Raw genomic sequence first — 138194 nt, 5'->3', positions numbered from 1 at the left:
TTCTGTGTGCCAATGCAGTGGCTGTATTAGTTTCCTATTGCTGCTATAACAAATTATTATTACTTGGGTGACTTAAAAGGACACAAATGTATTGTCTTGCAGTTCTTGGAGGTCAGGAGTTTGAAATGGGTCTCAAAGAGCTCAAATCAAGTGTGTCAGCAGGGCTGGAGGCATTAAGGCAGACACCATGTCTTTGTCTGTTCCCACTTCTGAAGGCTGCCTGCATTCCTTAGCTTGCGGTCCCATCTTCCACCTTCCAAGCCAGTATCACAGATATCTCTCCTGTCTTCCTCTTCTACCTCTAAGGACCCTTGTGATTACACTGGGCTCCTAGGCTGATAGGAAGCCTTCATTCCACCTGCAACCTTCATTCATGGATGTCTTTGGGGGGACATGCTTCTGCCCACCACAATGGCCAAGAATTCCTTGAGTCTCACAACTACTCTGGAAAGCAGATTCTGCTTTTCCATTTTAAAGAGGAAAAAAATGAGGGTCAGAAGTGACTTGCCATGGTCACATGGCCCTCAGTGGCTATGCTGGGCCTCCCCAAGGAGAGCCTTTGTCTTCTCTTCCACATGAGAGGACAGTGGCAGGGATGGGCTCTGCTGCCACCTTCATCACAGATCAGGCACGAGAGTATGGTGCTGGGAGCACAATCGGACCTGGGGTCCAATCCCCTAACTCCTACCCAGGCTCCTCCCCACCCTTCTCAAGGATAGGAAGTCATCACACTGCCTCCTGAAAGTCATTTCATCTCTCCAGCTTCAGTTTCTTTGCATTCATGGGGAACTTGAACCTTTAAAAGCAAAGCAGTGGGAAAGTGCTTTGTCAATAGCCATCACCCCACAGCAGTGAGCAGCAGGGATGTGATTCTTCTTTTGCAGGAGGATAACTTGTACCTTGTTCCTGCCACACCCTTGGGACCCAGGCATCTGTCGATGGACCTTCCACCAACCTATGAGGATGTAACTCAAGGCACACACTGAAATGAAAAATATCCCATGGCCCCTTCTCCCAGCACAGATGGGAATGAGTCCCTGGAGAGCTGATGTGAAACTGTCTGCCCCAGGGGTGGTGGCCAGGATAGGAGGCAGCCCTATCCTCCCAGGCACTAGAGGATAGGGGCCCCACCTAGAGGCATGGTCCTAGCACAGGACTTGCTGGGCTGCATCAGCTGAACTGGAGCATGACCAGGACCCACTGCCCTCCAGAACAAACCCCTAGGCCAACAGCCTCAGGATTCCCCCCAGCCCCAAGCCTCCCTCACCTGCCTTCTCTAATCCATGGGATGGTGAACGCACAGAGATCTGTGAGGGAGCCAGAGGAGGCCTTTGGAGCCAGGGAGAGGCATGGTCCCTGGGGGGAACTTGTACATCTGAATCCCTGGATCGGGGGTGGGAGCAGCAGGGGAATTGAGTCAAACATAATGAGTCTTTTTGCCTGCCTGGGTCTCAGTGTCTCCATCTGTAAAATGGGGCGGGGGGGAGGTGGCATCTGAAGTAATCCAGGAGCCTCCAAGCCCAAAGGCTCCAGGACCAGGACTTGAATTCAAGGTTCAGGTTGTGACATCTGAGGGCACCAGGGAACTTTCCCCCTTGGAACTCCAAACCTACCTGTGCTGGGTAAAAAAGGGGAGGGAGAGAGACCTGCCTTCCCCATTTCCCAAATTTCAGTCGCCTAAGGACAGTCCTTGGGATTTTTTTTGCTTTTTTGCAGACTATATCATACTCTTTCTGTTTCCTTAAATGGATTATTTTCTCTATATGATTTTAAAGGAGTACTTTGTAGCAGCAAAAATATTGGGAAATCAGTATCTTTCCATAAATAGAAGCTAACCCCCAAATAGCATATACACAGTGAAAATAAAGCTCGACGGCCTGCCCACTTCTGTGATCTCCCTGACTGCCTCTCTTCCTTTGCTCTCTCCATCTGACCTCCCTGGCTTCCCTGGGTGCCCCAGATGCCCCAGGCACATCCCTGCCTTGAGCCATCACTCTTGCCCTTCCTCTGCCCAGACTCTGCTCCCCAAAGATTTTCAAAGCCCACTCTTTGAATCTTTCCCAAAACACCAACTCTGGGCCAAGTAAATGTCATTTAATCCTTCCATCACCTCTGACATAGGCGCTGTTACTATCTCCATTTCATGCAGGCTCAGAGAAGTACGTTGCCCAAAAATACACAGCTAGTAAGTAGCAGAGTTGGGATTCGAGACCAGGCTCAAGCTAAAGTGCTACCTCCCAGCCATGCCCAGACTTGGTTGTCACATTGCCCCTGCTCTCCTTATGCTGCACTTTCACAGAGAAGGTGAGGTTTGTACATACAAAAGGCTACCACAACAGTCTCTGCAGCAAAGTCAGCCCTTGTAGCTCACGGGAACCCTGTCCTCCCAAACAGGTGGCTTCCTACACAGCTGAGGCCTCGATGTATTGCTGGCCCAGGGGGTGCGTTGTCAGGGATAGCAGTCCTGTCTCTGCTGTCCTGTAAATTCCCTCGTGTGCAGGGTTGCCCTCAGTATCATTGGCCCTTGTGCCAAACATCCCTGGGGTTCCAGGTTCTTTAGATTCTCCTATCTGCTCTGACCCCTCTCTTACCGCCACTTTCGGCTATCACCTCTGGCTGTGGCCACTGGCTTGCCATAGCACCTCTTCTCTCCGCTTCTGATGTGCTGTTTCTAACCTTATATGGGTAGCAGTAGCTTTAGGATCCCACATGGGGTAGAAGTCATGGAGATCTCTGAGGCAGGGCAGGGGGAGTCATGCAAAGATTTCGGACAAATCCGATCTTTCAAAAGATGAAGGACATCATGGAGAAACCTCAGCTGAGCTGTCTGAAAACCTGGGTGCAAACTCCAGCTTTGCCAGTAACTCACTGTGTGATCTCGACTCAGCCCTGCCCCTCGTGGGGCCCAGTTCCCTCATTGGTAGAACAGGACATTGTGCCAGACTGGGGGTTGCATCAATAAAGGTAGAAACAGCACCTGCTTTGACTCATATTCTTTATGGATCAGTAAATGGGAGACTTATTAGGACAAGGTTCCCTTTGAAAAAGCGTAGCCTGTGCAGGTGACTGGTGGGAGCCCAGGCAGGGCTAGCAGCCTCAGTCCAGCTCAGCCACAGGACCTGCTGGGTGCTTCCATCACTCAGCAGTTGGTGTCTTCAGCACAGAATGCAGAACTCCTAACACCAGGTTACAAACGGAAAGCAATCTTTGACTACGGACTAAATTTTAATCAACATTTTCATATAGATCCAGCCCCCAAACTAAACCTGTTATTCTTACCCCTTATGAAAAAAAATTTTTAAATACAGAAAAACTAAAAGAATAGCACAATGAAGGTCCTTACGCCCTCCACAGACATTAGACGGGTGTTTACACTTTGCCCATTGGCTTTCTGTCTTTCTCACTCTACGTCTCTTGATACACTTGGATATGTGTATACCAGTGGTTCTCAACCTGTGGGTGAACTGTGTTAAAGGGCCGCGGCATTAGGAAGGTTGAGAACCACTGGTGTATATGGAGCATGTATGAGGTATAGACGTATATACGCGCCTACATTCATATATATATTTTTGTTGTTGTTGAACCATTTGAAAGTAATTTACAGACATCCTGACCTGTTGTGTCTAAATTCTTCCACCTACATTACCTCCTAAGAATAAGTACATTCTCCTACATAATCAAGATGCTGTTATTACACTAAAAAACTTAAAAATAATTCCGTAATCCTAACTAATACCTTGAGCGAATCAGGCCCTCCCAGATTATCTAAGAAAACTCCCTTATGGTCAACGGTTCATGGATTCAGTCCCACCTGCAAATTATCTTCTCCTCAACACCTAGAATAGACTAATGTCTGAGTGAATACCTGGGGACTGTGTCCTAGCCAAATGATGATCAAAAGATAGTCTCTGACACACAGAAGCAAGTGAAATTGCAGAACAAGGGGAGGATAAGATGGATATTGTAGAATTATCTTTGGCAGGCTGGAGTGGGGAGTCCTCAAACATCCCCCGTGTTTTTTTTTTTAATTAATTTTTTGTTTTGTTTTGTTTTGTTTTTTGTAGAGACAGAGTCTCACTGTACCACCCTCAGGTAGAGTGCCGTGGTGTCACACGGCTCACAGCAACCTCTAGCTCTTGGGCTTCAGCGATTCTCTTGCCTCAGCCTCCCGAGCAGCTGGGACTACAGGCGCCTGCCACAACGCAAACATCCCCCATGTTAACGGACAGAGTCCATCCCCTTAGATAACATCTACAGAGCGTGCCAAGAACGTGTGTGAAAAATCCTCACAAAAATGAGTTTATGGTTTGGGAAACTCAGGCACAGACAGGTTAAGTAATTTCCTTGAAGGCACACAGCAAAACAAGTGGTAGAATCAGTGATCACACTTGGTCAGATGCCACAGCCTGAACCGCTCTACAAGGCCTCCTCCTTGGTTGGTTCATTTACATCGGAAGTGGCCGAGCAGTTTGTCAGCGTCATTGCTCATTCTTCAGAGGTCTTATGGGGAAAGGGCTGTGATTGTCCCTGTTTTACGGGTAACGACATTAAGCCCTAGAAAGGCTGCACGATGCAGCTCTGTGGTGGCAGAAACAGGACTCGAGTCCTCATCTGATGGACCACACAGCCCAGGCTCTTCCCCTCCCTGAAACAGAAGTGAAAAAGCCTCTCTGCAGGAAGTGAAAAAGCAAACACAAGACAACCAAGAGAGGTTAGGAGGACCAGGACCAGGTGTTAAGGAAAAGAGAGAGGGATAGGATGGCCAGGGATGTGTTGCAGGAGGAAGAGCTGAGCTAAGCTGAGTCCCCAAGAGAGGAACTGCTTAGTGGCAGAGGGCCTGGTGTGGATTCAGGTGCAGATGAGGGAAGCAGGGAGCAACAGTGGCCTCCAGAAGCAGGAACCCCCTGTATGCAGAGGTTAGCATCCCGAGCCGGTGCGTAAGGTAAAAATCATGTCAGGTCAAATTTGTCCTGGAAAATCCCTTAAATTCTCCCCCAGAGTTCAATACTGCAAAACAGACCAACTGAAGGTGCAGCACATTCTGGCTTCCATCTCGACCCACTGGGCAGGTGGGGGGACGCCCCAGCTGTTTAAATCTTACTTTTCTTGCCCCTGGCCCCTGCAGCAGGGTGGGAGATGAGTGGGAAGAACCTGGATAGATGAACATGAGGGGGGTCTGCTTGGAGTCAGCGGGACTGGGCTGAAGCACATGGCAGAGACTGGCAGGGACGTGGCACCAGGGGCAGCTCAGAGATCCCCCATGGATTGAGACAACTGGGGCAGCCTTCAATAGCCACAGACCCCTCCCCACCCCAGGCCCCACCTCCAGTAGCTCCCATTTATTTAGGCTAGAGCAGTGGTTCTCACTGGCAATGTCTGGGCACCCTGGTGGTTGTCACTGCTGGGAAGGGTGATGCTACTAGCACCTCACAGGTAGAGGTCAAGGACACTGCTCAACAACCTACAACACACAGGACAACCCTACAGTAAACAGTTGTTAGTCCCTAATGCCAGCATCACCAAAGTTGGCTCACCAGCTCAAGTGCAAATCCCCGAGGCTGGCACTCGAGGCTCAGGTCCCGGGGAGCTCCTCGCCAGTTCGGTCCTGCTTTCCTCAACCCGATTCCCACCTCCCTGCCCTCCTCTGGCTGTCAGTTCCGGCCTTCAGAGAGCTTAAATGCCCAGCCTAAGGTGGCACAGCCAGTGAGCGGCAGAGAGCTGGGTCAGGGCTGCGTGGAGTCTGACACACCATGGCAGGGCCACGCAGAGGCCAGGGCCAGTCCACCAAGTGGGTGAGCAGCTAGCTTGGCTGCAAGCGGATACAGGAAGGGAGGCTCAGAGGGAAGACAGGGCTGAGAAAAGAAAATAGGAGTGTGCGCCCAAGGAAGCCAGAGAAGCTTTGGGGTTGAAGATGATTCTGAGATAAAGAGGATGAGCGAGTCCAAGAATAGAGTGAGTGTGCACGTGCTTGTGTGTGTGCACGTGCAAGTGTGTGTGTCCAAATATGTGCATGTGCCTATGTGTGTTCATGTGTCTGAGTGTGTATGTGCTTGTGTGAGTGTGCATGTGTCTGTGTTAAGAGCGTGTGTGCATGTGTTTGTGTGTTCTCATGTCTGTAAGAATGTGTGCATGTGCCTGAGTGTGCACGTGTGTGTGTGCATGTGTCTGTGAGTGTGAGTGTGGTATGTGTATGCCTTATGGGGTATGTCCACACCTTGCTGTCTTTGCCCTTTTTGTTGAGAACGGTGTTGACAAACACCTATTCACACAAAGTAATATCCGCACTCTCTCCAAGAACGATTACACACGGAAAACCATGGTCCTCCACCTTGGAATTAAAAGTGCACAGGCAAGCACAGATTCTGTATCTTTACCTCTCTTCACTGAGTTGAACCTGGCTGTGAATCTCTACTCGCTTGCAGATGGGTTGTCTTTGATCTGTCACTGTTGGGGTTCTGCCCGGCTCCATTGGGCCACACAGAAATTGTAGCTTTTATATCAGTGTCAACTCTGGAAGATGTTTTGTGTCACAGGCTCAGGAGGAAAAAGCAGCCACACGTGTGCTGTCCGTACCTATACCCCTCCCTGCAATCCATCCATCTTCCAGCCATTAAGGCCGACTCAGCCCTGCAGCCCATAAGCTGAGAGTCGGGGCAAGCTTCACCTCTGCCCTTCACCTGTCCCGGCCCCTGGGGCAGGTCAGCTTTCCTCCCAGGTGAAAAGCCCACTATGGAAAGCCTGTGACACAGGTAGCATGTGAGGCATCACCCTCCCCTGTGGCCGGTACTGACAGGTGCTCTCACAGGGCTGGGCCTGGTCAGCGTGCTGTTGCCGGCCTCAGGGTGTGCACCTTTGTGGTGGAGCTGCCCACCAGCAGCGAGTGAGCTAGTGAGTGCCTGGGGCCCAAGAGGAGCAGAAGCCAATGGGCTGGAGAACAAGTATGCTTTGGTGAACCATTTAATCCTGGACCCCGTCCCCAGAGATACTTTCTTACCCCCATTTCCAAAGCAGTGCAGGGGAGTGAAGAGGTTTTGTTGTTTTTGTTTCACTTTTTTTAGGGACAGGTTCTCACTATGTTGCCCAGACTAGCCTTGAACTCCTGGGCTCAAGCAATCGTCCCATCTCAGCCTCCTGAGTAGCTTTTGGGAGCAGAGGGTTAAGTCATTAGCAATTACCTCAGAATCCCTAACGCAGAACAAAACAGGATCTGTGCGTCCCCAGCTCTTGCCACAAGACTAGTTCCTCCTGTGTGGATGCTGACATGAGGGCACTTGCAGGCAGTGAGATGCTCCAGTTGGCTGCTCCTACTGATGCTGCCCCTCTAATAGGACACAGGGTGAGGGGACGTTGTGAAGACAGCAAAGATAAGGATAACAGGCCCTATCTGTGAGTCTCACTTCCTGATGGGGTCCGTCAAGGTCAGGTCTATACAATACTTCATGAGGGCACTACCCTGGTCTGGGTGTGGCAAAGACAGGCTGAGAGGCTTCTGTAATCCTGGCACTCTGTGAGGCTGAGGCGGGAAGATCCCTTGAGCTCAGGCTTCGAGACCAGCCTGAACAAGAGCAATGTGTGGAGCGGGCTGTGGGCGTTCAGGGAACAATCCCCCAGCTGCTTGTCCTCCTTTAACAACATTCTTTCCACCCGCCAGAAGTCACAAAGCCCATCCATACTTTCCTTATCATTGGCCAGCACACAGCTTTCCCTCTTTAAGGCTGGTCTCTACCCCATATGCTAATATTTATGCAACCTTGTCAAGATACTGTATAAATAAAGCTTTTCCACAGTTCCAGTGCTGGCTACAGCCATCAGCTGTGATGCCTCTCCCCTCTCCCCTCTCCCCTCTCCCCTCTCCCCTCTCCCCTCTCCCCCCCCTCCCCTCCTCTCCCCTCCCCTCTTCCCCTCTTCCCCTCTTTCCCTCCCCCCCCCTCCCAATTTCATTCCTCAAATTGGGTCAGGAGAGGTGGTGCCCAGCCAAGGATCTGAGTATGAAAAAGTGAGTTCAAGCAGGTGATGGGATCTTTATTCCCTACCATTCCCATTCTGGTTCAAACGGAGACCTGGTGAACCAAGCAGGTGAGAAAATCCCCCATGTGAAGAAAAAAGTGAAGAAGGTGAAACTGTACAGTTGGTAAGTCTTGGGGGGGTCATAGTCGGGAGTAAGCCTGTATGTCTATGTCTGTCTGTGTGTTTGTACGTTCATATGCGTGTGATTTCACGGGAAATTGTTAGGCTAAAACTAGAACTGTATCTCTGCCCCACAAGATTTATGTGACCTTGTTAAGATACTGTATAAATAAAGCTGTTTCCATGGTTCAGGTGCCAGCTGCAGCCATCAGCTGCGTCATTCCTCCCAACGCCATCCCGTCTCTCCCTGTCTTTCTTGGCTTTATTTCTCCATTCCCACCAATTCCACTCAGGTCAACTCTCCCTTTTCATGCCAGTTCATGAGAGAGTGAGACCCCATTTCTACTAAAAATAGAAAAATTAGCCATGTGTTGTGGCAACACCTATAGACAACCCCTATAGACCCAGCTCCTCGGGAGGCTGAGGCACGAAGATCACTTGAGCCCAGGAGTCTGAGGCTGCTGTGAGCTAGGCTGTGGCCACCGCACTTTGTCAGTAGGGTACTGCAGGAGGCTGGAGTCCCAGGGAGAGAGGGCTCCTCAGCAGGTCCAACACGAACCTGGGTACAGAACCCCGAGACTCAACTTCCCGCCCACAACCTCAAACGCACCTGACCGTCACATGGCCCCTCTCTGCTTTCCTTACCAGTAGAGGTCAAATTGACCAATTGTTCTTCCCAGACCCTGTGACCCTAGGGCCCCGCTTCCTCCTCCCCAGCTACCTCTTCCTCCCTCCCTCTTCCCTTCCTCCCTCCTCTGGCTCCGGAAGCTCAAGTCTCGTCTTGAAGTCCCTGAGACCCTGTCTGCCTAGTCACCTCTCCCTTCCCCTTCTCAGCCAACTTCCCCTGACTTGACTGTCCACCTCCCATCTCACAGAGCTCAGCCCTCTCGAGAGGCCACCCATGACTTACTGCCGAGTACACTCGGACCTTCTCTGTGTGTCTTCTTACTCAACTCTGCTGTGCTGTGGGAAGTCAGCCTGAATGGCTGAACACAGAGGACTTGGGACTGCTTAGGTCTAAATCCCAGGTTGAACTTACTGGCTGTGTAGCTTTGGACGAGTACCTTCATTTTTCTGAACCTCAGTTTCATCCTCTGGGAAATGGGGCTAATCACAGAACCTAAAGGGGACTGGATTTAAATAGATGACAGAGCTGGGTGCAGTGGCTCATGCCTGTACTCCTACACTCTGGGAGGCCAAGGCACGGATGGATTGCTTGAGCTCAGAAATTTGAGACCAGCCTGAGCAAGAGCAAGACCCTGTCTCTACTACCAATAGAAAAAACTAGCTGGGTGTAGCGGCAGCTGCCTGTAGTCACCAGCTACTTGGGAGGCTGAGGCAAGAGGATTGTTCAAGCCTACAAGTTTGGGGTTGCTGTGAGCTATGACTCCACTGCATTCTACCCAGGGCAACACAGAGTGAGACTCTGTCTCAAAAAAAATAAAGTATAAAATAAAATAAAAAATAGATTATGGTTCACTCCCCCTGCTTTCTCCACCTCCGTCATGGTCACAGCCTGCTGGCTGACTCCAGGGTGCCCCCTCCCGGCTCTCAGTGCACACTGAGGGGCTTCCTCCCGCTGGTTTTCCAGGCAGTGTGTTTGGAGCCTCTCGGGGTGCTGCTGCTCTTCAGGGTCCTGGAGCTATGCGTCATCTCATCCACCCTCCTGGGCGTCTGTTTCACCCTCTGCTGGCTGACAAGTGCAGCTCAAGATCTTTGCAGGACAGGTGCACCCTTGCTCCACGTCCAGAGCATGGACAGCAGGGGTGAAGGGAGGAGAGAGAACAAGAACTATGTGGGGAAGCTGGGGTCGGGATGGAAGCCCATCTGCCTCCTGTGCATGGTGAGCCCGGCTTGATCTACACTGGGAGGTGCTAGCCTGAGGACCACAGGAGAACAGGGGAGGGGGCTGGGGAAAGAGACATTTACCAAAGCTAAAAGGTCAGCGCCAAAGTAAAACAGACTGGGGACAACAGCCCAGTGATGGCAGCAGCAGATGCCATAGGTAGGAAGAGCAGTGGGTGAGCCCTTGGGTCCTGGCTGAAGCCTACAGCTTGACCTGGTAGACGGTGTTGACAGCAGCTCACTTTGGCAAGGGGTTTCCACCCATCCATTCTCCCGACCCCTCCCTCGTGGCAGGCCTAAATGGGGCAGGGCAGAATCTGTGACTGCAGATGAAGAAAGTGAGGCCCAGAGCATAGAGGTGATCTGGCTGAGGTCACAGCCATCCCTGAAGCCAGGCATGACTCCTAGGCCAACCTGCTCTCCAGGGAAGACCATAGCTACAAAAAGGGTTTGGCACAAAGCACAAGGTCTAGAGACTTGAGGTACCACTGCCAGGTCTGCAAACGGTTGTGAGTAGAGGGGGAAGCCTGGGTCACCAGGAAAGTCAGAGAACAAAAAAGTTTGAAAGGATCATGGGATCACACAGGCTTCTGGGCTAACTAAGACATGTGGCTAGGCTCTTCCATCCTCTTCTGACTTCAGTACCTCAACCCAGCTGAGGATGTACCAGCGGCCGCAGCAGCCACTCCCAACAGCCCACCACAGTAGGCACAGCAGCCTGCAGCCACCACCTGAGCCTAAGGCACCTGCTGCCCCTGGGGGATGAGCTCTTCTCCAGAGCCTGTCCTCCTGGGGCTCTGCTCTCTCCCACCCATCTCTAGGGTTGGCCCTCCTTGGTGATACCCAGCTCCATTGACCACTCTCCCCACCCCCTGCCCATGTGAAAACACACCCCAACATGCAGACAGGCATGTTCTGTGCTAAGAAACATCCCTCATCATTGCTGCTCTGCTATCAATAAAAGGCTTGGGTCACAATCCCCCAGCTTTCATGACTCAAGTTGCCTACCCATGTGTGCATGTGGTAGGGACCTGGGCGTACCATGCCCATGCATGTGGGTAAACAAGTGGGCAGAAATATCCACCTGTTCCTCCCTTAATTACTTGCATTATTTCCTGAAACCCCACTGCTAAAGGCTAAACCATTTTATAAAAAATACTTTCAGTTAACATAAATGGGAAGTTATACTCCCATCCCAACCCAAGGTACCTGAGCAATTCTCAGATAAACACTCCATGGAGACAAGCAGATATGCAGTAAGGAGTGTAAATGTATACAGTAGTCCCACCTTCACTGCAGTTTCACCTTCTGTGGTTTCAGTTATCCAAAGTCCACCACAGCCCGAAAATAGGTGAGTACAGTATGATGAACTATTGGGAGACCACATTCATATAGTTTTTATTACAGCTTGTTATTACAATTGCTATTCTATTATTAGCTATTGTTAATCACTTACGGTACCTGACTTATAAATTAAACATAGGTAGGTAATACAGGAAAAATCAGTACATATTGATGTGAAAACTGAGGCCCAGAAGATAACATGATGGCTAAGACCACAAACTTGGGCCTATCTGGATTTGACCTTTGGTTCCTCCCTCCCATAACTGTGTGATCTTGGGCAAGTTACTTAACCTTCTGGACCTCTGTTTCCTCAAATGGAAAATGGGGCTAATGATAATTCCTATCTCATCGGATTGTGGTGAAGATTATATGAATTAATATAAACCGCTGCCTTAGAATAGTGGCTGCTTCTAGATGACACTCTAAAAGTGCTACCTTACTAAGTACATTGCCCAAGGCCTCATATTAGTAAATAGTGTATCACTGATTTGAAAAAAAATGCCCAGACCTGATGACTTGCCCTGGACTACTGATTCACTGATAGACATTCAGAGAGCTCTGCTTCCCGGTACCCTCCTGTGTCACATGATGGCAGATCACAGAATGCACATCCCCAGAGCTGGGAGGCACCAAACTGTGACCATATGTCCCTTGCATAGACCTAGTTTGTACCTATTATCCTGGTGTCCCATCTAGACAGGAAGATAAACTATACGATCCCTGTAAATCCTGGGAAAGTCACTGTCTATGGACAGGCAGCCCCAGAGACTTATGGTAAAAGGCCACCAAGGGGCAGTGTAGCACCAAGCACTGAACCTGGGCACCAGCCCTAGGCTGGCAGAATACAAGAGCCCCCTGGCCAGGTGGATACCAGTCTCAAATATTCATGTGCACCTGCTGAGGCCACTGGTCCAAGTGGAGTCAGCTGTGCTCAAGGTTGAAAACAATTCATTTGCAGGATGGAAAATTGGTCAAGGAGAAAAGAGCTAAGAAAGCCGTGGGTCAGAGACACCAACCTGGTGGTCCTTGGGCTCCCACTAATGTCCACTCTGCCAGTTGTGTTCACTCTCAGCTACCCCTCACTCCAGGCACTCAGTATGGCTTTGGGTACATTCTAAGATTATTCCACATGAATTGTTAGTCTCTTGTAGCCAGGCACAAGCCCTGCCTGGAGAGCAGATCAGAAAGTTCTGGGCACCCTTCCAAATTGATAATCTTCCAAGATATTTCCACAGTCAACTGGGTGAGGATGGGAAGAAGCCATTGCACATTAATAAAAACTACAAACCTCTTGGGTCAGCGCCTGTAGCTCAAGCGGCTAGAGGGCTAGCCACATACACAGGAGCAGGCGGTTCGAATCCAGTCCGAGCCCACCAAACAACAATGACAACTATAACCAAAAAATAGCCAGGCATTGTGGCAGGCGCTTGTAGCCCCAGCTACCTGGGAGGCTGAGGCAAGAGGATGATTTAAGCCCAAGAGTTTGAGGTTGTTGTGAGCTGTGACGTAACCACACTTTACCCAGGTTGACAGCTTGAGACTTTGTCTCCAAAAAAAAAAAACTACAAACCTCTTTGTGTTCAACATGGAGATATACAAGGTCTGACAATTAAGTTTGCAAAATCATCCTAGAAAAAGTGCTACATACCTTGTTGCTAAATATCACTATGGTCACCTTCAAGGCACTCCCCTTGAGAAGCCATGTACTGACACCAGCACCTAGTCTACCCTTCAAAGCAATTTTGGAACTCTTTCTGAAATGGCCATCAAAGCTATTGTCATATTACCCTTGATGTTCTGAATGTCATCAAAATGTCTTCCTTTCAATATCCTCCTTTTCTTCAAGTAAAGAAAAAACTCACTTGGGGCCAGATCAAGTGAATAGGGAAGGTGTTCCAACATGGTTATTTGTTTAATGGCTAAAAACTCCCTCACTGACAGTGCCATATGAGCTGAGCTGGTGCATTATCGTGATGGAAGAGCCATGAGTTGTTGACCAAAAGTGCAAGTCATTCTCATCTTTTTCATGCAGCCTTTTCAGCACTTCCCAACAGTAAATTTGTCCAGTTAGTACAAATTCTTTTTTTTTTTTTTTTTTTTGTAGAGACAGAGTCTCACTTTATGGCCCTCAGTAGAGTGCCGTGGCCTCACACAGCTCACAGCAACCTCCAGCTCCTGAGCTTAAGCGATTCTCTTGCCTCAGCCTCCCGAGCAGCTGGGACTACAGGCGCCCGCCACAACGCCCGCCTATTTTTTTTTTTTGGTTGCAGTTCGGCCGGGGCCGGGTTTGAACTCGCCACCCTCGGCATATGGGGCCGGCGCCTTACCGACTGAGCCACAGGCGCCGCCCCAGTTAGTACAAATTCTTAACGAACAATCCTTCCAATATCAAGAAAGCTAGCGTTGGCCCTTAATTTTGACTGATGGAATTTTTTTGATTGTGGAGAATTGGCTGACTTCCACTGTGCACTTTGATACTTTGTTTCAGGGTTGTATTGGTACACCCATGTTTCATCACCAGTGATAACATGGCCCAAAACATCATCTTGCTTCTCCAAAAGGTCCTGGCAAACTTCAACTCTCCTTTGCTTTTGTTCATCAGTGAGCTCCTCTGGGACCAGTTTTGTACACACTTATCTCGTGCCAAGATTTTAGATAAGATTTTCCTAACTGGTCAGGTGCAGTGGCTCCCACCTGTAATCCTAGCACTCTGGGAGGCCAAGGCAGGTAGACTGCTTGAGTTGGAGTTTGAGACCAGCCTGAGCAAGAGCAGAGACCCTCTCTCTAAAAATAGCCAGGCATTGGCCCTGTCCCTGTAGCTCAAGTGGTTATGTCAGCCACATACACCGGAACTGGCAGGTTTGAGCCCAGCCCAGGCCTGCCAAACAACAATGACAACTACAACCAAAAAATAGCCAGGCATTGTGGCGGGCACCTGTCGTCCCAGTCCTCCCTACTTGGGAGTCTGAGGCAAGAGAATCACTTAAGCCCAGGAGTTTGAGGTTGCTGTGAGCTATGATGCCACAGCACTCTGTGGAGGGTGACATAATGAGACTTTGTCTCAAAAAAAAAAAAATACCCAGACATTGTGGCAGTCGCCTGTAGTCCAAACTACTCGTCAGGCTGAGGCAAGAGGATCACTCGAACCCAAGGGTTTGAGGTTGCTGTGAGCTATGACATCATGGCACACTCCACCCAGGACAACAGAGTGACATTCTCTCTCAAAAAAAAAAAAAAAAAAACAGATTTTCCTAACTGTTTCTACATCAATGTTTACTTGATCTGCTATGCTGCTCACAGCTGACAATATTGATGCACAATTTGGCAAATTTTTCCAATGTTTTTGTCAGTTCTGCTCATTACTGGCCCCCCGACCTCTTTTCATCAGTGACATTTTCTCTCCCCTCAGAAAAATATTTAAGCCATTTGTACAATGCCATTTTCTTCATGACATTATCCCCATAAACTTAGAATCACATGCCCCTGGTTTCACTTCCACTCTTGCCAAATTTAAGAAGAAATTCATGAATGTTTATTCATTGCTCTAATTCAAACTCCAACATTCCCACAATGTTGGTATGCAATGATGGTACATAAAAACACATAAGCATAGGGCGGCGCCTGTGGCTCAGTGAGTGGGGCGCCGGCCCCATATGCCAAGGGTGGCGGGTTCAAACCCGGCCCCGGCCAAACTGCAACAAAAAAAATAGCCAGGCGTTGTGGCGGGTGCCTGTAGTCCCAGCTGCTCGGGAGGCTGAGGCAAGAGAATCGCGTAAGCCCAAGAGTTAGAGGTTGCTGTGAGCTGTGTGACGCCACGGCACTCTACCCGAGGGCGGTACAGTGAGACTCTGTCTCTACAAAAAAAAAAAAACACATAAGCACAATAATGAACCCCACTCAGCAAGACACCGCCACACATCAACACAGCTGTGAGACGCTGATACACCGTGGTTATGAAACCTTACCAAGTTGTTTGTACAGTGCTGCCAACATAAGCGCACAGTGGCAAGTTCATGAACCTAATTGTCAGACCACATAGTGCAAGCACCAATAGACCTCTCATTTATTTGGAACTGACCTTACTTATTCTTCCCCCACCCACCACTGGAGAGCATTGCCCACCCACTCCCCCTCATTTATAAACTCCAGAAATCACTCACTGTGGGAGCAATGACACTTCTTATTCTAAATACATTTATCACCTATTTTCAGGTGTTTGTGGTTTACTTTTCTGAGGTTGTTATTTTTCTCTGTAGTTTTCTTTTGCAACCAGACTAGCTTTTAAGAGCCTTGTTAAAGGCTTGTGGATACCTTCTTGGTTAACAGTCCTTGGCATTGCATTATTTGGTCTCAGAATCTGAGCTTCCCAGCCATGCCCACTTTAAAGACCATCAGCCAGCTGGTCTCAGGGCCAGGCAGGCCAGCGGATGCAGCAGCTTGCAATACACATCACAAAAATGCCCTCACAGAGGCAGGATGGTACTGGGGGGTACTCTTTCTTTCCACTTAAGGGTATTATCTTTTTTTTGCAAAAGGGACACTAATTTCCTTTCCATTCACTATACGAGACTCTGCAATTAGAAACCTGAGTTCACAGATGGCAGATTTCTGGTGAGTCCCTGTGGCATTTCAGTGTTCCTCTGGGTCAGTCCCCTTTAACCTGCCTCCTCCAAGAAGTCCTCCTTGATACTCTCCCACCTTCAGGAGCCTCAGGTGGTAAAACCCTGTCCCTTTCACCACTGGGCCTGGCTTGCCTTATTGTGCTGTCTCTATCACAGACTTCAGTATTCTCTCTCCAGCTGGACTCAACCCAGCTTGAGGACAGCATCTGTGTCTTTTTTTTTTCCTGTGATCACCATGCTACCCAGCATATGCCAGGCAAAAAGGTTTGCTTGAATCAATTCTTACTTGGTGACTGATGCAAAATCCTTTTAGAAAACATCTACAAATGAATTCCTTGAGCAAACTCTTTAGCATAGACCTGAAGTCCCCTACCACTTATCACACATTTAACAATTCTTTCTTTCCTTTCATTTAAAGAAAAAATTGGGACTTCTATTACTCCCCAATTTTGCCATAAAGTGAACTTTTCCTTGTCCAGATTCTCTAAAAAAATATTGTCAAAAATTGTACCCACTTGATGTTTCATCTCCAATCTTTTGACAATTATTTAGTGAGCAACTACTAGATACCAAGAACAGGCAGTCCCCGATTTTTGACTTTACAATGGGTTTACTAGGGTATTAAGTACATTTTTTAAGGCACTTTCCACTTACAATAGATTTGTTGGGGCATAGCCCCATTGTAAGTTGAGGAGCATCCGTATAGTGGGAAATGGACAACCAGTAGGCAAGTAAAATATATTAATATATTGTGACTAATGAACAAGAAAGGGCTCACCCATCCAATCTGCCTCATATGAAGTAACAAAGCCATGATTAGGCATCATCCCTACCAAACAATTTGCCCCAGAAAAGGGTACAAGAAAAGCCATAAGACTTTCCCTCTTGAGATAGACACCTGATTGTTAGCAAATACTTTCTGTACCAATTGCTACTTGTGTCACAAATTACCCCAAAACCTAGTGGTGCATGGCAGCGCCCATAGCTCAGTGGGTAGGGCACTGGCCACATACACCCAGGCTAGTGGGTTCAATCCCCACCCAAGCTAGCTGAAACAACGACAACTGCAACAAAAAAATAGCTGGGCGTTGTGGCAGGTTATCTGTAGTCTCAGCTACTTAGGAGGATGAGGCAAAAGAATCACTTAAGCCCAAGTGTCTGAGGTTGCTGTGAGCCGTGACGTCATGGCACTCTACTGAGGGCAACAGCTTGAGACTCTGTCTCAAAAAAAAAAAAAAGAAAAGAAAGAAAAGAAAAACTTAGTGTTGCAAAACAACATATTATGCTCCTGGATTTTGTGGCCCAAAACTAGGACAGGGAATAGTAAGGAGAGATTATCCCTGCTCCTGATTTCTGGGACCCTTGCTGGGAAGACTCAAGTTGGGAGTGGCCTGGTGAGTGGGAGCTAGAATCACATGGAAGCATTTTCACTCATGACTGGCAGGTAATGTGGGCTGTCAGCTGGAACCTTCACTGGCCTCTCCACATGGGATGATCTGGGCTTCCTCACAACATGGCAGCTGAGTTCCAAGGGCAAGCATCCCATCTGCGAGAGACAGGGGGAAGCTCATGGCATTCTTATAATCTAGCCTCAGAAGTCATACAGCAACAGTTCTGCCACACTCTTTTGTCCAAAGCAATCACAAACATCCATCCAGGTTCGGAGGTAGGGTGAGGGGAGACATAGGCCCCATTGCTGGAGGAAAGAGGTGTCCAGTCACACCTTGTGCGAGGAGAGCACAAGGATGGACAATACCACCAACACCAACTTCGGAAATGCAATCTCCTAATCTCCTAGACCTTTTGTGCCTAATTCCCAAATATGGGGGGTATCTAGATCTACTCAGAGTCATCTTGAAAGCAGAGACCTAAAACTGCTCAAGCAGAAGATGATAATATATGAATTTTCTTTTGAGCAGAGAATAAAAGAGCCACAGCATAACCCTTTGATGGATCAGCCACTGCCCTATGTGGAAGACACTTTTTTTTTTCTGGATACATCTTTTAGACAAAAAAGGCACTCTTAATGATTTGAAATTCCTGGCTTCTTTTCAAAGAATAGAAAAGTTAGACCTAGGCCAGAGAAAAGACTTATTCTTGATTTAGATCAAGTACCTAAAACACAGAGGCAGAGAGGTGAGGGTGAAACTCCACACAGTTTGGAAGCACAGTATGCCACGTACCAGCCGCCTGTCCCTGGACAGACTTCTCTACCTGTGAAAAACAGGACAGCTGGAGTTTGGAGGTTGGCATCGTGGAGCTGAAGGCCCCCAAGCAGAGCAATAATGTTGCACAAACAAATTTACTATTTAGACAAGGATCAGCATGTCACTTTTCCCAAAGACATGGCCAAGCTGGTCCCTAAAACCTATTTGATGTCTGAATCTGAATGGAGGAACCTTGGCATTCATCAGAGTCAGGGGTTGGGTCCATTATATGATGCATGACCCAGAACCTCACATCTTGCTGTTCCGGCGCCCACTACCCAAGAAGCCTAAGAAATAAAGCTGGCAAGCCGCCTTTCAGCCTGAAGCTTTAAACAGCTGTCCTTACTTTTAAGTGATCCTCCTGCCTCAGCCTCCCAAATAGATGGGACTATAGGCGCCCACCACTATGTTTGGCTAATTTTTCTATTTTTAGTAGAGACAGGGTCTTGCTTTTGTTCAGGCTGGTCTCCAACTCCTGAGCTGTAGTGATCCTCCTGCCTTGGCCTCCCAGAGTGCTAGGATCACAGGTGTGAGTCACTGTACCCAGCCTGCCCTTACTTTCTAACAACTTTCTGATAACATTATTACATCACCCTCTTATCACTTTGATATTTAAAGCATGTTCAAGAAACTGTTTAACATGCTGGTAACTGCCTTACTTCCTGAGTAGAGCCAGCCACCACAGCCCAGCCAGATGAGGGCCACAGCCTCAGCCAAGTGTGACCCCAGAAGCCACAGTGTGCACTGTATCCAGAATACACTTGGTAGATGGAGGAAGCATCTGAGAATAAAATCAGGGTTATTCCAGGGATTCTATAAACATGCTGTTTTGTCTTTTCCCGCTGGGTGTTTTATGTGTGATGACTTGGGCATTTGTTTCAATGTGCTGGAAATTTTCCATTTCATTCAAGAAATCTGTTCCATGTTAAAAAGTCTTGGTTAACAGGGAAGTTTTTATAATCTAAAAAAAGAAAAACGAAAAAAGGTAAGTCAGCAGTACTAACATTCTCATGAGAGTGCCAAGACAATTAAATGAGAAGAACTTGCCAAAGCCTCTGTACTTGGTAGCTACTCTGGACAGAATCTCAATATTCAAACTACAAGTGAAATTGGTACATTTTTATGGATTTTAATTTGCTGCAATAAAATGCATTCTTATCAATATTGCTTACTATGTTTACATCCTTAAAACTTACCTTAAAACATACCAAAAAAAAGACATATTTTTCCTTCATCTGTAAACATGTGAATGGTCCCTTCTGGGGAAAGGATCTGTTTGTTTCTCCTAAGGGAGAGCAAGCCATGACCTTTGAGATCCAGGAGGATGAGCCCCACTGATCCAGTATGCTTCAGGTCCATCCTGAACCTGAGTAGCTGGATGTTCTTGCAGCTCCATGAGAAGAACACAGAAGCCAGACTGTTGACTCAGGGGAAGGCCCATCTCACCAACCTGGTGTCGTGGGAGCCAGCGAAGTCAGACTGGGGGCAAGTTTTAGTCCACCACTAGAGCATCAGGGGCAGAGAAAGCAGAGATTCCAAGATTCCCCCCATCCCAGGGTCAACAGATTCATACCATGAAACCAGGGACCAAGTCAGTCTGAGCTTCAGGGAAGGGGACTCATCACTTGCTCCCTCCTTGGTCACCAAGGCAACGTCTCCAGAGTTGCCATGGAGATGAGGTCGCCATGTTGATAGAGAGAGCCAACCATCACTAAGCAGATACAGCACTGTGGAAGGAGAAGCCAAATGTTAGAGAAAATGAGAGAACCGGGGTTAGTGAACAGAGAATAAGAGAGGAAAAGCGACTCCCTATGAAACTCTGTGATCTTAGGTCTTAGGGACTGAAAGTCCCTATGTGTGTGGTGTAGGTATGTGTGTCTGCCTGCCCACCTGTCAAACTCTCCTTCCATACACAGGGACCAGGCCCATCTAAATACAACCCCATGAAGCTGAGATGGCTCACAGCCAGGGGACAGGGGCCACATTTCCAGTTGAGAAGTCCTGAAGTCCTATTTAATATTTGGGTAACTTCCAGAAAGTGGCATAACCTCTCTGAAATGCTATTTCCTCCAGTATAAAACAGGGAAAATAATTCCTGCTCAGCCTTCCTCAAAGGATAGTTTTCAGATTCAAATGTTTATTACCAGTGGCCCCAGGGTGATATAACATCCATCCAGACAAGGACTGCCACTGCCCTGTTCGCTGTTGTACCTCTGGTGCCTGTCCTGGAGTAAACATGCAATGAACAGTTGGTGATGAAATAAGCAACAGGATGATGGCGAGCTCAGCCCCTGCCCTCATGGAAGGCAAAAAAGGAAAGCTCTTTTTGTCTTGCTCATTCCTTCCTACAGGATGCTGCTCCTCAAAGGGCAGTCCACGCTGCCGACTGGAAGCAGCACTTGCAAGCTTGTTAGAAATGCAAAATTATGCCCCCCACCAAACCTACTGGATCATCTCTGTTCTTTAACGCTGCTCAGTGACTCTGCTGCTTGCTAAAGTTCAAAAAGCATTGCTATTATAAACCATAGCAACATTGGGGCAAGGGTGAGGCAGGATGTCGAGACCCCGTGCCCCCCTCTTCGGGCACCTACCTCCCACCTGGTTCATTTCCCAGCCACCCCCACCCCTTCCTTGGCCTGCATGAGGCAGAAGAACGTGCCGTGGGGGCTGGCGGGGGCCTGCTCAACCCCCTCCCAGGAGGAGCAGGTCTGACCCCTTCCTGTTTGAACAGAACCTGCAGATGCTGAGAGAGGATCAGGAGATAAGCTTTGCTCTAGCCAGCCCTGAGCAGCACCAGGTACATGAGAGCTTTGCAAAAAGAAGCCCTTGCCAGTCCAGGCAGCTTCTCTCCACCCTGGCAATGCCCTGTGGGAACAGCTGGGAAGTCTCATACCTGGTACCCAAGTACCACTCCCAGCCTCTCCCATGCCCCCTGGCCCTCTGCTGAGGTCTCTCCCCCCTCCTCTCAAGGATCTGAAACTCTTTGTGAGCTGTTGGGAGCACACACAAAGATGGGCCTCCAAGATAAGCACTCCTGATACGAACTGACATGTTCTCAGTAGGGCCTGATTCGAGGTACCTGGAAGCAAGCTGTTCACACAAATGAGGAAGGGGGAGCAAGTACCCAAGGAGTGTTGCTGGGCCCCCAGAGCGGCCAAAATAAAATGCAACAGGGACGGATGAAAAGTCCTGCACTGGCTCACACCTGCAATCTCAGCACCTTGGGAGGCTGAGGAAGGAGAATCACTTGAGGCCAGTAGTTCAAGTGTAGGCTTGGGCAACATAGCAAGACCCCTATCTCTACCCAAAATTTTAAAAGTTAGCTGGGCATGATGGTGCACGCCTGTGGTCCCAGCTACTCAGGAAGCTGAGAAGGTAGGATTGCTTGAGCCCAGGCTGCAGTGAGCTATGATCACACCACTGCAGTCCAGCCTGGGTGACAAAGCAAGACCCTATCTCTATTTAAAAAAGAAAAAAGAAAGAAAAATCCTGAACTATCCAAAAACCCAACAACTCACGTCCAAGCCAGGCAACAGCTGGAACTATACTGAGGGTTTTGATCGGATGACCACAGGGTGGCCGCCAGGGGAAATGGGGTCCTCACCACACTAACTCTGATCGTGGAGTAGAGAGAGGAAAATCCACTCGGCTGTCTGTGGGGCAGTCAACCCTGGGTGCCTGAGGAATGTTTCTCCCAAAGATTTATCACATTGTGGGAGGGAAACAGGGGATAATTTGGCCTGAATAAAAGAAAATTAAGGCTCAGCGTCCATAGCTCAGCAGTTAGGATGCTGGTCATATACATTGGGGCTGGTGGGTTTCAACCCAGCCCCAGCCTGCTAAACAACAATAACAAGTACAACCAAAAAATAGCCAAGCGTTGTGGTGGGCACCTGTAGTCCCAGATACCTGGGAGGCCGAGACAAGAGAATCGCTTAAGTCCAAGAGTTTGAGGTTGCTGTGAGCTGTGACACCACAGTACTCTACCAAGGGCGACATAATGAGACTCTGTATCAAAAAAAAAAAAAAGAAAGAAAGAAAAAGAAAATTAAAAGCTACCATAAAACTGACTTCAAATATTTAAGAGACCTCAGAGCAAAAGAAAGAGCAGCTTGAATCTGTGTGGTCCAATAAAGAGTAGCTGAGGTACAATGACACCTCCCACCCCATCTGAGTCCTAACTTCACTTCTGCCATGCTCAGCAATATCCCGGCTGCCAAAGACACCCCAGATTGAGGAAGCCCCATTTCCCAGTCCTGGGCCTGTGGGTGGGGAGGTCGAAAGCTTAAAGTCAGAAAATCCAGGCCTGGCCTTGCATGCTCCCCTCCTGTCAGCAGACACCCAATCACAGCCTCTCTGGGATTTCCTGGTCTATAAGAGGGGGATGATCACCCCAGCCCTGCAGGGTCCTTATAGGGATCCATTCACTCATTCAACAAACACTTATCAAGTGCCATGCCCCTACCAGAAGTCACCTCCTGGATGGATGCTCCAGGGAGCCAGACAATATCCAGGACAGCCCAGCACATAGTAAATGCTCAGTGAGTGCTGCTGGTGACCCAGCCTTGGTCTGATCTTGCTGTTGAGCAGAGGGCCATAAGGACACAAGCGCCAGACATCTGGCGACTGTTGATCTCTCTCTCTGTAGCACCCTTGGCTAAGGGGAACATCAACAGCTCAGAAAAAAACAACTGGTCCATATCTCCCATCCATCTGTGGGTGCTGAGTTTCCTTCAGTCAGCATATCTCAGGTTACATAAATAAACCAGTCTCACCAAGTCAGCACACTTCGCACGACAGTGTGTGCCATGTGGCACCCAGCACCTCACAGTACACAGATCAAGGTCAGCCCGAGGTACGGGCAGGCAAGGCCCATATGAGGGGTAGCTGCCATCACCTCTGAAACCACAATCCTAGATCCCCAATGTGTCACTGTCTGACTCTGGGCAAGGATCTCAGCCTTTCTGTGCCTTGGTGTACTTACCCGGGTAACAGAGAGATTCACTGTTGAGCGGTGGCTCCGGAATCTGCCGCCTCCATGGCTTGTTTGCTGTGCAGCCTCAACTAGTGTCCTGTTTCTTGTTCCTTCTGCCTCAGTTCATCTGTAAAATAAGAATAACAACAACAGCACCTGCCTCAAGGGTCTGTCATGAGTAGTAAATGGGGTCATACACGCAAAGTGCTTGAAACATACGTGCAAGTGTTTTCCCCAACACTTGCTCCTCATTTTTTTAGGCTGGGTTGCTCTGAGATAAAGATTTAAGTGCAAATAGTGTGGTCAGAAACTGACCCCAGCAAGCACCTTTAAGGGCATGGGAAAGTGAAACAGGAAGGAAGCCAAAGAGGGTACATGAGTGACCAGGTTGCCTTTGGGGGCAACTGCAGAGAACCCCCTCAACATCCTCCTGCCTGAAGGCAAGGAAGCTGGGATGTCTGCAGTAGAAAGCAAAGGAGTGTAAGGGAATAGGCACCCAGCCACAACTGCCACCGGATCCTCTGAAAACTTCAGGGGTCTCTCTAGACCCCTACACACCATGTACAACAACCATGACAAACTGAGCTCTGGTGGGAGTGGGGGGTTCTGAACCAGAGCTCAGTGGTTAATTAAGCACCTCCATTTCCAGGTGGAAGTGGTAGATTCAGGACTGGGAACGTGTTTGAGGGCCACCCAAAGGCCTACATCTGAAAAACATCTCCCTCTGTCTGGCAAGAACCTGAGGATCACTCTGAAGTATTTTAGGCAGGGATGGAATATGACTCAACCAGCCCTTGAAAGTGAACCCTCCAGCCGAGGACAAGAGCTCAGGGCCAGGGCCAGGGCCAGGGCCAGCAAGGGGGCTTGAAGCAGAGGGAGCATAGGGTCTGCTCTAATCAGCCTGGTAACACACAACCAGCATGGTTCTGAGTTTCAGACTCTCTGGGTCCCCAGACAGAAGCAGGAAATTCAAGGAACTGAATGGAACTCACTCCTCTGAGAGTTGGGAGCTGGAAGCCTCCCTGTGTAACCAACTTCACAAGCAAGAAAACATTTTTAATGGATGTTTTACTTTTTTTTTTTTTTTGGAGACAGAGTCTTGGTAGAGTGCCGTTGCGTCATAGCTCACGGCAACCTCAAACTCCTTAAGGGATTCTCTTGCCTCTGCCTCCCCAGTAGCTAGGACTACAGGCGCCCTCCAGCTATTTTATAGATGAGGTCTCGCTCTGGTTCAGGCTGGTCTCGAACCTGTGAACTGAGGCAATCCACCTGCTTCGGCCTCCCAAGTGCTCAGATTACAGGCATGAGCCACCACACCGGCTTAATGGATGTTTTAATAGTTCTCTTCATGTTCTGAATGAGTTTTCAATGTTCACATCGTAGCTAGAACTGGCTACTCTAAGTAACCTTAAATTAGTGGTACCATAGCGAGTTTCATCTCATCACCAATAACTTAGCAACTGCATTTCCAAAGTAGGCAGAAATGAAAAAAGACAAGAGAAAGAAAACAGAGAGCTTACCAGACTCAGGAAGATTTGCTGACCTGAACTTTGTAACTTTCTGTTGCACTGATGCATTCCCTTTTGAGTTTCTTCCCCAAAAACTATGGAACCTCCTTGCAGCCACAAGATAACTACAAACCCTTACACCACCTGTCTGTCCCAGGGGTCCTCAAACTACGGCCCTTGGGCCACATGCAGCGGTGTGATTGTATTTGTTCCCATTTTGTTTGGTTTTTTGTTTGTTTGTTTTGTTTTTTGTTTTTTTTTTTGGCCGGGGCTGGGTTTGAACCTGCCACCTCCGGCATATGGGACCGGTGCCCTACTCCTTGAGCCACAGGCGCCACCCTGTTCCCGTTTTGTTTTTTTACTTCGAAATAAGATACGTGTGGTGTGCATTGGAATTTCTTCATAGTTTTTTTTTTTTTTAACTATACTCCGGCCCTCCAACGGTCTGAGGGACAGTGAACTGGCCCCCTGTTTAAAAAGTTTGAGGACCCCTGGCAGACAAGTGACCCCCACCACAGATTGTGCCCAAGGACACAATGAGCATCCTACTCCCCACATTCTGCCTGTGGCTGAATGACCAGTATTAACCCCTAGCTCATTATACTACTAAAATCCCCACCCTAGAAGGGTCTTAGCCTCCACTTTTCATCACAGGATGTATGTATTAGCATGATTTCCTACTGTGCTTGCATGCCCTGCTCTCCATCCCAAACATGTAATCATGTTCACTCCCTTCATACATTACTAATTTCACCTCCAGAGAAAAGCCTGGTCATTCTTTCAGCCTTCTGCACTGGTAGGATCCAGGGAGTAAGCTGCTCAGCAGGTCCCTGGGCACAATCTGTGGCGGGGGGTCACTTGTCTTCTCCAGACAGACAGGTGGTATAAGTGTTTATAGTTGTCTTGTGACTACAAGGTATACCTGCAGCGCACTCCTCTCCTCTCCCAGCTGAGGAATCCTCCACAATAAATCCTTTCTTCCTAGGCAATCTTCCTTGTCTCAGTAACTGGATTTCTGTATGGTGAGAAGCAGAAAGAACCCCTCTTCTGGGTTCATTATCATCTGAAGCTCTCCTTGGCTTGGGAACACAAGAGCACTCTAACACCAGACTATCCCTGGACAACTTCCCAGGCCCACTCACAAGCCCCCAGCTGAAGAAACAAGAGTTTCTAAAGGAAGCCACTGGGGTGCCAGAAGGTAACCCTGGGATCTCTAAGGACCAACGCTAGGAAGCTCCAAGAGTAACACTGGGATGCAACTGGACCACTTCCAAGATGTTCTTCCTAAGAAAGAAGCGTGCTGTGAGTAAATCCAAGCCAGCTCCGCTCCTCTGGGTCTCAGGCTAAGGGGCCCTGGAGATAACCTTCTCTAGACACTAGGAGAAGTAGAAGGCCTGCCCACTGGCAAGGCCCCAAAGCACTTAGTAAGAGAGTACATTTACAGTTGAATACGAGGAAAGGGGGGGCAGGCAGGTTTACACATGGGGACAAAAGCCACTCAGTGTCTTGGCCAAAAGGAAGATCACAGATGACCCAACCTGTTTTTAGCACCGGGGCAGAAGTGGGACGCAAGAGGGCCCGCAGCTAGGAAGGGGCCAGTTGTGCCACAGGACAAAGGTGGTGTGTCTTAGTGGCACTTTGACTTCACTCAATACCTGTTGACCAAGAAAGGGAGAAACACAGATTGTATGCTGGAGCCAGCTAGGGAGAAGACAAAGCAGGAGTGAGTATTTCACACAGGAAAGACATATTTCCCACCTCCGGGACCCCCGGATAGCACGCACTCAGGCAACAAGGAGAGCTCTGACAGAATCATCTACGTGCACTAAACTAGTGCAAAATCGACTATACTGCAAATGAGGAAACTGAGGCCCAGGGAACAAGAGGCGCCTCCCCAACTACAAGGGACTGACTTAGCGGCCAAGTTTCCACCCAGCTTTGCCTATGGGGCTTCCTGAACCTTCCAGAAATTACCCCTTCCTCTGTCTGCACGCTCTCCTTTCCCAAGAACACCGTGTTTACAAGAAAGACAAGAGCAAATTCCGGGGAGCAGGACAGCCTCATCAATCACAAGTTAACAGCGCTCACACGCACTGCGCAAGCGCCCACAGAGCCCAGCAAAGCGCCCGCCGACAACCCCGCCTCTCCGCCCCTCACGTGGCCGCCCTGGTACCACGCCCCCGGCGCTGTTGGGCGGTTACTGACGTCATAGGAAAGCGCCCGTTGTCCGAAAAACTGTGGCGGCTGCACGTGGGCTCGGGTTTGGAAACTTTCTGGCTGTGCCATGGATACACCGCTAAGGCGCAGCCGACGGCTGGAAGGCCTAGAGCCCGAATCCCGCGAGAGCCTCGCCGCAGTTTCGCGGGCAAGACGGACCCTTGTGGAGTTTGAGTCAAACCCAGAAGAAACACGGGAACCCGGGTCATCTCAAAGTGTGCTGCAAGCTGGCCCGGAGTCCCTCCAACGTCTGCCAGAGACAAGTCCAGGATCCGGTAGTCTGCAGCAGGGGGCAGACTTGGGGTCCCCCCAGAGGGAGCCAGAGCCGGGCCCAAGGTCCCCCCAGAGTCAGCAAGATCTAAGCCTGTTGTCGCCTCAAAGACCGCCGGAGTCGAGTCCTGAATCCCCCCGACGTTGGCCAAATCCAAGTGAGAAGTCACCAAAGTTCTCTCAGGATTTGAGAGAACTGGCCTCGGAGTTGCCCTGGAGTAAAGAGGAGTGTACCCCAGAGGCCCCCCTAAATCAGCTGCAGCCGGGCCCAAGATCACCAGAGCCTTCCCCCGGTCAGCAACCGCCGGGTCCGGAGCCCTCACGGCCACTGCAAGAGCTGACACCGGAGGCACCAGGCTCGTCCGGACCCCGGGGGGAGCCCAGCAAGCCCCCTCTGGCCGGGGAGACGGTGACAGGAGTCCTCCAAGAGAAGAAGCGAAAAAGCTTTTCAGGCCAGGCGTACAAGAAGTTGAAGGAGGAGGAGGAGGAACTTGCTGTAATCCCAAAGGGGAAGCCCAAATCGGGGCGGATATGGAAGGACCGGTCCAAGAAAAGGTGAAGTGGGACGTGGCAGGGGCAGGGATGAGGGTTCTTTATGGTATTAGGGGCCCACCTTTGCCCTGCTGCAACCTGTAGACAATTCCAGGGTTGGAGAAAGCTCACATTAGAGAGGGAGGGGTCAGCATACAGGTAATTATGATCAGAATGTAGTAGAATGCCCTGGGATTCTGGGGAGGATGAGACTGGGTCTTCAAAGATGCTATCTGTGATACCTTTCCTCCTCAGGGACCTTGTGGACCTACCCTATAGCACCTCCCTTGTGTAGTCATTCAACTGACATTTATATTTACCCGTTTTCAGCTCTAAGTGAGGGATGCAGAAGCAAATAAACCAGCTATTAACCTGATGAAAGCAGTGAGGTACCAACTATTGTGTGTTATTTGCCTTTATGATAGAAAAGTATTGCTGAGAGCTGATTATATAGAACACTGTGCTAAGCATTTTAATAAGGATTGGCTGGGGGAAGAGCCTTTCAAAGACAGAAAAAGGAGCATGTATCTTCCCATTTAATCTGCACATCAGCCGTATGAAGCAGTTTTTGTAATTATTCCCGTACTATTTTATGCATGAGGAAACCGAGGCTAAATGTGTGGTATATTCAGGACCTGAGCACATACCTGATTCCAAAGTTTATGCAGGAAATCCCTGCACTTTGTAGATTTGCCTTGAATTGGGTTACAGCCTTCTTAAGGGCAGGCACAAGGTCTTCCTTTTCTTTCTTTGCTAAGGGCACAGTAAATGCTTGTTGAATGGAGGAATGAAGGGGCTCATCTGAAGAAGGAAGTATTTAGGCTGGAAGGAAGGAGAGGTGGGGTTCAGTTCACATTTAAGCTAATGGGAAACACAAGCCAGAGGCAGGAACGCATGACTGCGAGGGACCATGGGAGAAGTGAGGGTATTTTTAGGAAGAAGCTAGCATTTTCTGAGGGTGGACTCTGTGCCAAGCTTTGTGCTAAGCTCTGTGCAGAAGTCATTTTTTTGTGTGCCCTGAAAACCCTAGGCAGTGGGCATTATCACCCACCCAATTAAACAGAGCAGAAACTGAGGTTTTTAGAATCATTTGCTACAAGTCACCAATCAAAGAGAGACTTTAAAGCTGGAGTGACTGTAAAAGTTGGAGGAATGCATGACGATGGTGCTGCTACTCCACCCTGTCCAAGCCAGTCACAGGAGAATGGTACAGCTGCTGATAGTCATGTGGAACCAGATGAGGACATTGGTTCAGGTGGAAAGAGGGTGCTGAGCAAGCTGAATGGGTTGAGCTGGAGGCTGGGGGTAGGGGAGGGGGTGGTTAGCCTGAGCAAGAGGGGGCTGGGCCCATGCGCAGGTGGGGAGAAGGGTGGGGTCAACATAAGAAACTAAGGATTAGCAGCTAGAGCAACAAATGGGGCAGAAGGGCATTTTGTCTCCCAGCTCCCTGCCCCAACTGAAAGCCCTTCCTGACTTCCTGCTGCTTGAGCATGTACTCCAGACTCTTTAAAGAGGCCCTGTGTCCCACCCTGCCCTCCCCTTCCCTCAGTAGAGTCTTCCACACTAACCTCCCCTCTGCATTTCTCTAGTGTGATGGTCCTTCCTATCTCTGAGCCTTTGCAAATGCTGTTCCTTCTGTTCAAAAGGCTTTTCCCCTGGCCCATTCCTTCCCATCCTTCAGAGCTCAGCTTAAATGTCACCCCCTCTAAAAAGCTCCTCTTTGTTCAATCCAACTGATTAAGTCCCGAAGCTACATGTTATCATTGTAACTTGTACTTCTGTAACATCTCCATTTGCACAAATGCTCACTTACCTGGGTGATTCTTGTTGGCTGCCTGTCCTCCTCTAAACCAGAAGCTCCATAGGTCCCCCAAAGCCCAGCACATAGTGGGCACTGCGTTGAAAAAGTAGAAGCATGAGGTCAGAAGGTAGTCATTCGTTCAACCAGTTAATCTTGGGGTGAGCATGGCTGCAAACGAAACAAAGTCCATGCTCTCCTGGAGTAAACATTCTAGTTGTGGGAAACAGATAAAAAGCAAGTGAATATATACTATGTCAGTAATAAGGGCTTTAAGGGAAAATAAACTAGGATAGGGACCAGGGAACAGCAGGGAGGTCAGGGTAATGCTACACGTACAGTGGTCAACGATGACCTGGCAGATAAAAGGACTTTGAGCAGAGGCCTGAATGGAGTGTCAGGGAACCAAGGCAGACCTCTGGGGAAAGAGTATCAGGCAAGAGGGACAGAAAGTTGAGAGGCCCTGAGGCAGGAGCATGCTCCTGTCGGAGAGAAGTCCAGGAGTCTTGTTGCTGGAATCGGGGAAAAGAGCAGCAGGAAGTGAGGTTAGAGGGCAGGGGCCTTATGGCTCTTGGACGGACTCTGGCTTTCCTGAGTGAGCTCAGGGGCTATGGAAGGTATTGAGAAAAGGAACGATGTGGTGCAGCTTCCAAGAAGATGAGTTTGGCCTGCTGAGACTGGACACAAGTGGGCAGGGCTTAAGATGGCACCAGCAAGGAAGCTGGTGTGGGGGAATTGACACAGCGTCAAGCTGCCGGCAAGTTTTGTGGGTCAGGCAAGGCCACTCAGTGAACATTTGGGAACTTTGAGGAAGCAGCTACAGTAGGTGCTGAGTGAGTCCAGAGACAGGTTGAAGCAGCCCATGCTGCGGAAAAGAGGCCACCACATCAGGAAGGCGGGCAAGGCAGGGGGACCTGGCTGCAGCCCTCCTCGTTGGCGCATGCCAAATGCCACCTTCTCCATGTTGCCCTCAGATGTACCATCTCTGCTCACCCTGCTCTGATGATTCACAGTTATTGAGCACCTGTTTATGTGTCAATGAGTCCTCCACACCCTTTGGGATGGGGAGTCTCATCTCCACATGCGAGGGGGCTGAGATTGGAGGCTCCCTTGCCCAAAGTCACCAGGGTAGTATGTGGGGAGTTTGGGACTGGGAGCCCAGGTCTGTCTTCAATCCCCAGGTAGAATCTCTGCCTGCACTGCTTCGGGCTAAGCCACCAGCCTGTGGCTGTGTGAATGTAATTAAAATTCTATGAAACTTAAAATTCAATTGTTCTTTCAACACCAACCACCTTCCAAGCATTCAATAGCCACCTGTGAGCAGTGGCTACCTTACTGCCATTGTAGAGCACCTTCACCATCACAGAAAGCTCTGTGTGACAGCCCTACTCTACAAGACTGTGCTATCGTGTCCTGTGGCTTTGTGTACCTCCAGGTTCCCACCACCTTGTCCCTCCAGGGTTCTCATACCCCAGGTTGGGAGGCCTAGCCTCAAGAGCAGGGAGGAAGTCCATGCAACAGGCCCATTCTTCGGGCTTAGGAGGTCAGGGCTTCAGCAAGAGGGACTTAGGGAAGGGAGTAGGAGTCAGTGGGGTCAGAGGCTAGCTGGGACATGGGACCCAAACAGGCCTTGGATCATTAAAGGAGAAAGACCTAAATGTAGTATGTCAAGGCTACCAGGAGACTTGTTTTCATTTTGCTTTTTATAAAGGAAATTTTCAAGGATATAGAAAAGAGAGCAGAGTTTCATGAACCCCCACATGTCCATCACAGCTTCATCTTTGGTCCTGAACATTTTTTCTCTTTTTTTATCCTAGAATATTTTAGAGACATCCTAAATATCTCATATACACACACACACACACACACACAAATCTTTGCAGTATGCATTCTTACAGAGACCATATCTCATTTCTCCTGTGACTCTAGAATCATTGTCACTCCTAAGAAACTCCAGACTTCGTGGATGGCCCTGAATTCCCATTCCATAGTCACACCTCCCCACCAGGGGGACAGATTCTACATAATTACACAGAGCTCCAACCAGTCAGGCCACCATGAAATGGAACGGGCCACCTCCACAGGGCACAGACACCCATCTCCAGAGCATTCACACCCAGGCAGCTGTGCTTGGCAGGGGTAGCAGAATTTTACAGCAGATGCTATGTGGCCTGGACTCTGCCATTAACAGAGGTTCAGGTCCTAATTGCCACTCAGGAACAAGGTGACCTTGAGCAGTTTTTCAGCTTGTCTGTGCCTTGGTTTGCTTTTCTGTAAAATATAGAAAATAAGAGCACCCCCTCAGAGGCACACGGCCAGGGATACAGAAGTAGTAGCGGCATGGCCAGGGTCCCTTCCTTCCCTGAGGTCCAGCAGGCCTGGAGGGTCCTGCCAGGCAAGCAGGGCAGGGATGTGACTGCTCTCAGGAAGGAGGTGCTGAGCCCAGAGCTGAAAGGTGACTACAGACCCTTCTCTCCTACCTAGATTTTCCCAGATGGTTCAGGACAAGCCCCGGCACACATCCTGGCAGCAGAAGATGAAGGAACGGCAGGAGAAGAAGCTGGCCAAGGACTTTGCCCGGCACTTGGAGGAGGAGAAGCAGAGGCGCCGGCAGGTGAGGGGGCAGGCAGGCTGAGGCCTCTCAGGGTAGGGGGAGCTCACACAAGTGCCGGAGGGGGTGATTTGGTCAAGTTACATCTGGAGCCTGAGGGACCCAGGGAGGAAGGGAGCCTGGCCAGAACCAGGTGCCCTGAGACCACAACGCAGGGAAGTCCAGAGGACCATCCGGTTTAGCATGGGCCTCTGTAAGAGGCTTGGAGATGAAAAGAAGACCCAGGTGGGCATTCAGTGAGATGTGGTCAGGGTCTCTGCCCAGGTGGGCAGGGCTTGCAGATTGGAAAACCTCATCCCCAGTATTGTCAGTGGCTGTCACTCTCCAAGCAGCATCCCCACAGCTTTTCCACTTCTCTCCCATGGCCCATCCCAGAACCAGAAATTCCTCATTAGAGGTTCACACCCAATTTCTCCATTCTCAGGGAGCCCTTGTAAAGGGTCACAGCTTTACCACTTCAGCAAGGACTCTCTTCGGTGGGAGGGAACAGGGTGCTCAACAGGCAACCCGCAGAGGAAGCAAGATGATGATGGCACTGAGGCTGGGTGGCTTGCGCCTGTAATCCTAGCATTCTGGGAGGCCGAAGTGAGTGGCTTGCGCCTGTAATCCTAGCATTCTGGGAGGCCGAAGTGAGTGGCTTGCGCCTGTAATCCTAGCATTCTGGGAGGCCGAAGTGAGTGGCTTGCGCCTGTAATCCTAGCATTCTGGGAGGCCGAAGTGAGTGGCTTGGGCCTGTAATCCCAGCACTCTGGGAGGCCAAGTCAAGAGGATCTCTTGAGCTCAGGAGTTCCACACCAGCCTGAGCAAGAAGGAGACACCATCTCTACTAAAAATATAAAAATCAGCTGAGCATCTTGGTGGGTACCTGCAGTCCCAGCTACTCAAGAGGCTGAGGCAGGAGTATCACTTGAGCCCAGAAGTTTGAAGTTGCTGTGAGCTATGCTGAGGCCACACAACTCTAGTCTAGGCAACAGAGTAAGATTATGTCTCAAAAAATAAAATAATAGCATTGGTCAATAATGGCCTCCAGGGCCGGGGTAATTAATAGTATATTACTTGACTGATGACCCCAGGGCCCCAGAGCACTGCGCCGGAGTCAAACAACTCATCCCTGGCCTGTGATCCCAGCCTGGCTACTGAGAAAGGGATGGGCTGGTTACTCTGTCATCCATCCCGTTTTAAGTCACCAGTAGCTGAGGTCCTAGGGAGAGTGTGGCTGCCACCGTATGCTGAGGCCTTATCTCACTTCCTGTGTGGCTCTGGGTCCCTCTTGGGCAAAACAGAGTTGCCTTCTCACTTCTCACCAACCACCAGGGAAGTGCTCCTGCCTAGACCCTCCCCTAACACAGGAGCCTAAGTCTTACTTCTTCTTTGTCCCCAGAGGCGAAGCCACCACTTGCTACCCCAGGCTGCCAAAGCCTGTAACCAAGCAACAGTCCTTCAGCCAACATTTTCACCATGCCCTGCCAGGTGACAGTCAGTGTGGCCACCAGCTCCCATTCCTACAATAGACTCCACTAGATTCCAAGTGTTCCCAAAGAGCTAGGTGCTGTTCCAAGCCCTGCATGTGTATCAGTCATTGACTCCTCAAAACAGTGTTAGGAGGTGTGGATACTGAGCACTTTAGAAATGGAAGTTGAGGCTGGGCACCCATACTCAGTGGTTAGAGCACCGGCTCCATACACCAGGTTTGTACCTGGTCGGGTTCAAACCTGACCAGGCCTGCTTAACAAAAAAATTTAGAAAATAAATAAAAATGGGGATGTTGAGACACAGAGACTCAGAGACTTAGCCAAAGTCAACTGTTTAGGAGGGAGCAGAGTCAAAGTTTCAACCCGGGTCAGATAGTCCCAGAGTCTCTTCCCTGTGGCTCAGTGCCTTCCAAGGCCTCACCCTTACCCTTGCATTCTGGGGCAGCAGAGCCTCTGGGAGAGAGAGAGACTCTGAGATGGGAATGAAGGAGGAGCCAGCACACCCCCTTCACACCTTCTCAGCGACTGATAAGGAGGGTGGTGTGCAGCGGCCACTGCCTACATGTGCATGAATTTCCAGGTGGGGCCCATACAGGCTCCTGTCTAACCCTCTGTCCTTTGCTGCCTGTACCCCCACCTTCTAATGTGCAGCAAGGAACTTCCCACCACAGTGAAGCTCTGGGCACTGAGCCTGTGAACACAGGATTGCTCTCACTGGCCTGCCCCAAAGTTCCCCGGGCCTCCACCACACACCACCAGGCACAGCCTGGAAACTGAACAAGAAGCCCTTTTCCCCTTCCTCCTGGGAATTCTGCCAGCTCTCACTCTTCTGGGCCTGAGAGATCAGGTCTGCCTCCGCTCCCAGACTCAAATCCCTTACCCTGCATGTTCAGGAGAAAAAACAGCGCCGAGCTGAGAACCTGAAACGCCGCCTGGAGAATGAGCGGAAGGCAGAGATTGTCCAAGTGGTGAGTGACTCATCTTCCCCTCGCTTCCCTGCCCATGTGCCCTGCTCTCACTCTGTGATCCCAGGCCCCTGTGGGGCGGCCCTCTGGGGTGGTCATCCTCTCCCCAGGGAACAAGGACAGAGGCTCCAACCACACTAATGCCCTCCTCTCACACCACTCCCAGATCCGAAACCCTGCTAAACTCAAGCGAGCAAAGAAGAAGCAGCTGCGCTCCATCGAGAAGCGGGACACTCTGGCCCTGCTGCAGAAGCAGCTGCCCCAGCAGCCAGCAGCCAAGATCTGAGCTCAGGACAGCCCGGAGGCCTTCGGGAAGGCTTCCATGTCAGACATGGCACTCTCAGCCCACTGGTCAGACACCTCTGGTGGACCTGGCTCTCTAACTCTGTGACTCTAAAACAGGGACACCACCCCAGCTTGGGGCTCCTAGGTCTTTGGAGGCTTGTAGATAGGTCTCTGGGACAGAGACCCAAAGGGAACCTTGACCCCTGGCAGAGGTGGGGGAAGGTAGATGCTCAGCCCCTCTCCCTCTTTCCCCTTCCTCTGAGTGCCTTCAGACAAAACAGCAAATTCTCTGGATCCTCACTGAGCTGGTGATAGAGGCCAGCAGTCAGGATTCCAGCTCCCTGCACACTTTCTAAAGGGGCACCTCTGAGCCCCACTGATCCTGTCACCTAGCAAACTAAATCCAGCTCCTCCCCAATTCCACACTGAAGGATTAAATTGGGAGGTTGACAGGAGTTGGGTTTCTCTCTAGCACCCCCTTTCCCAAACTAGGATTCTGCAAAAGCCCAAAAGATCTAATTCATGCCAATCCAGTCTCCAGTGAAAATATTTATTGAATCCTTGTTGTATACAGGCACAATTACAGGTACCAGGGAATACAGACAAAAGTCCCTGCCCTGGCGGGCTTTTATTCTGACAGAACATAATAAGTAAAATACACTGTGCGGCACCTGGGGAAAGTATGTGAATAGAGCAGGGAACATGGGGGAGGTGTCAAGATGGGGTGGCTATTCACCCAGCTGTGCATCTCGCTGTTCAGTTTTGCTGAACACCTGCTGCAGGTTGGACCCTACCTTACACTGGAAATAAATGGTGAGCTGGCCAGTCCAGTCTTCAGTGGCATCAGAGGCACTGGGCCAAGATCCCAAGAGAGTGTCTCATCTTGGCTCTTCACTAACATTTTAGCCACCAAGCAAATGTGGCGATCCCTGGGATGTAGAAGTAAACAACAGCAGTCTGCCTCCCAAGTCCATGGTGGATAGAGAAAATAGACATGGTGGCGTGGAAGTGTTAGGACAGAGATACAAGTCACCTCTCATCCGCAAATGGGAAGTGGTAGCAGTCAGGAGGTGGGTGCTGCAAAGATCCTGGGATTGCTGGTTTTCAGAGGGTCTCACAGACCCCCCAGGCCTGCTTCCATGGACATTCCTATTCTAAAGACTGAGAAGACCTTTAGCAGTGATGTTTATTAGACTCTGACTGGCCCGGGTTTCCCCAACACTTGACTATGACACCTGCTTTTTCCATCTTACACACACTTTGGGTAATGCTGGGTCCCAAGGGTCCAAGGCAGCTACTATCTGAAGTACCTTGGGTTGGTCAGAGAATGTTCTTTCACCTACTAGACAGTAATTGAACATATGATGCTTAACACAGAACCTGATGCAACTGGCCCTGAAGATTTAGGCAAGTTACTTAACCTCCCTGAGCCTGAGTTTGCTCATCTGTAAAGACTGGCTAATAGAGGCCGCTCCTTAAGGACATGGGATAAAGCATCTAGTTCCATAAACTCCCAACTAAATGGCTAAAGGAGAGGCTCTACGCCCTTAGCACAGTGGTTACTGCACCAGCCACATACACCAAGGCTGGCAGGTTCAAGCCTGGCCCGGGTCAGCTAACCAACAATGACAACTGCAACAAAAAAAATGGCCGGGCATTGTGTTGTGGTAGGCGCCTGTCGTCCCAGCCACTTGGGAGATTGAGGCAAGAGAATCGCTTGAGCCCAAGAGTTGGAGGTTGCTGTGAGCTGTGATGACACAGCACTCTACTGAGGGCGACATAGTGAGACTCTGTCTCAAAAAAAATAAAAATGGCTAAAGGAGAGAGCTTACACTGGAACAGTACATCTCCAACCTTTCCTCTTTCACTTCCACTCCAAAAAAACATCACTGGTTTAATGTAAAAATCTCTCCCCTAACCCCATCTGCAAAATTGAGCTTCAGGGAAAGTTGTCCTCTGGCCTCCCCTACCCTAATGTGAGAAGATTTTTCCTTTTGTCACTCCCAAGTGTGGTCTGCCAAGCAGCAGCACTGGCCCGGTGGCAGACTCTCGACACCCGGCCCGTGTCCTGAATCAGACTGCATTTTAAAGAGGTCCCTAGGTGACTCATGGGCCCAGCACGGTTTGGGAAGCACTACCTTAATTCACTTTATTCTGAAAAAGAGTCATTGAGTCACCCCGGGTGCTTTAAAGTTCACACGCCTAGGTCCTGCCCCTTGGTCCGTAATCTCAGGGTGGAGTCTGGGTATCTACAGTTTATGGCGGTGCCCTTACAGTGCTTCCCTCCTCTACCGCTGCCCTGCCCAAGCCCCGGATCCTGGCCGGCACCGCCTATCGCGAGGTGTTGCTCAGCGCCCGACTCAGGGGGCCCCTCTCGTCTTGGGATGGGGCCCGGCCCCTCTGCAGGGTCGCAGCGCGGCCACCCGGTAGCCAGCTCAGGAGGCGCGCGGGGCGCAGCAGGGCCTGGTGGCGGCTGCCCAGCGACGAGGAGGAGGAGGCGCGGCGGCGGCGGCTGCTGCCCCCGGGGCCCAGCTCGCTGTCGTCCACCAGCACGCTCTCGAGCACCGCGCGCAGCGAGCGCCGCAGCTTGCTCAGCACGTCGGGGCAGGTAAGCACGTAGAGCAGCGGGTTGACCACGCTGTTGATGAAGGCCAGGCTGGTGACAAAGGGCAGTCCGCGCCACACGAGCGGCCGCAGCGCCGCGTGGTGGTGCGCCCGTGCCTCCAGCAGGCTGAACACGTGGTAGGGCCCCCAGCAGAGCGCGAAGGCCGCCACCACCGCCGCCACCAAGCGCACAAAGCGGCCTGACCGCCGGCGGCCGCGGTGGCGCAACTGCAAGCTCACGGCCACGTGGCTGGAGGCGATGATCACCAGCGGCACCAGGAAGGCCAGCAGGAACTTGCTAATGGCCAGGGCCGCCTGGCGGGAGTTGCACGTGGCGTCGCGGTCGGGCCCGCTGTACAGAAGCAGGACGTTGTAGTAGCACATGATGCGCCCGTCCACCCGAGGAATGGTGTCCCGGAACACGAAATAGGGTACGGTGTTAAGCACAGCCAGCGCCCACAGCGCCCCGCAGACTTTGTGCGCCGCGGCCACCGTGCGGTGATTCTGCGCCCACACTGGCCGCACCACCTGCAGACAGCGGTCCAGGCTGATGGCGCTGAGCAGAAAGCCGCTGGCAAACATGTTGAGGAAGAAGATGGAGGAGTGGAATTTGCAGAAGGTGGTGCCCAGCTCCCACGAGTGGCCCACGGCCAGGAAGTAGGTGAAAAAGGGCAGGGAGGCAGTGGCCAACAGGTCGGACAGCGCCAAGTGCAGCACCCAGGTGGTGACCACGGTCTGCGGCATGCGGAAGCCCACCACGAAGAGGATGAGGCCGTTCTCCACCACGCCCAGCAGCGAGGCCAGCCCGTGCACCAGCACAGCTGCATGGTCGATATAGCGGATGCTGGAGTTGCTGTGGCTCTGCAGGCGGCTCATCTGCTCCAGGATGGGGCAGAGGGGCTTCAGCGTGACGTTGGCTAACATCGCCCAGCTCTGCGGTGAAGGGAAGGAGGCTCTGAGGTTGGTGGTATGGAAGCCACAAGGGAACCCAGAGAGGGGCCTGGAGCAGGAACCTGGCCAGGAGAATCCAGTATGACCCATGAGCTGGGGATCAGAGGTTGAACAAAAGTGGCAAAGTAGGGGGTACAACACCCCAGCTCCCGCATACGCTTGCTGTGCAACCTTGGGCAAGTCATTAACCTTCCTGAGCCTTTTCCTCCTTTGTAACGTGGTTGTGGGTCGTAACAGTACCTAATTCAGAAAGTTACTGGGAGAACTAAATGAGTTACTATGTGAAAGCATTTAGAGCAGGGCACATGGCTGTAACAAGTCATCATGATGATCATGAAGCAAGTGGTCTAAGATCACGTGGAAAACAGGAACAAGGTCAGGCCACGCAGGACTCCTTTTCCCAATCCCCTGAGCACTTGGGCATGATTGTGGCCCCACATATAGGACAGGAGGGTTCTGCTGGCCTGTGGGGGTGGGGATGAGAGGGGAGTCTATGCTGCCCCTTCCCACCTTCCACTTTGCTTCTCTGCAGATCCTCCCTGTGACCCTTCGCTCCCACGGTGGCTGGTGAAATGTGTTGACTACGGACAGTGGAGCCAGGTCCTCCTCTGATAGTTGAAGAGCAAATAAGATAAGAGCTGGGCAGGAGGAACTCTCCCCTCCCAAGGGCTGCCACACAGCACTGTCTGCCCCAGGAAACCCGCCCCTGTTCATTCACTTACTCACTAGCTCACCTTGTTCAACAAATGCTTGTGGGGAAACAACTCAGGTAGGTGCTGGAGAAGCCAGGCTTTGGCAGACATGCAGCCCCCAAGATGTGCCTGCTCACAGCCTGGACAGAAACCCCAGAAAACATCTGACATGAAGGCTGGTTGAGATATATGAGGGCTGAGGAAATTGGGACAGGAGGCTCCCTGCAGGAGTTGAGGGCAAATATTAGGTGTGGGGACTCAGGTTGTCCTGGACCCCCATGACGTGGTCGGTGCTGGGGGAGGTCCTACTGCCTTTCTCTGGGAGAAAGGTGCCAGTTCTCCTTTCCATCCCATTTTACAGATGAGGAAACTGAGCCTCAAGTGTTTAGAGAGCTGGCCCCCAGCACACAGGTAACACTGACATGTGGAGGGGCAGCCGTCCAGCATGCAATCTGAGCTCTTTCCTCTGCCCTGCCCTAACCACCAGGAAGAGGAGAGGAGGAGGGGAGCCCTGGTCTTCAGTACTCGTCCTTCCCACGGAAACTGTGGGCCAGGATGAGAAAATCCATTCCCTTGCAGGGACCACGGCCTTTCTGGGAGTGGGGGAGTGGTCCTGGGATATCAACCTAGAATTTCATGGGCAGAGGTACCCCTCGAGGCTAGGGATCTGCAGAGAGGTGGGAGGGGAGCCTGTGCCCACTAAGGATGGTCATACTTCCTAAGCTTTAGAGTTTGCAGGACAATTACTTTTGCAATAAAGCTATGAGACCCCCATTCTTCAAAAGAGGAAACTGAGGTTTGGAGAAGCATGGCAACTTGTCCAGTGTTCCTCAACTTGCTGCAGTAGGGCTCCACTTCCAGCACACAGCCGAGTGCCACCCCCTCATAGGGGTCCTCAAACTACAGCCTGCGGGCCACATGCGGCAATGTGATTGTATTTGTTTCTGTTTTGTCTTTTTTACTTCAAAATAAGATGTGCAGTGTGCATAGGAATTTGTTCATAGTTTAGTTTTTTTTGTTTTTTTTAACTATAGCCTGGCCCTCCAACGGTCTGAGGGACAGTGAACTGGCCCCCTGTTTAAAAAGTTTGAGGATTCCTGCTCTAAAACGTTCCCGTCAGTCCAGCGGCTGCTGTCCATGTCCCACAGGAATGCTCAGAGAGCACAGTCCTGCTCCACCCTTGAAAATCATCTAGATTGGTCCCTCTGTCTTCATGGTGACAGCTCCCAGGAAGCCCAGCTGCTAGGATACTGCTTTGGTGGGGCATTAGGGGACAGAGAGTGCAAGCTTTGGGAGTCCTAGACCTGGGTTTGAATCCCAGCTCCTCAGTTTCATGGCTGGGTGGACTTGGGTTGGTTACCCCAAGCCTGCTGGTGCAGTCGTCCCACCCAGACTGCTTTTGGACATGGAGTGAAGTGGTTGAGTGGTTTGCAGTTGTGCCTGGAGGTTTGCCTGGTGTCTGGTCAATGCCTAAAGACAATCAGCACCTCCCCCTCTGAGCATCAAGTTCCCCCCCAGTCCTTGGTAGCCTCAACCTCTGCCATCCTAGCTGTAACAGCCCTCTGGTCTAGTAAAACTGTGCCTTCTGCTGTGGGTTCAGAGAGGACACTAAGGACACCAAGGCCCCAGATCACTACCTCCTTACCTGGGCACTGAGGGAGCACAGGATTCCAGCCCTGGAGGAGGTCAGCTGCTGGCAGCCGCTAGACAAGAGGCCCGGAGCAGGAGGCAAGGGAATCCAGCTGAGGGAGGAAATAGCTGTCAGCCCCAGAGCATGTGTGTGCGTGTTTAGGGGTGGGGTGGGGGGAGGCGGGGACAGCTAGAGCAAGAGTTGCCACACTGGTGTTCAAGTGTCATCAATCTCCATAATACTGGCAGCCCCAGCTCCTCCCCCTTACAGGAGGAGACTGCAGAAGCCCGGGGGCAGTGCCAGTGCACATGGGGAAATCGGCGTGTGCAAGGAAGTGTGAGCCCACGTGTGCGGCGGGGGCTATGCTTTTGAGAGTGACCAGTGGGCAGGGTAAGTGCATGAGGAAGAGGACACCCTGTCCATCTGTCCAGTATCCTTGGGCTGCCCTTTTCTGACACCATAATCCTTGGAGAATAAACCCATCTAGTTCTGAGGAACCCGGGCAGTGAGGAGACCTGTCCATGAGGGACCCTGGGGGCTCCCCAGCAGGAAAGCAGGGTGGGGCAGTAGGGAGAACGTGGGCTGGGGGCCAGTGTCCTCCATTGCTGAGCCCCAGTCTTACCATCTGCTCACAGGTGTGGCAAGGGTCGAATGAGGTAGGTTATACAAAGTACACAGTAAATGTTTATAAAAATCAGCTTCTCCCCCTCTGGGGAATAAATGGGGTAGGCTGCCGAGGAGGGATATACAGCTTTTCTTTAAAATAGACTCAAAGCCCTAGGATAAGAGAGGATTGGATCTCCACATCTGCCTTCCCTAGCTCCTTACTCTTCCTTTATCAACAAAGGTGCCTCCAATCAGAGAATATTCCCTCAAACTCAGCATCTCTCCGCACCCAGTCAACATTCGTTAAAATATGCTAAGAACTCAGTATCCCAAATGGGGCAAGGACACCTCCCATGGGATCGACGCTGCAGGAACTTCCACGTAGACATTGGCTTCCTGCAAAGCCTGACACTTAATAAACTCTCACTGAGAGACTACTGTCCTAAGTAGAAAATAAATAAAATGTTATGACCCTGTGATGGGGATACTATTTCTCCTTCCCTTTATAGGGGAGAGCTCAGACTTTCAAAGACAAATGCCTGCAGCTCTCCCTAGAGAATGAGCAGAAGTTTCCATTCCACCTGGGGGAAAGCACTCTCTTCCCCACCTGAACCCCTTTCCCAAACCACAGTCCCAGGGACAAGACCATGCAGACAGGGTGGTGCCGTGGTTAAGCCCAGGGACCCATGGGGCCAGACTGTCAGTGTTTGGATTGGCTCTGCCACTCCCTAGCTATGTGGCCTTGGGCAAGTAACTTCACGGCAATAAAACCTGAATTTTAAAAGTGCTCCTTCCACACATCCCAGCCCCTACTCTCTGGACTAAGAAAAAGAATAGCCCCTCCCCAGTTGTAAACATATCTTGGAAGTTGGGCATCGGGCTTGAGAGGGTACAGCCCAGACCCTGATCCCAGCTCTCCTTTGCCCCCAACACTGACACCCTTGTGCAGTGAACATCCTGCGCAACCTGCCACAGCAGCCCTACTAAGGTGCTGCTTTTCCAGCTAAATCCTTCACTCCTCTGACCCTTCTGAACCCGTGTTTCCAATCCTGTCATGGCTCCTCCCCTAGCACTCTCAGAGGACAACTTATTACTAAACAAACCAAAAAAGTGTTGCAGATGAGCAGGGCCCTCAGGCATTTTTCTGAAGAAAGAGGCAGTAACATTTGTCCCTGGGCCCCTGGCTGCATTCCCGTGGTGGAAACCGCCTTTCTGCACGTACTCAGAGAGCTCCAAGTCCCACAGCCTCCACAGCAGAAGGTGCCAGGGGCAGGAAGTCTGAGCAGGATGCCAGTTATGCCTTTTCCCCCACATTTCTGGAGCTGAGAACCCATGCTGGGCACTCTGAGAAGAAGTCTGTGAGTGGATGGGAGCAGTGGGGGCCCTGGTTGGGGGCTCACTGGCTGGGAGCAAAGGATAGGAGCCCAGCCTGAGTCTAAGAAGGAGAGCAGCCAATCAGAGCCTGTGTTGAGGCCTCCAATGTGTCAGGCCTGTGCAGGGAGGGAAGCGGGAGGCCACCAAGACTGTCAGGTGGGACCTCACAGAGCTGAGCTCAGAGCCAGGGACTGGGCCTTTGACAAGGGCCTAAAATGGTATAGACCAGTGATTTTTCAACTTGAGTCTGCATCAGAATTACCTGCAGAATGTGTTAAAACCCAGATCCCTGGGCCCCACCCCTAGAGTGATGCAGCAGATGAGGGTAGAACTTGGAATGTTCATTTGTACCAAGTTCCCAGAAGGATGGCAGCGCTGCTGGACCAGGGACACACTGGGAATGGGAACGGAAGTCCAGGAATGGGAGGGTGCTTAGGGGGGCCACGTGTCTTTGCAACAGGGAACTGGGAGAGGGCAGTGTGCTTAGCTAAGGGGCTGCAGGAATGCCTCCCCCAGCCTGTTTTCTTTTTTTTGTTTTTAGACAGTCTCACTTTGTTACCCCTTATAGAGTCCCTTGGCGTCATATCTCACAGCAACCTTTAACTCTTGGGCTTAAGTGATTCTCTTGCCTCAGCCTCCAGAGTAGCTGGGACTACAGGCACCTGCCACAACGCCCAGCTATTTTTAGAGATGGGGGTCTCACTCTAGCTCAGGCTGGTCTCAAACTCATGACCTCAGGCAATCCGCCCACCTCAGTCTCCCAAAGTGCTGGGATTTCAGGCGTGAGCCACCGCACCCAGCCCCCAACCTGTTTTCTTGTCTCCACTGTGAGGACCAAGGAACATAATAAGCCCAATACTCAGCTCAGAGCCCGGCACACTGAGGTCACAGGTCCCAGTTGCCCTTACTGTTATTTCTTTGTTGCCTGCAGAGATGTTGGCAGAAGGACATCAGGGGGCTGGTTCTCCCTGGAAGGGTCATGGATTAAGGGGAGACATAGCGGCCCAGGCCTTGGGCCTACTGACGTAAAGGGTGACAAAGCCACGTCAGCCTGGCCTCTCTGAGAGCTGAGGGGCAAGACTGGTGCAGATCTTAGCTTGAGCCATTCCCTGCCCTGTCCCACATACTGCGTCCTCATGGACCAGGAGAAAGATACAGCTACACTCAGGGTCCAATCCCTAATGCACAACCTTCTCCACGGCTTGGAACTTCATATCACAGCCACAAAGAGTGGAAGTTGGGCCCCTCTCCAATGAGCACCATCTCCTGCCACTGAGGAGACAAGTGTGAGCTGTTGCCGCTGGGCACACAGACCTCTGCTATGTCTCTGCTGCCTGCAGAGCTGTCCAGATGCCCACCTCGGCACTCAAGGCCCCTCCCAGTCCAGCACACAGACACCAGTCCCCCATCTACAGCTACCTATGCCCTTTTCCTCTCACCTCTGTGTCTTTGCATGTGCTGTTGCTGCTGCCCGGAAGGCCCTTCCCCTTTCCCTGCTCACCCTGAAGCCTGCCTTTCTGAGACCATCCGTGTATCTGGGCACTCAGGAGGGCACTTATGGCACCGGTGCGTTTAACAAATGGGAACAGGAGATGGTCCAATGTATGGGCTCTGCCCCTTGGCCTGCTTAGTAAGCAGGTTCTTTATGTTCTTTTCTGGCCATCTTAAAGAAGTCAGTCAAACAGGAAGTGAGACTCACGGCAGGAAGCGGGTGAGGCCTGCCCTGGAATCCTGCAGCCCCTTACTCAGAGGCCCTGGAGTTGCCCACACCCAGCAGAGTAGCAGCGTGGCAGGGCCCCACATGACACTTTGTGGGAGGCTCAGGCTGAGTGTCCTGGTGCCACCATTCCCTCCAGGACTCTTCACGTGGCCCGTAAGCCCCTCGGTGACCTGGCCTAATCTGGGCATTTCTGCATTTTTCTACCTGCCTTTCCACTACTCCCTGGTTGCAGCCATTGTCAGTCAGCTCTTATCACTGTCTCCTCCTACACTGTACAAGCCAGGCTGTTTCTGTGCCCTTGTTTATATGGTTTGTTCCCTGCTCTGGAATACCTTTCCTTCTCTTGGCCTCTTGGTGAACTCCTACTTATCCTTCAAAACCCTGGCCAGAGATCACCTCCTCTGGGCAGCCTTTGCTGAGCCTCTCAGATAGACCCATCTCTCATTCCTCCCTCCCACATCTCCACTTCACCTCACCTGCAGCCCCCCTTTTCCTCCCTAGTAACTCTTGTTCACACAACTGCTCCCACCCTCCTGATGGGCAACTTGAGGTCAGAGATTCTTCCTGCGATATCTCCTGTCTCAAGCCAAGCAGGGGCCTGACATTGGGGAGGGGCCCCAACAAATATTTGCTGAACAGAAGGAAACTCTAACACCAGCGTCTACGTGTAGATCCCCAAAGACCAGTTCTCCATGATGACCCATCTGGGTCCTGTGTAACGTTACCCATGGTCTAGTACAATTCTTTCTGGCTGTTTTCACTGCAGTAGTACAACCTTGGGGACAGATACCTTAATAGTCGGAAGGAAGACAAGAAGGCAGAACAGGCAGAGACAGACCCTGGACTGGGTGCAGAGCCACACATGGGCCAGTGATCCTCACAAAAACAGCAACCGGGTATTAGGTTCCTAGGGTTGTCAGAACAACTTATCACACACCTGGCAGCTTTCAATGACAGGTATTTGCCCTCTGGCAATCTGGAGGCTGGGTCTGAACTCATCATGTCAGCACTCCCTCTTAAAGCTCTAGGAAGGCTCCTGCCTTGCCTCTTCCAGCTTCTGGTGGCTCTAGGTGTTCCTTGGTTTGGCTCAAGGCTACACACTCCAACCATGCCTCTTCATGTGGCCTTCCCCTTCTTCATCCTATGTGACTCTCGTAGGACCCTTGTCATTGGATTTAGGGCCTACCCAGGTAATCCAGGATAACCTCATCTTGAGATCCTTAATTACATCTGCAAAGCCCTCTTATCCAAATAAGGTACAATGGTCCCCACAGGTTTGGGGGTTAGGATATGCACCCCCCTCGTCGAGGGCCACTATGTGATGCACTGCAAGCAGCAATAGCTAACATTTATGGGGTGCTTATTATGGACCAGAACCAGGCTGAGTATGTCACATATATTAGTTGATTTAAGGACCACCCTCTGAGGTAAGTACCTTTACTATCCCCACTCTCAGAAGGGAAAACTGAGGCAGTGCCCGTAGCTCAGCGGCTAGGGCAATGGGCCATATACCAGGGCTGGTGGGTTTGAATCCAGCCTGGGCCTGCCAAACAGTGACAACTACAACAAAATAATAGCTGGGCGTTGTGGCAGGCGCCTGTAGTCCCAGCTATTTGGGAGGCTGAGGCAAGAGAATCGCTTAAGTCTAAGAGTTTGAAGTTGCTGTGAGCTGCAACACCATAGCACTCAACCCAGGGTGACAGCTTGAGACTCTGTCTCAAAAAAGAGAGAGTGAGAAAACTGAGGCTCAGAGAGGTTAAGCAACTCCGCCAAGGCAGCTCAGCTGGGGAGTGGTGGAGGTGGTCCATCATCAGAGCCCCGCTCTTCCCAGCTGACTGGGCTCTGTTTTTAGTGTGGAAGAAGCAGGGCTGCTTTCTGCTGTTAAATGTGCTCCCACAGGCTTTCTGGAAGCATCTGCAGCAGGCACAGTCCACAGGGACCACTCTGCAGGCCACTGAGGGAGGACGCCTGTTCCCTCCTGGTTTCCCAACATGGTTGTGTCCCCACAGCCTTGTCCCTCCAGCCTAGAGGGGCCACATCCTCCTCTGGTGCCCTCCCCATGTCCCTGGATTATTTAGCTGGAGAGACAGAGTGGGAAAATCTCACGGCACCCCAGTTAGATCTTATCCTTAGTCCCCATCTTACAGATTAAATAACTAGAGTCTTTTTTTAAAATTGTTTAAAAAGAGGTTGAAAAGGGGTGGGGGGAGGGATGAACAAACTGAAGTTGAGAAAGAGACCAAGTGGGGAAAGCCAGGATTCTAAGTGAAGTCCCCTCAATCTGACCCTGGGCCACTTCATAACAGTGGTTTTAATGGCTGCTGTGCTCAATGATCCCTTGTACAGACCCCGTTCTGCCGGCTCAAAGCAGATTGTCTCACCTCCCTCTCACAGCAACCCCGTGAGGTGCTATTGCGAGCCCCACTGTGCAGATGAGGAAAGCCTGTCACAGGCTGAGGAAGTGACTTTCCCAGGGACCCTAGTGGGTGGGCAGAAAATCTGGGATCCAGTGTCTATGAGTCTTTACAAGAACGTGGAGTCGTAACCGAGGGCTCAGAGCTGTCTCTCCAGGACAGTTTGGTGCCATTTTCCCAAGGGCATCCTTCTGCCCTTGGCCCTGAGGAAGCTCCCCTTCCCTTTCCCTGGGTCTTCCCCATTACCAGGGTCTTGGGAGACACACTCAAGAAAGCCAGTGTCTTATCTAATTCCATCCCTGCCATTACCACTCTCATCCCTATTTTCTAGATATTGGGTGGGGGTGGGTCAGGGATCAGGGGCAGGTATGTGACTAACCAGGGCCTTCTGCCCACAAGCAATGAACCCTAGACAAAATCTAGTCTCCTGATGGCACCATCTCATGCCCTCTATGCACCCCAAATCCCCATGAGGGGAAGCCCTCTCGCAATAGAATGTGCGTAAATGCAGAAGGAACGATGAAGTTCAGGAAGCGCCACCTGCCTGGCAACCACCACACTAGTGGGTGAAGGTTTGATGAGGCGCAAGATAATTATATAGTTTCAAAGTATCTCACAAAAAACACAAAGAGAAACAAAACTTCACAGTGGAGAAACATGAAGATACCACCTTAACCAAGTGGTCAAAGTCACATCAGCAGTTAATAGGGCAAACCAGTAGCCAAGTGGTCAAAGTCACATCAGCAGTAATAGGGCAAGCCAGAGTAGAACGTGCCTCCTGATACTGGGAAGAACTAATCATCACTTCTGGAAAACCTGCCTGAAATGGGCTTAATCATGTCCCCCTAAATTCATATGTTGAAGCCGTAGCCCCCAGTCCCTCAGGGTGTGACCCTGTTTGGAGATAGGGCCTTTAAAAAGGTGATCAAGTTAAAATAAGGCCATTAGAGTGACCCTTAATCCACTCTGACTGGTTTCCTTATAAGAAGAGGAAGTTTGCAGCTACTCAGGAGGCTGAGGCAGGAGAATCGCCTAAGCTCAGGAGTTGGAGGTTGCTGTGAGCTGTGTGACGCCACGGCACTCTACCGAGGGCCATAAAGTGAAACTCTGTCTCTACAAAAAAAAAAAAAAGAAGAGGAAGTTTGGACACACAAAAAGATACCAAGGCTGCAGGATCAGAGAGGAAAGACTATCTGAGGATTCAGCAAGATATGGCCTTCTGCAAGCCAAGGAGAGAGGCCTCAGGAGAAAACAGACCTCCAGCCTCCAGAACTGTCAGACAATAAATGTCTATTGTTTAAGCAGCCCAATGTATTGTATCTTGTGACAGGAGTTCGATCTGACTAAATGCTGCCAAAAATGTTTAACCAGGATTGAATAAGGAGACAAACCCACATTCAGGCCATTCCTCAAAAATGCCAAGGACATAAAAGACAAAGAAAGACAGAGGGGCTGTTCCAGATTGGGGGAAGCTGAAGAGGTTTGCCAGTGTGAGGCTCCCAGTCCTGCATTGGCTCCCTCGTACCAGCAGAAACATTTTTCCCCTTTGCTGTAAAAGCCCGTATTAGGACAACTGGTATTGCATGTCAGATAAGGTTTGCAGACGATTTGTGCTTGTGTTTGCAGACAGCTGTGTTTGTAACACTGTTGATGTCCTGACTGTGATTATTTTACTGAGATGGTTGTTTGCTTTGTAGAAAATATACACTGAAGTAATTAGAGAAAAAGGGGATTAGTCACATCTACAGCCTGCTCTCAAATGGTAGGGGGGGATGTGTGTGTGTGTACACATGTGTATGGTCAGAAAGAGAGCTGGAGCAAATGTAAAAAGTTAAACGTTGACATCTGGGGAATCTGGGACAAAGATCTACAGAAATTCCTTTCTGTAAGTCTGGAAATGATTTCAAAGTCAAGTTTAAAATCGCCACATTGGTCAGGTGCAGTGGTTCATGCCTGCACATGGTTCAATCCTAGCGCTCTGAGAGGCTGAGGAAGGTGGATCCCTTGAGCTCAGGAGTTCAAGACCAGCCTGAGCAGAAGTAAGACCCCATCGCTACTAAAAATAGAAAAATTAGCCAGGCATTGTGGCGGGTACCTGTAGTCCCAGCTACTTGTGAGGCTGAGGTAAGAGGATTGCTTGAGCCCAGGAGTTTGAGGTTGCTATGGGCTATGAAACCAGAGCACTCTACCTGGCAGGACAGAGTGAGCCTCTGTCTCAGAAAAACAAACAAACAAACAAATAAATAAATAAATAAAAATTTCTACATTGTCCCTTGGGAAAAGTTCCCCATCCCCCAGGCTGGCCAATCCCTTCTTTTTCTTTTTTTGTAGAGACAGAGTCTCACTTTATGGCCCTTGGTAGAGTGCCGTGGCCTCACACAGCTCACAGCAACCTCCAACTCCTGGGCTTAAGCGATTCTCTTGCCTCAGCCTCCCGAGTAACTGGGACTACAGGTGCCCGCCACAATGCCCAGCTATTTTTTTGTTGCAGTTTGGCTGGGGCTGGGTTTGAACCCTCGGTATATGGGGCCGGTGCCTTACCGACTGAGCCACAGGCGACGCCCGCCAATCCCTTCTTGTAGCCTCCTCTTCTCCCTCACCCCCAGCCCTTCCCTCTCCCAGCTTGAAGTCTGTCCCAGACCTCCGTGCACCCTGCTCCCTCCCTGTTCTCCCCAAATCCCCTCTGCCTCCATGCAATGTCCCTACTATCCTCTACCCTGAGCCTCTCCTGAGGGGTCCTGAGACCCCCTTCCTTCCAAAAACACTGGCACATACCCCACTCCTGCCCTTTCCACTGGGTTGGTGCCTCTCCCTACTCTACTCCCAGAGCCCCAAACTTTCCTCAGTTGAGCACTAATCACTGTGAAGATCAACGTTTGCCAAGCATTAAATCATTGCCACATACAATTTAGTGCACCATGATTTGTCTCTTTCTATCCTCTGGTCCAGCCTTCAAGGAAAGCATGATCATTTTTTTATTTACAAACAAGAAACCTGGAGCTCAAAAAAGATGATGCACCCTGGGTCACGGCTAGAAAGTGTTGAGGATGGATAGGAACCTGACTCTGAACTCCCCAGCCACGTGCTGGCCCACTGCTGCAGATGATTTCCTAACATTTGCGGAGCTGAGATTCTGCTGGGTCCCTGGCTAATCACTTGTAGGCATTAGTGCCATGATGGGGGCTGGTGACAGCTCCTCCCTCAGAGGATGGCCAGCTGGTATAAGAAGCTAACACAGGCAAAGCCTTGGAACTCTGCGTCTCGTTTAGAGACTAACATGCAGTGGTATCATCATAGCTCACTATAGCCTTGAATTCCTGGGCTCAGGCTAGCTAGCCTCCTGCCTCAGCCTCCCAAGTATCTGGGACTACAGGTGCCTACCACTGCCACCAGCGAAATTTTTATTTTTATTATTTTGGATATAGGGCCTTGCTATATTGCCCCAACTCATCTTGAACTCCTGGCCTCAAATGATCCTCTCACCTCACCCTCCCAAAGTGCTGGTATTACAGGCCTGGGCCATCACACCCAACCCTGTTCTTGCTGTTTTTAATAGACTTTATTTCTTAAACTGTTCTCGACTTACAGAAAAACTGAAAAGATAGTACGGAGAGTTCCCATATACCCCATGCCCAGTTACCCCTATAATTGATATCCTTACAATAGCATGATACCATGTGTTACTATTAATGAACCAAAATAAATACATTATTATTTTTTAACCTCCTCCCAGACTGTAGTTACCTTATTATTAACTAAATTCCATTTCCTGAGCTTTTACCTGTTCCTGTTCCATGGTCCCATCCAGGCTGTCATGTTGCATTTAGTTGTCTGTTCTTGTTATTTTTTTATTAGTAATTATCATCTTACTAACTGGCTTACTCCTCAGGAGAGCCCTGTGAGGCGTTTCTAGTCTATTTCCTCACCTACAGCCCCGTCCTGCTGCCAGCTTTTAGGCAGGGGCCCGTCACCTCGTTTTGCCCCAAAGGTCCTGCTCAAGGTGCTGTGACTGTGCTACCCTACGGTTTCGTGCGGTGCTGAGGCTCCCAGGCAGGCAGCAGCCCTGTCTGGTCAGCAATGGGAGGGAGAAAGACTTGGGAGGGAGCCAAGCAGGGACCTGAGGACTGCAAGGCCACCTCCTGGCTGTGGATCCCGCCCCACCTGCAGCCTCAATTTCCTAGAAAGCTTCCTTCTTCCCTTCTCCACCACAATCACACCTGCTGAGCAAGCATCAACCCCTAGCTTTTGGCAGAGCAGAAGGCAGCTTTCTGGGAAGCCCCCAGGGCCCCTGGCTGGAAGGTGTCTCTCCCTCCCTTTGGAGCAGCAGTTTCCCCACAGCCCCCTGTGGCTGGGTGGGTGATCCCCCAGGTGGGTCCCCTTTGCCCTGAGAGGTTTCTATTTGCTGCCTCCCTTGTATGAGGTCTGGGCCCTGCCCAGGTGGCGGGGCTGGGGGATATCATGGGCATTCATGGTGTTTATGGTGTCGGGAGCCTAGGCCATGCCTGTGGACACTGTGGGACCAGGTCAGTGGCCACAGCCCGAGCCTGGCCTCTCAGGCCCATGGCATAGTTGTGACTTTGGGATAGAGTACAAGGCCAAACTGTCCACTTCAAGGTAGTGGCAGAATGCTGGTGGAATCCTGTCCCCACCTTAGCCAGGAAGGCACTAGGACCCCTCCCCTGGAGCAGGAGCCAGAATATCTGAGGCTGGCCTTCAGCTAGGGACGGGCAGGCCACCACCATCTCTCTACATAAAGGGGCAGGGGGGAGATGTCTCTGGTCACCAGGGCAGCGTCTCCCACGTGAGCGTGCACAGGAATCGCCTGGCCATCCAGGTGAGCTGCAGGTGCCAATTCTACAGGGCTGGGGCTGGCCAACTCTGAACTTCTAACCACACAAACACCTCTGTTTTGAATCTGCAGCTTCTGAGCTGTGTGACCTTGGGCAGCTGACCTGTCTCTCTGAGCCTCTGTTTCCTCATCTGCAAGATGGGGAAGATGCCCCAAACCTGGCCATGAGCATGAGAGTGCTGAGGGCAGGGTGCGCCCACCACACGCACAAGGAGCCAGGCTGTTCTGGGCTAAAAAGGGGAGCAAATACCTGGCAGGTGTCTCTGAGTGACTGCAGCAGTCAGTTAACCTGGCAAACAAGCTCAGGTCTTTCTGCAAAACCTGGGCTTCAGATCTTCATTGGGCCCCTCATTGTGTGCACCTGAGAAAGTTCACTCACCCTCCCAACCTCAGCTGTCTCCACCACAGGCTGTTGGTAACTGTGCCTAAAAAACGTGATGCAAAATACCCAGTCCAGGGCCAAGACCCTATTTGTCCTTCTCCACCACATCTTGTGCTGCTGTGTACCGACAACAAGGGGATCCTCACCAGAAAGATCCTGAGACCACTCATCCCCTCACAGTTATGGAAACCGAGACCAGAGAGGGGAAGGGGCTTGCCCAAGGCCACACAGCAAGCGAGTAGCAAAGCCAAGGCTGGAACCTGGGTCTCCTGCCTGCTGGGTGGGGGGTCTTTCAGCAGACTCCTCTCATTTCACCCTTCAGCATCCTCCATCCCACCCTGACCCCAGCCCTGATGAATTTGGAAACTAGTTTGAGGCAAACATCTGCTCTATCTGCTCCTACTGGGTTACCTCCAAGCCACAGGAGTCTGGTCTTCTTGGCTGATTACAAAAGCTGCCATGTGATGGAGAAGGCAGAATCGTCATGAGCGAGATTTCTAACACAGCAGGAGGCTAGGGTGCCCCTCATGAACCATAGCCCAAGGTCACTGGGTGAATCCGGGGTGAGGGAGACTGAGTCATGGCAGGCGTTTCCCAGGACCCACAACAAACCAGCTCCTGGAATAGCCTAATTCCTACAGCAGATCCCAGGAGAGACCTGCAGAGGGGTGACATGCACCTCAGCCTGTCTTGTACCCACTCCCAGGGCACTATCAACAGACCCACCTCAACACATTCTACACAGCCTGGTTTGATGACAATTATGTGGTGACCCTATCCTTAGGAGTTTGACTCCTTTGTTCCACAGATGAGAAAATCAGTCCTTAACGGGTTTGCTCAAGCCAATAGCAGCATACGTGGAAAGAAAAAGACCAGACTCCCAGGCAATTTCTTAAATACTGTCACCCGGCCAGTGACACTGTGCTGTCTCTGTGCTAGATGGACACTAGACCCCCAAGGCCTGATCTGCCTTTATCCCAGCTACCGCAAAAATGTCTACATCGTCCTGGTGGTGTGCTAAGAACTGCCCTCAACACACAGGATCACGCTGCCCAGTGCTTACCTGGATTGCCCCCTACCATCTCCCTGATGTAGGGGACAGATGCTGTCCTGGTCATCCACTTCCCTCTCACACCTTGCGGCACCACAGTTCAGGCAGATGTGGGGCTCATGGAGCAGGCCTGGTACCTCCCCGGGAGAGCCTCACCACAGGTGGCTGGCCACCAGCTCATTCATGAAGACCACCTGGCCTCTGACGTCCATGTCTGAAAGGGGCCACCAGCTTCCATCACACAGGACAGTACCTTCCAGTGAAGGGGAGCCCCTCAAATGGGCAGAGCCTGGCTAGGGTGCGAGGAAGTACGGGAGAGCTCAGAACAGCTTTGGAGCCATCTGCTGTTTACCTGGCAGTGTGACCTCAGACAAGCCACTTACCTCTTCCCAGACACCCCTGCTAAACAGGGGGAAGGGCCCTGTCTCAGGGCTGTGTGAACCTCAGGCTCTGTCCATGCCTGGCCTACCAGGCACAGATAGGAGACAACAGCACTTCCTGACAGAGCTGGCGTCCTCTAGAGCCCTCTTTGTCCTCCTGAGTTCAGAGTAGCTGGAAGTGTCCCCTTCCGGGCCCCAGGAAGAGGCTGAGGCTGTGGGTGTTGCTGCTCCTGATCTCAGGTTCCAAGGCCCCAGACAATGCCAGAGATACCTGAGCCAAAGCTCTCTGAGGCTGCTGGGGGGAGCACCTAGGGGAAGACCCCTCACTATCCAGGGTCTCTCCAACATGCTGACTCAGGGGCAAAACCACCCCAGGGGCTCAGGATTCCAGTGCAGGTGACCTAGGGGCTCTGTCCTTGCCACACCTGGCGTTGAACCTCTACTGTTACTGTGTGATGAGGGAGAGGGTGCCACCCTCAGCTATTTACCCTGAGGGACAGAGCGAGTATATGGCCCACGGGTTGTAGGAAGTCTGTGCTTGGTGCCACATGGATGCTCTTCCCTGACTCTCCCTGCCATGGGAGTTGGGGAGCAGGAACCTACTGTCTCAGGGTTCGAATATCTTTTGCTTTAAAACCCCAAGTACCTGTGGGCTGCAAGATGGGGACACACCACTGCCCTACTTGAGACCCTCAGATTTAGGAGCTAGAGGAGTGAGCCGGAACTCAACACGGAGTGGCCAGGGATTCGAGAGGGAGGCGTAAGTCAGGGGGAAACGGGCAGGAGGGCGCCTCAGGTGGAGGCCTTTAAAAAGCCCACCTGGCACCTGTTCGTGCTAGGCCACCAAGGCACTCAGGCTAGCGAGGAAGACACTAGAAACTGTGGGCAACCAACTGCAACTTCAGGGACAAGGAAGATGCTGGCACCCTCCTTTCCAGAGCCCTCAGAGACGGTCATTGCCATGTCACAGAGGAGGACATTGGGGCTTGGGTAACAACTTGCTTATGGTCTCACAGCATGTAAAGGCTAGGAAGATCCAAAGCCAGGTCGTAGGCCTGCGCCAGGCTCAACCGTCAGGCTCCAAGGGCCTCAAGAGCCAGGGCAGGCCCAACAAGGTGTCAGTCTCCTGGGGGTCCCTGTGGTCTCGATCCTGCACCTAGTGTGGGGCCTGGCAAAGCAGGCTCGAGCTATCCCAGGAGACGAGGAAGGCAGAAGATGGGGCAAGGGTGAGCTTGCTCAGCCTCCCTGGCAGTGAACTGCGCCCCTGCTGACTGCTCAGGTAGCAGCTTTCCACCTGCTGGACAGTGAGGTTTATTGTGTCCACTTTATTAAGTAACCAGGATGCTCAATTCTGTGTCTTATCCCCCAACTGCCCCCTTATGCTTGGACTTCAGGCTTCATGTCCGCTGCGTCTTCAACACCATGGACTTCCTGCCCACTTGGGCATCATCCACCTTCCCGCCTCCGTCTCCTGCCCCTGTGACCCAGCCCAGCCCCCCACAGCTCTAACTGAGATCACCAAGGGTATAGTGTCAGTGTTGCCCGCTTTCTGGGGAGAACAACTAGGGGGGAGCTCCACAGTTCCCTGCCACAGAGCCCACCCCAGTTTCACGGGCTCCTCTCCCGGCAGACAAGCCTTTCAGCTCCTACCACCGGGAGGGAGCACGATTCTATCATGAGGCTGCTCTGAGAACCAGTCTGTGGGGAGCCCAGCCCCTAGGCCAGTCCTGGAGCTGCACCGGCATTGGGCCGATCCCAGTGCCCGCCCCTTCCTGCAGCCCCAGGGGCCCATCCTTCCCACAGGAGGCCTCCCTGACTCCTCTCCTCCTCCCAGATGGCCTTATTTATTTTTTCTTTCTTTATTTTTTGAGACAGAGTTTCACTCTGTCACCCTGGGGAGAGTGCTGTGGCATTATAGCCCACAGCAACCTCAAACTCCTGGGCTCCACCAATCCTCTTGCCTCAGCCTCCTGAGCATCTAGGACTATAGGCACCCACCATGACAGCTGGCTAATTTTTCTATTTTTAGTAGAGACGGGGTCTCACTCTTTCTCAGACTGGTCTCAGACTGTGGAGTTCAAGTGATTCTCCCACTGTGGCCTCCCAGAGTGTTAGGATTACAGGCATGAGCCTGGCCCCAAGATGTCCTTTCAAAGGCAACAGCAACAGAACCCACTGGCAGCCTTGGACAGGGCAGCCCTGCCCTTCTGCTCTCACTACCAGGGTGTCACTGTTACCACCTTCGCGCTCCTAAACTCAGGTCCCCAAGAGCCCCCAGAGCCTTGTGCCTGGCCCCATCTGTTAGGTGGGGATAGCTGGCTCCAAGTCCTTCCAGCACCTTATGAGCTTATGCAGAAACAGTCCCTAGGATTGGGCTTGATTTTTACCAAGCAGAGTCCTGGACTTGGGTGGGTGGAAGACCACCTGTGAACCACTTCAGAAGGAAGCAGGAAAGTGCCCTGCGCGGCTGCAATCAACCGTGAATCTGAACACTGGTCTTGGCATTCTAGGGTAGCCTCGTTTCTGGTTCAACCAATGATAATGTGTTCAGTGTAATTCTGCTTTGAATTCCTTATGGATTAGCAACTTCTCCGGAAGGCAAAGTGGATAAACTTGGAGTATATTTAGTTTTTTCTCCATAATACACAAATCGAGGTGACACGTTATTGCATAGCCCTTGTTCTATTGAACAACATAGCATATGGCTTTCACATACCACGCACAGATCTCTGAATTTTTGTATTTCCTGCCTGACATTACATCAGATGTAGACTGATGTCACTGGCAAGCACTGATTAGGGTGGCTTCATTCTCGTATCAGCTGTGTGCTGCTTCCTGAGCCATGAGACACTGACCTGCAAGATGAGGGGCTCCTGTCGTGGGGCCTGCTGGGTGCTGGGTTGGGTCACCTCCTTTTGCTTTACCCTGTGGGGGCTCAGTGGTCTCTGGGGATCAGGAAAGGAGGGAGGCAGACATCTGCTCTCTCAGAATTCCCTGTCAGTAGGGAAGGTGGAAGGGGCAAGGCAGCCCTCCCTGAGACTCTGCAACCAGAGGCAGCGCTGCTGAGCAGACTGGGTCTGGGGCTGTGCCAAGTGCACTGTCTGCTGCCTGCAAGGCTTGCCATTGTAGACTTGGGCCCTGGGGAGGGAGGAGGCATGGATTCCAAATCAGGAAGTGTCATGTGAGCTCTCCACCCATCAGCACAGGGCATCAGTCAGTCCTAGTCAATACACGCAGTTTTCCCTGCCTGCTGGGCTGGCAGTAGCTGAGACTTGGCCTTGCTCCTGGGTCCTGAATCCCTGTGTTCATGCGTCCCGCCCAGTGGCTCCAAACCAACTGCACCTAACCTTCTTCCAGGTTCACTTCTCGTGCAGCAGGTCTGCATGTGAGCCCCTGGGCTGGAGACTCACTCCACTACATGCAGCTGAGACTGCAAGTGAGTCTGGGGTAAGGGGACATTTGTGCTCTCACACCTGTTCAGACCTGTGCCTCGCCTCTGGGTCTCAAGAGCTGGAGATAGCTCTTCCCCTTGGCAGGGAGGTGGTGATCTTCAGGTCACCGCAGTGACATTGCCAAGGCCCCAGGACATCATGAGCTCTTTAGGGGCAGTGGGCTTTGAGGACCCCTATGGGCAGGAGCCCTTGCTGGACCCACGGGAGTGGGGCTTGTGCGTGGGCTCCCTCAGGCATTGCCCCCCCACCCCTGCCCAAGAGTGTGCTGGCAAAATGGGGAAGCTCCAGCTACAGGGAGGACAGAAGATGGTGCAACTGCATTCAGTGGGGAACTAAGCAAAGACAGACACGGTCCTCCTCATCTGCAGAAAGGCCGTTTCAGTGCTGCCCGGAGTGGTGACAAAGACATGGTGTGCAGGAGGAGGTTGCAGGGGGCCTCACCCAACCCAGGAGCCTTCAAATCCCTTCTTTTGGGTGGGCTCCAGCCGGTTACACCAGCCTGAGTCTTCTCCTGTGGGTGGTCCCTTTGCTGCTGGCCATTGCCCTTGTCCTAGGGTTTGATGTCTTTATGGGCCTGAGCCAGACTTGGGCCCAGAAGCTACAGAAGGCAACAGAGAATGGGCTCAATAAACCACGATTTCAAACCTATTGAAAGCAGATGTGGAGAAGTTATCTGTGACAACTTGTCTGAGAAACTTCTTCCTTCTGTCCTTCCAGAACTGTGGCTGCTTTACAAATACTTAATGTAGGCCACACTCTAAGTAGAGTCCAATGTCTCCCAAGGCTGAATTTGGTAGACTATGCCTCCCAGAGAGGAAAGATGACAGAACCTTTCACCTTCAGAAAGGAACAGAAAAAGTCAAGAGAGTCCAAGAGCAGCTGGGAGTCAGGAACCTGGCAGGAAGGAGGGGCCTGGGAGGGTCTGTCAACTTCCCACAGGAGTTCAGAGGAGTTCAAAGCAGCCCATGTAGCTGCAATCATGAACAGGATGAGTGCAGGAACAAAAGAACTAACCCTGCGATGAAGCAGCTCTTCCCAGGCCCTGGTCTGAGCTGGCCAGCCTGCTGCTAAAGGCTGGGGGGCAACATTTCCCACCACTAGCCTCCCTCCTCTGTTCCCCGGCCTCTGGGACTAGTCCATACAGGAGGGGTCGGCGTAGGTTGGATGGCAGCTTGTCAGCCCTGACGCTGCCTGCCACAGAAGGCACAGACCCCAGACAGGTCAGTGCCAGTGCTGGCTGTGCTGCTGACCCCAGGCGGCCTGTGAGCAGCATGGGCCTTCACCTCTGATTTGGCAGCAAAGACCTCCCTAGACTGACATATAAATCTAGGTGGTGGGGCGGGGGCCAGGGGGTGGGGACAAGGACAAGAATCTGGAAGGGAAGCCTGAACTTGGCTTCAGACACCTCTCTGTATCTCTGTTAGGTCGTGAGTTTGCAGAGCCTTTACAGAGGAAACTAGAGTACTCAGGCTGCAGCCATGACACCACGTGGAGGCCCAGCTTTGGCCTACTCAACCTTTTCTGTCTTCAGGGTACTGGTCAAATATACAAACTCCAAAGCCAGGCTGCCTAAGCCACAACCTCTGCCTCTGACGAGCTCTGTGACACCCAGTGAATTACTGAACTTCCCCAGACCTCTGTTTTCTCATCTGTATAATGGAGATAATGCCTATCTCCATAGGGGTGTTGGATAAAATTAGTTGATAAGAATGCTTAGAGTAGGGCGGCGCCTGTGGCTCAATGAGTAGGATGCCGGCCCATATACCGAGGGTGGAGGGTTCAAACCCAGCCCCGGCCAAACTGCAACAAAAAATAGCCGGGCGTTGTGACAGGCACCTATAGTCCCAGCTACTCCTGAGGCTGAGGCAAGAGAATCGCCTAAATCCAAAAGCTGGAAGTTGCTGTGAGCTGTCTGATGCCACAGCACTCTACGGTGAGCGATAAAGTGAGACTCTGTCTCTAAAAAAAAAAAAAAAAAAAATGCTTAGAGTAGCACATACCTGATAGCCAACATCTGCAGAATGCCATTAACTACTCACTAGATCAGCGGTCCTCAAACTGCAGCCCGCGGGCCACATGCGGCGGTGTGATTGTATGTGTTCTCGTTTTGTTTTTTACTTCAAAATAAGATATGTGCAGTGTGCATAGGAATTTGTTCAGTTTTTATTTTTTTTTAAACTATAGTCCGGCCCTCCAATGGTCTGAGGGACAGTGAACTGGCCCCTTGTTTAAAAAGTTTGAGGACCCCTGCTAGATTCTTCCTCCTGTCCCTAAACCTAATACTTACCTACTTCAGTTTTCTTTTCCTATGTGCAAATTTACAGGCCAGGATTGGGGGGCACTGCTGCCTTTAGGCTTTTGTGGCTAGACGTAGTACAAGAGAGCACTGAGGCAAGAAGGCCCAGACACCTGCTATGGAAGTTAGTCAAGTGACATCCCTTCCCTGGGGCTGCTTCCCATCTGAGGCTAGTGATGGCCAGTCCTGCTCTGCCCAGCTTCCTGGTTGGCACAGGGGAATATAGGAGGTGTTCTTTCCGTAGGGTCAGTGTGATGTAAGTGAGGATTTTTATTAATAGCTTGGCTGTTTGGGCTTGGCACATGTAGCTCAGTGGCTAAGGGCACCGGCCACATACACGGGAGCTGGTGGGTTTGAATCCAGCCTGGGCCTGTGGACAATGACAAATGCAACCAAAAAAATAGCTGGGCACTGTGGTGGGCAACTGTGGTCCCAGCTGCTTAGGAGGCTGAGGCAAGAGACTCGCTTAAGCCCAAGAATTGGAGGTTGCTGTGAGCTGTGATGCCAAGGCACTTTACCGAGGGCGACAAAGTGACTCTGTCTCAAGAAAACCCCACATATATATAGAGCTTGGCTGTTTGAAGAAGCTAGGCTGACTTGCTCTTGGTTCTTTCTGGTCCCTTCCAGCATCAACTCTTCCTTCTTCTCCATCATCCAAGCACATTATCAGGATTTTTAATAGCACAGGAGGGTGGTTCTATGACTGGCATTATGTACCGGTTGGAACCGCATTGTGTAAATGACTTTTCTCTTTTCACTTTTTAACACAAGGATAGAGATCATGTCGTTTCCTGCCATATTATTCTCTAAATTGTGGTTGAACGATGACATATTTGATCTCCTTTTGATGGAGACCAAGTCTGTTGTTAAGGATGACACATATTGAACACAATTATATAAGCATGTAGTTCTTTGAATACTAGTTTCTGGAAAAACATTCTCAGGTAGAACTGCCAGGTCAAAAGCCACACCCTTACTGCGGGGCCGCAAGTCTACACTGGCATCTGCCCACCCCCAGCCTTGCCGCCACAGACCTGTATCAGCCTAAATCTTTGCCTATCTGAGCAGCATGAGACAACAGCCTGAGTGTTTTAACGTGGCTCTTTTTGACTAGAAGCCAAGTATCTTTATAGCCACTTGTATCTTATCAATTACCCTTCACGTCTTTTATCTACTATCCACAATTTCTTTCTTTCCTTGTTTGTAAAGAGCTTTCACAAATCAAGGGGCCAGAATCCTCATCTTAAAAATTTCGCATTGAACTGGCCATTGGCTGTTCTCAGTGTGTATGGTTTGTATGAAAGGATTATGTAACAACAAATGTTTTACCTCATTTTTTTTTTTTTTAATATAGGCAAAGACCCTCCCATACTCTAATCAGAAGAGTGCCCATTTGTTTTCGTGTGATGCTTCTGTGACAAGGCAATTATTTCTTTCCTGCTTTCAAGTGTACATAGATGCATTCTGTTGGAAAGTGATATTTAAACTATGCACATATTTTTGTCAACACTCCTATCAAAGGAGTCTGTTCACTGAAACAAAGGTAGAAAATAGATGAACAATGGAGTCGCTGCAGCACTGGGTTCCCTGAGCTTTCTCTGGGAATACTTTGAGGTTTTATCTGGGAATACTTATAGGTTTTATCTCTTCCTGTCCTTTGGGGAGGAGGCAGGGTTGTGTCTGGAGGGACACAATCTAAGCTTTGGCTTTCCTAGATAGCAAAACTTAGTCTGAATTTTACCCAACTTAAAGCTTTTTTCCTCCCCTATTACCACTTCCTGGTGTGAGCAGACACCTGCTGAGTTTTGAGAACAGCTGAGTCAGACTCACAGGGGCGATAACAAACCACTCTTGCTGACCTGTGGCAGGAAGCAGAGCTGCTCATGGCCTTCGGTTTTATCTCTTCCTGTCCTTTGGGGAGGAGGCAGGGTTGTGGCTACACCTGTGTGAGATCAAGGGCCTCCCGACTGTCCATCTCCCACACTCCAAGCTCCTACATACTTACTGCACATTGAGACCTATAGCAAATTGAGATCAAATACTTTTATGGTGCTTTGTTCTAAATAAAAGGAAGAGGATACTTCCCAGCCTGTTTCTTCAGCTGAAGTAAAATTTAACACCTTCAAGTGTGGCTCCATGGCCACACATTTCTGTAAGAGCATTTCATGGAAAAGTGCCAATTCTGCCAGCAGCGGGAACACTAGATACCCAGCCAGATCAACCTCAAGTAAGCCACAAACACGCCAGATTATACACGCACATATTTTAAAACATTTAAATCATTGTTGAAGTAACTTGGGGGGAAAGGCATGCAGATAGGCCAAAAGTAAAGTAAAAGCCAAAACTCTGGGAAGGAAAGCCAGCTTCTATTTTAGTATTTTCTACAGAACTATGGAGACCTTGACATTCTGCTTTGACAAGTACAGAGCACTGCAGGTCAAGTCCAGAGCCTGCCAGATGTTCCAGTCTAGATACAGGCCCCCAGAGGGCTAAGTCCTCAGTGTAAGAGCAAAGGAGAAATAAATCCATTGCACAGAAGATGCCCCAAGGAATCTTGCCTGTCTTCATCTCGGAACTGGGTGGACTGGGGAGAAAAAACAAAAAAACCATCCCTGCTGTTTACAGTCCAAATTCTTAGACTGAAGGGGGGTGAGTGGTGGGCAGTGGATGAGGGGAGAGTCAATCTAAGAAAAAACCTTAAGAGCTAAACTTAATTTATAGTCATCTACAGACTTCAAGAAGAAGCAAATGTGAATTATGTCTGAATGAATTCTCACCGATAAAGTTACAAATAAAATGTGAAGTTCACAATCAGAAATCACAAGACATGATAAAGGGTGAAAAGTTACGGCACAAAGTAGAAAGACAGTTGCAACACATTCTTGACAAAAGATTCATATCCAAAATACATTAAAAGCTACTACAATCAGTTAAAAAAAAAAAAGGCAACACAAATAGAAAAATAGAGAAAAGACATAGGCATTTCACAAGAAAGAAACTCACTCAAATGGTCTGTACGTGACGGGAAAGACTCACCCTATAAGAGTAATGTGAGTGTAAAAATTAAACTTCACCAGACACAATTATAGACCCACTGGACTGGCAAAAATTAAAAAATGAGAGAATGCTCAGAATTAGTGAAAGTATGGAGACAGGACCTCTCCTTGGGTGACATCCTAAAAAAAAACAAAACCCTTGCACCAGAATCACAGAAACATCAAAATCCACAAAAAACAAAAACTAGAAATAACCCATATGTCCATTATCAACAATAGAACATGCAAATACATTGTGACACATTCTTATTCTATAATGAATACAAGGTAAAGGTTAATCTGTCCAAGGTTTATCTCTGCAAGCTGGCCTCCAAGAAAAGGAGTTGGCTTCTTACAAGGCTCTGTGGAACTCAGCTGTTGCCAAGTGCCTAAGATACTGATAAATTAATTATAAGGCTTGGACACTGGGCCCCTAATTATGTCAGAGGAAGGGCTGGTGCTTCTCCAACTGTGAATGCAATGCAGTAAATTCAGCTGCTGGCTGGTTACATCAAATAACTGGAATGGCAAAACTTGAACCCTGGCAGGGCACAGTGGCTCATGCCTGTAATACTTGCATTCTAGGAGGCCAAGGTGAGTGGATCACCTGAGCTTAGGAGTTCCAGACTGGCCTGAGCAAGAATGAGACCCTGTTTACTAAAAACAGAAAAATTAGCCAAGTGTTGTGGCTGGCGCCGACAGTCCCAGCTACTCTGGAGCCTGAGGCAAAAGGATCACTTGAACCCAAGATTTGAGATTGCTGTGAGTTATGATCCCAGGGGACTATACCCAGGGAGACAGCTTGAGACACTGTCTCCAAAAAGAAAATAAAAAAAAGGGCGGCACCTGTGGCTTAAAGGAGTAAGGCGCCAGCCCCATATACTGGAGGTGGCGGGTTCAAACCCAGCCCCCGCCAAATAATAATAATAATAATAATAATAATAACAATAATAATGGCAAGAAAATGAAGTCAAAGAGAAAAGATTGATTTATATAAAGTTCAAAATTTAAAAAAAAGAAACCAATAGGCGAGGCATGGTGGCTCATACCTGTAATTCTAGCACTTTGCAAGGCCAAGGCAGGTGGATTGATTGATTGAGCTCAAGAGTTTCAAGACCAGCCTGAGCAAGAGCAAGACCCCAGCTCTAAAAATAGGCAGGTGGTGTGGCGGGCGCTTATAGTCCCAGCTACTTGGGAGGCTGAGCCAAGGGATCACTTGAACCCAAGAGTTTGAGGTTGCTGTGAGCAATGATGCCACAGCACTCTACCAAGGGTAACAAAGTGAGACTCTATCTCAAAAAAAAAAAAAGAAAGAAAAGAAAAAGAAACCAATATGGTAGTAACATTATTTAAAAAGCAAAGGGATGATCAGTACCAATTTTAGGGCAGTGGTTTTCTCTGCAGGGGCAAGAAGGATGCTTCACGAAGAATACACTAAGGCCTAATGCCTTCTTTAGCTGGCTAATAGACACAAGGACGCTTATTATTCTTTAAACTATAGAGGTGTTTTAGATGGTTTGGGATGAATAATTCACCTTAGAAAACTTTTAAAATTTGGTTAGACCTGGGCACAGTGGCTCACGCCTGTAATCCCAGCACTTTGGGAGGCTGAGGTGGGTGGATCACCTGAGCTCACGAGTTTGAGACCAGCCTGAGCCAGAGTGAGACGCCCCCCCCCCCATCTCTAAAAATAGCCAGGCGTTGTGGCAGGCGCCTGTAGTCCTAGCTACTCCGGAGGCTGAGGCAAGAGAATTGCTTGAGCCCAAGAGTTAGAGGTTGCTGTGAGATAATGATGCCAGGACATTCTACCAGGGGTGACAAAGTGAGACTATCTTAAAAAAAAAAAAAAAAAGGTTAAAAATCTGCTCCAAATTTTCACAACGTATAAGTGAGATCTTAGCCTTTCCGCTGCTGAGATCAGCAACCTCCCTGCCTCACTACAATCTGCTGGGCCTCTCCCCACTTTGCCACCCTCCTTCTCCCGCCTCTTCTGCTCCCCTCCAGCTGCTTTCTCACCTCTCCTTACTGCTGCAGGGAGCAGAGCTGCCAGCACCTCTGCTTGCACTGGCAATCCCCACTCATTTCCTAGCAGACTTCTACTTCTTCAAAATTCAGTCATGGCACCTCCCCGATTCACTCGAATTTCTAAACAGCTGCACCCCCTGTCCTCCGTGTTGGCACCTCTATCAGAAGGCCAGTGCCACAGCTGCATTCTTCTGTGTATGCCCACCTCCCTGCCTGGATTATGATCCAGCCAGTTTGCGTCACCAGAGTTTTAATGTCAGATTTAAGAAAGGAAAAGATAGAGCCACACCAAAGCTTTCTACCCAGGTGTCAAATGTCAAGGACCACCATGGCCCCCAGCAGTGTCATGGGTGTCAGTGCAGACAGAAATAGGGAAAATATAGAGTAGCCTACATTTGTGAGTGCCTCTGAGTGCTCTCTACACATCTGCTCACTTAACTGTCTAGAGTCCTGTGAAGCAGCCCCAGGAACTCATTTTTCAGATGCAGAAACTAAGACATAAAGGCACACATCATAGCAAGCTGCAGAACAGGGATTCAAATCCAAGCTTCTGGCTCCAGAATCTGCACCTGACAGGGACACTGCATTCCCAGGAAGCCACGGAGTGGGTCATCAGATGGCCGTGCCTATTCCAGCAGGCAATGGAGTCATCAGCTTGTCTCCGAAGCCAGATGGCTTAAAATCCCAGTTCTACAACTTAACAGGTGGCCTGAAGCCGAGGGATTCCTCCTCCTGTCTGGCAAGGTCATGCTGTGGTACCAGGAGCTCTGTTGTCCTGCCAGTGCTATTGGGGACACTGGTGTCCCTACAGTGCCCCCAGGTGACATCTTTGGTTAGTGCTCCAACGTCTATGACAATGTAGACACCCCATCACCTTCAACTGTGGAGGGACACAGGGTTTGATCACCAAAGGGCTCAAGGTGATCCAAGGTACAGGTAGGGTGCCCTAAGCACTAATTCCACACACTGTCAGATAGACTGATTTCCCTTTGGACACCTAGGACTACTGGCTGTTTCTGAACCCTAAATAAGAACTCGCTAGCAGGGGGTGGTGGCTCACGTCTATAATCCTAGCACTCTGGGAGGCCAAGGCGGGTGGATTGCCCTGAGCTCACAGGTTGGAGACCAGCCTGAGCAATAGTGAGACCCTGTCTCTAAAAATAGCCAGGCGTTGTGCCAGGCACCTGTGGTCCCAGCTACTTGGGAGACTGAGGCAAGAGAATCACTTAAGCCCAAGAATTTGAGGTTACTGTGAGCTATGAAGCAATGGCACTCTACCAAGGGCGACAAAGTGAGACTCTAACAAAAAAGAAAGAACTTGCTAGCCTGATGATAAGGGGCCAAAAAAAGCAACCCCTTTAGAACCCACCAACCCCCAACCACAACCTACTTCCAAAGGTTCACCTACAAGGCAGCTGAGGCAAAATCTGAAGCTCTCCAACCACATTAGCTGAAGTAACTAACAATCTGTCAACCCCCCTGCTTCACACATCATGGATAGAGACAGGCATGGCCTGAGCTTTGGACTAAGCCCCACAGTTGAATCTCTCAATCTGCTGCTCAAAGGCAGTGTGACATCAGGTGAAAAGATGAATGACAGCAATGAATACATGGTCTTGCCCTTGAGGAGATTAAAATCTAGTTAAGAAAGACAAATGCACAAACACCCTCCAGAGGCATGAATCATGGGCTCAGAGTGAGGCCACTCACCTGTGCAGAGAATGGGTGCTAGAGAAAGCTTCCTGGAGGAAAGAGAAACAGTACAGTAGTAATAACAATAGCAGTAGCTATTTATATCCTAATATATGGCATTTATCACGTGCAGTCCCTGTCCTAAGCACTTGTCATGTTTGCTTAATCCTTGCAATATCCCTAATACATACAAAATCCCACCTTACGGATGAAGAAATTAAGCTAAATAAATCTTCCCAAGGGCCTGCAGTACTAAGCCAGGGTTCAAAGCCAGGGAATCTGGTTTGAGTCTTTACTCCCACCTTCTGCCCCATATCAAACAGGAAGAGGCATGAAGCCCCACGCAGTGTACAGGGAATAAGAAGCTGCTCAGCTGCTGGACAGCCAAGCACAAGGTTGTTTTAAAAGAACAAATATAAGCTGGTGTCTGGCGCACAGCGCTTCTGTTGGTTATCAGTGGACAGATGGAGGGACAGACATGATGTGTTCAGAGCTTTATGACCAAAACATTAGGCTCCCACAAGCCAGGACAGCACCAAGTCCCAGTTCTTCTAGGGCAGTGGTTCAGAACTGGTTCAGAACTGGGGATGAGAGTAATCACTCTGAGCAGATCTTAAGGATGCACGTTAACATCCAACACCAGAAACCATTAGACAGCTTTAATGCGGTACTAGCTCCAGGATGTCCTGACACCATGCCCTCCTCTCTTCCCCCTCAAGTGACACTGCTCTACCATCTGCAAACCATAGCTGTTACCAGCCCATCTTTCACTCAGCAGTTGTCCTAACTCCTTTTTAAGTCTGTCCTGCCTTGAAGTGTTCCAAACGCTGCCCCGCCATTCCACTCTTGCAGTCACTCCTGAGTACTAACCCAAATAAGAGGCTATGTGCTCCAGCAGGTTCACTGGAGCACTATTTACAAACAGCTGAAACTTTGGCATGTACAAACAGGTAGTACCATGAACTACCAATAGATTAATCATGAAATATTTGATGGAGCTAAATTAAAAGTTAAATGGTTTCTTTACTGTGAGACTTTGCAGAACTTTTACTAGCTAGTGAGCATTCCTCAAAGAGACATGGCACACCCACACTTAACCTCCTCACAGAACACTGGCCCCACAAAACATGAGCGGAGATCTGTTATACCAAAACTGACTACTATACTTTGCCCCCAGAGCCCCCTCCAGGTTAACAACCCAGTTCTTAGCTCCCCCTTCCAGCACATTTTCTCATCTAATATCACTGACTCCCACTTCCTCACTTCACACCCTTTCAAACCCACTCCAAGCAGGCTACCAGCGCTAGCATTCCCCTGGGATGTGCTCCTGAGGGTACTAAGGACCTCCCTGGGCCACCATACTCCCCTCGCAGGTTGTCCCGGTGACTTCCTGTTCCTTCACACTTTGCTCACTCCAGCCTTGGTGCCTTCTTCCCTCCCCTTTTAGGTCCCTATCCTTCTACCTTCAGCTTTGACATCACCATTTCTGGCCCTTTCCTGATCTCCCAATCTAAAGAAGCCATGGGACCCTGTAATTCCCCACCAGGCACACTGCTTATCTGACCTTGTTTATTGCTCACTGGCTCTCTCCTAGAAAAAGCTCTACCTCTACTTTTCAACTGCCAGTCAGTGAAATCTTTTTGATTTAAGCCATGAAGAGACAGGTTCTCTATGACCTACAACTAAGTAAATCCTTACTGCTCACTTCCTCACCAGCAAGATCTGGCTAATCTTCCCTACATCTCCCTCCCTTCCAGGTTTGTATGAGAGGCCAAGTCCCTAGAACACAAGATCAAGGCCTGCAGGGACATGGAATATTTCTTCTGACAAATGGCTTATAGATTTATTTTTATTTCTGCTATGCAACTTTAAAAAAAAGTAAGAGATACATGCAAGGAAAGGAACAATGGGCTTCCTAGAAGACCTTTCCTGTGTGTGCCCTTCCTTGACCTCCCCTGCTCAGGTGTTCCAGGTACAGACAGACACAGGGAGGTGGTTATATTTATTGTTTTCTTTTTTTAATGAAACTAGATCACTGCTTACAAAATCCTGCAAACTCTCCTGCCCATCCCCTTCACAGTTCCCGTGGCTCAGCCTCTCCCGTCTCATAGAAACTAAAACAAAGTGGGTGCAGAATAGCCACCACCACATTGTTGATTCAACAAATGGTATGAGGGGAGAGGTCCTGGGCTCCAACCCTGGGCCTTCAGAGAGTGACAGTTCTTCCTCCACAGCTGTTCCTGTGGGGCCTAGAGGAGCACGGATGAGGGTAGTCCATGCTGCCATGGCTCTCAGGCCACCACCCAGACCAGAGTGAAATGATGTGAATGTCCCACCCATAAACACTGCCCAACCCCCTGCACTCTCCACCCACCCCAAGTGCTACCCCTCTACTGAGATGAGGCCCAGCTTATGTGGAAAGAAACTGGGTCTACAGGCTGTAGAACTTGAGGCTCCTGTCCATGCCTGTTGAAGCGATGAACTTGGCGTGGTGTCCAAAGGCCACCCCGGTTGTCAGGCCACTATGCTCTGAGGAGAAAGACAAGAGGCAACTGTCAGAAAGCTTTTCCTCTTTAGTCTGAATGATGACTGCTAATAACAAAGCTCCCAACACAACCAGTCCTCCCCACACTGTGCACTCTCCAGGGCAGGATTCCAGTCTGACCCACTGGCCATGTGTCTCCCATGCCTCCCACAGTCTGGGTACTCCATTTTTCATTGGTGGATAAAAGAATAAAGCGGTGTCCATCCTCATTCTCACCTAAGCTGTCTGGGCAACTGTGATTCAGTTAGGGGAAACATCTTGAGTGTTCAGCTTGTTGATATACATTTAGTTCTAACTTCTTGCTTATAACTGGAATATTCAGTTAGCTTGTTGATATACATTTAGTTCTAACTTCTTGCTTATAACTGGAATATTCAGTTAGCTTGTTCTAGCTCATAAGATTCCAACTCCAGGGCACTTGGGCCCCTAACACAAGGCAGGGCTGGGTCAGGGCTGGGGAACACTCTTCGTGGGAGTCAAGAAATTCATAATCAGTCAAGAAAAGTGCCGATCTTGATTGTTTTAAGAGTGTTTTTAAAACCCACAAAATAAATATTTCTAAATTTAAAAAAAAAAAAAAAAAGAAATTCATGATCAGGACAAACTAGATGTAGGAGCACACCTACCTACTCCACAGCTGGAGTTCAACCAGCTCCTTACTAAAAAGCCTGCACTATGCTTCCAGCCTGCCACCAGGCCTAACTCAGCTCCAAATCAAATCACCAGGTCCAGTGTAAGGTTAAAAGCAGTGGGCCATCTAGTTACAACTGACACTTCTAAACACAGACACACTGAGCAGGGCTCAGGAAAATATGGCACACACAAGAAATCTTATATCCAGCCCACAACCTGAGGAGGATATGAATTTCATCAGCAAAGACTGCAGCAGCTCCCACTCATTCTTAAGTGAGCATCAGGTCCCCTGTTATCATACATGTCACCTCCACATCAGTAGCTGTCACACTCTTCAAGGTCAACATCCCCATATTAAAGATGAAGGAGTTAAAGTTCTGAAAGGAAAGGTCATGTAGCCAGGGCCACACGACTATTAAAAAAAGTCAAAAACCAGGGGCGGCACCTGTGGCTCAGTGAGCAGGGCGCCGGCCCCATATGCCGAGGGTGGCGGGTTCAAACCCAGCCCCAGCCAAACTGCAACAAAAAAATAGCTGGGCGTTGTGGTGGGCGCCTGTAGTCCCAGCTGCTCGGGAGGCTGAGGCAAGAGAATCGCGTAAGCCCAAGAGTTAGAGGTTGCTGTGAGCCGTGTGACGCCACGGCACTCTACCTGAGGGCGGTACAGTGAGACTCTGTCTCTACAAAAAAAAAAAAAAAAGTCAAAAACCGGGCTGGGTGCAGTGGCTAACACCTGTAATCCTAGCCATCTGGGAAGCCAAGGCAGGAGGATCAGTTGAGCTCAGTTCTCAGTTCTGACACCAGCCTAAGCAAAAGTGAGACCCCCGTCTCTCCTAAAAATAGAAAAACTAGCCAGGCGTTGTGGTGGGTGCCTGTAGTCTCAGCTACTTGGAAAGCTAAGGAACAAGGATCATTGTCTCTCCTAAAAATAGAAAAACTAGCCAGGCATTGTGGCGGGTGCCTGTAGTCTAAGCTACTCGGAAGCTAAGGAACAAGGATCATTTGAGCCCTGGAGTTTGAGGCTGTTATTAACAAGGCTGACCCCACAGCACTCTAGCCTAGAAAACAGAGTAAAACTGTCTCAAAAAGTCAGAAACTCTGTTATTGCTGGCTCAGCATCTCATACTTTTTTTTTTTTTTGAGACAGAGTCTCACTTTGTTGCCCTCAGCAGAGTGCCGTGGCATCACAGTTCATAGCAACCTCCAACTCTTGGGCTTAAGCGATTCTCTTGCCTCAGCCTCCCAAGTAGCTGGGACTACAGGCGCCCACCACAACGCCCAGCTATTTTTTTGTTGCAATTCTCATTGCTATTTTAGCTGGCCGGGGCCAGGTTCAAACCTGTCTCCCTCAGTTTATGGGGCTGGCACCCTACCTACTGAGCCACAGGTGTCACCCATCTCATACTTTTCTAATCTAGCAATTAAAACTGCAATTGAATAATTATCTGTGAAATTATTCTGTATGTCCTCTTCTAACTTGACTATAAATTCCATCAGTGCTGAGACTGTGTGTGTCTTATTCACTGCTCTACTCCCAGAAGGGACTAAAGCACAGACGGAGTAAGAACAATAGCAAATCCTACTGCATGCCAGACAGTGCTGTAACCTGCCTGTATACAAGATGGCACCTGACTTAATGATAGTTCAACTTAAAATAATTCCATCTTATCATGGTTTTGTCATGATGTAGCCCTGTGATAGGTTGAGGAGCATCTGGACTTGATGGGTCATCTTAAGATATTTTTATATTACATTGGGATTATGAGGTATTGAGTGCAGTTTCAACTTAAAATGTGTATATCAGGACATAACCCCATCATAAGGAGAGGAGCATCTGTGTAGATTTTCATTTAAACGTCACAAAAGCCTGCTGAGCATGTACTATTATTCCTATTTTTCTGAGGCTCCAGACAGGTTATGTTGGGTATCAGAAAATAATATTCCAAAGTATAGCACTTTGGCAGGCTGAGTACTTTGATATAAAGAAGAACCAAGCAGGGTCTCTCACCCCTGTTTTTCTTATCTGACTAAGGAATACAACTGTCACAAATCCCTTCCCTGGGAGTCTCACCAACTAGGGAGAACTAACTGCTATCACAAGAAAGGAGACTATAGGTTGGACACCATGTCCAGTGTTTGTCACAGACTATCACCTATTCTGAGACAGTTTGTCTCCAAGACAGATTTTACTACTCTCAGACTTATGAGTGTATTTCCTCCCTGCAACCACCATAACTTGTATCCTTGTCACCAGCTAGAAGCCCCAGAACCCTATTCCTTTCTATAGCTCAGGATGCTATATAGTCATGTGCCACATAATGACGTTTCACTCAATGGTGGACCATATATACAACAGGGAGCCATAAGGTTACAATGGAGCTGAAAAATTCCTGTCACCTACTGACATCACGGCTATCACATCATGATAGAATGCACTCCTCACAGGTGATGCAGGTATAAACAAACCTTCGCTGTCAGTCATATAAAAAGTACAGGATATACAATTATGCGCAATATACAATTTAACATTCGATAATCATAAATGGCTATGTTACTGGTTTATGTGTAGGCATACCTCAGAGATACTGCAGGTTTAGTTCCAGACCACCACAATAAAGTCACACATTTTGTTGTTTACCAGTTCATATAAAAGTTATGTTTAATAGACTACACTATACTATAGTCTGTCAAGTATACATTATCATTATGTATAAAAAGGCAATGTATATACTTTAAAAATATTTTATTGCTAAAAAATGCTAATGATCATCTGCACCTTCATCAAGTCTATCTTTTTGCTACTGGAGGGTCTGGCCTTAATACTGACGGCTGCTAACTGAGCAGGACACTGGCTGCTGAAGGCCGGGGTTGCTGTCTCAATTTCTTAAAATAAGACAACAATGATGTTTGCCACATTGACTTTTCCTTTCATAAAAGACTTCTCTGTATCATGGAATGGATGTTATCTGAAAACCTTTTTACCTACAGTAGACTTTCGAAATTGGAACCAATCCTCTCAAACTCTATTGCTGCTTTATCAATTGAGTTTATGTAATATTCTAAATTCTTTGTTGTCATTTCAACAGCCTCTTCACCAGGTGTAGATTCCATTTCAAGAAACTATCTTTGCTCATCCCTAAGAAGTAACTCTTCGTTTGCTAAAGTTGTATCATGAAATTGCAGCAATTCAGTCCCAAGGTGAGGCTCCATTTCTAATTCTCATTTTCTTGCCATTTTTTTTTTTTTTACTATTTCTTGCAGTTACTTCCTCTATTGCCTAGAACCCCTCCAAAGTCATCCAGGAGGGTTGGAATCAATTTTTTTCTTTTTTTTTTTTGTAGAGACAGGGTCTCACTTTATGGCCCTCGGTAGAGTGCCGTGGCCTCACACAGCTCACAGCAACCTCCAACTCCTGGGCTTAAGTGAGTCTCTTGCCTCAGCCTCCCGAGTAGCTGGGACTACAGGCGCGAATCAACTTTTTTCAAACTCTTTTTAAATGTTGATATTTTGACCTCATCCCATGAGTTAGGAAGGTTCTTACTAGGGAAGAAAGGATGGTGAATCCTTTCCAGATGTTCAATTTACTTTGCCTGGATATATCAGAGGAACCACCATCTATACCAGTCATAGCTTTATAAAAGGTATTTTTTTAAGTATTAAGATTTTCAAGTTAGCCAGGCACGGTGGCTCACACTTGTAATCCTTGCACTCTAGGATGCTAAGGTGGGTTGATTGCTTGAGCTCATGAGTTCAAGACCACCGGAGCAAAAGGGTCTCTACTAAAAATAGAAAAACTGAGGCAAGAGGATCGCTTGAGCCTGAGTTGGAGGTTGCTATGAGCTATGATGCCATGGCACTCTACCCAGGGAGACAACTTGAGACTCTGCCTCAAGAAAAAAAAAAAAAGAAAAAAAGACTTTCAAGTTCAGATTGTTCCTTGATCCACAGGTTACAGACTGGATATTATGTTAGCAAGCATGAAAACAACATTTAATCTCTTTGTATACCTCCACTATACAGAGCTCTTCCATAAGACTAGGTACATTTTCAATGAACAGTAATATTTTGAAAGGAATATGTTTTTCCTGGACAACTGGTCTCAACAGTGGGCTTGTAATAAAATACTCAGTAAGCCATGTTGTAAACATGTCATCCAGACTTTGTTGTTCCATTTATAGGGCATGGGCAGAGTAGACTTAATATAACTCTTAAAGGTCCCAGGATTTTCAGCATGGTAAACAAGCTTTGACTTCAATTGAGAAGTCACCAGTAGCATTAGCCCCTAACAAGAGACTAAGCGTGTCCCTTCAAGCTTTAAAGCCAGGCACTGACTTTTCCTGCTAAAGTCCTACATGGCATCTTCTTCCAACAGAAGCCTGTTTCATCTACACTGACAATCCGTATAGTGTGGACACCTTCCCAGTGATCTTTGCTAGATCTTCTGAATAACCTGCTGCAGCTTCTATGTCAACACTTGCTGTTCACTCTGAACTTTCATGTTACGGAGATGGCATCTTTTCTTAAACCTCATGAACCAAGCTCTGCTAGCTTCTAACTTTCTTTCTGCAGCGTCCTCATTGTCTCAGCCTTCACAATGTGGCAAACGGTCTTGCTCTGGATTAGGATTTGGCCTAATGAAGAATATTGTGAATAGTCTGATCTATCCAGACCAATAAATTTTCTATCAGTAATAAGGCTGTTTTGCTTTCTAATTATTCATTTGTTCAATGGAGTAGCACTTTTAATGTCAAGATTTTTTCCTTCTGGCCAGGCGCAGTGGCTCATGCCTATAATCTCAGCACTCTGGGAGGCTAAAGTGGGTGGATTGCTTCAACGGAGGAGTTCAAGACCAGCCTGAACCAGAGTAAGACTTCGTCTCTAAAAATAGCTGGACACTGGGCAGCGCCTGTGGCTCAGCGGGTAGGGCGCCGGTCCCATATGCCGGAGGTGGCGGTTCAAACCCAGCCCCGGCCAAAAAAGAAAAAAAATAGCTGGACATTGTGGCAGGCGCCTGTAGTCCCAACTACTTGGGAGGCTAAGGCAAGACAATTGCTTAAGCCCAGGAGTTTGAGGTTGCTGTGAGTTATGACGCCATAGTACTCTACCGAGGGTGACAGAGTGAGACTCTGTCTCAAAAAAATAAAATAAAATAAAATAAAATAAAAATTTTTTTTTCCCTTTGCATTTACAACTTAGTTAACTGGCCTAAGAGGCAGCCTTTAAGGCTATCTTGGCTTTCAACATGTCTTCCTCACATGCTAGTGAGGAGTTTAATCATCTCTGGCTTTTGATTTAAAGTAAAAGACATGGGATTCTTCCTTTTACTTGAACACTGAAAGGCCTAATTTCAATACTGCTACGTCTCAGGGAATAGGGAGGCCCACAAAGAAGGAGAAAGACAGGGACCAGTCCAGCTGATGGAGCAGTCAGAACACATACACGTATCAATTAAGTTCTGTCTTACATAGGCACAGTTTGTGGCAGCCCAAAATTAACAATATTAACATCAAAGATCACTGATCACAAAATCACTATAATTTATATAATAACCATGAAAAAGTTTGAAATATTGTGAGAAAATTATCAAAATGTGACAGAGACATGAAGTGAGCATACGCTGTAGGAAAAATGGTGCTGATAAAACTTGTTCAACACCAGGTTGTCAAGAACTATCAATTTGTGAAAAACCCAGTATCTGTGAAATGCAACGAAGAGGAACATACAAAACAAAGCATGCCTGCATTTACCATACTAGACCTTTCATTCCTTCTACTTAAAAAAAAGTTGCTCGGGAGTGGTAGCTCTTGCCTATAATCCTACCCTGTTTCCCCGAAAATAAGACAGTGTCTTATTTTAAGGTGTGCTCCCAAAGATGTGCTAGGTCTTATTTTCAGGGGACGTCATATCTTTCCTGTAAGTAGGTCTTATTTTCAGAGGATGTCTTATTTTCAGGGAAACAGGGTAGCATTCTGAGAGCTCAAGGCAGGATTGCTTGAGCTCGGGAGTTTAAGACCAGTCTGAGCAAGATCAAGACACTTGTCTCTACAAAAAATAGAAAAATTAGCCTGGCATGGTGGTGCATGCCTGCAGTCCCAACTACTCAGGAGCATCATTTGAGCCCAGGAGTTTGAAGTTGCTGTGAACTATGATGAGGCCACTGCACTTAGAGTGACAAAGAGTGAGTCTCAGTCTCCAAAGTCTCAAAGAAAAGGTTAACTGTAAAACAGCCTCAGGGAGAGCTTTATGAGGTATTCCAGAAGGTACTGTTATCACAGGAGATGACAGCTCCATGAGCCATTTGAAGACCTCCCGATGGGACAAAATAGAGGGAGGCAGAAGATAGTGTATTGATGATCCTGGTCATATGCAGGCCTGGGCTAATGTGTGCATTTGTATTTCAATTTTTTTTTAAAAATTTAAGAAGTTAAAAGAAAGAAATAATTTTGAAAACAGAAAAAAGCTTATCCAATAAGGATATAAACAAAGAAAACACTTTGGTAGAGCTGTACAATGTGTGTTTTAAGCTAAATGTTATAAGAGTCAAAAATATTTATAAAAACCCTGAAGTTTATAAAGTAAAAAAGGGTTACAGTAAGCTAAGGTCAATTTTTTAAGAAAAATATTTTTATAAATAATGTAGCCTAACTATATAGTGTTTATAAAGTCTACAATACTGTACAGTGATGTCCTAGGACTTCATACTTGCTCACCACTCACTCACTCACTGACTCCCCCAGAGTCAGCACTCACTCACTGCTCCCCCAGAACAACTTCCAGTCCTATAAGCTCCATTCATGGTAGGACCTATATAGGTGTATCATTTATCTTTTTTTTTTTTTCTGCTGCCCTGGCTAGAGTACAGTGGTGTTATCAGAGCTTACTGCAACCTCAAACTCCTAGGCTCAAGTAATCTTCCTGCCTCAGTCTCCCAAGTAGCTGGGACTATGGGGGTACACTACCACACCCAGCTCATTTTTCTGTTTTTAGTAGAGATGGGGCCTTATTCCTGCTCAGGCTGGTCTCAAATTCCTGACCTCAAGCAATCCTCCACCTTGGGTTCCCACAGTACAAGCTACAGGTATAAACCACCGCACTGGCCCTATTTATCTTTTATATGTTTAGATACACAGATCTTACTGTTATGTTAAAGCTGCCTATAGTACTCGGTACAGTACCACGTTGTACAGATTTGCAGCCCAGAAGCAATAGGCCATAGGACATAACGTGTAGTAGGCTGTACCATCCAGGTTTGTGTATGTACACTATGATGTTCGCATGACCAAACTGTCTAAGGATGCATTTTTCAGAATGTATCCCTACAGTTAAGTGGCAAATGACTATATAAGCTTCAATCATCTGACCTTTTTCAAGCCTCACATTTTGTATGTACATATGCATGTAGTTAAAATGGCTCGTTTATCTATTTATTGTCAGTTTATTTCATAGACTTAATTATCAAACTTTCAGAGAGTAGAGAGAATGTTTTCCTTCCCCTGCAGTAACTTGCCCAATGCCACAATGCCTGGAAGTGGCAGAGCTACAGCTAACATTTACACTACACAGTCTAAATCTGAGACCACTTCCTTAGCCACTATGCTCTACTGCTGCAGGTAGCGATAAAAGCTGCCTAGGCAAACTCATACAAGCCCTACAGATCCCTAAGCCAGTAAGGCTTCCCTTGGGGCCTGGCATGAAGAAACCTCAGGAACCCAGGGCCAGCCTCTACCTGTAAAGTGAAGAATCTCTGTCCACTGTTTGCAGATGTAGATCTGGACATCTGTGCCCCCAAGGGCCAGGTAGGTACCACTCTGATCAAAGATCAGTGACTTCACCTGCCAGCATCAGAAAGAGAGAAAGTTACACATGGGGAACAGAAACTATAGGGCAACTTGCGATAAAAAGAATTTTGATTAATTCAATAAATAATCAACAAATGAAAAGATGCAACAGTGAGAGCTGGGGGTGGGGGGCACACCTCAAAGTTGTTATCCAGCTGCAATGTCTTAAAGTTCTTAAGCTTGCGCAGATCCCAGAGCTTGACTGAGGAGTCATCAGCTGCTGTAGCCAGGTAGTAGCCATTCTCGGAAAAGGCAATGCTGGTGATGGGGCCTGAGTGGCCAGGGAAGTTAGCCACATTGGTGCGCTCCTACGGTTGTGGGGAGGCGAGTAGTAAAATACATCACCCACTGATCATGAGAAGAAAATGGGGCTTTCCAAACTTCTGAGATATCCTGTCTTTCAGCCAGCAGGAATAACCAGGCCCCCCCCTCCCAGACCACCCCTGTCACATCACGCCTGATAGTGATAAGAGTCCCTATCACTCCACCTTTGGACACCCTAGGGCTAAGTGCCATAAGCACCTAATCAGCACTACATCTTCACAAATCTTCACAAGAGCATGCACCCCCTCCAACCTTGGGCCTCAGACAAAGGCCTTCCGTGTCCTACCTTCAAGTCCCAGATCTTGATCTGAGAGTCCATGGTCCCTGTTCCAAAGATGAGTCCATCGGGATGGAACTGCGCACAGGTGAGAGCTGTAGAGGAGACAGACCTGTGGTCAGAGCCCACGGGGAGACACTAAGAGGAACAAAGGTAGGTTTCTTGTTCTTTACATTACTTACTACACCCAGCACTAAGCAAGAGCTGGTGGTTAAGTGTGCATTTAGAGGCTGGGTACACTGACTATGCCTGTAATCCTAGCACTCTGGGAGGCCAAGGCAGGTGGATTGCTTGAGCTCAGGAGTTCAAGACCAGCCTAAGCAAGAGTGAGACCCTGTCTCTACCAACAACAGAAAAACTAGTTGGGTGTGATGGTGGGTACTGTAGTCTCAGCTGTTCAGGAGGCTGAAGCAAGAGGATTGCTTGAGCCCATGAGTTTGAATTTGCTGTGAGTTACGATGATGCCATAGCATCTACCCAGGGCAAAAGAGTGAGACTCTGTCACAAAAAAAAAAGTACATTTAGAAGAAAAAATGAACAAAGGACTATATAAGACAAAAATAAATGATAAGCAGCAAATAAAGAGTCTAATACTTCTGAGGCAACTTACAGCAGCCAGAAGTCTCATCTGTCACCTTGGTGAGTACACGCCCTGTCTGGATGTCAGAGAAAGCCCAGTACTAGAAAGGAAAAAGACAAAACCAGTGAGAAAGTAGCCCCCACGTGGTCCTTCAGGAAGGCAGAGACACCAAGTCAGCAAACCCTAGCAAAACTAGCACCTCCCAGCAGAAAAAACATCAGAAAGAAAACATTCTCCTTCAAAGCTCTGAGGAACTGGCTGGGGTTGGTAAGATGTTTCCTCCTCCCAAGGTGTTTATCTTTTTTTTTTTTTTTCTTTTTTTTGACCGGGGCTGGATTTGAACCCGCCACCTCCAGCATATGGGGCCGATGCCCTACTCCTGTGAGCCACAGGCGCCTCCCTCCCAGGGTGTTTAAACTGGGGAACCAGCAGGCCTCTTCAGGGCCCTGGCTGGGACCACACCTGGTCATCAGAGGAGCTCAGGAGATAGTCACCAGTGGCATGGAGGCTGAGGCCTGTCACAGCACTCTCATGGGCCCGAACAACCTGTACACAAGAGGCGTTCGGGACTGACCAAATCCTGATAGTGGCATCTGGGGAGGCAGAAAACACCAGGTCCTAAAAGGAAAGCAAAGATGAGGAGGATCAGAGACAGAAAAGAGAGGTAGACAACAACCATCTTACGAAAGGAACCAGGGTGGCCACAACTACTTCTCTTTTTAGCCCTGTCCTTCCTGGTATCACTTGTCCATCCAACAATGTCTGAGAGGGTCAATGGTAAATGCTATTAAAATAACAACGGTAACTCATCAAGCCTTGCAGAGGCCTTGCCATCTAGTGGTAAGAAGGGTAACTGCAACAGAAAGCAACTTAACTGAAAGGAGAAATGTGGGTACTGGAATGGAGGAAATGTATTTTCTTTTAACTGAAATTTAAATAGCCATACGTAGCTACTGACTACGTATTGGATGGCACAGGTCTGAGGAGCACTGGGACTGGAAGGGGCTGTGAGATCATATTTCAGTGCATCCCACACTTAGGAATTTCAGGAGCAAGTTAAATTTCTGAAAGACTTGGATGGAGCAGATAGAGAACATACAGTGTCACTAACCAATTATTTGGGGTAATTAACACATTAGAAGTCACAAGGTAAAAAACAACTATCACCTCTTCTCAACATGATTTCACAAGAGACATAACTATTAACACTAAGTAAACAGGAAAGCAAAGCTTTTAACGTGAATAAACTTAGTTTTATGAACAATTTATCATTATTCTTTTACTTCTCATTTCTCAAGGTCTAAGTCAAGGGAAAGGCTGACTGTCTGGGAAGCACTAATCTAACTACAGTCCTGTAGTCCCAAATCTCATAATATAATTATTCTGGTCTCATGAATTATCTTTACTCAATAAACCAGAAGTTCTCTCTATCTGTAACTCACGCCACTTTTAATACTCAAAAGTGTCCCTCCCCAAGTTTTTACCACCTCTATCCTTAAGAATCACAGGAAACTGACACACAGGGTGTCCATAAAGTCCATGTGCAATTTAAATTAATTTAACATAGTAAATTGCACATGATCTTGATGGCCACCCTGTATTTTCTTCCTCATATATTTGTAAGTCAAGATTATGTTAAGTTTTGTTTTCTGTAGTTTGTATTATAAACAGGGTAAATTTTTTTTTTCTTTCTCTAATATATTTCCATAAATACGTCAAACTATCCATTTCCTTTCCCATTCCACCCTTCCAGGTCTGAAGATCCCTGCTTTAGAAGGCAATCCCCATGACTCCAAACAGAGGCCCTCCCAAGGCCCACTCTCAGGAGTCAGAGCTCTTTCTCACCCCTGCGTCACCAGGGAGAATGAAGGGGAGTGGAGGATGGTTCAGGAACCACCGTTTCAGGGAAATGGGGCTCAAGGAAGAAGGACCAGAGGTAGTGGAGAGAACTCTTTACCTGGGAAGGATGAAACACCACACTGGTGACCTTCTTGGTATGGCCTTTGAGGGTGGCCAGGATTTGCTCAGAACTCTTGTCAAAGACAACAACATTTTTATCCGCCCCACCTGGAGAGGACAGAAATAAGATTAAAAAATGAGCCAGGTCTACCCAGGCACTTTTGTTGAAGAAAGGACTTTTGTCCCCAGGTCCATAAAAAGAGGACAAGGAGCATGCATTTTTCCCTGCTGTCCCTCCCCCCCTTTAGTCTGCTGGGCCAGACCCAGACTCTCACCAGTGAGGATCTTGTTGGTGTCGGAGGGACAGAGGTCCAGGGCAAGGATCCCAGGAATGCTGGCACTGTGCAACCCCTTTGCAGAGAGAGCCACATCAAACCCTGTCACAGCCAGATCTCAGCAGGCCACAAAGCCATACAACAACCCCACTGCCATCCCTAGTCACCCGTCCCCTAAGAATAGTAAGAGTTACTTCTATTACTTATCCATCCCCCTCGGCTTTCTGCCTAGATATGATAATTCCCTTCTAAATTACTGAGACCAAGAGTTGAGCAAGAGAGGAGCCCAAACAAGTAATGAGCCCAGGTGACAAACAGGGCTGAGGGCCTAGACAGTTTTCCACTTACTACTCTCCATGCTGGCTGGCCACACCCCAGAAATAGCAGGAGAAGGCCTGACTCCAAGTTATCGGGAACCCAGCCACTCACCACGTGGGATGCCACCTGCCGGTATTTGCTGAGCTCTTCTGGCTTCACCAACTCCTCAGGCACAGTCTTTCCTCGCTGAGAAAATGAATTATGGCCAAGAAAAGCAGTAATGAATACAAGATTCAGCCACCCCTCTTTCTCTTAAGGGGTCAACTGCCTCCTACCAGGCCAGCTGCCTTTGCTGGCTCCAGAAGACTCACCTTCTTACGCTCCGTGGTTAGCACAGTGGCCTTGTCTTGAAGCTAGGAAGGAACAGGCAAAATATGAGACAAATTATCTTGCCAGGACAATGGCACATTGGATGCTGGTCACACCTGTACTTTTGTAAACATGATCAACTTGCTACCTGACAACTTCTATGCTAAAGGCTTACATGCATTACCTCTTTTACTTTCATCCCAGCTTTCCAGGTAGATGTTGAAGACCTTATTGTACAACTAAGGAAACAGCCTCACAGAAGCCAAGTCACTTGCCCAAGGTCAAAGAGGTGATAACAACAGAGCAAGGACCTGAATGAGGTCTGTAGCACTCCCATAGATCAAGAGCTCAGATCCATGCTGACAATCTGAACTTCTTAGAAAGATACCACCAAGCCCCACAAACGAAGATTCCATGTACAAAACAGAGCACTGGACTTGGAATCAGGAGTCCAGTTCTGCCTCTTAGGAGGTATTTCTTTCATCTGTAAAATGAAGATGATAATTCCTGTCCTGTCTCCCCCAAAGGAAAAAGGCACAGAAACTTATAATATGGTAGTTTAATATCTGCAAAGAACCCAAATAAGACCTAAGCATCACACTTACCAGTAATTAAATCTTCTAAATTCCCACAAACCTCTAAAGTAGGTACTATTATAGTCTCAGTTTAGAAGCAAGGGAAATGAGACAGAGAAGAGTTAGCTAAATAAGCCACAATCATATAGCAGTGGCATCAAAATACAAACCTAGTCAGTCTAGTTCCAGAGTCCCTGCTCTTCACCACTACACTCTACCCCCAAATGTATGGGATTTTTAGTCACAATGGACTCGAGGCAGATAGTGCAATCTGAGCCCATCAGCATTCCTAAGTGAAAGCAGGACTTTTCTTACCTTCTGGATAATTTCGGGAGTCATTCCCACCAGCTCGCCCAAATCCATTGGCTCGCCAGCACCCTGAAAAAAACAAACGTAAGGGTGACACAGCTAGTATTTTACTGAATGGAGTACAACTGAAAGCTTTTCCATTTAGAACTGGAATCACGCCAGGTTGTCCTCTATCACTACAATTATTCAACATAGTGCTGGAAGTTCTAGTCAATATAATCAGGCAAGAGAAGGAAATAAAGAGCATCCAAATGCGAGCAGAGGAGGTCAAACTCTCCCTCTTTGCTGATGATATGATCTTATACTTAGAGAACCCCAAAGACTCAACCCCAAGACTCCTGGAAGTGATCAATAAATACAGTAATATCTCAGGATACAAAATCAATGTCCGTAAGTCAGTAGCCTTTTTATATGCCAATAACAGCCAAGACGAGAAACTAATTAATCCCCTTCACAGTAGCTTCAAAGAAAATAAAATACCTAGGAATATACCTAATAAAAGAGGTGAAGGACCTCTATAAAGAAAATTAAAGGGCAGTGCCTGTGGCTCAGTGAGTAGGGCCCCAGCCCCATATACGGAGGGTGGTGAGTTCAAACCTGGCCCCAGCCAAACTGCAACAAAAAAATAGCCAGGCATTGTGGCAGGCGCCTGTAGTCCCAGCTACTCGGGAGGCTGAGGCAAGAGAATCACCTAAGCCCAAGAGCTGGAGGTTGTTGTGAGCTGTGACACAACAGCACTCCACCGAGGGTGACAAAGTGAAACTGCCTCTAAAAAAAAAAAAAGAAAGAAAATTACAAAACCCTAAGAAAAGAAATAGCAGAAGATATTAACAAATGGAAGAACATACCATGCTCGTGGCTGGAAGAATCAATGTTGATAAAATGTGTATACTTTCCAAAGCAATCTACAGATTCAATGCCATCCCTATTAAAATACCAATATCATACTTTCAAGACTCGGAAAAAACAATTCTTCGTTTTGTATGGAACCAGAAAAAACCTCATATAGCTAAGGCTATTCTTAGTAATGAAAACAAAGCCAGGGGCTTCAGCCTAGCAGACTTTAGGCTGTACTATAAAGCCATAGTGATCAAAACAGCATGGTATTGGTACAAAAACAGACATAAACATTTGGAACCAAATAGAAAACCAGTAGATGAAACTAATATCATATAGCTACCTAATCTCTGATAAACCAATCCCTATTCAACTAAGGGTGCTGGGAGAACTGGATACCCACATGGTAAAGACTGAAACTGGACCAACACCTTTCTCCACTCACAAAAATTGATTCAAGATGGATAAAAGACCTAAATTTAAGGCATGAAACAATAAAAATCCTCCAAGAAAGCATGGGAAAAACACTTGAAGATATTGGCATAGGGACTTTATGAAGACTTGCATGGCAATTGAAACAAAAATAAACAAATGGGACTTAATTAAACTGAAAAGCTTCTGTATAGCAAAGGAGACAACCACCAAAGCAAATAGACAACCTATACAATGAGAAAGGATATTTATGTATTTTGAATCAGACAAAAGCTTGATAACTAGGATCTACAGAGAACTCAAATTAATCCACATGAAAAGAGCCAACAATAACTTACATCATTATATCACTGGGCTAGAGAGATGATTAGACCCTTCTCTAAAGTAGACAGACAAATGGCTAATAAACATATGAAAACATGATCATTCCTAATTATTAGAGAAATGCAAATCAAAACCACCCTGAGATATCATCTAACCCCAGTGACAATGACCCACATCACAAAATCTCAAAACTGCAGATGCTGGTGTGGATGTGGAGAGAAGGGAACACTTTTACAACTGCTGGTGGGACTGCAAACTAATACAACCTTTTTGAAAAGTATGGAGAAACCTCAAAGAACTCAAACTAGACTTCCCATTTGATCCTGCAATCCCATTATTGGGCATCTACCCAGAAGAAAAAAAAAATCCTTTTACCATAAAGACATTTGTACTAGACTGTTTATCGCAGCTCAATTTACAATCACCAAAATGTGGAAACAGACTAAATGCCCACCCAGGAATGGATTAACAAGCTGTGGTATATGTATACCATGGAATACTATTCAGCCATTAAAAAAGATAGAGACTTTACATCAGTGGTTCTCAACCTTCCTAATGCTGCAGCCCTTTAATACAGTTCCTGTGGGTCGCAACCCACAGGTTGAGATGCTTTACATCGTTTGTATTAACCTGGATGGAAGTGGAACACATTAGTCTTAGTAAAGCATTAAAAGAATAGAGAAGCAAGAATCTTACGTACTCAATTCTGATATGAGGACAATTAATAATCTAGTACACAGTAGGGGGTGAGGGAAAGGAGAGAACAGAGAGAGGGAAGGAGGGAGAGAGGTGGGGAGGGTCACAGTGTGTGACACACCTTTTGGGGGTGGGACACAATATAAGAAGGGCTAAAAAAAAGAAAAGTAAGGCTTGTAACTCAGTGGCTAGGGTGCCAGCAACATACACTGGAGCTGGCGGTTTCAAACCCAGCCCAGGCCTGCCAAACAACAATGACAACTACAACCAAAAAGTAGCTGGGTGTTGTGGCGGGCGCCTGTAGTCCCAGCTAATTGGGAGGCAAGAGAATCACTTAAGCCCAAGAGTTTGATGTTGGTGGGGCAGCACCTATGGCTCAAAGGATTAAGGCGCCAGCCCCATATGCTGGAGGTGGTGGGTTCAAACCCAATCCCGGCCAAAAAATGCAAAAAAAAAAAAAAAAAAAAAAAGAGTTTGATGATGCTTGTGAGCTGTAACACCATGCCACTCTACGGAGGACAACATAATGAAACTCTGTCTCAAAAAAAGAAAAGAAAGGTAGAGTGAGAGGCACAGAAGACCAAAGAAAGACACATAAAGAGAGCTCCATGGGCCACTGCACACAAATGAGCTACTGGCAAGAGGGGGTCAGGGGATACACTCACCACAACACTCGGCTGGGAGCTTGGCACTGCCTGCGGCACAATGAGACCAGCCTGTGGTTTCAGGGTGGCCAGAGCTGAGAGAAAAGATAATGTCAGAAATGAAATATTACAAAGCATGACCAGCCCAGAGTGAGGGATGGCAGGGGAGAGGCTGTACCTTCTCGGGCAGCAGTGACTTCCTTGGTCAGACGGGCAATGACACGGCAGGCAGCATCATGCTGGTACAGAGCGTGAGACAGCTCTTGGCGGGTTGTCTGCAGCTGCTGGCGCAGAGTGAAGCTGTGAAGCATGACGGCATCCTGGGAGAGGGAAATGTCATTGTGAGGTGGGGGAGGGGATGCAGGGAGCACCCAGTAGAGCTGGCCCTCAAGGAGCAGCCTAGACTCAAGCAACATCAGAGTGACTCTGAACATGCCACATACACTCCTGAGCTCCTACCCAGGCCAGACTCTTGGGGCACACAGCACAAGTAGGAGCCAGCTCTTTCCCATCCCTGTCTTCTCTAATTTACCAGCAAATCACAGATGTCATGCCATTCCCTCTCTAAAATGGAACAGTAACACTGCTCCTTTACATCTTTTGTATTAACCTGGATGGAAGTGGAACACATTAGTCTTAATAAAGCGTCAAAAGAATAGAGAAGCAAGAATCCTATGTACTCAATACAACCTGCTAGTATTTATTGATTGGCCTCACTGTGCTAGCCACTGTGCCAGACAGTCCTGCAAGATGTATTCATTCATCCATTCATGTTTCTAGAGTACCTACCATGTACCAGGTGCTGCTCTCAGTGCTGGGGATACAGTGATGAATAAAACCAGTCCCCAATGCCACTGTTCATACTCTAAGTAATGCTCCACCCTTCCCACCCTCAAGTCCTTGTCTAGTGATGTGTTCTCTTCAAGTGAGGAAGACAGTGCCTGATTCTCTCCCTGGGAACTCACCCATTCATCCTGCAAAGCTTTCAGAATGGCCGGGATACTAGTGGCTGAGGGAGGCTTGGGCCGGATTGGGTGAGCAACTGCCAAGAGAGGGAAACTAGGCATGAAGAACTGTAACCCAGAAGACTCCCACCATACCTGTTTTCCCCTTAGCCATTAACAGACCAGTATCTCCTCCTCCAATGCACTGGCACCACCTCCCATCCCCTCAAGCTCCAAGCAAAGATGGCCCTACACCAGTTTTTTGTTTTTTTTTTTGTAGAGACAGAGTCTCACTTTACCACCCTTGGTAGAGTGCCATGATGTCACAGTTCTCACAGCAACCTCCAGCTCTTGGGCTTTCGCAATTCTCCTGCCTTAGCCTCCCGAGCAGCTGGGAATACAGTCACCTGCCACAACGCCCGGCTATATTTTGGCTGTTCAGCCAGGGCTGGGTTTGAACCCGCCACCCTCGGTATATGGGGCCGGCGCCCTACTCACTGAGCCACAGGCGCCACCCCTACACCAGTGATTTTTAACCTGTATACTGTGAAAGGATCATAGGTGTGCCTCCCAAATTTTTAAGGATCATTAATTACATTATTTTCATAGAAGTTCAAAGCACTGTAAATATATTCTTTTTTTTTTACTTTTTTTTTTGATCAGCGTAATTTAAGTGTGTTGTGGAAGTTTAACTAGAAGACCCGCAGAAATTTAACTACAGGTTCAAGTGTGCTATGAGATAAAAAAAGGTTGAAAACCCCTGCCCTAGACTAAGGTCACAGTGGCACCTTTGATGTCAATGAGCTGCTCCTCAGAGAGAGGCTGGTTGTTGATGGGGTCTGTACCATTCTCTGCAATGTACTTCTCGATGAGCCGCCGCTCATAGACATGATTAGAGACAGGGGATACACATGGGTGTTCTGGCACTTCATTGGAGACTGTAGAGAAAAGGCAGGCAGTGAGCTCAGGGTAAAAGGGAATCTTGGGCATTCAGGATTCCTCACCTGCTATTAGCCCAACAAGACCAGGCATCCTCACACTCAATTAATAGGAAGCAAGACATATGACACCAAGCAAGAATGTTTTCCAGCACATAACTAACTTCTCCATTCATCTCTCCTGACAGTCAGATAGTCAACAATAATTATTAACAACTACTGTGTACCAGAACCTACTGAATAGCGGTCAATAATCCCTGTCCATCTCATTTTTGAACAAAAATGGCTGAGTATCCATTTTGCTCCACAACATGGGGATACACATGAAGCCACTCCAATCCCTGACACCCACTTCAGTCTAGGTAATAATCCACCTGGATAAATTTCATCAAAGAAATTATAAAGTCTGAGAATATAGGAATAAAATAAAATCAGTTTTCCTCTCATACTCTTACAACACTAATCCGTGACCTCAGATGTGGGGTTTTTTTTCCCCACACATCAAGCAAGTAGTCATTCAGCAGGGACATCTAGTGTCCTCCAATTCAATTCTGACTCTACTTAATGAGAGACAGTCTAGAGCCTCAGGTAGTTTTACCTATGTTTCTGAGAAAACTGACAATAAATCAGAGTTCCCGTGACCAATAATTTCCTAGTGGCTCACAAAAATCTGGGAAACACTTACATTTACCAATTTATTATTAAGAAAAGAAAGGATGCAGATGAGATGTATATAGGGTGAGATTTGAGAGAAGTGTTGAGCCTCATACGGCCTCCCGGAACTTCTGTATATCCCACTATAGTTTCTATGAAGGGGTAATAACAAAGGCATGATTGATTAAAACGCTAGCCACTGTTGAACAACTTAACCATAAGCCCCTCTGTCTTCCCCAGATGGGTGGGGGGGGGAGGGGGAGGTGAGGGTAGGGATTTAAGTCCCAACTCTCTAATCCTGCCTTGGTCTTTGGAGGTAAACAGCCCCTCATCTTAAACTAAGATCAGAGGGCCAGCCAATAGTCGACTAATTAGCATATAAAAAGATAGTACAACTTGGAACATTCCAAGGAGCAATATAACAAGCACTACAATATTTAAAACACTTACGTGGTACAACTGCATGGTACATTACTTTGTGATGCTAAGCATTTTACATAGAGTAACCTAGCCGCACAACAGTCCCAAAAGAGCTATCATTTACATGCTTGCCTCGCGAGACTGTGCACCCTTGAGGATAGGGATTACAGCAGGCCTCTGACTTCCAGCACAAGGCAGATGCCCAGGAGGCACTCAGTAAACATCAAAAAAATGAGTCAACAAGTGAGAGGAGGTATGGTGCTGGGAATATAAAAGAGAGCTTCTTCAAGACTGAAAGAAACAATAAGTGTGGAAAAACCTTTGCAAATTGTAATTTCTTCAATGTGAACGATTCCTTTTTCTGTTTATCTTTTCCCTTTCTTCCCTCCCCTCTTTGGATTAATGGAGAGGTTCTGAGAAGGAAGTGAATAGAAAAAGGGATGTGAAACTAATAATCCACTGAAACAATATGGATAAAACACCTGTATGCGACAGTAAAAGACCAAAAGGAAAGACAGAAGCACAGAAAAAGCACAGATTCAGGGGCAGAGTTCCGAGTCAACTAACTGCGTCATCCAGCTCTGCCACTTACTAGATGTGTATCCTTAGCCTCACTCTTCCTGAGCCTTACGTCCTCATCTGTAAAACCAGTGTCTTTATTTCTTCTTTAGGCAATTCTTATGAGGATAAAATGAGATCGTAGACTTGGAAGCAGGTCGCAAAGCAGTAAGGATTTTATAAATATACGCTGTTTTTATGAGTCACACAGTGTGAGGCAGGGAGCCAGACACCTTCCTTCCAGCCCTGTCTCTGCCTCTAACTCGCTGTGTGACCTTCGCAAACTGCGAAAGCTCGGATTATCCGAGCGAGACGTCAGACGACATTCAGGGCAACGCTCTTCATTTTGCAGGTGGGGAAAGCGAGGCCCAGAGCTTTGCGTCAGTTCCTAAAGCCAATCGGAGGCTGACCCTGCACAAGCCCTCGAGTTTCCTGACTTCAGCATCAGAGGTGTTTGCGCTGCACCAGCTCCCTCCGCTCAGAACTGTTTCTACTGGGTAGACCCAAGTGGCTGGCGTCAGAAACCCCTGCGGCAATAAACCTGAGGCGCCGTGTAAACTGCGGAGCGCTGCGCAAACGCACCCCGCGCTTCTAGAGAAGACCCTGGTGCTGACAGGCCGCCGCTCTGCCTCTCGGGCGCCTCATTCTCGACTCCGCGCGGATCCAAGCGCCGCAACGGCCCGCACGCGCTCCCTCTCGGCTCTCCGGCCTCCTGCGACCCGCGATCGGCCGCAGCCAATACTCACTGGAGCAGATCAGGGACATGGCGCCGTCGCCGCGCTCCGGGGCGCCTCGCACCGGGCTCCGAGACTAGCTTCTCAATCTCCGCGAGCCACTTCCGGTCCCCACCTGCTGCCGTGACTTTCCGCGGAGAGCTGGGAGCAGCCCCGCGGAGCGAAGATAGCGTAGCGCTTCACGTGGGACTGCGGCGGGTCGCGCGCCTCAGCCTTCAGCACCTAACGGAAACTGCCCTTTCCCAGAATGCAACACGGCAGGAAAGGGCCCGCCAACGAACGCTCGACTATTTCCGGATTGATTCGGCTCCTTCCGTAAAGCGAGGCGGACGGAGGAAGAAGAAAGCCCAAACTACATTTCCCAAGATGCAGTGGGAATTTTAAAGCCAAAGGAATTTGACGACACTTGTTTTGAGAAAGACGCTGCCATGGGCGGGGCGACCATAGTTATTTAAACTTTCTGTTATGTGAGCGAGACTTTCCTAATAAGCTTGTTAGAATGCAGGCTCCTCGGGTTTGTTCCACGTGATTCTGAGGCAGGTGTTTCTCCTGCTACCGTTTGAGAGAAGCCGGTGGCGAGCAGGGAAACTTACATGGGCCGAGAAACTGTTCTGGTCCTGCCTGTATTACCAGTTTGCTCTGTGATCTTGGACAAGTCATCCTCCTTGCTACCCCTTCGTCTCTGTCAAAAGACAAAATTGCGACAAATTTTAATATCTCAATAAGCTTTTATTTTGTATTATAGAATAGGGCAACGCCCCATTCTATAAAATAGAATGAGTGTTCTGATGAGCTGAAGAGAGGAGATAGAAAAGGGCTGAGGGAGAGGGGAAAACAGAAAACAAAGCGATTGGTCATTTCAAAGTTACTTTTTTTTTTTTTAGTTGCAGTTTTTGCCCTGGCCGATCTTGAACCCACTTCCTCCCGTGTATGGGGCCAGCGCTCCTTGAGCCAGAGGCGTCACCCCACCCCAAAGTTACTTCTTTTGTGAAGGTTGAAGTGAAGGGACGTCTCTCTCTCTCTTTTTTTTTTTTTTTTTTTGAGATAGTTTCACTTTGTTGACCTTGATAGAGTGCACTGGCATCACAGCTCACAGCAACCTCAAACTCTTGGGCTCAAGCTATCCTCTTGCCTCAGCCTCCCAAGTAGCTGGGACTACAGGCGCCTACCACAATGCCCAGTTATTTTTAGAGACAGGGTCTCGCTCTTGTTCAGGCTTGTATGGAACCCACGAGCTCAGGCAATCCACCTGCCTCTGTCTGGCAGAGTGCAAGGATTACAGATGTGAGCCACCGCCCGGCCTGGGACTTACTTTCTGCCTGTCCCTAATCCTTCTCATGCTCACTTAAACTGGCCTTGGGGGATTTAGCTTCTCTCTCTCTTTTTCCTTTGTCCTGATTTCTCAGAAGGTCAGATAAAAATCTTAGTTTTGCCTTGGTGGCATGGAACTTGAGAAGTAACTCCATTTTGGTATGATCTCTTGGGCCTTGTGCAGAAGCTCAGTTCAAATGAATGGTCTTTATAAACTTTACTAATATCTTCTAGGTCCCAGGCCAGGAGTGATGGGCATGTTGCTCTTGCTTAGGCCCAGAGTGGGAGGATCTCTTGAGCTCAGGAGTTAAGAGTCCAGCCTGAGCAAGAGTAAAACCCCCCTCTCTACTAAAAATAGAAAAAATTACCCAGGCATTCTGGTGTGCACCAGTAGTCCTAGCTACTCTGGAGGCTGAGGCAGAAGGATGTCTTGAGCCCAGGAGTTTGAAGTTGCAGGGACCTATGATGAGGCCACTGCACTTTAGTCAGGGCAGGTCTCTTCCAGCTCAGTGTATGATTCTTTGTGAATATCTGTAAGATAAGAGACTTTCAGGACTCATACAGATAGCATGTGGTATGGTCTATAAGATAAAAGAACAGGAGGGACAGGATGGTCAGTGAAGTCTTCTTTACTGAAGATGTGAGAATGAACTGGACTTTGACAGTGGGCAATATTCACATAGAGGATAAGGAGAATGAAGAGCATTCCAGAAAGAGAAACAACATAAAGGTTTGGAGAGAAAAATGAAAGTTATAGGTACCAAGGGTAGCATGACACAGTGGCCAAGAACATGGATTCTGAAGTTAGACTGTGTGCTCAAAACCCAGCTCAACCCAGATACTTTGCTGTATGAATATCTCTATGCTTTAGTCACCTCATCTGTAAAATGGAGGCATGAACTCCCAGGATTCTTATGAAGAGTTAATATACAAAAATGGCATCTCTCTCTCTCTCTCTTTTTTTTTTTTTGGCCGGGGCTGGGTTTGAACCTGCCACCTCCGGCATATGGGGCCCGTGCCCTACTCCTTTGAGCCACAGGCACCACCCCAAAAATGGCATCTCTCTCCTGCACCAATAAAGTAGCATCCTAATTATTCCTCTTGCTTCCAGCCTGACCTCCTTCTGATCCACTTTCCACAGAACATCCAGAGATCAACTTTCTTTCTTTTTTTTTTTTAGAGACAAAGTCTCACTTTGTCACTCTCAGTAGAGTGCCGCAGCGTCACAGCTCACAGCAACCTCCAGCTCTTGGGCTTAAGCAATTCTCTTGCCTCAGCTTTCTGTACCTGGAACTACAGGTGCCCGCCACAACCTTTGTTACTATTTGGCTGGGACTGGGTTTGAACCCACCACCTTTGGTATATGGGGTTGGTGTCTTACTCACTGAGCTACAGGCACTGCTCAAAGAGATCAACTTTCTTTTTTTCTTTTTTTTTTTTTTTGTAGAGACAGAGTCTCACTTTATGGCCCTCGGTAGAGTGCCGTGGCCTCACACAGCTCACAGCAACCTCCAACTCCTGGGCTTAAGCGATTCTCTTGCCTCAGCCTCCCGAGTAGCTGGGACTACAGGCGCCCTCCACAACGCCCGGCTATTTTTTGGTTGCAGTTTGGTCGGGGCTGGGTTTGAACCCGCCACCCTCGGTATATGGGGCCAGCGCCTTACCGACTGAACCACAGGCGCCGCCCAAGAGATCAATTTTCAATGAAAAATCTGTTCTCACTACTCCCCAGTCTCCTCATTCCTCCAACAAATACTGATTGGGTGCCACCTATGTGCCTATTCTGATAACTGGAAATAGAAAAGTTGAACAAGAAAGACAAGGTTTCTGCTCTCTTGGAGCTTGCATTCCAGTGGGAAGACACAGAAAATAACGCATAAGAAAAATTCCAGAGAGTGATAAGTACCATGAATAAAACAAATCAGAGTAAGGTAGGAGGTGCTGGGGATTAGCAGGATGACTACTTCATTTTTTTCTTTTTTGAGACAGAGTCTGTCTGTTGCTTAGGCTAGAGTGCTGTGGCTTCAGTCTAGCTCACAGAAACCTCTAAGTCCTAGGTTCAAGTGATTCTCCTACCTCAACCTCCCAAGTAGCTGGGACCATGCCCACCACAATGCCCAGCTAATTTTTCCATTTTTAATTTTTTTCTTAGAGACAGAGTCTCATTTGTCACCTTTGGTAGAGTGCTGTGGCATGACATCTCGCAGCAACCTCCAACTCCTGGGCTTAGGCGATTCTTTTGCCTCAGCCTCCCAAGTAGCTGGGACCACAGGTGCCAGCCACAATGCCCAGCTATTTTTTGTTGCAGTTTGGCTGGGGCTGGGTTTGAACTCGCCACCCTCAGTATAAGGGGCTAGTGCCCTACTCACTGAGCCACTGCATGGCCCTAACTTTTCCATTTTTAGTAGAAACAGGGGTCTTACTCTTGCTCAGCCTGGTCTCAAACTCCTGAGCTCAAGAGATCCCAGAATGCTAGGATTATAGGCGTGAGCCACTACGTCCAGCCCAGATTGGCCTTTGGATTCTTCAAACAGAATCACTCTAGATGACTCCAGAAAGTTTGCCTGAAAAACTTTGCTCAGCTGTCTGCTTTTCCCCCTTTCCTCCCATCTCTCCAACGTAAGCTTCAGTTTTACCTGGAATGTTTCCTCCTCTGGAAGCCTTTTCTCGACCCCTGACCGAGGTTTAGTCCAGAGCACCCCATAATTCCCTACAAGCCACTTTAGATAACTGTGTTCATTTGATTATTTACTTAGTGTCTGTTTGATGTCTGTTCTCTGCTGGACTGTAAACTTCATGATGGCTGGGGCTGTAGTTCTGGTCACTGTTGCCATACAGCACCTGGCACATAGCAGGAATGTTATAACTATTGTTCGATGGATAACTGGCTGTCTGACAGACCAGGCATCTCAAGTACTAAGCTTATATGTGAGGTAAGAAAGAAAATGAACTGATTAGGTGGAGCCTTCAGCCTGAGGTGGTTAGACTTGATTGGGCTGGCAGCAAAACAGCATTTGACTGCATTTGAGCTACGGAACTACTTTTCCAGAGTTGCCTCTGGAAGACAATTACTGGACTGGTCGGGATAGGACAGAAGAGAAGGAAGGAGACCCAGTAATTAATTTTGGACATATATTTTCTTTTTTTTGAGACAGAGTCTCACTATGTCACCCTCGGTAGAGTACCGTGGCATTACACCTCACAGCAACCTCCAACTCCTGGGCTTAAGGGATTCTCTTGCCTCAGCCTCCTGAGTAGCTGGGACTACAGGCACCCGCCACAACACCTGGCTATTTTTTTTTTTTTGTAGTTGTCATTGTTCTTTTAGCTGGCCTGGGCCAGATTCGAACCCGCCAGCCTCGGCGTATGTGGCTGGTACTGTACCTACTGAATTTTGGACACATCTTGTGTGCCAGGCAGGCACAGGACTCAGCATTGGTTATACCACAATGAGCAAAACTGGATGTGTTCCTCTACTGGGGAGTTTATAGCTATGACAGCAGAATACATGAAAAAGGGAGTCCCTTTGAGGCTTTTCAGTTTCAAAAGCCATCCAGGGAATAGAAATGATTCAGGACCACTGATGTGCAATAAATAGGGAGACTTTAGTGGGAGGAGCATGTATGTATACGTGTTGTAGGTTGCTGAGGAAGGAAGGCTATTTTCTACTCCCCTGGGGCCAAGGCTGTAGTTGCTGCTTGGGAAGCATGGGGACATGGTGGCCAAAACCCCAGAAGCAGCTACGTGTCCTGGGTAGATTCAGGGGTAACCTGTATGGGTGAGTAACAAACTATTAAGCAGGATTTGCAAAAATCTGGATGGAGCTGGAGACCCATTCTCCTAAGTAAAGTATTGGAAGAACAGAAAAACAAACACTCCATGTATTATTACCTTGGAACTAAATGAGGAGCACACGTGTGCACAGAGGGCAGTAAAACTCAGTGGAAATCAACTGGGGAGAGGGGAGAGGAAAGGAGGGGAATGCATCATCCCTGGGTACTGTGAACACTATTGGGTGATGGGCACACCTATAGCCAGGACCCAAGTATTACAGATGTGATCCATGTGTACCACCCAATCTTGTGAAATAATTTTTAAAAAATAGGAAGGGATATTTCCCCTTATGGTTACTTTTTTCCTGGCTCTTCTTCTTCTTTTTTTTTTTTTTTTTTTTATTGTTGGGGATTCATTGAGGGTACAATAAGTCAGTTACGCTGATTGCAATTGTTAGGTAAAGTCCCTCTTGCAATCATGTCTTGCCCCCTTCTTCTTCTTTTTTTTTTTTTTTTGCTGGGGCTCGGTTTGAACCCACCACCTCTGGCATATGGGACCGGCGCCCTACTCCTTGAGCCACAGGCGCCGCCCCCTGGCTCTTCTTCTATGTTTACCTTTCTAGATGAACTTTAGAAAAATTTTGCCAAGTTTTAAAAAGGCCTGTATTCCACTGGCATTATACTGAACTTATAAATTAATTTAACGAGAATTCCTAGCTTTTAATATCCTTTTAATATTTGTGTCCTTTTAATTCATAGAAAAAAAGGAACATATGTCTCAAAAGGTACTATTAAAGACTTCTTGAACAAAATAATAATAATAATAACAATAATAATAATAAGATTAGGCAGGATAATGAGAGTGTTGGGAGTTGCCAGATCAAACTAGTGACACGAAAGATTAGATGAACTCTCCCCACACTCTTATTTTTGGCCTCATTTTAATTCACAAAACTGAAATTCAAGGTGGGAAGAACCCTGAAGTGTCTGAGATTTTTTATACCACTCAGATGGAAAAGAGAATTAAAAAAATAAATTAATTTGTCATAGAAAACTTAAACTTAACATTTTTTTGCCCAGGAAAGTCTGCAACCTGAGGCTGGGAATCCTGCAAATCAGAAATGATTTCACAAGCAAATATAAAGTTGACTGTTAGGCTGGAAGGTGAGGTTCAGGAGACTACCAGAGTCATTCTGGAAGAAAGACTCTTAGCTGACAGGCAGGAAGTGACAAGGGCCCAGATGAAGATGGATGAGTCTGAGAAACATTTCTTGGGAAGAAGCAACTGGGTGAGATTACAGATTGGGAGTCAATTGGGTGTGTAGTGTGAGTAAGTGGCAGAATTAGAAGGCTGATTCAGGTTGAGGGCAAAGAGTTACATTTCAGAGGGCTGAGTTTGAGGAAGGGTTATTAACCTCAAAGGGGAACTGTCTTAGGGCAGCCAAAGATAGTGATAAAACATTCAAAGAGCAACTTGGATTTCTTTTTTTTTTTTTTATTTGTTTGTCTGTTTAATGCTCACTCTTGTTACTTCCTTGAAACTTCACACCTACTGTGAAGTGGTATTTTTAGGCCCTTTATAGTTTTGAAAGCCAAGCAACTAAGGTACAGAGAAAAGAAGTGCCGTGCCGGATCACAGATCAGGCAAGGGATTACCTCCTCCAAATCCTTGGTCTGCCCCCTTCACAATGCGGCCTTTATGGTAGAAATGGGGAGTGGGGGTTGTTTCCCCTCCTTCTCTACAATTCTGAGCTAATTTGGAGCCATCTGCGGTGCACAGATCAGGTGTGGATTTGCTGAGGGAGTGGATGCACTTTACTAGCGTTACGCGCCTTTAGCTGCCCCTCTAACACCTTTTCCCTTTGTGCCATTTTAGGCGCGAAAAGTTTCTCCAAAGACCAGGTGCTCTGCAGCGCCCGGGTTAGAACTACATTTCCCAACACAGCCCCACGAGAGGACTTTGCAACTGGAGAACTACATTGCCCCAAGGGCCGAGCAGTCGAAGAGGCGGATTAGCTTCGACCCTGATTTTATTTAAGATTCAGTTTACCCACTCTACAGCCCAGATATGGTCACTTATTCCCGGTTTCCTAACAGAGACTTCCGTTCCCAGCTCAAACTCCCGCTCTCATTCTTCTCTGGGTGGAAACGCTTGGGCTGCCGGGGAGGGCAGGGGAGTAAAAAAAGAGGCAGAACGCATGCGCTCTAGGCAGCGGCTCCGGCCGGGAGGGGGCTGCGAGCCTCCGCGCGCATCCCGCCTTGCGCATGCGTAGACCATAAACCAACGCCCGGCGTTGAGGCGCGGGTTTGGTGGCGCGTTTTAGTGAAGTCGCACGGCTGGAGCCGGTGAGTGGAGGCCGAGAGCGAGACTTAGGGGGCCGCACGCAGCACGGGGAGGCGGCAGCTGTTGAAGGTTGGGCCAGGGCCGAGCCGTGCGGCCTGGGGAGCCGTAGTGGGGAGGGGTCCGACATCGCGTGGCGGGCGAAACAAACTGGGAACCCGGATTTTCGTTGCTATGCAACCGGGGGCGTCGTTACTAGGTAAATCGAAAGGCCCGCGTTTCCGGGGAGAAGAGGGTTCGAGCGCTGCTCCGAGGTCCATCCGGGGCAGAGCGGGTGCCAGACAAGGGGACGAGGCCAGCGCCCGACCCCCATCCTCTGCAGCCTCGGTTTGAGCCTCTCGGGGTACCCCGAACTTGTGGGTCTCAGTACCTCTCTTGCCAGCAACACCACCCCACAGTTCTTGGCAGGGGACGCACTGTTCGAAATAGCACATGCCACTGACACCCTGTCTCCGAGAGGCTGGGCCCTGGGAGGGCGCGGCGCGGCTGGAAGCTGCCCCTTTGCCTTTGCCCTGCCTCCCAAGCAGTTGGCTGGGCAGCAGCTGTCAGGGGTTTAGCGGGGGCTGCCCCAGACTTGCCAGTACTGTGACTTCATTCTCTGCAGTGGCAGCTTCGTCCTGTTTAGGATCTTCATTTCAACTCAGTTGTGCTTCTCGGGTGGCTGCTGTATATTTGGATCAACAGTTAAAATAACTTCCCTCCCCTCCTCTCCAAGTCTCCATTGCTTCCCTCGCGGCTTCTTGGCGGGTCTTCTAATATTCATTTAACAAGCATTTATTAGTCATCGTTCTGTGCTACTCTTTGGGGATTCCAAGAAAAGGTAGATGTTCAAATACCATCAGGAGGCCGGTCAGTCTAATGAGAGAAGCAGGCTGATAAACCGCTAATGTAGTGAGTGGTATATTAGTAATTTGTGTGATGCAAATATTTCTATATTTTACCTGTTTAGTAAGATGTTTACAAAGTGCTTGCAGCAGCATCTTAACTCTTGGCAGCAACTCATAACCTGGCTTCACCATATTTTGCATTTGAGGAGAATGAAGCACAGACAGGTTAAGTAACAGGCATAAAGGTAATTTCTAGTTTGTGGCATGGTTGAGCCTAGGACAGAAGTCTAAGGTTCTTTGTACACTGCTACATTTTTGAGGCTTTGTCTGGAATAGACTCTTTCCTGCGCTTCTGATCTTTTGTAGCAGCTGTCTGATTAAACATCAGAAATTCCGGGGGAGTTTTACAAACAGACTGAGGCCCCTCTGGGAGAGTCTGAGTGAGTAGCTCTGGATGGGGCAGATATCCTTGTTTAACAGGCTGCACAGGCAGTCCCCATGGGCAGCGAGTAGAGTAAAGAGCCGCTACTCCATAGAGGCAACTATGAGCAGTGGTGGGACGGTCAGGCCTGACAGAGGGCACTATGTCAGCTGCCCCTCCTGCTACATAGTGAGTGATTCATAGCATTAAAGGAAGCTAACCAAAGGGAAAAGAAGAGGAGGAAACAGCCTGTAGACTGCCCCACCCTAGCCCCGATAGCAAACCACAGCTAAACTTATGCAGTAGTACCTTCTCACTATCCAAGTAAGTAAAGCAGTTTCCCCAGCCATATTGCAGCTGCCTGAACAGAAGTGGCAGGAATGGTCCCCATCTTTTGCTGTCTTTTCATACCTCTTGGTACAAAACCTGTGACCTGTAAGCCCAGCAGTGTGTCAACTTCTGGCAGGTGGTTTCCTCATGGGAATCTGGAGGTCCTCCCTCTTTGAGCTTGCTGATATTTGGCAGAACATTAAGCTCCGTGAGGGCAGTGATCATGTCTTACCAAGGCAGTGTGGGGGTGTGAGACAAGCAAAAGGGCAAAACTGAGATTCTGGGTTTTGAAGTCAAGTCCCAGTTGTGCTCTGTGATCTTGGATAAATCACTGGTCCTCTCCTAGTCATACTTTTTGGAGTAAAATGGGGAAAGTAATAATAGCTTAAAAATTGTTCTGATAGTTAAATGAGATAGTGAAGGAACAAGCACTTTGTAAATTATGAAGCACCACACAAAAATTATTATAATTTATTTATTGTTATTTGTTGTAGTTGTTTTTGTTGAGTGCCTGCTATTTGTCTGAAGCCAGGCATTGTAGGAGGTGAAAAAGTTTAAGACTCCTTGTGCTTCTTCCTTGGTGCATTGTGGTTTTGTACCAAGAGGTATGAAAAGACAGCAAAAGAGGTTAAGTCTACTTCGGTTCTTGAGTACCCATGGCTTCTTTCTTTATTAATGTTTGATTAGGGTGAAGTGAGGAGGCATAATGACAGTGAGTTCATACTGCCTGGGATTCACCTGGAAGAAATGAGAAGGAATCCTATTAAAACAATTTGAAAAAATGAACAGCCAGCCAGTCATCCACACTCATTAACTCCAAAATCCTGCTAGATTTGATTTCTGGTGTACTTCAGAAGGTCATCTTGCATGGCCTTCATTGTGTGGGTTTATTTCAAGATCCCCCAGCTCCCCTCTGTCCTGAGGCACATGGCCACTTGAAAGTTGAGGCTGGCACAGAACACAGCAGGCTGCTGTGGGAGGAGCAGCTCATAGCACCCTGACCTTCTAGGGTGGAGGAGACATCTGATCCTTCCTGGTGGAGGTCCTTGGATACAGGATCCAACCCAAGATAGCAACTCTGCTCTTTAAGTCCCCAGCATGGTTATGACCCACTTAGCTCAGAAACTGACCTGTGCATCCTCATCCGTGATCACTGGCAGGCAGGAACCATCTGTTTCTAGATTCATGCCAAAATGAGAAGGCTTTCCCAGTCTGAGATACTTCCATGTGAATAGTCCATTTTGAAGCCCTGCTTGACCCTTCAAGGCCTCAAGAGGGGCTTGGAGCAGCTGTTTCTGGGCCAGAAAGTACCCCAAATGCAGTATTTTTGGAACTTTTTTTGACCCTTCTCCTTTCCGCTGAGCAAGGATGGCAACATCCTTCTCCTCCCTGTGCTTCATGCCAACAGCTCTGGATTTCTGACCAACTCCTTGAGTGCCTGAGTAACTGCAGAACTTCAGAGACCTGGCTGGTCTAACCTCAGGGGTATGGCTTAGCCTCTGATCATCAGGTTTGAAATGACAGAAACTCCCTGGAGCTATAGGTTCATTTCGGAGCCTGGAGGAGAACAAGGCATGGAGGCAAATAAGAGGTGGGCTTGCGGGTGGCTCAGTGAGTAGGGCATTGGCCCCATATACTGAGGGTGGCGGGTTCAAACCTGGCCCTGGCCGAACTGCAACAAAAAAATAGCCAGGCATTGCGGTGGGCGCCTGTAGTCCCAGCGACTTGGGAGGCTGAGGCAAGAGAGTCACCTAAGCCCAGGAACTGGAGATTGCTGTGAGCTGTGTGACGCCACGGCACTCTACCGAGGGCAATAAAGTAAAAATCTGTCTCTACCAAAAAAAAAAAAAGGTGGCTTGCAAACGTTTTTCTTGGCTGATCCCCACCTGTTTCAGTGAGTTGGTACTTGTTGGATCATAACTTGTCTAAGGCATCATGTTACAGAAAGATCAGAGCACAAAGCACAAAGTAGTTAGGTGAATTTCACCGGTAATTCACTGAGATGATTAGTAGATGCCAAGTTTATTTTAGCTCTTGAATAATCCATTGTATGATTTTCTAAATCACTTCTGAGACTTAGTTGGACAGATACAAAGAGTGGTTATGTGTGAGGGGTCCAGTGTCAGATGCACCCAGATTCAAATCCTGGTTTCCACACTTACTACTTAACTTTTCTAAATTTATCAGTAAAATAGAAAATAATAACAATACCTGACTGATGGGCTGTTGCGAAGATTAGAGATAGGTGGTGCATGGCAAGACCTAGCTAAATGTTACCTTTTGTTAGTAGTTACATCTTTCCTTACAAGTTGTTCATTAAGCTTTTGCCTACTGTCTTAGTCCATTTTCTGCTGTTACAACAATACCATAGGCTGGGCAATTTATAGTGAACAGAAATTTACTAGACACAACGTTCTGGAGGCTGGGAAGTCTAAGAGCAAGATACTGGCATCTTGTGAGTAAGGGTTGTCCCGGGACAGAAGGGCAGAAGGCTGAAGCAAGCACATGAGAAAAGAGAAAGATAGGGGAGGTTGGCCCGTCTCATCCTTTTTTTATGTACCCCATTCCTGAGATGGCTAACCCACTCACAAGATAACGGCATTAATCTACTCATGAAGGCAGAGCTTTCATGACCTAGTCACCTCTTAAAGGCCCCACCTTTTAATACTATAATAATGGCAATTAAATTTCAACAAGAGTTTTTGGGGGACATTCAAACTATTGCATGTACATTGGGTCTGGAGAAACGAGGTCATTCTGTATCAGTGATTCTCAACTTTCTATGTTGGAATCACCACAAGAGCTTTTGTAGGTCTAAGCCTAGGCAACATCCATCATGGCTTCTGGGCTTAGAACACAAACATCAGGACTTTGTGAAGCTCCCAGGTGATTCTAGTGAGCAACCGTAGTTGAGATCCATTGTAAACTTTGACTCCCAGTGATGTGGAATTTGAAAGTAGAAGCATGGGTTCAAAACCTTGCCTTGCTACTTATTAGACCAGTGACCTTGAGCAAATTCTTAACTTCTGAGTCTCAGTTTGTTCTCATCTGTACTACTAGGGTGAAGAGGGTCATAGCCATCTCTCATGGTGGTCCTGCAGAGCACATGGCGAGTGTGCAGTTATTCCTGTTTGAACATATAACTGCACACATTTTTCTTTTCTTTTTCTTTCTTTTTTTTTTTTTGAGGCAGAGTCTTACTTTGTCACCTTGGTAGAGTGCTGTGGTGTCATTGCTCACAGCAACCTCCAACTCCAGGGCTTAAGCGATTCTCTTCCCTCAGCCTCCCTAGTAGCTGGTACTACAGGCGCCCACCACAGCGCCTGGCTTTTTTTTTTTTTTAAGAGATGAGGTCTCACTGTGGCTCAGGGTGGTCTCGAACCTGTGAGCTCAGGCAGTCCACCTGCTTCCGCCTCCCAAGTTCTGGGATTACAGGTGTGAGCCACTTCACCCGGCCTAAGCACTTTTATTTACATCATTATGATGTGGTGGTAACCCTATGTCTATTTTTAATTTGTTTTCTATATTGGCATTATCTTAAGTAGATTATAAGCTCCTTGGGGCAAAGCCTTAGAGTCTTTATAATTCTTTTATGCCCATACCACCTAAGACATAGACAGTCCCTCAGGTTTTTAGAACTGGCATATACCTTAGACCTTCTCACCCACTCTGAGGCATTGAATAATACTTGCTGGTTAATCAGGATGCAGGTAGTAAAGGCTATGAAAGAGGAACCAGTGGATCAGATGGTTATGGCCAACTTAAGCTGGAAGTCCCAGTCCTCCTCTCAGCTAACAGCCCTTTCTTTCTAGCTTTAGCTTGGGTGCTTGAGTGGGGGTAAGAGTGGAAGAGGATGTTGGGGCAGTCACAGCTGGGGGGTGGGTATCTGTCGGTTCTGACCTTCAGCTCACCTTGTGCTTCTCTCCTGGCAGACTCAGTCATGGCAGGCTCAGGCAGTAGTCTACTGTGGAGCAGGCATCCGTTCAAAGCCATCCTGATGATCCTAGCAGCCCTCATCCTCTTCCACTCAGCATCAGCCCAGGCCCATCGCGAGTTTGCACCACCAGGCCAGCAGAAGAGGGAAGCTCCAGTTGATCTGTTGACCCACATAGGTCGATCTGTGTGGGAGACACTGGATACCTGGCTTGGGCCAGAGACTATGCACCTGTTGTCAGAGGTGAGGAAGGTGGTCCTTGCCATGACTATGTACCTTGAACAAACATGAAAGAAAAGATTTCGGAAAAAAAAAAGAAAGAAAGAAAGAAAAGATTTAGGTAATGGCCACCTTATCTCAGCTCCACACCGTAATCTGTGTCATAACTCCTGATTCAGAGAGCCTCAAATGCCACAAAAAGAAGGCCCATAGTACTTGTCTTTTGCCTCCTCATTGTTTGATTCCTACCGTAGGGCCTTTTAGCTCCACTCCTTCCCCTGGCTCCTGCCCTTTCTTTGACAGAAAGGCCAGAAAATGAGCCATCTTTATAAACCATGTGACTTGGGGGATTTGACGAGCCCCACATTCGCACACAAGTACAACAACTGTTTCCTCCAGAGTATCCCAGCAAATCAGTTCAATTAGATCCCAAATGTCCTGGTTTCCAGTTCAGAAAAGGAGAAATGGCCTATTATCCATCCTTTGCACCCGGAAAGTAGATGTGGAAGGGCCCCCTCAGCCAGGCCCAAACCCCCAAACCTCTTACTGGGGCCCATCACCACTGACTGAAAAATAGGTTGGAGACATTCCCACAGGCCTGGCCTGGGCAGTGGTGACCAGGCTTGAAGGAGAGGAGTATCGTTATTTGTGGGCTCATCTCACTCCATGATTTTTCCACAGACCTCGTCCCAGGTGATGTGGGCCATCTCGTCAGCCATCTCTGTGGCCTTCTTTGCTCTGTCTGGGATCACAGCACAGCTCCTAAATGCCTTAGGGCTAGATGGTGAGTGGTGTGGAACTGGATCGTTGGCTGGAGCTTTACCTGTACCTGCCTATTTGTGGGAGTTTATCTTTGTTAGGGTCTAGACTTTTCCCCAAGCTGCTTGACACTTCCCAGGTTCTGCAGACATGTGGCATGAGAGCAGGCTAAGAACTACCACCACCATGTGCCAGTTGTTTACATCTATAAGACATCCTATCTCATTTATTCATTACCCAGTTACTCATGGCCCAGTGAGGCAGGTAGAATTGTTCCCATTTAATAAATTGAAACTGTAACTCAACAAAGGGAAGTAACCTATGCAAGGTTCTACAGCTCATAAGAAATGGAACTGAGATTCCAGCTCTTTGAGTCTATGAGAACAGATGATTCTTTTGCAGGGAGGCTGGTACCACCCCCTCTCACTTGTCTGGGAAGCCTAACTCTGTGTCTCTCCCCTCTTCCAGGTGATCATATCACCCAAGGCCTGAAGCTCAGCCCTGGCCAGGTCCAGACCTTCCTGCTTTGGGGAGCAGGGGCCCTAGTCATCTACTGGTTGCTGTCCCTGTTCCTTGGCTTGGTCTTGGCCCTGCTGGGGAGGATCCTGGGGGGCCTAAAGATTGTCATCTTCCTAGCCGGCTTTGTGGCTCTGGTGAGGTCGGTGCCTGACCCTTCCACCCGAGCCTTGTTGCTCTTGGCCTTGCTGACTCTCTATGCCTTGCTGAGCCGGCTCACTGGCTCCCGGGCCTCAGGGGCCCAGCTGGAGGCAAAGGTGCGAGGGTTGGAGCGCCAGGTGGAGGAGCTGCGCTGGCGGCAGAGGCGAGCAGCCAAGGGGCCCCGCAGTGTGGAAGAGGAATGAGTTGGATGACCCACCTGCCTTCATCATACCAAAGACCTGAGTGCGCACAGCCCTCCTGCTGGGCCCTTCCCCTTTTCTTGTCCTGTCTCTGAACCTTCAGAACCTTGATCCCTGCCTTGGTTCCCAACTAAGAGAAAGCCCATTCTCACTGCTGGCCCTCAGAGCCCTAAATTCTGAGGTTCTTAGTCTGGGGTTTATTCTCCCACCTTTTCTCTGTTCCTAGCCTGTCTGGGCCAGGTCAGGTGGGAGAGGCCTTCCCGCTGGCTCCTGCATCTGCTGTCAGCAAACTCACTGCCATTGCTCACTTGTGACTTAACTGGCTCCCCTCTGCTGTGGCCGTAGTTTACAATGCTCTTGATGTTCTGTCCTGTCCTGTTGCTTGGCCAAGTCTCCCACTCCCTTTCTGTTTTTCAGTTCCCTTCAGTCTTGTACTCTCATCAAATTGCAGCCCTCAGAGCATGCTCCTGTTCTCTTCATTGCCCAGCAGTGGGGAAAGGGATGTGGGACCTGGCAATAAGGGAGGGAGAAACAGGGTCTCCTGAAGCCTGTGGGGCTGGAGGGTAGGGTGTTCCTTGAGTCTGTTACAAGTGCCTTAAACAGAGCAGAGCCCTCTGCTTGCCTGCTGCCATAATATATGTAGAAAAGTGCACCATGGCTGCTTTGTGTGAAAAAAGAGCAGTTGCTCTCAAAATTGGATTCCCCTTCAGCCAAAGCAAAAGATGGGTGCTGCTTTGTAGGCTTGTGCCTGCAAGTAGGACCCTGCAGTGGTCATCAGATTCCTTGAGGGGATTTCAGAAACCTGAAGGAGGAAGGAGGACCCGCCTCCTTGCTACACAGCTGCATGTGGTTCTCTACCCCATCCCTCCATCCCTGCCACTGAGGAGGAGCTGATCAGTGCCTACCCCAGTGTCCTGGGGAGAACACAGGGAGTCCCTTTCCTTTCAGGTGCTGCCAGCTGTCCCTCTCCACCCAGTTACCCCTTGGGGAGCTTTGATGGAAGTGGGTGTCCTTCTCTGCCAGGTCTGGCACATGATGGGAAGAATAAATGCCCAATTCTTACTGTTAAGATTTGATGTGGAATCACAGCTTCCGTGATAATATATTTTTATCAGCGCTTGTTTGGTTTTAAATAAAGTGCACGCTATTTTATTATCTTGTTCTGAATAAAATGTGTTTACTCAAAAGTCTAGATTTCTTTGATGTCTTCCTCTACTGCTATACCAGGTTCTGCCTGCCTGACTTCTCCCAGCAGGGGCAGTGTGAAGCTGGGCAGAGGGAGGCCAAAAAGACCAACTGGTACCAGGTTCTCTCCCTCCAGGGGCTGAGAAATGAGGGAGGCAAGCCCTAGTACAACCAACTTCCAGGCACCGGCCAGCCCTGTTGGAATAGTATGTGTGTGTATTGGGATGGGGGCAATGCCCCTTCTCTACATTACGCTGGGGTGTATTACAAGTGGGTAGGCAGCCTAGAGTCTTTCCTACCCTCCTTTTCTCCACCCAATGTGAGGAGTTTCCTACACTAAGGTTCCAACTGGGATGTAGGTTGGAACAGTTTGCAGAAGGGCCCAGGCATGGCTTTTTGGCTGCCCAGGGAATACAAGTGCTCCACCAGAGCTCTGGACCTCTCCCAGCACCATCTGGCAGGCGGAGCTGGGGCCTGGGTGCTGGTCTGAAGTAGGCTGGTCCTAGGGAGTGTGGGCCTACCCTCACCCTTCCTAGGCCCACAGGTGGCCTCTCCCTGAGGTGGGGCTGGGTATGAAACTGGAGCTGCCTGCACTTGGAACCCTTCCTCCACAAGGGTGGCCCAGGGCTCTGTCAGGGCGGGCCAAAGTGGTTGGAATCTGGATCCATTTGGCCCCCTCTCTCTCCCCTTCTGGCCCTGCTGCTCTGTTCCCACGTGTCCCTGGATTCTGGTTTTGATTTAGGTGTCAGATCCCTTCACAGGTGAACTTATTGTGGGGTAGAAGTGAAGCAGAGGAAGTGGCTTTTTCCTCCTTGGTCGGGATCATCTACGAGGGAGCGGAACAGAACACGTGGTGTCCCTCGGGCAGAGATGGGCCAGTGCCTTGCTGTGGTCTCCCGGGAAGTACCTCCTTCCCGACTTCAGGCACTGGGGCGTTCCAGGGTTCCTGATCTGGAGGGCACTAGGACCCCGCGGAACGGAGGGGGCAGCCCCTGCGCTGCGATTCGCTCCCTCCCACCCCACTGCTCCCACTCCATTGTCTGGGAACTGCAGCCGCCGGGCGGGCGGCGGTGGGGACTCAGGCGGCCGAGTCGGGCGGACGCGGAGTGGGCGCGGGAGATGCCGAGCCAGAGCGCGGCCACCTGAGCCGCCCGCCTAGTCCCCGGCTTCCGTGGGAAGGATGTGCGCCTGGATGGCGGGGCGCGCAAAAGCCGTCCCCCGGGGGCCCTGCGGCCCCTGGTTCTGCCTCCTGGTGGCCCTCGCCCTGGACGTCGTGAGAGGTCAGCGGGAGGGGAGGGGCGGAGCGAGGGGCGGCCGGGCCGGCCAGAGGCCAGACGCAAGGGATGCCCGGGAGCCGCGAACCTTTGGGTTCTCACACTAAATCCTGAGACGGGTCTCCCAGCCGCGTGCCCTGAGGGTCGGAGGGGACTTGTCCCCGGAAACCTACCCACTTCCCGCCTGCCTCTATGGTTTCTTTCACCTTGCACTAGCTAGCAACTCCTTCCAAACCCTGGACCAGCCGGACGCAGGGTCTCTGCCCGCATCCTCTCCGCGGACCCGCACCTTCTGCGAGTGTCCCCTCAACGGGGACATCTAACCCGGCTGCCCCTGTCCCAGGCGCACCAGCCAGCGTCACTGCCGCGCTCTAATCTGCGATATATAGGGCTGCACTCTCGGGGCTCCCAGGCTCCCCCTACAACCAAGCCACCTCCCGCGGGAGTGGAAAGCTGCTCCTTCGCCTGGGACCTGTGAGATATGCAGCCGCCCTCCTCTGCCCTAGGGGTCTCTGACCTTGGCGTCTCCAGGGATGGCCCTATCCTTGCCTTCCTGAGCCCCCGTGAGCCTCCGTCTCTGGGGGAAGGGGCAGAAGCTTCCCTGTGCCTTGGGGAGGGGGTCAGACGGCCTTTGGCATGGGCTGGGGAGCCAAGCTGTGGTTGCAGGGTGAATGATGCCGCAGAGGAGTGGGCATAGTGAGGCATCCTTTACTCAGAGAGAGAGTGAGAGAGAGCTGAGCTCCCAGAGATGGGATTCCAGCTAAGAGCATCTTGCAATTATGATGGCAAATGGAGTAGGAGGAGGACCAGAGACTAGGGGCTCCCCCAGGAGCAGAACTTTCACCTGTTAGCTTGGGGCTGCGGTGGGGGGAGGAGTCAGGGGCAGTTTCTCAGACACTCGCTTTTTGGTGGGGAGAGTGGGAAGGAGGTTGAAACCACTTCCCCACTCTACCCCTGTCCAGCTATGGATCTGCTTTCAGCCACCTGCGTCCCACCCCAAGGGACCCCGTGGGAGCCCTAATAACCCCTTTCCACAGAGAGGAGGAAAGCTTGGGTCACATCCATTATGCAGTAGCAGTAATCCCTCCTCCAGACAGCCTCCACAGTTTACAAAGCCCTCCCCAGTCCAGTGTCACTAAATTCCCCTGCCCCTTCTAAGGTTGAGGAAACTGGGGCTCCAAGATGTTAATGACTGACCCAAGCCTGCCCTGGGGCAGAGCTAGGACTTAAACTCAGGTTTCCAGACTCCCAGGAAGTCGTCTTCAGTTAGAGCTTCCCAGCTTGGGGGAATTCCTGGATGAGTAAGACAAGGCCCCAGGTTAATAGGAAGATAACTACTCCAAAGGAGGCTACCAGGGTTGCAAAAGACTAAGAAGGAGACTGGTGGAAAACCAATAACCAAGAAAAGCTTCCTTGAGGAGACAATTCCTCCTCCTTCTGGGGCAATTCATTCTTGGCCTTGGAGGTGGAAGGAGGCACCACGGGGCAGAGGAGGGAATACATAGTCCTGGGAGTGAAGTGGACAGGGGGTATTGTTGCAGGGTAGTGTGGAGGGTGAGAAGGGGGCAATGGAGAGGTAGGGTGGTCTCGTGGTTAACGCCTGGCACTCATCTTGGCTCCCCCACTCTCCAGCTGTGGGTCTACAAGTAAGAACACTGATCTCTTTGACTCATTTCCTATGTCCACAACATGGAATTTATAGTAAAAGAACCTGGTTTGCAGAGTTGTTACGAAGTCTGAGTGAATATACATAGAATGTTTAGTACCTGCATATAGTTAGTGTGCAAAACATGTTAATTATTTTTGTTAGTGGCTAATAGTTGGTACAAACCCATATGGCCTTAGTGGTTCTTTGTCTTTCTGGTAACTGAATATTTTGACTGTCTCCCTCCCTAGTCTCATGACCCCCACCCCACCCCACCCCCACAGTGACTACTATGAGGCATACAAGTAGCTTCACAGATCTCCTCGGAATCCCTCCCCTCCCTCTCTTGCACTCCAGTACCCAGTCAGTACAGAGAAAAAGGGAGCAAGCTTGGGAAGATGGTGTGGGTTACCATAGCAATGATGAGGGAGAGTGGTTGCCCAGCCAAGTCTGGCCTAGGACCCAGGGGCAGAGAAAGGATCTCTGCTTTGTATAAAGCTTACCTTGACACCATCTTTTACTGAATAGGACCCATCCGAGGTAGAGTTATACCCCAGAAATGTGTTGATGTCAGAGGCAAGAGGGTAGAGGGCAGAGATGGGAGAGGGAAGACATTGAGAAAGCTGTGCTGCAAAGAAGGCCATGTCTGTGGAGGGTAGAAGGATTGGCTGCTGTGAAGCTGGCATCTGGTTCTAGAATCAGATTCAAATCCTGGCTCTGCGAGTTACCTATGTAAGGCTTTTTGAGCCTTGCTTAGTCTCATCTGTGAAATGGAGAGATTCCTCCCACATCCTGGAGGCATGGGACATTTACAGACCTTTCCTTCCTCCATTGCCCACCACCACTGTGCCCCATGGTGAAGCTTAATTCAGTTCCTGCCATCTCTGGAGCTGTCTCCATCTCTACTCCTTATCCTCTTCAGTGGAGTGTGGCCAGGATCCCGTGTACTTACCAGCAGCTCTGGAGCTCCTGGATGCTCCTGAACACTTCCGTGTGCAGCAGGTGGGCCACTACCCACCTGTCAACTCCTCTCTGGGCTCCCGAACTGAGACCTTTCTACTCCTGCAGCCCTGGCCCAGGGCCCAGCCACTTCTCCGGGCCTCCTACCCACCTTTTGCCATTCAGCAGGTAAGAAGGGGGCACCAGGGACCCCCAGGCTAACAGGCCTCAGTGCCTGTGGTCTGCATTGTGTGGCATGGGAGCCTTCCCCAGCCCCAGCTGTGCTCCCTGTTTTTCAGAAGGGAAAACAGAGGCTGGGATCAGAAATCAGGCATCCCATCCTCCCAGATCTTGCCTTCCCCCACCTCCTGCTTTGTCAAGCCTCTTCATTCTCCCTCCAGGTGGTCCCTCCTCAGGTCACTGAACCCCACCAACGGCCAGTCCCATGGGACGTGAGGGCCATCTCAGTGGAAGCAGCCGTGACTCCAGCAGAACCCCATGCCCGGGTTCTCTTCCACCTCAAAGGGCAAGATTGGCCTCCAGGGCCTGGCAGCCTGCCCTGTGCTCGTCTGCACGCCACACACCCTGCCGGCACTGCTCACGGAGCCTGCCACTTCCAGGTGGGTGGGTGGGCCACTGAGGCCGGCCCTGCTGTTCCTGCTGCTGCTGCTGTGCCAGCCAGAGGGTGGTCCCATGGGGGAGGGGAAAGTCACAGGCCACCTGACTCCATTCCTTATCCACTAGCTTTTACTGCTACAAAAAGTTCCTTAGGGCCCCTTAAAGAATTTAGCCCACCCTATATGACTTTGGCAACTTGATCTTTCTGACACTCAGTTTCCTCATCTGTAAAATGGGATAATAACACTTCCTACTATGGAATGAGAGTAAGGAACAAATGAGATGAGGCAAGAATAGCTTACAGCAGAGTAATCACTTGGCTAGTATTTTTGCACTGTTGTTAGTTATTACTTCCATCATTGCTGTTTCCACTTTTTTCAAGTCTAGCATAGGAATCCTATGGGGAGAAGTATTTCTAGAGCTTTAGGATGCTGAGAAGAAGACTGAGCTCTAACCTGGAGCATTGTTAGGATGAGGTACTGGAGTCAGCTCACCATGACATGAGACTTTTCCCAAAGGCAGAAGAGTGGTCTTCAGGTGTGTTCTGAATCCTAGACAGGGTTTCCAGCCCAGCCATGTTGCTGGTTTGCTGTGTCACCTGGGATAGTTCTCTGGCCCATACTGAACCCTCTTTCAGCCCCCCCACCCCTTTTTTTCACCCCCTCTTTTGTGCTGGCCTGTTTATTTTTATTTTTTTTGAAAAGTTAAAAATTCAAAAATATGGAAGGCTTCACGAATTTGCGTGTCATCCTTGCGCAGGAGCCATGCTAATTTCTCTGTATTGTTCCAATTTTAGTATATGTGCTGCCGAAGCGAGCAGTGGCCTGTTTATTAATGGACCCTTCCAGCTCTGTGTTTCCTGCTATGGGTGCTGGGAATCCTCTCCTTCCCCCCAACCCCCATATGTGCCACTTCCTGTGCCAACCATAGACATTGTGTGTTCACAGCTATCCTTGGGCGCCTGTGTGGTGGAGCTGGCATTCCCATCACACTGGTTCTCAGCGGGCTCCACCACAAGGGCTGAGCTGGCCTACACACTGGAGCCCGCAGCTGAGGGCCCTGGGGGCTGTGGCCCCGGCGGGGAAGAGGACCCAGGGGAGCAGGCCCTCCCAGTGGGTGGTGTGGAGCTGCGACCCGCAGACCCCCCGCAGTACCAAGAGGTACCTCTGGATGAGGCTGTGACTCTGCGGGTGCCTGATGTGCCAGTGCGGCCTGGCCAGGTGTTCAGTGCCACCCTTCTGCTGCGGCACAACTTCACAGCCAGCCTCCTGACCCTGCGGTGAGCACCGTGCCCCTGGGCATGGGTGGGGGTGGAAGCCTCTGCAGGAAGACTGTGGGCAGGTGCCTGCTCTTCTTGGGATCCTTGCTAGAATTCTCAACTTCTGCAAAACATAGGTCCTCCAAACCCCCTCCAGGCAAAGAGGTGTGATTGCCCTGGGAGGATCTTATGATGGACACAGCCCTGAATTTAGAGTCAGAAGTAGAAAGAAGCCTCCCTCTCCCTGGCACCACCCAAAGATTTCTTTGTCTAATGGGGCTAACTATGCCCACTTTATAGGGCAGCTGCAAGGGTCCAGGGAGGGCAACCAGGAAAGGACTGGTTGGAAAGGACTTGGAAACTGGAAAATGTGGTGCCTAGGGGTGGGCTATGGCTCCACTGCCCCAAAGAGGGATATGTGTACCAGTCAGATTCACCTGCATGTTCTCTCTGCTTGCCACCCTCGCTGCAGGCCCCTACCTTTTGGACAGAGCCCTCTCCTCTCCATAGGAAGGCCCATATTCTTTGTGTCCTTTTGTGCAGGAAGTTCCCCCAAAGTAGCCCACCCACCTACCCAGTGCAGCTGGCAAGGATTTGCAGAATGTGACTTGCCTCTCTCATTTGTGGGTTTCTGCGTGTCCCATCTCTGTATCCCTCTGTCTCTCATGCCCTCCAGTGCTCACTCACATGCTCATTAAATTCTCCTTTCTGGAGATCAAGACATGAGGAAAGCCCAGTCCCCACCTGGCAGTGAGGGGCCCCCAGTGTTAGGGAAGGGCATGAGCTAGATTAGAAGGGTATATATACTCTGATGAAGTTTTAAAATGCCACAGGAGCTTGGGCCAGAGAGTGCAGTAAGGGGGAAATTCATCCTGCCACTGCAAAAGCTTTCGAAGGAAATAGTATTAAAGTCATGGGAAACTTAAAGAATCGGCAGATACAGAAAGGAAAGATGGACCAGGCTGAAGGCACAGCCTGGGCAAAGGCTTGTAACCATGCATGGGCACTGTGTACGCAGGGAAGAACTGTGGTAGAGCTGAAGCAGACCCCCGGGATCCAGTCCACAGTTCAGTATCCACTTTGCCAAAATGGATCTATAACCTCTCCTTCAGGATCAAGGTAAAGAAAGGGCTGCATGTGACAGCTGCCCGCCCAGCCCAGCCCACCCTCTGGACTGTCAAGCTGGACCGCTTCAAGGGCTCTAAGCACCATACCACCCTTATCACCTGCCACCACACTGGGTTCACAGCACCAGGCTCCAGGTGGGTAGCTCCCCTCCCCAGGGAGGCAGAAGAGGGCTGGTCCTAGAGTGCTAGTGGGTACATTTGGGGGCCCAAGAGAATGGAGCTGCCATCCTGCCTCCAGACCCCTATGTGGACAGGCACAGTGCAGACTTTTTCAAGAAGGCAGTACAAAGCAGGTATATAATTTATTCATTCAGTCAGTCACTATTTGCTCAGATCAAGCCACCACGCCAGGCACAGCAGGTGTCTATGAATCTTTTCCCAGGTGTGCCAACCTATCCTGTCCACCCAGTTAAAGGTCTCCCAGCTACTACCCATCCCCTGCCCCTACCAACCAGGGCCCTTCTTAGGCCATTAATATTCCTCCCCTAAACCCAACTGCAGTTCTGGACACTTACGATCTCTTCTTATTTGCATGCTAACCCTGGACTAAGGTCATGGATTTTGTAGACCCTGTTTGAATCCTGGTTCTGGCACTTTCTAGATGAATAACCTTGGGCAATCCAGTTAATATTCACCACCACCCCCACCACCCCCAACCCAAGCCTCAGTTTTCTCACTTATAAAATGGGGATAATAATACATCCCTGAGGGTTTGTGAAAGTAAGATACTGCTTATTAAGCACCGGGGACAGTTTCCAGCATTTAGGTTTTTGTTTGATACAAGGAAGCTCTGAGGTCCTGGCAGTGACCCTCCCTCCTTGGTAGAATCGACTGCAATGCTTTAGGCCACCTCTTTGGCTGTGGAAAGCGGTGATCTTAGCAGAGGTGACCCAGGCAGGCAGGGGCCAGCAAACCTCCTGGGAGGTGGTAAAGTGGCTCCAAGGATGCTGGAGAGACTGAGAGTGGGCTCTGGAGCCAAGATGGGTGGCTTTAGATCCTGACCCTGCCACTTTTTTGCCATGTTGTCTTAGGTGAGTAATGTAACCTCTAAACCTCAGTTTCCTCATGTGGAAAGTGGGGACAGTCACACCTTATGAAGTGTTTAGGATGTGCCTGAAGCTAGCAAGCACCCCCTTTCTCTCTCTTCTGTCCAGCAGTCCCCTTGAACTGTCCGAGTTCCTGTGGGTGGATTTTGTGGTGGAGAATGGCACTGGTGGGGGTGTGGCAGTCACTCGCCCTGTCACATGGCAACTGGAGTACCCAGGTCAGGCCCCCGAAGCAGAGAAAGATAAAATGGTGTGGGAAATTCTGGTGTCGGAGCGGGACATCAGAGCCCTCATCCCACTGGCTAAGGTAAGGGGACCTCCATCTCTGCCCCACCAGGAGTGGGGGGCCCAGTCCCGGGAGCCCAGGAGCTGAAGGGTTTGTGGCTGAGCTCTTCCTCCACTTCCAGGCTGAGGAGCTGGTGAATACGGCACCATTGACTGGAGTGCCCCAGCATGTCCCCGTGCGCCTTGTCACCGTGGACAGTGGGGGTGTACTGGTAGAGGTGACAGAGCACATTGGCTGTGAGTCAGCCAACACACAGGTCCTGCAGGTGAGTGGCAAGTGCCCACCTCGTGCGAGTACATGCTTGTGTACGCAGTTACGCAAGCATGGCTTTCTCCCTCCTCGATGTGGGTCCCTGAGCGAACAGCTGCTGCTGCTTTTTTTTTTCCTTTGAGACAGAATCTCACTATGTCACCCTTGGTAGAATGCTGTGTCATCACAGCTCACCGCAACCTCAAACTCCTGGGCTTAAGCAATTTTCTTGCCTCAGCCTCCCAAGTAGCTGTGATTACAGGTGCCTGCCACAATGCCCGGCTATTTTTGAGTTTTTTTTGTTTGTTTGTTTGTTTGTTTTGTTGTAGTTGTCGTTGTCGTTGTTTAGCAGGGCTAGGCTGGGTTCAAATCCGCCAGCCCTGGTGTATGTGGTCAGCACCCTAACCACTGAGCTATGGGTGCCGAGCCCAAACAGCTTCTTCTTCAAACTAGAAACCTCATGAAGGGAACCACAGCTTCAAATTCTTTTGTCCCAACCCCATCTCCAGAGTACAGTGGGAGCTATGAAACCCCAACAGCCCCCACCTTGGACACTTTCACGTTCATCATTGCGCTGGCAAATGAGCTGGCCAGGGAGGCTTAAAAGCATGTACTCAGTGATCAGGAAGTTTTAATTTAAAGTACATCTTTGTTGTCAATTAGTTGTGTGATCACAGGCAAGTCTGTTAGCCTCTCTCAGCCTCAGTTCCCTAAAATGGGAGTATACCTTTGGATTGCTGTGAGAATTAAAAGCACTTAAGGCAGTATCCAGCAGATAGCAGGAGCTGAAACAGCAGCAGCTACTGCTGCTATTATTATGATAATTATATAATGTTAAAAATAATTATTTTTGGAAACTGTGAGGTAAAAAAAAAGGGAGGGGGCAGGAAAACTTTCTCCATCTTGAAGTTCTAAGAAGGGAAGCGTGAATCCTTTACACAACTCCTAACCAGCTGAATGGAGGTGGTATCTTTTGCCCCTGTGGCAGCTCTCTGCTCACACATATGTCTTTGGGTGGGTAAGTGTGCCTTGCCTACCAACTTTGCCTCTAGCTGTAGGTGGTTGCCAGGTGGCTCCAGTACCAGTGTAAATGAGGAACCAGAGTTGTGGGTTCAAATCCTTGCTCCTCCAGCAGGAAGGCACTGTTGTATATCCATAGCCAGTTCCCCCAACTGCCCCCCGGGGAACTCAAGGAATTGCCCAGTTCCTCCATGGGGAGTGCATCCTGGATGCACAGCAAAATCTTAAACTAAGGACAAGGCTTAACTAACAAGCCTGCTATCACCAGCATCACCGTGAAACATAGGACTGAATTTCAGGCAGGTGTGGCCTGGGGTCAGGGCTGCCCTCCCTGGCCCATACTTATCTTCTGTGACTTACCCACCCCACCCCGCCCTCTGTACTGCCACAGGTATCTGAGGCCTGTGATGCAGTGTTCGTGGCTGGCAAGGAGACCCGCGGTGCTCAGGGGGTGCGGGTGGACTTCTGGTGGCGCCGGCACCGAGCTTCGCTGCGGCTGACCGTATGGGCCCCGCTGCTACCCCTTCGCATTGAGCTGACTGATACCACCCTGGAGCAGGTCCGCGGCTGGAGGGTGCCTGGTCCTGCTGAAGGGTGAGTTGAGGCCTGAGGGAGCTGGCAGACTTTGGCAAAGCCAGACTGGTACTGAGAGGGGCACAGAGGACACACACAGGCCCAAGCTGGGGGTCTGAAAAGCTGCCCAGGTGCTTGCAGTTCCTCTGACCCATCCCTGGCCTTGACCACCCAGCCTCTGACCCTTCCACATTCCCACTTCTCCTGCCCTGCTTCGCTTCCCTCCACAGTACCAGCCACTTCGAATCTGCTATGTCATGTTCTGGTTAATCCTGCTTGTTACCTGCTGACCCTTTCCGCTTCCTCCCCTGAGAATGAAAGTCCCTTGAAGGGGGGGTCTGTCCTGGTCACTGCTGTGTTCCCAAAGCCTAAGGTGGCACAGAGCTCAGTAAATATTGAATACCCCCTTGAGCAGGCTCACCAGAAGTGGGGTGAGGCCACTCAGGCCTTTAGAATCTAGCTCCCAGGCCTTCTGGAGAGTGAGCCTCCACCCGTCGCCTAAGGGAGGGGCTCTACTAGCATTCAGTGGGAGCAAGAGACCAATTGGGATTCAGGTGGAAGAGCCTGACTGCAAGCGAGGTGGGGGCTGGCTGCTGACTTTGAAGAACTGGAGCTTCCTGGGGGCAGCGGCGACCTCCAGGGGTGAGGGGAGTTGGGGGTTAGCGGGTGGGACTGGGTGGGGTGTTTCCAGAGGTGGGGCCTCGGCAGGGTGGGGGGCGGGGCCTTGCTGATGCCCCGCCCCGCAGGCCCGCGGAGCCGGAGGCAGAGGCCACAGAGGAGGAGCGGCGCGCCCGTGGCTGTCGCCTGCAGTACCAGCGAGCCGGCGTGCGCTTCCTCGCCCACTTCGCGGCCCACCCGCTGGACGGTGGCCGCCGCCTCACCCATCTGCTCGGTCCTGACTGGCTGCTAGATGTGTCCCATCTTGTGGCGCCGCACGCCCATGTGCTGGACCCGCACATAGCCTCGCTGGAGGGAGGCCGCGTCTTGGTGGGCCGGGAGCCCGGTGTCACCTCCATTGAGGTGAGCCAGAGTGGGGGTGGGCGGGGGTGGACGCTGGGGAGCAGACCCCCGGGGAAAGAGTGTAGGTGGCCCCTATTATGGTTATGGGCAGGAGTGAAGAGTGTTGGGGTTCACGATATACCTGGCCAGAGAGGTGTGCAGTCCAGGTATGAGCACAGCAGGATTGGGAGAGAATGGCGTGGTTGTGTATGGGAAAAGTCCTCTAGTATGAAGCGCTGAGGTGTGGGTACCTGGGGCCCAGCTCTCAAGGGAGGAGGGAGGGAATGGTCCTCTTGTGGGATTAGGGTTCTGGTATGTACAGGGGGTGTAGTTGGGGTGCAAAGGATGGAGAGCAGCCTGTGAGGATGCTGGGAGCAGAAGACATACCCTTTGGGTGGCAGGCTGTGTAGGAGGCCCCCACCTTCAGCTTCTTCCCACCCCCAGGTGCGTTCTCCATTGTCTGACTCCATTCTGGGGGAACAGGCACTGGCTGTGACGGATGACAAGGTCTCAGTGTTGGAGCTGCGGGTGCAACCAGTGATGGGCATCTCACTGGCCCTGAGCCGGGGCACTGCCCACCCTGGGGAGGTCACGGCCACATGCTGGGCACCGTCAGCCCTTCCCACCCCAAAGCAGGTGACAGCTGGGGGTCGGGGGAAGAGCTCAACGTCTCCAGGTGGGGGCTGATGGCAGAGGGGAATGGGAAGAAGGGAGCCCTGTTACCTCAACCCCTTACCTTAGGGTTTTCAGAGTGTGGACTGACTTCCCTGTGAGGTAGTGAGCTCTCTGTGGCTGGAGGTAATCAAGCAGTGGCTGGAATGTGGCAGTGGGAGGTTGATTAGATGGCTCTGAGGACAATCCTGATGACTCAGACCCCAGGGCTGAGTGGCAGACAGGTGATTGACACATGTCCCCTCTCTCCCTGTGTTTTGTCCATCTGCCTGTGTCTCTGTTTTTCTCTCTGGTCTATCCTCCTCCATGTGGCCTGTCTCTGTGGGAGTGGTCTCTGTGTGCATGCGTGCGTGCCCTCGCGTGTCTCTGCCTGTGTCTGTGTGCCCTACAGGAGGTGGCCCTCTCCCTGTGGCTCTCTTTCTCCGACCACACCCTGGCCCCTGCCGAGCTCTACAACCGTCGTGACCTGGGACTGTCTGTCTCAGCTGAGGAGCCTGGTGCTATCTTGCCAGCTGAGGAACAGGGAGCCCAGCTTGGGGTGGTGGTGAGTGGGGCAGGCGCTGAGGGACTGCCCCTGCACGTGGCTCTGCACCCACCAGAGCCCTGCCGCCGGGGCCGCCACCGTGTGCCCCTGGCATCTGGCACTGCTTGGCTGGGGCTGCCCCCTGCCCCGACCCCCGCTCCTGCCCTCCCATCCAGCCCTGCCCAGAGCCTGCCAGCCACAGAAGCCAGCACGGGTGGTGAGCGGCAGGTGGCAGGCAATACGGGGAGCAACATGGGTGTGAGGGGCAAGTTTGAACGGGCTGAGGAGGAGGAGGCCAGGCAGGACGAGGCAGAAGCCAGGGAGGAGGAAGAAGAGGAGGAAGAGGAGGAGATGGTCCCTGCTCCTCAGCGTGTCACCGACCTAGAGCTGGGCATGTATGCCCTGCTAGGAATCTTCTGTGTGGCCATCCTCATCTTCCTGGTGAATGCTGTGGTCTTCGTGCTGCGCTATCAGCGCAAAGAGCCTCCCGAGAGTGCCCCCGATCCCTCCTCCCCCCAGCCCCACAACTGGGTCTGGCTGGGCACTGACCAGGAGGAACTGAGCCGCCAGCTGGACCGGCGGTCCCCTGGCCTGCCCAAGGGAGAAGGGGGCTGCCCCTGTGAAAGTGGGGGAGCAGGGGAGGCCTCGACCCTGGCCCCTGGCACTCCTGGGGCCACTGCCAGCTCCTCAAGCACCCTGGCCCGAAAGGAAGCTGGGGGGCGGCGGAAACGTGTAGAGTTTGTGACATTTGCACCAGCCCCTCCAGCCCAGCTGCCTGAGGAGCCCGTAGGGGGCCCTGCCGTGCAGTCCATCCTGGTGGCGGGTGAGGACGACATCCGCTGGGTGTGTGAAGACATGGGGCTGAAGGACCCTGAGGAGCTTCGTAACTATATGGAGAGAATTCGGGGTAGCTCCTGACCCTCCCCAGCTCACTTGGCCCAACAAGGATGGGGGTCCCATGGAGCCTTTAGCCTGCCCCTCCTGCTGGTCCTCTGGTGCTTGTTATCCAAGTCCCCTGCCTGGTCTTCTGCAAGAACTCCCACCCAGGCGCCCCTGCCCTGCCCCTTGTCATGGACCATGGTCATGAAGAAGGGCGTATGCCCCTTATTTATGGGAACCGTTTCATTCTAATTGTGGGTACAGAATAAACTGAGAAGGAAACCACAGCTGGGACTCTTGCTGTCTTGTGTTCCTGGAGAGAAGCAAGGGGGTGCGACAGGATGTGTTCAGCCCCTGTCCCTGCTGATATGCCTGTGGGAGGCTGGGCCCTGAGCCGCCATCTCATAGCGACCAGCAATCCAGACAAATAGGAGGCCTGTGACGGCCTGAATGCCAGCCAGCAGGAAGAAGTAGAGGTCCATCCGGCAGTTATTGATGTTCCCTGGGGAAAGATGGGTTGGCACTGAGTCAGAGTAGAGATCCGCGGTCTCTCTCCTAGCCATGCCCCTGGCCCTGGGGCTGGCAGCTGAGGCCATGTGGGCAGTGGGTGGGATATGAAGACACTGGGTAGATATCCCTCCTGTGTCTGGCTCCCTGAGAGTCTCCTGGGGTGTCTATAATTCCTGTTTAGCTTCCTCTTCATTAGGGGGCTTGAAACTCAAATACCACAAGAAAGGTTACGCTTCAGCCAGAATGGCAACATTCCAGAAGCGCTCCCACCAAGTTCACTGCTTCCTTTTTGACAGCTAGGGAAACTGAGGCCCAAGGAGAAGAGGCCACACTGTGTGACTGGCCAAGTCTGGGCTAGAGCCCCGTTATCCTGAGTGTAGCCCACTACTGCATTGTGCCTAAAGTCACAGCGCTTAGCAGTTGCCACGTCCTTTCCAAGCCTCCCTCCACCTGTGTTCCACTCCCTGGGAGAGCTCCACACTCACCAAAGTCCTCAGGGCAGTGTAGCCAGCCCCCTGGCAAGGACAGCAGTGCCACAAGGCTGGAGCCCAACAGTGAGCCCACACCAGACAGGCAGAAGAAGATGCCCACGAGGGCGCCCTGCATGGAGCGAGGGGCCTCTGAATAGGCAAACTCCAGGCCTGTGGAGAAGGGAGGGAGAGGAAAGTGGGAGGTCCACAGAGGCTGGTAGTAGAGCAGCCAGGCTGGACCACGCCTCTTGCCCCCACTCAGCCACCCTCCAGGCTTCCTGGATGATGGTCAACTCCAGGCTATGACCACACCTCACACCAGTGACACCTCCCCTTCAGCCCTGCTCATCACTTCCTAGCTAAGCCCCTCCACCTGGACACTCCTGTGTTGCCTCAAAGCTCTGGCTCCCCTCCGCCACGCCTCCTGGACTCTCCATTTCAGTGACAGAACCTCCAAACCAGCACCACTGTCCCTCCCTCTGTCCCACACCCTCTGCCCACCTGCAATTTCATCACCAAATCATTTTGATTCAGCCTCTAAAATCTCTTCTAAATGCAGGTCCTCTTCTCTATCTCCCCTAGTCAAACCCTTGCCCTCGTCACTTCCTGACCAGCCCCTGCAAACGTTCTCTTAAACTGTCCTGACTTCACACCAGATGGGTCTGCTAAAGAGTCTGACAGGGTCTTTTCCTTGCTAAAAAGAATCTGACAGGGTCTTTTCCTTGCTAAAACTCCTTGGAGACTTGAGGTGGGGGGTGCTGTTGTCCTTGGGAGAAATTCCAAAATCCAGGCTCAGCCCAGAATGTTCTACAAGACCTCCACCCCTCCCCCACCCCCAGCACCTCACGCTTCCCATAAGGACTGGGTCTTTGCTTATGCTGTTCCCTGTGCCTGTGAGGTCCTTCCACCAGGTCACTTGCCCCCTCCCCGCCATGCCTAGGGCCCCTCACCACCCTCTGTGGTCCCTTCTCCAGCACTCCAGTGTTTTATTATTTGAACAACTATCTCCCAATTTATCTTTATGTCCCGCCTAGCCTAGTCCCGAGCCCACAGCGAAAAGCACTTGTTCTTCTGCAAGGACACAAACTGCTGTGTGAGAGAGAGAGATGAACCAAGGGCAGGAAGGGAGGGCGCCCTCTGCCCTGGGGCTTTAGTATTGCCGCCTGGAATTGATGGTGAAATAGGGATTCACTTCAGTTTAAGGTGGAAGGAAACAGCAACTCCAAAGGCACAGAAGATGGCGGATATGGCCCCGGAGGAGTATTTGGAAAGTTGGTGTGGCAAGTGCCAGATCCCCAGCACTCTCAAAGTGGCTGGCATGAACCAAGTTCTAATAAATCCCCAGTGAGTAAATGCAACCTTGCTGAGACAACACAGCTTTTCTCCAGCCAGATAAGCTCTGGAGGCTACACGCATGGCCCCCTGACTTGGAGGCACCACCATCACTGGTACAAGAGCAGCGGAAGGGATCCAGGGTACCTGGGATGCTCGCAAAAATCTCACTGATCCCAATGAGTAGGTACTGAGGGATCTGCCACCAGATGGACAGTGGTGCCGCATAGTACAGGTCCTTCCCAATCTGCTGGGACACGGTTTCGTTGTGGTGGATGTAGCGTAAGCGCTCCATCTCCAGGACTCCTGGTGGGGGAGCAGAGGGAGATGATAAGACCCACCCTAGGCACCACAAGAGAGCTTGGCATGTGGTGGATACACATTAAGTACCCAATGACTGACTATGTAGCAGGTTAGGAAAAAGTACTGGCCCAGGGGGTGGGGAGTCAAGATTTGATTTCTAACTTCTCGCTTTTTGCCTTGGCTGTTAGGAAGCTCACAGCTAGGTTTTTACCCAGTAACAACTCTCATTAGTGGAGGACTTGTTATTTACTAGGCACTTAAGTATGCATTCTTACAAATGAAAGAGGTGAAACTTAGGTTAAGCAACTAGCCAGCCCACAGTCACACAGCTAATAAGTAGGCAGGGATGGATTTGAGCCCCAGTATGTCTGGTTTCAAATCTGGTCTACTTTTCTATCACATGACTTCTCTACTATAGCCTCAAGTATTGCTATAGTGTTTCTAAGCTACCTTTCAAGTTTTAACTATTTTATCCCCTTCCCTTTTGTTGCTTTGGAAAAAGCTGTGCTCTAGTGGAATATTCTAAGACTGAAACTGGACGTGGAATTAGGGGACTTGGGTTGCGGTCCTGGCCCTGCCATTGGCTAGCTACATGACCTTGGGCAAATCACTTAACTTCTCTGATGCCCAATTCCCTTATGCAAGAAGCAAGAATAAAATTCTTGGGATTATTATGAAGGTGAAATAGGACAAAATGCTTAAAAGCACATAGCTGGAAAAAAATCTAGTTTGGTTTTCATACTTTCAACACAATGTTGTTTATTAAGCTTTAATTTCCTTAGCTCCTACTAGTGATCCAGGCATTTTACAGGGAGCATCTGACTTCATTTCCTTAATCCTCATTAACACCCTGCATTAGACTGTATTCCTTGAGGGCAGAGACTGGCCTCCCTTCAAAGTCTGAGTGACTGTAATCCAAGTTTTAAAGACATAGCTTAGAGACCCCCAAGTAACGTTAGGATCATAAAGTTATTAGGTGAAAAGGATTCAGTTTATGCAACAGCATGAAAGTCTCCTGTAGCTGAGTCAAGCTCTCTTTCTTTTTTTTTTGTTTAGAAGTGTCTTCAAATCCTTTTGAAATGGAAAAAGGAAGAGAATTTTTATTTAAGTCCCCATTTGCCACTAAATGGCTGTAAGCCTTTGGCAAATCATTTTCCACATTTACTGAGGGCCTATGTGTATCAGTCACAGCAGGAAAAAAAAAAATCCCTGCCTTTCAAAGAGCCTATATCTCACTGAGGAAAATAGTTCCCCTCTTGGCCTGAGTTTCCTCATCTGTCAAAATGAGGGGAGGCTGGATTGGAGAAGGGGCTGGTAACTTGTGGGCAGCCAACACTGACACCCACTGGTGGAGAGTGGACTTGGCCCAGGCTTCAGCTCTGGTATCAGCCCTAGGTGGAGCTGGCTTCCTCCTACCCCAGAAAGACATAGGCCAACCCTCTGTCCCATACCCGGCCACACACCTGCTACAATGACAGAAGTAAAACCAAAGAACATCCCCAGTGCCATCTTCTGCAGAGTTGAGGGAAGCAGCTTGCACCGCAGCAGTAGAGGGTCAATCAAGTGGTCCTTCAGAGGGACTAGAATCAGCACCACCACTACGTTGGCGAGAAGGAGCCAGGCTTCCGGAATCTGGGCAGGAGGAAGTCAAGAGAGGAAGGATAGCAGAGCAGAAAACTGCGGTTGGGGGACATGAACTCTACACTGTACTTGCACCTCTCTGGAACTCAAATTCCTCTGCTGTGTAATTCAGGGGTAGGATTAATTCAGGGATGGCAAATCAATTCCTCTTGTGTTCTAACTTCTATCAATCGGTAGTGGATGCTTGGAATCAGCATAAAAAATTGTCATGATTGATTAGTGATATCTACCAGGGGCAAGGAAATGGAGTACAGTGGCAAATATGTCATTTATCTACCAGCTCTGAAGATCTCTGATTTTATAAGTCTCTGAAATGCCAAGGAATTGCTTTAGGAAGTTCCAGTGAAAGGTAGGGATCTAGGTATTCAAGGGTCTCCAGGAAAGAGGGAAAAAAGTAAGAGTTGAATGGGACCTGAACATGCTCGATCTGGGGGTGCAAAATTGGGGAGTTAGGCCTGCTTAGGAGCAGCAGTGTGGTGGAGTGAAGCTGGCCTGAGTGTTTTTGAGCAGTTGAGCATCTTGGCAGGATGCCTGCGCCTGGGCTGTCGCACAAGCCTGGCCCAGGTCCCACTGCAAGTGCTTTTCCTGTATCCTAGGTCACTCTGCAGCTGGGGAAGAGAGTGTGAAGACAGCTTCATTTCCTCCTTTTAGAGGAAACCCCCAGCCTGGCCTGAGCTGGGTGCTGAACACACACGTTGTCTCTCACCGTGTAGCTACTGCCCTGGACTCTCAGGGCCATGGAGCTGGTGGCAGGGTTGGCTGAAAAAATGTTTGGAATGCGGAGATGAAGACCTTGCAGGACAAACGTGGACTGCATCTGCCAAGAGAGACAAGGTGAGGCTAGAACAGGGCTGGCCACACCACTTCCAGCCCCAGAAAGGTCCCAGCTTCCAGGTGAGCATCCCTTAGCAGTAGCATAGGGCAGCTGTGCAGCTGTCCTCTCTCCCAGCCTCTGGGGGAAAATAACCTTCCCATCCCCCGTCTTCCTTGGTAGCCGGGCTTGGCAGGGAGCCTCCTTTGCTCTGATTCAAGTCTGTGAGCAGTGTGTACAGTCTTAGCCGAAAGCCCAGACACTGCTCATCTGACTCACATCGAAGTCTCCAGGGCTTGGCAGAAAGTGAGCGTGGATGTTTGTTGAAATGGGGAAGATAATGGCACAGCTCTCCCCTTGGGAGTTCTCGTCTGACACTGAAGTCAAGCTGAGTCCCACAGGTTGACACAGAGAGACCGCATAGGCACAGACCTGTCAGAAGGCTGTGGACACAGCTGCAGGAGCAGACTTTGTCCCAGGCCCCCAGGGGACACCTGCCACACCAGGCATTGCCTTTTTAGTTGCTATAATGGAAGGGCCAGGCCAGGGGAGGGCTCTTGGGTCATTCAAGGCAGCAGCTACATACCAACTGGTATGGAAGGATGTCAGTATTCTCACTGGGATGATTGAGAGTCAGCCATGGACACCCCCACGTCCCTGTCTTATCATGGACACACCCTGTGCCATCCCTACATAGCAGGCTGGCAGTTCCAACCAATGTTGCTGTTGAGGGGGTATGGGAAGGAATGAGCTCATGGCCTGGAGGTTAGGCTGCTACCCACCCTACGTGCGCACACACACATACCTACATACATGCACACACACGCATATACTCGAGGGCTGTCCAGAAGTATCCATCCATGTAATATGGAAAATAGAGACTACATGGCTGGATGCTTCTGGACAGCCCTCATGCACACACATCCCGCTAGCCTTCCCCTTGGGAAGCAGAATGGTGGGCAGGAGGCAGTAGTTCTCAGACTTGAGTATCAGTATCATCTGGAGACTTCCCCAGCAATTCTGATTCAGTAGTCTGGGGTAGGACTTGGGAATCTGTATTTTTTAAAAGTGCTGCAGGTGTTTCTAAGGCACAGCCAGGTTGGGGTTGAGTACTATTGCAAAGTACTCAACACACTGAGCTTGCCCTTGACCTGCTGCTATGGTGCTTTGTGCACCCTCTCTGCCAAGGCAGAGGATCTGAATACTGCAGAGCTGAAAAAGGTTCTCATATAAGCTTCCCATTGTACACGTGGGAAACTGAGGCCCAGAGAGATGGGTGACTTATTCAGGGAGCTGGGCCTTGGCACTATCTCCAGAGTTCCTCCTGCTTTCTGACCCAAGAGAGTTTAATTACTGGGACAGCTTTGGTCCAGCCCCCATGCCAGCTGGCATGAAGCAGCAGCTCACTCTGTCACCTTCTTCCTCCACTTCCCACATGGCCTGGGCTTCCCTGATGTAAACTGAGACCAGTGAGGCAACTGGGGAGCCAGGCCTCCTGGAACAACAGGGCACGGATGCTCACCTGGAAATACACCATCCAGTAGGGCACCAGGGTCACCATGACAGGCAAGATCTTCACCAGCACCTGGAAGTTGGCAACATCCTCTTGGGGGGACAGCCCAGGCTGGGGAGACCCCTGGTCAGGCAGCAGATGGGCTCCTTGAGGGTCTCTGTGGGACCACACAGGCAGAAGATAAAAGGCAGCCATCATCATCCCACCACCATGGCCACAGTTCTCACCTCTACCAGGATCCCCTAATTTCGTCTTCCTCCCTATATCGGCACTTCTCACAGCTACCTTCTCAGAGGTTACCACCCTCTTCTCCGCCACCCCACTCTTCACATCACGTTTGCCAGAGTCGCCACCGCTGTCCAGACCAGCATCCTTACTCCCACCACCTTTAGGAAGGTGACTGCTGTTAACACAGCCCCCTCTGCACAGTTTCCATTACCGTCACCATCACTCTTTCTCAGTGTTGGCACTGTTGCTGCCAATGTTATCACTATTGTCTCTTCTGTAGCAAAGGTGGCCAGTAAAGACTCATCCCACTGCAGAATTGTGACCCTTCTGGGTCTTGGAGGAAGTGAGACCAGAGACTGGGGCCAGCAGAGTCTTAAGAGCTATTTTTGTTCATAGTATCAGTATGTCATGGCAACCAGGGGAGTCCCAGTCCAAGCTTGACTCAGAGGTGGAGGTTGTCGTAGATTTGATACACCAGAATTCCCCTGTGTGCTGTCTCCAAGTTTATCCTCTTCAACAGTCAACATTATAACCCTCTCCCTACGCAAGACTGTAGGGCAGGGGTCCTCAAACTACGGCCCGCGGGCCACATGCGGCGGTATGATTGTATTTGTTCCTGTTTTGTTTTTTTACTTCAAAATAAGATATGTGCAGTGTGCATAGGAATTTGTTCATAGTTTTTTTTTTAAACTATAGTCTGGCCCTACAACCGTCTGAGGGACGGTGAACTGGCCCCCTGTTTAAAAAGTTTGAGGATGCCTGCTGTAGGGAGTGAAGAGGCAGGGGAGAGGCAAAGCATCACTGGAGACAGATCTACCATTGCTGCAACATTTACCCTTTGCCCTTTGTCTGGAGAGGTTCCTAACCCTTTTTTGTCCATAAGCCTTGCACCATCCTTTAAGATTCCAAAAGGGACAATATTACCATGGTCATCTCCAAAGACAGCCACCGTCAGCTCCCAGTATGTGCTGCCATTCTGCACCAACTGATGCAGTTTATTTCTTCTGCCACTGGTTCTGGGCCAGCTCTGTGGCTGCTTTGATCAATTAAGTGAGGCAGAAGTGATGCTCTGGACCTTTAAGCCTCATAATGACCTTAAGAAGACCCACCCCTCTGCTTTCTTTCCTCTGGAACATTTGTTCTGGGAATGCTCCTTCCTTTTGAAACCAAGACCACTGTGAGAAGCTCAAGCCACATGGCAAGGCCACTTGAAGGGGAAAGCAAGGTGTTGTATTTGGCAGTCCCAGCTGAGCCCCCAGTTGACTGGCCAGCCACATTAGTGAGCCACTTTGAGTGTTCTAGTCCTTTCAGCTATCAAATAACCGCAGGCCTGGTGACATCATGAGGATCAGAAGAACTGCCCCACTGAGCCCAGTCACCCTCAGAATTGGAAAAGGGTATAAAAATATTGTTGATTAACCCACTAAGCTCTGGCATAGTTTGTCAAGCAGCAGTGGAACCAAACAACCAGACTTCTTGGCACATGATGACTATACTCACAAACCAGATAGAGAGAAGCATATTCAACTTTTTCATCTAGAGCCTATTGACAGGAGCTGTAACTGGCTCCAAGATGTGGAGACAGATATGCATAGCATAAGTAGTCAATTAACTTAGGAAGCAGAGAGCAGAAGGAAGCCTCTGTGCTCATGGAAGGCCATTTAGAAACCCTGCCCCCCCCCCCCCCCCTCCAACACACACAGTTTGGATGTCAGCAAATGGGGAAGGACGCAAGTTTGGCTAATTTCCCAAGACTCTGTTGTACTTCATAACAAGGCAGTGTAGAATGATATCCATTACATCCCAACAATCTTCACTGGTACCATCATCTCCATCACACCGCCTCTACTGTCACTGTCATCCTCATTGCCAGTGTTTGTCTTCACTGTAGGGACCAGCATCCTCCTCCTCATCTTTATCACTATTATCACTATCAAGACCATGACAATCCTCCCATTTTCTTTTTTTTTTTGCAGTTTTGGCAGGGGCCGGGTTTGAACCTGCCACCCCAGCATATGGGGCCGGCGCCCTACTTCTTGAGCCACAGGCGCCGCCCAATCCTCACACTTTCTACACTTTAGGGGTCACCAATAATAGCACCGGCACCATCTTGATCTCCACTTCCATCCTCAATATTACCCTCCCCCTCCCCTAACCTTTGCTCTTGACCCCACTGGCCTCAGCCTTCCAGTGCCCACTGCAGCAGAACTGATCTCCTGGAGCCAGGCTGGGGAGACCAGCCTCAGTCGCCCTGCAAGGTGGCCCCGGCCTCCCCAGGGTGTGCTTCTGCACTACTGGAGGCTCCCTTCACCCGGAGCCTCCTCCTCACCTGGAAGCGTGTCGTTGCCATCGCCGGGGGCAGCAGTTTTGAAGAGCGAGCTTAAGCATAGCGGACACTTGACTGCCCTCAGGGGGCTTGGTGATGAAGATGGGGGTGGCAAAGAGGAAGATGAAGAATGCCAGGCCTACACAGCCCACAGGGATGCTGTAGCCCAGCAGGAAGCTGATGTTCTGCTGGATAAAAGCCACCACCAGCAGGGACAGCACAGCACCCAAGTTGATGCTCCAATAAAACCAGTTGAAGAAGCGACGGGTGGCACTGCGGCCGAGATCCATCACCTGCCGGCCAGGAAGGGGTGACAGTGAGGGCCAAGGAGGCTGAGGGGTGCTCTCTGTGGCCACACCCCTCCCTCCCACAGGGAGAGAGGCACTCGGTGAGTCAGTGAGTAGGCATTCTCGCGTTTTCCTAGTCTCTGATCACCAAATAGATGCTCACCAAATGTTTGTTAAATGAAGGAATAAGCCCTTCCCTTGGGAGTCACATGTTAATGGCCAGGATATGTTAGTATACTCGCTTTTTCAAACCCAGTACATACATTGCTATTTTATTTATTAAGGAGTGCAAGCAATAGATGTCTCTCATGCCACTTAGTTCATTTATGGTTGATTTATCCCTTTGCCTTTGACTGCGACCTACTCTATGCATCACTGCTTTTTTTTTGTTTTTGTAGAGACAGAGTTTCACTTTGTCACCCTCAGTAGAGTGCCGTGGCATCACACAGCTCACAGCAACCTCCAACTCCTGGGCTTAGGCGATTCTCTTGCCTCAGCCTCCCAAGTAGCTGGGACTACAGGCACCGGCCACAACGCCTGGCTATTTTTTTGTTGCAATTCAGCCAGGGCCGGGTTTGAACCCGCCACCCCTTGTATATGGGGCCGGCACCCTACCTACTGAGCCACAGGCACCTATGCATTACTTTTATAATCAGAAAAAATCCAATAGAGATCTCAGCTCTGTTCCACAATACAAAATATGATGTATGTATACATATTATTAAAAAAACAATTAGAGGTCTAGTTAACGATGTCTTCTGCAGTTGGGAGATGCAAGCACAGTATTCTATCCTGACCCATCCCTTCCCCCTCGACTTGCTTCCCTCTGATAAATGAAAAAAAAATTCTTTTCAGGCCCCCCAGCAAGGGCAGACAAGCTGAAAATCTTTACCCAGGATTTGGATCAATCTGTAACAGTCAGGCCCCAGGGCCCCTTGCTGGCTTCAGTCAGCCACACTGGCTGCTCCACTTCTTCTGGACCCTAGTCCTAGATTCTGACTCTGCAGGTCCCGGGGGTGGGCAGGGCTTGGGCATCTATCTGCATTTTTAAAAAGCAGTGAAGACTAAGGGTCATTTCAGTGGAACAATGAAAAGATTCTTGTTAAACCTGTCACCCTTTCAATAATACCCCAAATATCAGCATCCAAAGACTGTCAAGCTTTACTTTCTGTCGGGAGGGAAGGGCATGCCAGCTCACTGTGAGCCCTTCTCTAGACTTTCAAGTAGAAATTGAATAAGTCCCATTATGAGTAGTCACTTCCATTTGTTAATTGGAAGTAAATGAATATGACAATTGTAACTTTTAACTGGGAAGACCAGGCAGCCCGTTCAGAATATAAATGAGTTCTTCCAGAATGAGCACTTTGTCAAGAATGATGGATGGCCCTTCCTGAAATCAGCAAGTGTGTTAACATGCAGCTCTTGGCTAGAGCTGTCTGGCAGGTGGTGCCATTCCCTCCCGCCCCACATCCCGTCTGACTGCCCCCTGGATTCTGCAGCAGCCTCCTGCACTGCTCTGGGGCACCTGTGCTTGTTAGCCCATCCATTCTCTGCACTGCAACCAGAGCCAAAGAACTCAAATCCAGTGATGGCCATCCCTCCCTCAAGCCATTTCAGGGTTCTGCATTGTCCCTACTTTCTAAGGCAGGCTTCCAGCCCAGCCTTGCTCTGCCAAAGTCTGTGCTTCGTAAATGGGAGAATGCACCGGAGGTGCTGTCACTGTTGATGCCCTGGGAGGCTCCAGGAGATCTATTCTGCTGCAGTGGGCCCTGGAAGGCTGAGGCCAGTAGGGTCAAGTGCAAAGGTTAGGGAAGGGGGTGGATCGAGGTGGGGTAGGACACTACAGGGATGTCAATGAAAGAGTAAAATGAAGAGAAGATGGGAGATTCCTACCGGCAAACATGAGGAAGGTCAACAGTGTGTGAGAAATGGCCAGAGCTGCCCTGGAGGCAGAGTCCCCATTACCAAAGGAATCTAAACAGGCTGGATGGGTGACTCCTTGATAAGGACACTAGAAACTTTGCTGAGTGCTGGACTGTGGATGCTGCTGGATGAAATGATCTTTTTAGAAAATGTCCCCTTTCTGAGTGTGATATATGCAATTAAAGGATATTTGAAAAACAGAGTCAGTGAGGGAAGAAGTTCAATTAAGCCCAGTGGCCTGATCACACTCCCATTACAGTCCTTCAGGTCCCCATCTTTGGTTGATACTTAGTCTTTGCACATGGCCGTGCTCCTGTCTGTGTACAATTCTACACCCTGCTTCTGCTCATTAACACCATTTGTGGTTGTTTTAGTCATATTACATATTAGTCTAAATTATTGTCTAATATCCTGCTGAGTAGAGCTATCAAAATGCAGTCCCATTGTTAGGCATTTACTCATTCATTTAGCTAATATTTATTGAATTTCTCCGACATGCCATGCTCTGTCCAAGGGAGAATGGAGAAAGGCTTAGAGGTTGAGATATTTGCCCAAGTGCCCCCAATTAGTGAGGGATTGGAATAAGTCTGCCAGGCAACCTCTGGCACTGCTGGTAGGAAGAGGCTGTAACACACAGAGATGGGGCTACTGGTGGGCCCTCCATGTCACCTTGGACAAGTTGATTAATGCCTTGAAACCTCAGTATCCTCTAAAATAGGCTTAATACTGCCTACGTCATGGGCAGTGAATTGGATTAAATGAGTTAGAGCAGTGGACATGTTTAGGGCAGGCATGTAGGCCCAACTGTGGTTATTTCCATTGTTTTTGCCATTGGTTTTATCAGGGCCTGCACCTCTCTTCTTTCAAACAAGGAAACTGGGCGCACAGAGGGGAAGTGGTTTATCTGAGGTCACCCAGGGAGCCAATGCCTCCCGCCTCCTGGTCCCAGGTCCACTGCTTTCCCTTCACATCCCCAGGGCCTCCCGTCGGGGCAGACCTCGTGCCACTCACCTGGTCGGCACCGAAAGAGGTGAGGTTGCTGCGGACAGAGCTGGCGGCCAGGGCGAGCAGCAGCAGCCCAGTGTAGAGAGTGGGCGCGCAGTACGGGCTGGGCGAGGCGCGCCGGCAGCCGGGAGAGGGACAGGCGGGCCCCAGCGGCAACACCGGCATCTCGCCGCAGAAAGAGCGGCGGCCATCAGGGAAGGCGGTGGCAGGCAGCAGCCCCGAGGCGACCAGGTAGAGCAGCAGGCTGAGCGCCACGGCGCGGTAGCGACCCAGGTACACGTCGGCCAGCCAGCCGCCCACGGGCGCCAGGAGGTAGGAAGCGCCCAGGAAGACCAGCGCGGCGCGGGACGCCTGCTCGCCCGCCCAGTTGAAGTTGACGCTGTTGAGGTAGAGCACGAGGTTGGCCGCGACGCCGAAGAAGGCCGCGCGCTCCAGCATCTGCACCAGCAGCACCGCGGCGCCCGCCGCCCGCCGCCACCGTCGAGGGCCCCGCGCGCCGCGCGACAGCAGCGGCTGGCGCTCCTCCGGCACGCGAGGCCCCTCCGGGGTGCGCAGCTCCGGCATCCTGCGCCCCCGAGGCTCTCGTCTACCCCACCTTCCCAGCCCTCCGCCGTCCCGGTCCCTGCCCCTCCCGACCACTGGCTTGCCTCCTTTCTCACGCCTGTCGGCTCACCTTTGTCTTCCCTCTACCCACTTCTCCCCTGTCCCCTCTCCCTTCCTTCCACTATCCCTGGGTCCCTCTGCTCACTACTCTGACTCCACCTCCTCCTAATTCTCCACTCTCCTCTCCCTCCTTCCACCCTGCCCACCTGCCGTTTCCCCCTAACTCTCCCCTTTCCTCCCTCCACCCTGGCCTCCTCTCTTCCTCCTTTCTTACACACTGCTGCCCCTCCCCCACTTATCTTCCCCTCCCTTTCTTAATTGTTGTCCCCTCTCCTAATGACACCTGGCCCGCACTGGGGTGCGGGCGCCCTCTGCCCCGCCAGCCCACCCCGCTCCTCGCTGGTCCTGCTGTGTCCTCGGCCTCCTCCCTGTCCCAACTGCCTCCCAACCCCGCCCTCCTGGCTCAGTCTCCGACCCTCTCTGACTTCTTGAGAAACTCTAGGCTTCCCTCGCTTCCCCTTTCACTGTCTCCTGTGGCCTGCGTCACATGGGGCAGCTGGTTAAGTTTAGGAGAAATGAAAGCCTGGGGTCACAGGTCCCTGCCCGCCCAGCTTTCTAAAATCTTCCCTCCTCTTCCGCCTGTTATCCCCATCCCCCACTCCTCTGCCTGCCTCCCTAGAGCCCAGAGGAATATTTTCTTTCAGTTTCATTTCTTGCCCACTTTCCCTGCATTCTATTCCAATCCAAGTCCAAGGCTATACTGATGGGAACTGGAAAGACCCACCATCCTTTGGTTGCAAGCGCCCACTTCACAGATGCAGAGACTGAGACCTGGGGGGTGGCAGTCCGCAGAGGATAACAGGTTCATGGTAACTGAACTAGGGGTAAACCCCTGCCTGGTCTCTTGGGTGACAATGCAATTCGGATTGTGCAAATGTTACTGTGAGGAAGGAAGTGGGGCACCTTCAAGAAGGCTGTGGCACCACAGAGACCCACAAGTGGGTCAAGATTGGGAAGGATGATGACCTCAGACCAAATCACTGTGAGCCTCAGCACTCCCCTCCTCAGAACCCTCTGATGCACTGAGGAGGAGAGCCAGCCCCCACCTTGACCTACAAGATCAGGGGGATCTGGCCTCTACCTTCCTCTGACCTGGTCTCAGCCTCTATTTCACTCAAGTTCAGACATCTGACCTTTTTTTGGTTCCCCTCACATGCTAAGCTCCTTCGTGCCACGGGGCCTTTGTTTTTTTTTTTTGTTTGTTTTTTTCTGTCCCCTGTGCTGGAATTGCTCTTTCTCTGGATTTGTGCATAGCTGGCTTCTTCTCTTTATTGAGGTTTCAGCTGAAATGGCTTCTCTCTATAGGTTCCTTCTGGGATCCTACTTAAGCAGTTGCCTACTGGATTCCCAGCATCCTTTCTGTCACACTGTCCTATTTTAGCATCCTCAGAGCATGCATTACTCATTTTTGTCTCCAACAGTAGAACAGATCCTCCACTGGATCAAGAACTTCTTGTCTAATTTTTCACTGTTTTATTCCCTGTACTGCCTAAGTGCTTGGCAAATACTAGATGCTCAGTAAGTATTGGCTGAATAAATGAATGGAAAGAGCGCCCCCAGGCAAGATTTGTAAGCATAATATCAAGAAGGCTAAAAACTAAAATAAAGTGAGTTGTGTTGGGTGGCACCTGTGGCTCAGTGAGTAGGGCACTGTCCCCATATACCGAGGGTGGCAACCCAGCCCCAGCCAAACTGCAACAACAACAAAAAATAGCCGGGTGTTGTGGCGGGTAACCTGTAGTCCCAGCTACTTGGGAGGCTGAGGCAAAAGAATCGCCTAAACCCAGGAATTGGAGGTTGCTGTGAGCTGTGATGACACGGCACGCTAATGAGGGCAATAAAGTGAGACTCTGTCTCTAAAATAAATAAATAAATAAATAAATAAATAAATAAATAAATAAAAAATGAGTTGTGATACTAGCAAAAAAGTGTGTATCTTTAGTATGTTACATGAGGTAAGAAGCCCAGCCATGGTGGGTGGGACCAGGCCATGGCTGTGTGAGTGATAGGGAGTGATGGTAAGAAAGCAGAGCACTCCACCTGAGGTTTTGGTTGTGTAGTCAGGGACCATGTGGCAGGCAGAGCCTGGAGGAGGGAAGACTCTTCAAAACTTCCGTCAAGCCACCTCCGCACCTACTTAGAAGAAGCTTATGATCTTCAGCCATGGAGATGTGGTGACAAAGCGTGGGTCACAGCAGGCCCCGCTCCTTCCTCTCTTGGCCAGGTCACTAAGCTGGCACATGCGACTGATGCCACCCCAGAAGCTGAGTCTTACAAATCAGAGTGCTAACCTGCCGCTAGTGATCTGCAGCAGGTGGTGGACAAAGGGAAAGACATGTAAAAAGTGTGGACTACTGAGAAACCCAGGAGAGGAAAGCAAAGCAGCAAAGAGGAAGAGCACAGGTTTCTGCTTCTGCCCAGGCATCCTCCCCTCGGTAGCTGGTCCCATGGGAGGAAGGCCCAGCATGCCTGCGGTGTGACGGGTGCATCGGGAACTGCAGTAACTACAGTGGAATTGTCTTCACATCAGCCCTGTCCCTGGGATGGGTTCACAGGGAAAGCCCCAGGGACATATACTCAGCTGGGGAGAAGGCCAGGGTGATTTGCCTCTCTCAAACAGGGGAAGTAGTATTCTGAAGGTAGACATGGCTATCACCCAGGGCATGAGTTATGACATTGATTACTGTGTGACAGCAGAATTTTCATACTGGGAGCCCCAGAGCTGGTGGGCCATGGCTGTGACATAAGTCCACGTGGTTTGGTCCAGATAATGTCTAGCCACATGCTGTCGAGTTTTTTTGGTTTTGTTATTGTGATTGATTTTTAATTTAAATTAAAAAAATTTAGTTATCTCCTTAAAAATTCAGAAGCAGTCATATGAAAATCCAGATTTGGGGCTATTCTTTTTTCCTTTTTTTTTTGAGACAGAGTCAAGTTGACTCTTTTTTTTTTTTTTTGAGACAGAGTTGCCCTCGGTAGAGTGCTGTGGCATCGTAGCTCAAAGCAACCTCAAACTCTTGTTCTCAAGCAATACTCTTGCCTCAGCCCCCTGGGTAGCTGGAACTACAAGTGCCTGCCACAGTGTCTGGCTATTTTTAGAGACGGGGTTTTGCTCTTGCTCAGACTGGTCTTGAACTCCTGAGCTCAAGTAATCCACCCACCTCGACCTCCCAGAGTGCTGGGATTACAGGTGTGAGCCACGGCGCCCAGCCTGATTTTTGGCTATTCTTGAAATTGCAGAAGTTTTGGCAACTCTGGGCCTGCATGCCTAGAGAGCCAAGTGGCTGCCACCCTATCGTGCAGTGACATGCTAGGGTGGCCCTGAAGATACTTTGGTTGGGGGATGGTGAACATGAACCTTTTTACCTGCATCCAGCTGCAGCTACCATTGAGTAGGAGAAACACAGAGGTTACATTTTCAGCAAGTGTTCATCAAGGAATCGCACTGAGAAAGATTCCAGACCAGCTTCTGGAGTCTCCTGATGGCACTCTGCCATGTCTGAGTGAAAGATGTCAGGTTTGGGGAAGTTCAAAGGTGGAACTTGCCTAACTTCTTAGGTCCCCAGCCTCATAAAACCCGGCACAATTACTTCATGGGTTGAAAAAATGAAGCAAAGAAACCTTGTTTTAACTTCTAGTTTCCAGGTACAATTTACTTATTTCCCCCTTCCTCCCTCCATCCCTTCCTTTCGACAGAGTCTCACTCTGGTAGAGTACTATGGCATCATAACTCACTGGGCTCAAACTCGTGGGCTCAAGCCATCCTCTTGCCTCAGCCTCCTAAGTAGGTGGGACTACAGGAGCCCATCACAACACCTGGCTACTTTTCCTGATTTTAGTAGAGATGGGGTCTCACTCTTGCTCAGGCTGGTCTCAAACTCCTGAGCTCAGGTGATCCATCTGCCTCAGCCTCCTAGAATTAGAGGCATAAGTCACTGGGCCTGGCCAGTATGTTCAATCCCAGAATGCCTAGGGTGTAGCAGGTGCACCAGGAATCGCAGTAACATGCAGCAGAATCGTCCTCCCAGCACTCCTGTTCCTGATGGAGGTGTGTAGCTACCCACAAAATGTCGTCACGTGGTTGTGTTGCTTCAGGACATGGTTGAAAACTGCTGATCGACTCTATCCCCATGACCACCAGGAGAGCCAGGTGCCTTTTAAGGAGTAGAACAGAGCAGACAAATTCACAAGCCTATGAGGTCAGAATGAATGAGCAGGACATTCCCAGGGCCACAGCTGAGGATGAGACACAGACTGTGGACTGGCCCGTGGGAGGGCCAGTAGGGGAGATGACAGTAGAGGACTCATCCTTATTTTGTCTCCTTAGCACCCAGGAGTGAGACCACCCATAGATTGGGAGCGACGTGGGACTACCACATTTCACCAGTGATGGTCGTTTCTTATTACATCATTTTATTAAATGTCTCTTCTCACCAACCTTTTAGAAAATAGCTGTCCTACCTGTCCCCTATTTCAGATATCCTGAAGGCCCTGTCCCTAAATTTCACTGATGTTCCCCTACAATCCTCTTTTGTGGCCACCCATCTATTTTCCATCTCACATCGCTGGCCCCATTTAAGCAGCCAGTGTTCCCTGCCTGACCAGTGCAGTAGCACCTTCTGGCTCCTGTTCAGGACAGTGACTGCAAGGCCCCCTCCTGGTTCTTGGGATAAAGTCCCAACTCCTTTGTCCTACTCTGAAGGCCTCTAGGATTAAGCCCTCACTTCATCTCCTGCTGCTCTCTGTCCATGCCTCCTGTTCTGGTCTGCCTTCAGCCACAGGCAGCTTCTACCTCTTTCTCATCTGTAACTTGGAACATGCTGCTCTCCAGCCTAGACCTTTCCATGACTCATCACTATTGGTCCTTCAGGACTTGACCCTGATGTCACCCCTTCCAAGAAGTCTCCCCTGATTTCTCAAGGCTGGTTTACCCCTCAGACCCCCCCGCAGTGATTCATGTCATAATTGCCTGCTTCCTTATCTGTTTTTTCCACTAGACTAGAGACTTTCTGAGGACAGGAGTTGTGTTTTCTTTATCTGTTGATTTTAGTGCCTGTACCATGCCTGGTACATCCTCACTAAGGAAATAATTTCTGATACTGGGTCATCTGAGAAAGGGCCTTGCTAAAGATCACATAGCTTTTTTTTTTTTTTTTTTTTAACAGTACCATGGAGTTTTATTAAAGATAAAAGCTAGCGTCATAAAGTTCCTTAAGTGATAGTGAGAGACAAGCCTTCCATGAGGCCAAGTGACATCCTCAAGGCCCAGCCTCACTAGGGGTGAAGGCCTTGGTGCCCTGCAGCCATGACTGGACTATAACAGACTGCACTCTTGGACAGACCCCTCGCGCCCTCAGAAGAGGCCAGATGCTAGGTGAGGAGAAATCGACACTCTTAAGACCTAGGCCAGCTTGGGACCCACACAGAGCCATGGTCCAGGGAAGGCAGTTGCACGCGGGACAGCTTGGGAGAATCCAAGGCGGAGCCCTGCTTAATACCAGCACCATCAATGCTGGCACACCCATTCCAGCTCTTCTTTCCCCAGCTAAGTGGCCCCAGGTGACACTAAGCCCAGTCCACTCACACAATCTAAGACAGGGAAATACTCAGACATCCCAGTGGGCCCAGCCTGTAACAGGAATGAAAGAACAGCACCGGAGGGACCTCTGCCCATGAAAAAAAGCATCCAAGGAGGGAACCCTCCTGTAACTCCATCCTCTTTTCACACAGTGACAAATTACAGCCAAATCCACCTCCCTGCAGAGCTGTCCTGCCATGAGGACCAGCCCCCACCCCACTACCGCCCCGAGGCGTGACCAGACACAGAGGCTGCAGGAGACCACAGGGCATCCCAGAAAGGAACTCTTCTGTCAGGGACATGTTCACATGGTGTACGTTCATCTTGTACTCGTCATCCTGGACCATCAAGGAGAAGAGCTTGACCGTCATGGGATTGCAAGCCTGGAAGACCCAGGGACAGCTGGGCACCTCTTTCTGACAGCGCTCAAAGTTGGGGTGAGAGCAAACACTGTTGAGGGCCCAGCAGGTGCCCGGACAAGAAGGGAAGCTGAAAGTCTTGGGGGCCACGACGCACTCGCCCCAGGCAGCTCTATGGAGGTTCACCTGGTGATCATGCAGATGGCATGGTGTCTCTGCAAGGAGCTTAGCCCAGCTGCAGTCTCCACCCTGGTGACCCTGGCCCGGGGTTCCCAGGATCAGCTGTTCCACATTAGGGATAAAGGGCTCCTGCACGTGAGGCAGGTGGAACAGAGGCCGCTGTGAGTGGGCGGGGACCTGAGCGGCCTCACCATATCTCGCTTGTCCTTGGTACTGGCGCACTTAACCAGGTTGCTGAGAGTGACGTTGGTAAGTGAGACCCTTTCCTCTGCCATGCGAGTGGGCACCACCTCCATCCAATACGTAAGTAAACACTAGATCTCCACTAATGATCCTCTTTCTAACTGGTAGGATGAGAAGATAATGGGGAAAGAGCCCAGGAGGAATCTTTTGGGGCCCTTTTGATGGTCCTGGAACTCTAGAAGCAGCTCAGTGGCGTGGGTGTCAATTAGCTCATAAGAGCTATGTGATCTTCAGCAAGTAACTTAACCTCTTCTGTTTCTTTACCTTAAAACATAGAGGGGAATAATCATTCTTACCTTAGAGGGTTTTTTTGTATCAAAATGAGATAACCCAGCCGTCCCATCTGGCTGGCATATAGAAAGGGCTCAAGAAATGTCTACACCTTAATTAGCTAATAAATTAAATAAATATTTAGAGATTGCATATTTAGTGCTAAGGGCCATTCAAGGTGCTGAGGAAACGTCAGTAATGAAACAGACAAACATCTCTGCCCTCATTGAACCGACATTCTAGTGGTTGTGAGAAACAGATAACAAGAAAATAAATATAGACAAGACTTACTGTCACACAGATAGTCTATAACGAAAAATGAAGTTAGATAAAGAGATGGGAATGACAGTCTTGCTTTTTAGCCTGGGCATACTGTAATAACAATTTGTTATTGTAAATCAGGATGCCTGAACATCAATTCCACTGGCACTCTGGGC

The 138194-nt window shown here is 49.7% G+C and overlaps 8 protein-coding genes, 2 long non-coding RNA genes and 1 other non-coding gene across 18 annotated transcripts in view; 6 read left to right on the top strand and 5 right to left on the bottom strand.

Moving 5' to 3' along the window:
• Nucleotides 1-1451, top strand: part of MS4A10 (membrane spanning 4-domains A10) — a 7091-nt gene extending 5640 nt beyond the window's left edge. The window contains exon 6 of the mRNA XM_053561599.1: nucleotides 885-1451. Within this exon, the coding sequence (XP_053417574.1) occupies nucleotides 885-986 (102 nt within the window). The 3' untranslated portion in view covers nucleotides 987-1451. The remainder of the gene's footprint in view (nucleotides 1-884) is intronic.
• Nucleotides 1452-18220: 16769 nt separating this feature from the next.
• Nucleotides 18221-31904, bottom strand: LOC128564740 (uncharacterized). 4 transcript variants are annotated; one of them, XR_008374148.1, is made up of 5 exons: nucleotides 29460-31904; nucleotides 28294-28468; nucleotides 25551-25643; nucleotides 22055-23247; nucleotides 18221-19872 (listed from the first exon to the last, which is right to left on the bottom strand). It is a non-coding gene; the product is annotated as an uncharacterized LOC128564740 (long non-coding RNA). The 4 variants fall into 4 exon arrangements; XR_008374147.1 differs by having other exon boundaries at nucleotides 28294-31904; XR_008374150.1 differs by lacking the exon at nucleotides 28294-28468.
• CCDC86 (coiled-coil domain containing 86) lies at nucleotides 26822-36711 on the top strand. Its single transcript, XM_053560480.1, has 4 exons — nucleotides 26822-27670; nucleotides 31929-32058; nucleotides 34421-34495; nucleotides 34659-36711. The coding sequence occupies exons 1-4, from the start codon at nucleotides 26913-26915 to the stop codon at nucleotides 34776-34778; spliced, it is 1083 nt and encodes a 360-aa protein (XP_053416455.1). The 5' UTR covers nucleotides 26822-26912; the 3' UTR covers nucleotides 34779-36711.
• Nucleotides 36712-36811: 100 nt separating this feature from the next.
• PTGDR2 (prostaglandin D2 receptor 2) lies at nucleotides 36812-40787 on the bottom strand. 2 transcript variants are annotated; one of them, XM_053560479.1, is made up of 2 exons: nucleotides 40670-40787; nucleotides 36812-38314 (listed from the first exon to the last, which is right to left on the bottom strand). In XM_053560479.1, exon 2 carries the CDS (start codon nucleotides 38303-38305, stop codon nucleotides 37109-37111), a length of 1197 nt encoding a protein of 398 aa, XP_053416454.1. In that variant the 5' UTR covers nucleotides 38306-38314; nucleotides 40670-40787; the 3' UTR covers nucleotides 36812-37108. The 2 variants fall into 2 exon arrangements, with proteins under 2 accessions (XP_053416454.1, XP_053416452.1); XM_053560477.1 differs by having other exon boundaries at nucleotides 36812-38425; nucleotides 40670-40786.
• Nucleotides 40788-51266: 10479 nt separating this feature from the next.
• ZP1 (zona pellucida glycoprotein 1) lies at nucleotides 51267-57534 on the top strand. The gene is given in 11 exon segments (XM_053559777.1): nucleotides 51267-51382; nucleotides 52939-53011; nucleotides 53095-53154; nucleotides 53212-53309; nucleotides 54825-54954; nucleotides 55128-55236; nucleotides 55554-55601; nucleotides 55604-55735; nucleotides 56976-57004; nucleotides 57006-57093; nucleotides 57368-57534. Coding segments are annotated over 11 exon segments (1050 nt in total).
• Nucleotides 57535-67931: 10397 nt separating this feature from the next.
• Nucleotides 67932-89299, bottom strand: PRPF19 (pre-mRNA processing factor 19). The gene is made up of 16 exons (XM_053560476.1): nucleotides 89063-89299; nucleotides 86535-86684; nucleotides 85768-85844; nucleotides 84981-85122; nucleotides 84824-84897; nucleotides 81876-81938; nucleotides 80988-81029; nucleotides 80788-80862; nucleotides 80359-80434; nucleotides 80082-80191; nucleotides 78587-78742; nucleotides 78155-78224; nucleotides 77554-77639; nucleotides 77081-77251; nucleotides 76832-76937; nucleotides 67932-68459 (listed from the first exon to the last, which is right to left on the bottom strand). Exons 1-16 carry the CDS (start codon nucleotides 89079-89081, stop codon nucleotides 68362-68364), a joined length of 1515 nt encoding a protein of 504 aa, XP_053416451.1. The 5' UTR covers nucleotides 89082-89299; the 3' UTR covers nucleotides 67932-68361.
• On the top strand, nucleotides 68466-73990 carry LOC128564741 (uncharacterized). Its single transcript, XR_008374151.1, has 3 exons — nucleotides 68466-68819; nucleotides 68876-72411; nucleotides 72570-73990. It is a non-coding gene; the product is annotated as an uncharacterized LOC128564741 (long non-coding RNA).
• Nucleotides 89300-96357: 7058 nt separating the features above from the next.
• On the top strand, nucleotides 96358-105005 carry TMEM109 (transmembrane protein 109). 3 transcript variants are annotated; one of them, XM_053562490.1, is made up of 4 exons: nucleotides 96358-96480; nucleotides 101986-102230; nucleotides 102888-102990; nucleotides 103434-105005. In XM_053562490.1, the coding sequence occupies exons 2-4, from the start codon at nucleotides 101994-101996 to the stop codon at nucleotides 103823-103825; spliced, it is 732 nt and encodes a 243-aa protein (XP_053418465.1). In that variant the 5' UTR covers nucleotides 96358-96480; nucleotides 101986-101993; the 3' UTR covers nucleotides 103826-105005. The 3 variants fall into 3 exon arrangements, with proteins under 3 accessions (XP_053418465.1, XP_053418467.1, XP_053418464.1); XM_053562492.1 differs by having other exon boundaries at nucleotides 96372-96547; XM_053562489.1 differs by lacking the exon at nucleotides 96358-96480 and adding an exon at nucleotides 96543-96674.
• Nucleotides 105006-105807: 802 nt separating this feature from the next.
• On the top strand, nucleotides 105808-118400 carry TMEM132A (transmembrane protein 132A). 2 transcript variants are annotated; one of them, XM_053560168.1, is made up of 11 exons: nucleotides 105808-106287; nucleotides 108849-109054; nucleotides 109267-109485; nucleotides 110431-110762; nucleotides 111854-112003; nucleotides 113026-113221; nucleotides 113322-113465; nucleotides 114861-115063; nucleotides 115789-116062; nucleotides 116486-116677; nucleotides 117105-118400. In XM_053560168.1, the coding sequence occupies exons 1-11, from the start codon at nucleotides 106188-106190 to the stop codon at nucleotides 118152-118154; spliced, it is 3066 nt and encodes a 1021-aa protein (XP_053416143.1). In that variant the 5' UTR covers nucleotides 105808-106187; the 3' UTR covers nucleotides 118155-118400. The 2 variants fall into 2 exon arrangements, with proteins under 2 accessions (XP_053416143.1, XP_053416142.1); XM_053560167.1 differs by having other exon boundaries at nucleotides 106010-106287; nucleotides 113023-113221.
• LOC128566131 (U6 spliceosomal RNA) lies at nucleotides 110198-110303 on the bottom strand. The gene has a single exon (XR_008374427.1). It is a non-coding gene; the product is annotated as a U6 spliceosomal RNA (small nuclear RNA).
• SLC15A3 (solute carrier family 15 member 3) lies at nucleotides 118321-131534 on the bottom strand. Its single transcript, XM_053560181.1, has 8 exons — nucleotides 130471-131534; nucleotides 127253-127542; nucleotides 124705-124852; nucleotides 123078-123188; nucleotides 122194-122362; nucleotides 120575-120733; nucleotides 119111-119266; nucleotides 118321-118617 (listed from the first exon to the last, which is right to left on the bottom strand). The coding sequence occupies exons 1-8, from the start codon at nucleotides 131026-131028 to the stop codon at nucleotides 118463-118465; spliced, it is 1746 nt and encodes a 581-aa protein (XP_053416156.1). The 5' UTR covers nucleotides 131029-131534; the 3' UTR covers nucleotides 118321-118462.
• Nucleotides 131535-138194: the final 6660 nt, after the last annotated feature.

This window comes from Nycticebus coucang, chromosome 14 (assembly GCF_027406575.1).
Source record: "Nycticebus coucang isolate mNycCou1 chromosome 14, mNycCou1.pri, whole genome shotgun sequence".
Taxonomy (NCBI): Eukaryota; Metazoa; Chordata; class Mammalia; order Primates; family Lorisidae; genus Nycticebus; species Nycticebus coucang.
Note: the sequence above shows the minus strand (reverse complement) of the source record. Positions and strands in the feature narration are given on the sequence as shown.

Excerpts from the sequence above, each read along its gene's own strand:
- CCDC86 (XM_053560480.1), top strand. The coding sequence starts at position 26,913 with ATGGATACACCGCTAAGGCGCAGCCGACGGCTGGAAGGCCTAGAGCCC. Across the intron at positions 27,671-31,928 it reads AAGGACCGGTCCAAGAAAAG|ATTTTCCCAGATGGTTCAGG; the intron begins GTGAAGTGGGAC and ends TCTCCTACCTAG. Across the intron at positions 32,059-34,420 it reads AGAAGCAGAGGCGCCGGCAG|GAGAAAAAACAGCGCCGAGC; the intron begins GTGAGGGGGCAG and ends CTGCATGTTCAG.
- PTGDR2 (XM_053560477.1), bottom strand. The coding sequence starts at position 38,422 with ATGGGTCATACTGGATTCTCCTGGCCAGGTTCCTGCTCCAGGCCCCTC.
- PRPF19 (XM_053560476.1), bottom strand. Across the intron at positions 85,123-85,767 it reads AAGCTTTGCAGGATGAATGG|GATGCCGTCATGCTTCACAG; the intron begins GTGAGTTCCCAG and ends TCCCTCTCCCAG. Across the intron at positions 77,640-78,154 it reads AGATGAGACTTCTGGCTGCT|CTCTCACCTGTGCGCAGTTC; the intron begins GTAAGTTGCCTC and ends TCTCCTCTACAG.
- TMEM109 (XM_053562489.1), top strand. The coding sequence starts at position 96,650 with ATGCAACCGGGGGCGTCGTTACTAG. Across the intron at positions 102,231-102,887 it reads CTATGCACCTGTTGTCAGAG|ACCTCGTCCCAGGTGATGTG; the intron begins GTGAGGAAGGTG and ends ATTTTTCCACAG. Across the intron at positions 102,991-103,433 it reads AAATGCCTTAGGGCTAGATG|GTGATCATATCACCCAAGGC; the intron begins GTGAGTGGTGTG and ends CCCCTCTTCCAG.
- TMEM132A (XM_053560167.1), top strand. The coding sequence starts at position 106,188 with ATGTGCGCCTGGATGGCGGGGCGCGCAAAAGCCGTCCCCCGGGGGCCC. Across the intron at positions 116,063-116,485 it reads CCGGTGTCACCTCCATTGAG|GTGCGTTCTCCATTGTCTGA; the intron begins GTGAGCCAGAGT and ends TCCCACCCCCAG. Across the intron at positions 116,678-117,104 it reads CCCTTCCCACCCCAAAGCAG|GAGGTGGCCCTCTCCCTGTG; the intron begins GTGACAGCTGGG and ends TGTGCCCTACAG.
- SLC15A3 (XM_053560181.1), bottom strand. The coding sequence starts at position 131,028 with ATGCCGGAGCTGCGCACCCCGGAGGGGCCTCGCGTGCCGGAGGAGCGC. Across the intron at positions 122,363-123,077 it reads TCCAGGGCAGTAGCTACACG|ATTCCGGAAGCCTGGCTCCT; the intron begins GTGAGAGACAAC and ends CCTCCTGCCCAG. Across the intron at positions 120,734-122,193 it reads TACTTCTGTCATTGTAGCAG|GAGTCCTGGAGATGGAGCGC; the intron begins GTGTGTGGCCGG and ends CTCCCCCACCAG.